This window comes from Elaeis guineensis, chromosome 6 (assembly GCF_000442705.2).
Source record: "Elaeis guineensis isolate ETL-2024a chromosome 6, EG11, whole genome shotgun sequence".
In the NCBI taxonomy this organism is placed as follows: domain Eukaryota; kingdom Viridiplantae; phylum Streptophyta; class Magnoliopsida; order Arecales; family Arecaceae; genus Elaeis; species Elaeis guineensis.
This window is the reverse complement of record NC_025998.2, coordinates 112,910,712-113,054,890: the sequence shown is the minus strand read 5'-3', so window position 1 is coordinate 113,054,890 and position 144,179 is coordinate 112,910,712. Positions and strand designations below refer to the sequence as shown.

The 144,179-nt window shown below is 39.8% G+C and overlaps 1 protein-coding gene and 2 pseudogenes across 8 annotated transcripts; 2 read left to right on the top strand and 1 right to left on the bottom strand.

Annotated features, from left to right (window-relative positions):
* The first annotated feature begins 66,641 nt into the window (after positions 1–66,641).
* On the top strand, positions 66,642–68,811 carry LOC105046797 (peroxisomal membrane protein 13-like; annotated as a pseudogene).
* A 568-nt stretch (positions 68,812–69,379) lies between these two features.
* On the bottom strand, positions 69,380–108,781 carry LOC105046776 (ubiquitin carboxyl-terminal hydrolase 25). 8 transcript variants are annotated; one of them, XM_073259619.1, is made up of 13 exons: positions 108,226–108,780; positions 107,642–108,137; positions 107,479–107,554; positions 107,277–107,369; positions 100,374–100,460; positions 99,428–100,263; positions 98,963–99,091; positions 87,536–87,669; positions 87,304–87,383; positions 87,073–87,187; positions 74,871–74,924; positions 74,655–74,700; positions 69,731–74,548 (listed from the first exon to the last, which is right to left on the bottom strand). In XM_073259619.1, exons 1-8 carry the CDS (start codon positions 108,395–108,397, stop codon positions 87,549–87,551), a joined length of 2,010 nt encoding a protein of 669 aa, XP_073115720.1. In that variant the 5' UTR covers positions 108,398–108,780; the 3' UTR covers positions 69,731–74,548; positions 74,655–74,700; positions 74,871–74,924; positions 87,073–87,187; positions 87,304–87,383; positions 87,536–87,548. The 8 variants fall into 8 exon arrangements, with proteins under 8 accessions (XP_010923793.1, XP_010923792.1, XP_073115721.1 ...); XM_010925491.4 differs by lacking the exons at positions 69,731–74,548; positions 74,655–74,700 and adding an exon at positions 69,380–69,698; XM_010925490.4 differs by lacking the exons at positions 69,731–74,548; positions 74,655–74,700 and adding an exon at positions 69,380–69,656.
* A 15,361-nt stretch (positions 108,782–124,142) lies between these two features.
* Positions 124,143–124,240, top strand: LOC140859007 (small nucleolar RNA R71; annotated as a pseudogene).
* The last annotated feature ends 19,939 nt before the right edge of the window (positions 124,241–144,179 follow it).

Sequence of the window (144,179 nt, the reverse complement as noted above, 5' to 3'; positions counted from 1 at the left end):
AATCCAAGAGAGTGAATCAACTCTAGAGGCAAAAAGTGGAATGGTTTTATGCATTACAGATGGTAGACTTATGAAAAGTCAGCCTGCCCCGACTCAATTTGTGACAAGCTCGAGTTGAGTTTTCGGCCCAACAGGCCAGGTCGGGCCACTTGTGTTTTTTTTTGAATTTTTTAGAGCCAGATTAAAATCAGGCCAGGCTCAAGTTTATTTTTCAGTCCAACTTAGTCCAACACTATTCTTAAAACATATAGATCTAATATATAATATAAGATAATGTTTATATATTAAAAAATAAAAAAGGGAGGAAGAGGGATGGGAGAGATCTAACTCTCACGGTTTCTCCTGCTCTCTCTCTATGGTGTCGAGAGCGGATCCCCTGCAATGCAAACATTCCAATTTCTCTCACTTTATGTTGGCCATGTTTTAGATGGATTCATTAGTTTTTTAAGCACAGCAAGTATTTATGGAAATGCCTAAGAGAGAGTTTATATATATATACATATATATGGAAGATGTTAATAAGAATATAAAATAACTGAGAAATATGGATCTAGCAATTTGGCTTGATTATGGAACATATGATAAGTAACCAAGAAGTATGAATGTTCATACTATGGTGCATTATATTGTGAGGCCTTGCTGTTGTAAAGGATGATGATATTGTTGCCACACACATATTATCTGACTGTTATTTAGAGTGCTCTCTAGCTGATAGATTGTTGATAGGAACAGTTTTAAGTCTTTAAGGTTTATTTGTTTTCTTCAGTACTAAGGTTTTGGGCATATCCTATGCTTAACTTTGGGAGTTTGCTATAGGCTGATCTATTTTGACTTAAAAATGGTTCTTGTAAGACCAGGGAAGATGAGATATTTCTGGTTCAATGTTCAGTACCTTTTATATTTTTTTCTTTGTTTTTGCCTTTCCAAACTCTAGGCTGTATGAGGTGCATGACTTCTTTAGTACCGCCATTATGATGAGAACAATCATGCATCTTCCTATGTATAAAGGCATCTGGGATGTTGTTGCAAGTACAGTGACGAGTGATTCCAGGACATGTTCTTTATCTTAGCACAAGTTCTCCTCTATCTTGGAACAACACTATAAGCACTATGATTGAAATATGAAGGATATTTTGTAGTGTTTAGTAGCTCTGGACTTTCTATCCCTTCTCACTCTTGAATTGATCCAACATTTATGTTGGTTTTTCGCTACCAATTTATGCACCTCCCCTCCCATTTTTTTAAAAAACTGTGCTTATGGGGAACAATGGAATCCCTCCACTTAAAATAAAATCATATTAAATCCTTTAATGAAATCAGGAAGGCCTCTATTCATGTTCATGCCGGCACCGTATCTTTGCGTCAAAATAATTTTTATTTCTTTGCCACTGCAATTAAGAAAGTAAGAGCTAGTGTGAAGGAACCAGAGAACCATGGGCATCCTTATATGCCACATAAGTAACTACAAGGCTATAATCCATTTGCAACAAAAGTGCAGCAAAAACTGCTACTAATACAACTTGTTGTACTTTTGGACAATCTATCCTATATATTAAAGTGCGTTCCTGCACTCTCTCTGCATGTCATGTGGCATGTAATATGTCGGAGTTAACTGTACACACATGTGGAAGGGTTACATTTTTTTTTTTTTTCCCCGGTGCACTTTGGACTTCTTGATTTTTTTTTTCATCAAATCATTTTCGAACCCTCTCGAACCTTCTCTATCTCTCCTACAGGTGCTTTCCTTCCCACAGATTTCGATTTTTTTTTTTTTTTTTTGGCCTGAAACCTTTCCAAATCCCTCACCGCGGCCTGCTGCCGGTCTCCGCCATCATCTTCCTCCCCATCGTCATCGGCATTAGCCATCCCTTCCGATCTCTCTTAGGTGGTTTCCTTTCCATATATCTTCGAAAAAAAGAGGCCGACGTCCACTCTGCTCTCCCCATCGGTCCTTGCCGTCGCTCTCCTCCCGATCCTCACCGACGTCGGGCTCCCCCCTCCAATCTCTCGCAAGTGCTCTCCTTCTCACGGATCTCCATTTTTTTTGTTTGGAACCCTTCCAAATTCCTCACAACGAGTGAGGCACGACTGACGGAGATGCGGGGGCGGGGCGCAACAGCTGGCAAAGCCACTGGGGCGGGGGGGGCACGGCCAGTGGAGACCGTGCAGTCCATAAGGAAAAAAAACCCACCCCCTCCCCCCTGCAACTTTCCCCGCCCGCCACCTCCCCCCCTCCCCATCTACTTTACCGGTCACCGCCCCCACCCCTGTGGCATCGCTGGCCATGCCTCCCCCCCGCCCCCCCGGGCTCTGTCGGCCGCCACGCCCCGCCCCTGCAGCGGCCACACCTCATCTGTTGCGAAGCGCAGGTAACATCTTAGTTTGCATTATGAGCCTGCTTTAATAGAGTGTAGGGACTGGACCTATTTTATAGATACCGTTATTTACAGCAAAATTGTTAATTTTATGATGAAAAGATTGATTTACAAGAAGGGCCCAATTGACAAGGCGACACTAGGATCAGCAAAATATGACTCGACCCACCAATCCGATCCGTGTTTGATCCGTTATAAACAAGTTTGGATTTAGGTAAAATAGATTTGGATCATAAACAGGTCAATCCGTTTAACCCGTTTAATATTTGGGTCATATTTAGATTTTAGATATCTGACCCATTTAACTCGTTTAATATTCAGATCGGATTAAGTCAGATAACCCATTTAATTTGTTTAATCTATTTAAAATCTATTTATCCTGTTTTTGACCCATTTAATCCGGCTTGTTTAATCAATTTAAAATATGTTTAACCTGCTTAAAATCTATTTAACCTGTTTCCGACCCATTTAATCGGACCTGTTTAACCTATTTAATCCGTTTAACCCATTTAATCCGTTTAACCTAATTTGATATATTTAATAAATGAGTTAAATGGATCAGGTTGGGTTACCTATTTAATAAATAAGATGGATTTAGATTTAAATTTTTGATCCGTTTAATAATCAGATTAGATTTGGATTGAAGATTTTCTGACCTAACGTGTATTGACCCAATTCGATCTAATTGCCACCTCTAGCGACACCAACCATTCAAAATATAGCTTTCTTACAAGATTTGATCTACAAATAGATCAGTGATCATTTCACCAAGAAAGCCAAAAGATCTAAAACCATAAAAATTTTATAAATATAACATAAGACATGTTGTATCAACTTGAACTTGCGATGAAGAAATAACCGGTCTTTTAGCGCATATCTAAAAAATCTTTTAAATTGTTATCCTTCTCAGCACAAGTATTTGAACTCGTTGGCGGTTGCTCGTTTTCAATACTCCTTACCTAACATGAAAAAAGTTAGAAAGACAACATTATTTATACATAAAATCTAAAAGAAATATTAAACTATTATAATATATTGATTATACCGAGCTCCACTTAGCACTATTCGATGCTTGCGAACTTTGTGGCGATGGATTTAGCGTCGAATGCTATGAAGAACAGAAGTAATGCAAACCTTTCAGATGCTTCCGTAAATATGAGTAACTTCATAGATAGTACTATAATCTCGATTCTCAAAATAATTTACCCACTAATGAATTGATCTTATTGATATGTCCAAGGCAGTGGCGTGGATATAGTAATACCCTACAATGTGTGCATGGCTAGATTAGTAAATCATAACTATAAGAATAAGTAATTAGTACTTGATTGAGATATAATAAATAAAGTAACAAGCTAGCATGTTTGATATGGAATGAAAGGAATGTGAGAACTTGCTGACACTGAGTTCGAATCCTGCACCAATCACAGAAGCGGGCAAAAAGGAGATCAATCTTATACTCATATATTACGCCCAATAAAAGAAATTGCTAGATGATCATAAGCAATATTACCATAGAAAAATTATAAACCAATAACATGGGTGGTGGTGTTTCAACATTTGGAAAATTGGATTTTATGGGCTTCCCTCTATTCTTTTGCAAGCCCTTCTCTATGGCACTTTTAAGTTGAGTCCTTTCTTTATGATCCTCTTTCTTTTTAAGTCCTTTTGGAATTGTGATATTGGTATTCTCTATTTCTTTGTTTGCCTCAAATTTATAATCTGTATTAGATAAAGTCACTCAATCAGGAGCTTTTCTATAATCGCTTGGTCAACATTAGTTTGCCTTTGAATAAGTTCTTCCACCTTCTTGCTTAACTCAATTTAATGATTATATAAGAGCTGGTATGCTTCCTCACAATCTGATGCCCTAGCAATAATTTTGACCTTTTTTGAGCACAAAAATTTGTAGTGACTTGAAACCTGGAACTCTATATGATCTTCAAATTTTCTTCCATGAAGGTTATAAACACAACCATTTCTTGCCATTTTGGTCCATCTTTTCAAAATATATTTATCTTGTATAACTTGGATATCTACCATATCAAGAACTTTAGTTGCATGGCTACACAAAATCCATTTGTCTCGAACTTTCTACATATACAAGAAATAGTCAAATCCAAAGGGTTAGCAAATACCTCATATTGTTTTTCTTTTCCATCTACTGCAACTGTATATTCATGAGTTAGCATACTATCGTCTCAATGCATGATGTAAGCTAATATGAGCTCTGCATATTCTTCTTGAAAATTTTTAAACATTGCACTTGTGTAAATCTCGGTGGTTTGTAATAACAAAGGGGCTTCAATTTAAGGTTTGGCAACTCTTGTCTGAAGTTGTACTGAGTTTCTAAATTTTTGTATTTTTTATCTTCAACTATCCCCTCAAAATAGTCTATATCCGACTTTAAATAGTTTCTTAAGATGGAATTAAAGCTTTTACTTAGCTGTGTACTTTTCATACCGGCTGAAAAACTCCACTCAACATATGCTCTGGCCCATTTCTCTTTCAATTCAAATATTTCTTAAATCAGTTGTTCTCATAAATATCATATTTCTCAAGCATAGCCTCCCACAAATTCAGAAATTTCTCTACCTCCCCACATTCATACATGTTCTTCTTGAATTCTTTTTTAAAATCACTATTATCCCACATAAATGATTCAAGTGCTGGAGGGTATTTTGTTTTATATGTCATGTACATAATCAGTGGTATACTTCTGGCAATACTAGTACAATTGCCTTCACTATGGCAGCATCTTAATTTATGAAAATAGTTTTTGGCTTCTTTTTGGATATTGTCTTGAGAAAAGTCTCAAATAGCCATTAAAATAACATGATAATTTCATCATATAAAAGAGCTCCTTCAAAAATGACCATCTCCTCGTGATGATTAAAACCAATTAAGGATGCAAAAAGCCGAAATTCTTTGTTAGCTCTAAATATTATATCAAATGATATCACATCACCAAAATAATCATAATATATATATATACAATAGTTATTGGAAGCTTTTCATGACCACCACAACTCCACCGACAGCATCGGTCTTGGCTTTAAGCTTGCTGAAGAGGATTTGGACCCAACAATGGATTGGAGCAAAGAGCTTGAGGTGGGAGGGGTGGATGGTCTCGACGTTGAAGTTACGGCAGAGGAGGTGCCAAAGGAGCCCGTATGAGGCAAAGCTAATGTTGTGGTAGTTTCTAAAGAGGATACAGCTGGACTCAATGGTCGGGGGGCGATCGATGAAGGCGACGTCGGCCTTGATAAGGACTTGGTGAGAGAGGTGCTATCTGTGATGAAGATGGTCGTGGTGGAGGTGATGCGAAGGGTGAAAATAAGATTGTACTTAGTACAGAGAAGTAAATATTCATATAAATTTGACGTGGTATCACCATTGCAATGAATATTAAATATTTATTGTAATGGTGATACCACGTCACCGTTGTAACAAATCAATAAAAAGTTGAGAATCGATGAAATACAAGATATAGTATGGGGTATTATTTATGGAAATCGATGAAATATATGACAATCAATGAAACACGAGATTTTATTGGTTTGTTATAAATTTGATAAGGTATCGTCGTTGCAATGAATATTAACTCAGTGCGGAGGGATCTGAGGATGGGCTTGAGGTCAAAAAGGGTACTTGGTGCTTTATCCAAAAAAAAAAAATGGTATTTGGTGCGATGGTCTATGAAAAGTGAATGTACCATCAACTACTGTCACAATTATTTATGGCTGGCTGATATCCCATCCTCATCATGATGTTTGCTCCCATCCTTATTTTGTTGCCTTATTGTTACTATTGCTCAAATGAGAATCAACTATTTTATACCCAAGAAAAAAATAACTCAACTCCATCTATTGGGCCATATTTTGTCGGCCCGATGATGTAGCACCACGACCTAGCCACTTAGATCATACAGCCCGTGTAGCGACACAAGGCTCCTTCGATAGCACCATAGGTTTCAGTCCCAATCTGATCACCTAAGCGCGATCGGCAGCTCGATAACATCCACCTCGTCGGGCGGCCACCAACTTTATCCGACCTCTGTCCCTATCCTCAATGAGTTCCATCGAAGCTCCGAAGGGTTTCTGGTGTGCGGAACATCCCGATTTGACGAACGACAGCGTTGGTAGTCTTTTCTCACTTACGGATGGCTAATCTTGTCAGGATCGGCTGACACCCACTACTTTGACCTTTTGACGGCCACTTCTTCGACGAGCGATGACCTAACACCCGACAAGCCTCCCCTCATAAAAGAGAGGCCTGAATCAACACACAGGTAGTTCCTCTCTCTCTCACACCCAAACTCTTGGTGCCAACCTTCCACTGTTCTTCCTCTTCGACTTCAATACTCACTTGACCATCGGAGGATCCTCCGTTGGCGAACCCCCCACCGGTTCCTCTGGCATGCAAACTATCCCTTGCAGGCATTCGGAGACCCGATCCGATGCCCCCCACTCCAACCTGGCAGCCACCTCATCGCGGTGCCCTCACCACATCGCCCGCCATCAGTTAAAAAGGAGTAGCAACACCATCTTAGTTGCATATATATATGTATGTATATGTAGGTGTGTGTGTGCGTGTGTGTATGTATATATGTGGTTTGCTGTATCACTCTATACTACCCGATACGAGATGTATCATATCATATTGGTATGCCATACCACTCCATATCAATATTACCATACCGTAGTGAACCGTTTATTAACACTATAATAGGAATTTACCGGTATGGGGTCTGGTACTAAAACGACGAACCTTGTATGTATAGGCTTCTGCACCTTGAGTAACATGGTGAATAAAATAATAGTTTAGTTAGATTTTATTGTATTTTCTCAACTTTTGTTTAGTCATGAAAAAAGTTATAAAAGGGCTGTATAGTTGCCCACTAAGGATAGGTTTGGTTGCAAGGAAATTTGTTTGAACGATCCATATCTTTTAGAACATCTGTTTTTCTTTTTCTTTTTTCTTTTTTTTTTTTTTGTTACATTAAAAATTCAGTGAATTATTGAGGGCCTAAAGAGAATTGCACTTTCCAAATAATTGTTCCTGCTTTAGACTGGGACCCAGTCTCAATCCATACCCAGTCCAGCTTAAAACCAATCTCTACCCAGCCGGTTCTACCTAAACCTTTTGCTACCTGATTCTTGGATGGGTAGGATACGGATTCAGACCAGAGCTAAGCTGATAGCATTCCCAGACTCATGTTATGACTCCTCATATTAGGAAATCAGCAGCAACAAATCCCTAGCGACTGGCTGGCCGCTTAAGTAATCCCCAATTTGAGGTTGATAAGGACTCGGAATCAGGAACTAATATCAGGCCTAATGGGGCCATTCCATAGTGACATGTACGGGCATCCTTTAGTTCCCATCTTTTAACTAACTTAAAAGACAAAAGCCCTTACAATTGGGTACCATTGACCCCATTAGATACTCCTACAATCTGATCAAAAAAAAAAAGGAAAGAAAAACAAACTAACTAGAGGGGCTGGTATTTGGATTTCTAAAGCCAGGACGAAAGGCCAATTAATCCCTTGTGGCTGCACCAGTGTTCGTTACATCAATCTTCTTTCCAAGTGTTTGAGTATTTACGTCCAGAGTGAAAGAATGCATTTAAACATGTTCCATGTTAACTGATGCTAGATCATGTTATGTGGCTTGGGAGATTTAGATGCTTTGAATCACTTGATAGAGAATTTATTATGTAAATGAAACTATAAGTACTTGAATCAAAGATTTTGTTATTGCATTACTCAAGCAGTTGATGACCTCACTGGTTATCAATATTTTTTCTTTGATCTATTTTTATTATATATAATCATATATATTTATAATATTATGTATATTGTGTATATTATTATATTATTATATACATATATATTTACATGTATATAAGTACATTTATGACCATCAGATTATAATTCAAAATGTATGAATGGGTACAAAATTATTGGTTTTTTAGGCAACTTTAGCCTAGATTCTTGGCCAGCTACCCAGGCATTTCACTTGGGCCTTTAAGGGGGTCGACATGTATGATCACTTATGCACTTTCACAACCTTCATCTTTTTGGAGCCGTTAGGGTAATTCAACCGACTCTCCAATTTCGACTTTCGATCGGTCTGATAAGTATAAACTGCCGACTATCAATTGGTTAGCCGACCAACAATCAACTATCCTCAACCATCCTCAACAAACTCCAGCTACGATGACTCGACTGATTTCAGACCGATGACCATTGACATATCAGAATTACCAACTGATGGTCATTCAGACCTCTACAATTGCCGACATACAGTCGACATCTTCAGACTACCGATATATAGTTGGCAAATCAGAAACTGCCAACGCAGAAAACACATATTGGCTAGAACATGATCAGTGGCGGGTATAACCATCCATCTCACGATCACATAATACCAAAATAAGTGGGATCCATATGTTTAACCGTTATAAATGGTTACCAACTACTCATCTATAAAAGGAGATAAATGAATAGCATTTGGTAAGGACTCTTGAGAGCTGAAATTCTGCTTCTCTAAATATTTATCTGTTGTTCACCACTCTCTACTGACTTAAGCATCGGAGGGTCCCCACCGGATACAATTTCGGTTAGTGTGGACTTTATTTTGCAGGTACTCTTCACCGACGATGGGTGCAATAAGAGATAGGCCGCAACAGATTGATGCACCAGGTAGGAGGATCATACAAGCAATCATGGTGAAAACTAGAGCTCAAAATAATTTTATATGATCCATAAGGCAATCTTTTCATTGGAAAGATCTCCCTCCCCCACCTTCATTGGCAGAATCCAGCTCTTCGCATCCTGTAGTCACTACGGACGCATAAATTGCTGCTCTAATGCAGCAGATGAAGGTGTTGACGAAGGTGATCCACAGCCTCCAATAACAACATACACAGCAACAGTAGCAGTCGGTGGATCATTCCATGCCATCTAGGTACAGCCGCCATCCTCCACGCAGTCACCCTCTTCATCTCCAGAACAACGACCATCTTGATATTCTCATCGAGTTGAGCAATCACTTTCTTGACATTCTCATCATGCCGCTCGTCATCGCGACGATCTCCCTCTCCTTCCCGTGTACCTATCATCAAGAAGGGGAAGAGGCTGTGTGTACCTTCTGCTTTTTCATCCTTGAGTTCTTCAGGAGATTCTACCCTTGGATTTTTTCAGTAACGACGGCTCGATGACTATGAGCGCAAATTCAAAGAGATCGACTGCCAACTTACCTGACTTCAAGTGGAAGGTCGGAAGTCTTCCAATGACCTCGACTTTCATACTGCATAACTTCTCTCTCAGTGTATCTTGGACAAGCCGATCCTGTCTCGATTCAAAATACCGTAGATAGAGCCATATGATGGTTTTATCGATCCAATTGATCATTTAGAGAGTTACAAGGCTCTCATGATGATCCAGGGGATGACTGATGCTCTTCTATGTATTAGTTTTTCGGCAACTATTCAGAAAATTGCTCGAGTCTGATATTCTGAGCTTCAATCAGGGAGTATAAATTTTTTTGAGTAGCTTGAATATTCTTTCATGGCCCATTTTAGTACAAGCCGAAAGATGCCACGGACATCAAATAGTCTCTTTTCCATCAAGCAAGGCGAGACAGAGACATTAAGAGATTTCATGGCTCATTTCAATACGGTCACACTTGAGGTCAGGGACCTCAACGAAGATATAGCCATCTCAATCATGAAGAGAGGTCTGAGGAGATTTAGATTTATCTACTCTCTAGATAAAATTCTTCCTCAGACTTATGCTGAACTCTTAGAGCGTGTATACAAGTATATTCGCGTGAACGAAGGCACTTCTGACCGGTGCCAGATCAAAGGAAATGTCAGAAAAAGAAACAAAAGAAAAATGGAGCTTTGACTGAACCAAGTCAGTTAATAACCAATAAAGGAGCTTTATCCCATCGATGAAGTCCAAGGCCAAACAACTATGGCAACATGTATGACTTCCATACTCCTCTTTTTGCCCCTCGTGTGCAGATCTTAATGGAGATCGAAGGAGAGGAGTATCTTCGACATCCCCATCGATGAAAGTGCCATCGAGGAGTGGCGATAAGAAGAAATATTGTCAGTTTCATTATGACCACGGTCATAATACCGAACAATGTATTCAACTCAAAGATAAAATAGAGGTCCTGATCCGATGTAGCTATCTCAAAAAATTTTGATGAGATCATCCGGCTCAACCTTTCATCAACCAACAGCCTCAACCACAAGCTGAGGAAATGATCAACAATCGATCAATAGTGAGAGTGATCAATATGATCTCTGGGTGATTGAAGGACTAGAGGAAAACTTTCGAAGAAGAGTCGTAAAGAAATGATGACTAGACAATGTAATCTCTTTTTCAGAAGATAATATTTGGAGAATACAAACTCCCCATGATGATGCTGTTGTCGTCTCGACAATAATAGCAAACTATAATGTAAAAAAAAAAATTTAGTCGATAATGAAAGCTCTACTAATGTTCTCTTTTACTCGATTTTCTTCCGAATGTGACCACCGACTGACCGACTCAAAGGAGTCTCAACGCCATTAGTTGGTTTTACCGGAGATGTGATTATCGTGAAAGAAAAAATTACTCTCTCACTAACCGCAGGAACAGATCCACAATAAAGTACCATTCTTCTGATATTCACGATCGTTTGAGTTTCTTCAGCTTACAATGCCATACTTGGACAATCAGGACTCAATGCTTTAAGAGCGGTAGTATGATGATATTGATCCGATTTTCAATAAAAAATAAAGTCAAAAAAATACGTAGAGATCAACAACTTGCTCGACGATGCTTCATGGTCTTTATAAAGAATAATCAATCTGAAGACTTTTTGTTTGTCGATAAATTAGACCAAAGAGAAAATGAAGAAATGGATGAACCAGTCGAGCAACTGATTTCTATCTCATTAAGAGAGGATAATCCTGAAAAGACATCCAAATTAGATCGCAATTATCTGATCCGAAGTGACAACAACTGATGAATCTACTAAGAGCAAATACTGATATTTTTGCTTGATCGATAACTGATATATCAAAAATTCTTTCAAAAGTAATAACTCACCAACAGAATATTGATCCTAAAGTTAGGCTGGTGAGACTGAAGAAAAGATCTTTTACTCCTGAAAGACAGAAGGCCATCGACGAAGAAGTCGACAAGCTCCTTACGGCTGGCTTCATCAGAGAAGCTAATTATCTCGATTGACTCGTCAATGTAGTTATGGTGAGAAAAGCTAATGAAAAATAAAGAATCTGTATCGACTATACAAATTTAAATGAAGCTTGTCCGAAGGACAGTTTTTTCTTACCAAAGATTGACCAACTAGTTGATGCAACTTTGGGACATCAACTTTTGAGCTTTATGGATGCCTTCGCGAGCTACAATCAGATTTGGATGGCACCCGAAGATAAAGAACACACTATCTTCATAACCGATAAAGGCATCTACTATTACAAAGTAATGTCATTCAGTTTAAAGAATGTTAGAGCTACTTACCAACGGTTGGTCAACAAACTGTTCAAGGCACAAATTAGACATAACATGAAAGTCTATGTGATGATATGCTGGTGAAAAACTTTTAAATTTTTGATCATGTTCAGGACTTGGAAGAAACTTTTGACATACTTCGATGATATTAGATGAAATTGAATCTGACTAAGTGTGCATTCGAGGTAACTTTCAAAAAAATTTTTGAATTTCTCATATCGCAATGAGGAATTGAAGCTAATCCTGAGAAAATAAAAGATATCATCAATATGAAGCATCTAAGCTCTAAGAAAGAGATATAATAACTCAATAGAAAGATCGCCACATTCAGTCGATTCATTTCAAGGTCAGCAGAAAGATGTCGATCCTTCTTCAAGATCTTACGATAAGCAAAAGACTTTTCATGGTCAAATGAGTACTGACAATCTTTCGAGGATCTAAAAAGATATTTGACATCTCCATCATTACTTACAAAATCGAAGGTGGGAGAAACTTTATATTTTTATATGATGACTTTGATAGAGGTAATTAGTTTGGTACTCATCCAGGAGGATAAAAATCAAATTCAACGATCGATTTATTATACTAGCAAAGTACTTCATAATGCTGAAATAAGATATTCAAGAGCGAAAAAGATGATCTACACCTTGATCATATTATCACAATAACTTCATCCATACTTTCAGGCACATCCAATAGTTATCTTAATAGATCAACCATTGAAGGCAATATTGTACCTACCTGATACTTCAGATTGAATCACAAAATAGATGATAAAACTCAATGAGTTTGACATTTAATATCATCCACAACCGTCGATGAAGGCATAAGTTTTGGCCGACTTTATCGTCAAGTGCACCGTATCCGATGATAATTCTAAGGATGAACTCGATGATAAAGCAAAGTAAATCAAAACTCCTGAGGCCGACTTAGCATCAACATAGGTGCTATATATTGATGGAGCATCCAACGCATAAGACGGTAGAGCCGGTCTCATCCTCACCAACTCCGAAGGAATCATAACCAAATATGCCCTTCGATTTAATTTTAGAGCCTCAAATAATTAAGTCGACTATGAAGCTCTTTTAGTCAGCTTGAAGATTGCCAAAGAATATAACAATAACAACTTGAAGATTTTCACCGACTCATAATTGATTACCGGACAAGTTAAGGATGAGTTTGATGCCCAAGATCCCGTTATGATGAAGTACCTTTAGAAAGTGAAAGATCTTGCATCAACTTTGAAATATTTTAAGATCTCTCACATTTCCACAGCAGAGAATGCTCGAACTGATGTACTTTTTTGAATCGCAACCACTTCATTCAACTCATTTGGTTGGATGTTCATCGAATGTCTTGAATAATTGAGTATTGACAAAGTCGAAGAAGTGTTACAAATCAATGACAAGCCGAGCTGATGGATCCGATCATTCAGTATTTGACTGACAGAACTCTATCTGCAATTTCTTTAGAAGCTAAGTGACTAAGTTAGATGGCCTCACAATATATTTTAATGAATGGATAACTCTATAAAAGGACATTCTTTCTTCCCTTACTGAAGTGCTTAAGACCAACGGATGCCGACTATGCACTCTGAGAAGTTTATGAAGGGATTTGTAAAAATCACTTAGAGGTAAATCATTGGCTTATAAAGTCTTGCGATAAGGATATTATTAACCCACCATGAAGAAAGATACAGTCGAACTTGTTAAAAAATATAAACCATGTCAGAAATATGCTAACATACAATATCAACCAGCCAGCCAGCTGATATCAATCATTGCACCATGGCCCTTTGCACAATAGAGAATCGACATATTTGATCCTTTCTCTCTAACATCTAGTCAGAGAAAATTTATAGTGATTGCTATTGATTACTTCACCAAATGGGTAGAAGCTGAACCCTTGACACAAATCACTGAAAGTAAGATGGAAGACTTTATTCAGAAATCAATCATATACAGATTCGATCTACCACACACCATCATCATCAATAATGATAGATAATTCGATTATCAGAATTTCAAAGAGTTTTGTGTGAAATTTCATATTACACACAAGCTCATATCAATCGGCCATCCACAATCCAATGATGAAGTAGAGGTAACAAACTGAATAATTCTATATGGTCCCAAGACTAAACTAAACGAAGCTAAAGGCCTTTGGATGAAAGAATTATATCTGATCTTATGGGTATATCGGACAACTCCTCATATACCGACAGGAGAATTACCATTCAACCTAGCCTATGAAACGAAGGTGATGATTCCACTTGAGATCGGATTGCCATCAGTAAGAATTGAACAATATAATGAGCTGAGTAATTTTGAATATCAGAGAGTCGATCTAGACTTACTCTAAAAAATCCGACAGCAAGCTCAAGTTCGAATGGCAGCATATCGATAGAGAGTAGCCCGGCATTACAATGCAAAAGTCAAGCCGAAAGTCTTTCATCCAGGAGATCTGCTCCTAAAAAAAATAAAAGTTTCAAAGCCTCCAAACCAAAAAAAATTATCTTCAAACTGAGAAGGACCTTATAAGATAATCGAGGCACTTCATCCAAGTGTATATCGGCTAGAAACTCTTGATAGAACGACTATTTCTCAGACTTGGAATATCGATAATTTAAAAATATACTATCAATAAAATTATTCACATGTATGATATATTTGAAATAAAATATTAAAATTCAAAATCTTAAAATCTTCAGTCATCTATAAGTTATCTACAAAATGACATCAAACTGATAAATAATATGTCAATTTGTACCGATTGTATTTCGACTTTTCATTATAAAAATTGACTTAAGTCGAACGACGATATCAAATCGATAAATAATTGATCAGTTTGTATCGATTATATCTCGATTTTTTATTATAAAAATCGACTTAAGTCGAATAACTACTCATGCCGACTTAACTTTAGCTAAGCGAAATATTATGCCGACTCAACTCCGATCGACTAGAAAATATATCGACTTGATTACGATCAGTCAAAAGATATTCGACTTATCACCATCTATCAAATATCTAAAAAGTATATAAGCTAAGTCAGCTGACATCCAACTAGCAAACAAACTTTATTATGATTATTGATTGACATTCAATTCACCGATCGATGATCAATAGTCCGACTGTTATTCAATGACATTGACAGTACAAGTTTAAAAAGGGATTTCATACTTAGAATTTTTTTTCTGTTCATTGAAGAAGAGATTACAAAATTGGACCCAAGATCCGATTACAAAATTAGACTATTGTTCGATTACAAAAAAAAATAAGAGAGGAAGATATTACATCAGTCACCAGTCAGCTTCTTCTTCACCTTGCTCCAATACAACTTTGGTGATTAGAGTAGGTTCTGGTGCAGTCGGTGCATCGCCTTCGTTCGGTGCGGTGGTCTCCTCAGCAGCCTCTTATCCCGAACTAGGGAGGATGATGCTGCTCAAATTCAAGTCTGGATATAATTTTTCAACTGCATCTCTGCTGTCCTCATATCCGACATAGTAGGAGATGAATCTGCCTCAAAAATTTTATCTTTATATTCCTGTGATTCTTTGAAATTCTCGATGGCCAAATTCAAAGCACCTTTCACTGATTCAGGTTCTTCTTTGGCGGAGGCCGACTCTGCATCGGCCAATGCCAACCTCTTCTTGGTGGCTCGATGCCTTCTGTGCTCCATCTCGAGTTCTTCTATGCATCTGTCCCTTTCTCTCTGGAGCCGATTGATTGAATGCTTCTTGCTTTTGATCTGAGACTCTAGGATTGCGATGCTCTGTTGAGCCGACCCTAATTTGGCTTTGGTGGACTGCAGCTCGACTGTCACGTGGGAGATCTCTTCCTAGAGCTTCTTCTCTCATTCAGTTGTCGCTTGAAGCTGTTCCATGACAGCAGCTTTATCGGCATTGGCGACAGTGACCTTGTCCATCCACATCTGACAAAGCTCGATAAAATTTTGATACCCGCACTCCATAGTGTTCATATGGTGCGCCAACTGAAAAGAAAGAACAAGCCAGATAAAAAAAAGAAAAACATACTTACCCCAAAGATCGTCAGGTAGAAAGAGAAAAATATCTCGGACACAGTCCAATCTTTCCTGTTCTCCCTATCAGTCGGGAGAAGAGCAACCTCGATGAGTCATTTGGCCAGTGATGAATTGGTCAAAGCTGACTCATCGATCGAAATTTGGATGTCAAAGAGGGTGGGGAGACCCATCGATGATCCATTGTCGGCAGAAGTGGTCGATGCCTTTCTCTGCTCTCCAGTCGGCGGTCGTTCGCTTGAAACCACCGTAAAGTCGATGCTCGACTACACCCAAGGCCATGCCACTTGAGAAATGGTTTGTGCAGCAGCAGATAGTTTTGGTTCAGCCACGAATACAGATTCGGTCTGAACCTACACTGATGGAGCCGTTGATGGTTCTGGTGCGGCATCTTCATCTCTCGCCCTCTTAACTCTGATCGATGGTACTTCGATAGAAGGAAGCATTGTCTGAGCTGACAATGCTATAACTGACTCAATGCTGGGAGCCATCACTGATGGAATGTCGGACTTCCTCGTCGGTTCTGACTCCGGATCAACCCGACTCTTCTTCATCATTCCAGATGATCCGACGTCGGTCGCTGTTCTCTTCTTAGCAGCATGAAGATGAATGTCAGCAGCTAAAACTCATGCTGTTGACCGCATAGCTACAATCAAAAGATAGAAGTTCAGTACAAAACTCAAAAGCAAATAAAAAATAAAGCGATCGATTATGCTATACCTAAAGATGTTACCGAACTAAGTCTGGCATCATAAAGAGCCTACTCTATCATCAGCTCTCGCTGTACAGGGACTTTCATATCTTTAAGTTAGAGAAAATCCTTTCGATCAATGATGTCGACCTGACTATGTTCATTGGGGCTGGTTCTCGAATCATCCCAAGATGAAGGAAAGCCCCAAGAAGATGAAGAAGAAACAAAGAAAAATTGATTCTTCCATCCATGAATGGACGATAGAAGATTGAAAATAAAAGATAGACCCTTTCTTAGATTGAAAAATCACCAATCTTTGACTTTGGGGTGAGGATGAAGGATGAAGAAGGCTTGAAAAAGAGAAGGACCAAGGTTGGTCGAAATAAGACGACACAATAGAGCAAAGCTGATAATTAGCCGAATAGAGTTCGAAGCTAATTGAGCAGAACAAAGACGGTAATAATCAAGAAGATTCTGGATGAACTCTGGAATCGAAAATCGAAGATCGGTTCGAAGGTCCTTTATGTAAAATGCAACCTGATCTAGGGGATGAGAGTTCACCCGAACATCCAGACCATGAGCAAAGAGCTAAAATTACTCTGAGATATGATACTGTTTCCAGAGTCGATCGATATTGGATCCGAACAAGGAAGAAACCTCCATCTCTAGATCCGAAGGAGAATCGTTAGTCAGATTCTCCAACCGACTATCTTGAGAAGATGAAGCCTTTACTTTCTTACCCCTGCTTGCCATTGAAAATGAAAGAACCTAGAAGAAAAAAAGAAAAAAAAATCTAGGAGGAAGAAATGAGAACTTAACCTAGAACTAGAAAATGACGTGAACGGAGAAAGCTCTCAACACCTGGGATAGAACCTTCTGTTGCAGAAGAAAATGACGAATGTAAAATCAGAAAGTCCAAATGAAAGTGATATTATATATATAGGACCCTTCAACGATCTGGATGAGGTTATTCAAATTAGGGCTTCTCCAGATTTCAACATGTGGCTATCTCAAAACTGATCATTGATCAGATGATTCGACACACCTATCCTCAGATCATGCTGCCTCACCATTATCCGTGTGAACGACATAGTGTAAGAAATATAGGTAGTGCTATGCATGCAATTTCAAAATTTTTATGCAGCGGAAGAGTAAAATTAAACTATTTAATCTAAATCACATACATAAGATCTAATTTAGACTACCATGCCATGACAAAAATATGAACTAAGATGTACTTTAGATCTGAACATAAAAACTTACATCGATCTAATTGATGCTGCCATGAAGATCTAACTATTAGATCTAACATACATCATCAAAAAAAAAATTTAAAAACCATTACCAAACTAAAGTCTCTTGATCTCTTTTGGTCCAACGCTTAGAGAGGCTCTCCTACAGGTTGCTCGCAGTCACACGAAGTCATCTGTGAAGGAACCAGATCTAGGGTTTCAGGGTTAGATCTTGAAAAAGAGGGTTAGATCTTGAAACTTTTTCAAGATCATACAGCGGAAGACTAAAATAAATCAAAATTTATTTTTTAAGATCAGAAAATTCTTAGATCTAAGATCCTATTACATAATTATTATATGGCATTAAATTAAAAATTAAAATATATAAATATAGCATGAACTACATGTTGATCATATCAACATGTTTCTATACTACATCTAATGTATGTATTAAACAATAGATCAGATCTATTACCTTGCAAGTTAGACGTTCTAACCTTGCTGATCTGGGCTTGAGGATGATGTTGCAAGCCGCACACGCGTCCGGCCTCTAGGAGTCATCCACACGAGCCCACGAATCTCGATCAGAAGTCCTGCTTCAGGAAATCAGCACAGTATGCTAGTACTGCGCTGATCCTTCTTTGATGGTTGATCAGGTGCCTCCTTCTTCTTGATTTAGACTCTTCCAAAGATGAAAAGTAGAAGGAGGAGTTTCAGATCTGAGACACTCTCAGAAAACTCAAGATGGAGGGAGGAAAGATATGAAAACAAAAACCCAAGAAGAAGACCCTCTTCTTCTTCACGTTTTTCTCTCTAGACATCCAAACTTGCATCTTTTATATCTCCACGACCCAAAGGTATTTCTCTCTGATTTTTGGATGGCACAAATATCTCACAAATCTCTAATTTTTTTTAAAATTTTACAAAGAAATTCATCTTATATAGAGAGATATGATAGAGTCCTTGTCTAGGTCAAACACCTAGTCAAGGCTTATCCAAACATGGCAAGTTAATGGATGCCCAACTCTTGAGCACCTCCTTCATATTTTTGTGTATAGATTAATAAAAAAGGGTGCACAATGTATACCCTAAAAGCCATGAAAATTCCAAAAAAAATTTGGATAAATTCGGTGCAAAATTGAAAGAGTTTTGGATTTCTAAAACTCTATCTCATAGAATTCGAAATTCAAACTTATTCCTTTTAGATTTGATCCAAACCACCTTCCATGTAAGAAAGAAGAGAGGAGACCTTTTGTGAACGTGGGAGAGATCTGAGAGAGGGCTTTTGTCACACAAAATAAGTGGAGATTGGCGTTGAATAAGAGAGAGGGCGTGGAGAAGGCTTATGTGGCGCAAGGTGGAATCCTAGTCTTACTAGGATTCTGTCTTATGACTTGTTTTAATTTGGTTTTCCAAACCAAATCAAATCAAAATTAGATCAACCCAATTAAAATAGGTCTTAACCTAATTAAGAACCTAATTTAATCAGATTAAATTAGATTTAAATCTGATTTAATTTTTTAATCAAATTAGTTTAATCAGATTAAATTAGATTTAAATCTGATTTAATTTTTTAATCAAATTAGAAATTAGATTGACCCAAGTCCTAGTTGAACTAGGACTAGTTTTTCCTTGCACTTGGCTTATCCAATAAACCAATTGGACTTGATCCAATCAAGTCCAAAATAAATCTAATTAAATTATATTTAATTAAACTTAATCTCAGCCCATTGGCTTAATCAAATTAAGCCAATTAGCAATCGAATTGCTAATCGATCCTCCTGCAACACTTGCACAGGGTTAAATGTCAATCGTATTGATCATTTAACCCTAGAATGATTCTTAATCGTTGATCAACCATCTGATCGGATCATGAACTCTAATGTGTGTGACCTCATAGGTCCGAACCTAAGCCGGTAGCATAGGAATAAATTCTTATACCAATCGAAGTGACCATCTAGCAATGGTACCCGACGACCGGATAGGTCAAATGTGTAGAACAACATCTTTAGAACCCATGCGGATATAGTTTTCATATAATTCATCCCCTTGACCAAAATGATCATAGGACACCCCAGAGTTTAACTGTCAACTCTGATCAGGTTGTCCACATTGTATTTCAAAATATCAAATCCATCTGATGGATTACTCTGGCCAAGATTTTGCTAAATTGAAATACAGCGACTCATTCTTCTCCAACTCTTGGAGTGGTCAATCCCATCTCGATCACACTCTGACTTCGCAAGTACTTGACTGTGCCCAGAAGCCTTCCATCTCTGAATTAGAAATTCAGTTAGTCCAGTACCAAAGCACAGTGAGTTGCTTGCAAGTCACTGAGGCGATCTCAGGTCTAAGGGACACTTATACCTATATCCCATCAGAGATATTCTCGACAGTAGAATACTCTGAAGTTGGTCACGTTCAATGATGATGTACCCTTACATCTCACCTGTATGCCATACCAGTGTCTCCACACTCCTTGGTTAAGAGGACAACCAACCCATATGGCCTACAGCGACCTATGCTCGATAGAAGCTGTCGTCCTTATTAACAGCCTATCATTTGGTCATGAACAGTTTTAAGGACTAATCGATAAATCCTCTCTTTATCGAACCTAAATAGTCCTAAGGACTTCATCATAACAACGGAGTTCATTAGAAGATGAAAGCTTATGATGAAGATGCCAAATATATTTTATTTATTAACAAATCAATTACAATACTTGGTTGCTCAACCGTCAACAGCTTGACGATTGACTTTTTGGGATACATTTTCCAACAACTCCCACTTGTCCTAAAGCCACTCGGCACAGTATCTAATACCCATCTTCAACTTGTGGTTGTCGAACTCCTTTATTGCCAGGGCTTTAGTGAAGGGGTCGGCTAGGTTCTCCTTTCCGTCGATCTTCTGAAGGTCGACGTCACCTCGATCCACGATCTCTCGGATCAGGTGGAAGCGGTGCAAGATGTGCTTCGTCCGCTAATGTGCTTTGGGTTCCTTCACCTGAGCTATGGCACCAGTGCTATCGCAGTAGAGCAGGACTGGACCATCGAGGGAGGGTGCTACTCCGAGCTCGTTGATGAATTTTCTCAGCCACACAGCTTCCTTCACGGCATCTGATGCTGCGATATACTCCGCTTCACAAACAGAGTCTGCCACAGTATGCTGCTTGGAACTCTTCTAGCAGATGGCTCCACCATTCAAAGTAAAGATATAATCCGACACGCTCCTGCTGCCATCATGGTCAGATTGGAAGCTGGAGTCTGTGAACCTCACAAGTTTTAGATCTGACTAGCCATAAACCAACCATTGGTCCTTAGTATTTCTCAAATACTTAAGGATGGCTTTAACCACTTTCCAGTGATTTTCTCCAGGATCAGATTGGTATCTACTCACTACTCCTAGTGAGTATGCCACATCTGGTCTTGTACATGTCATGGCGTACATGATAGATCCCACGGCTGAAGGATATGGGACTCTACTCATACGCTCTCTCTCTTCAGGAGTTGTCAGACAATCCTTCTTAGAGAGAGAAATTCTATGGTATATTGGTAGATAGTCCTTCTTGGAATTTTTCATGCTGAACCTCTTCAGCACAGTATCTATGTACATGGACTGGGATAACCCAAGCATCCTTTTAGATCTATCCCTATAGATCTTCATCCCTAGGATGTAGGATGCTTCACCCAAGTCCTTCATGGAGAACTGTGATGACAACCAAACTTTTATTCCCTGTAGTGCGGGGATGTCATTCCCGATTAAGAGAATGTCATCCACGTACAAGACAAGGAATACCACAACTGGACCATTTGCCCATTTATAGATGCAGGGCTCTTCTCCATTCTTAATGAAGCCATACGTTTTGATCACCTTATCAAAATGCATGTTCCAACTCTGAGAAGCTTGCTTCAGTCCATAAATGGATCTCTGAAGCTTGCACACCTTGGACTCATCTGTGGATGTAAACCCTTCAGGTTGTATCATATACACCTTTTCAGTCAGCTCTCCATTCAGGAAAGCTGTCTTTACATCCATCTGCCAGATCTCATAATCCAGATGGGCAGCTATTGCAAGCATTATCCGAATAGATTTGAGCATTGCCACAGGGGAAAACATCTCGTCATAGTCAATACCATAACGTTGACGATACCCCTTGGCAACCAGACGGGCTTTATAGGTCTCCACCTTTCCGTCTGCGCCCCTCTTCCTTTTGAAGATCCATTTACACCCAATGGGTTTAACCCCTTCAGGTGGGTCAACCAATGTCCATACATCGTTGACCTTCATGGACTCCATTTCGGATTTCATGGCTTCAAGCCATTTCTCGGAATCAGGTCTCTGCATAGCATCCATATAGGTGATCGGATCCTCATTATTCTCATCAAGTTCGATGGGATCACCGTCCCGGACCAAGAAATCGTAGTATCTGTCCGGCTGATGCGGTACTCTACCGGATCGCCTTAATGGTGCAGGTATATTGGGCTCCGGATGTGATCTAATCATATCCGACTCAGGTTCAGCTATTGGTGTCGGTCCTTCTACCTGTTGAACTTCATCAAGTTCAACCTTAGAGGCAACGATTCCTTCACCAAGGAACTCCTTTACTAAAAAGATTGCCTTAAGGCTGACGAACACCTTTTGTTCATTAGCATGGTAGAAAAAATATCCTTTTGTCTCTTTGGGGTACCCTATGAATGAGCATTTGTCAGACCTAGGTCCAAGTTTGTCTGTGACTAATCATTTGACATAAGTCGGGCACCCCCAGACCCTAAGGTGTGAAAGTACTGGCTTACGCCCTGTCCATATCTCATATGGAGTCTTAATTACAGACTTACTTGGAATCCTATTTAACAGATAACAGACCGATTCGAGTGCATATCCCCAGAAGGATATCAGCAAGCTAGCAAAAACCTATCATGGATCGGACCATGTCTAACAAAGTCCGATTCCTCCTTTCAAACACACCATTATGCTGTGGTGTTCCTGGAGGAGTCCATTGGGAGAGAATCCCATTCTCTCCTAGATATGTGAGAAACTCACTAGAAAGGTATTCTCCTCCTCGATCAGATCGAAGAGTTCTAATACTCTTCCCAGTTTATTTTTCTACTTCACTTCAGAATCGTTTGAACATTTCAAATGAATCCGACTTATGTTTCATCAGATAGACATATCCATATCGGGATAGGTCATCCGTGAAAGTTATGAAGTAGAAATATCCACCTCTAGCACTGTGCTCATGGGCCCACATACATCAGTATGTACTAGGTGAGAGAGCTCAAGAGCTCAGTAGCTCTCTCACCTTTTTCAGTAAAAGGTGACTTGGTCATTTTACCAAGAAGACAGGACTCATAGGTTGGAAGTGATTCACAATCACTAACTTCGAGGATTCCCTCTAGAGTCAACCTGTTTATTCTGTTCTTGTTTATATGACCTAGCCTACAGTGCCATAAGTAGATATCTGACACACTATCTAATTTAGGGTGCTTGCCAGTAGAATAAACTCTTATCAGGCTTGACCTTTTTGGTCTGGCTCTGCACTGATGTCCTAGCCTGAACTTGCACCTTCTTTACTTTCTTCTTCTTGTTCTTCTTCCCTTTCTCAAAATGTCGAGAACCAGAAGACGAACCTCCCACTAAATTCACCGACTCCTTGTGAAGTTGGTGATCCTTCTCAAAATTCTGAAGCAACCCCAGTAACCCGTGGTAGTTCTCTTCAGGCTTTGTCATTCTATAATGAGTGAGGAATGGGAGATAAGACTTGGGCAGCGAGTTCAGTATTGCATCTTTCCCAAGCTGCTCATGCAAGAAAAAGTCGAGCTTGCTCAATCATTCCATCAGCTCGATCATGTACAATACATGATCAGTGACAGAGGCACCATCCCGCATTTTGGCGTTGAAGATGGCACAACTAGTCTTGTGCCTCTCCACGTCATCGGGTGTGCCAAAGGCATCCTCCAACACTTGAAGCTTGTCCTTTGGCTGAGCCGTCTCGAATCTGCGACTAAACTCGTCGCTCATGATGGCCAGCATGATACAGCGCACCGTGGTCCGATCACTAAGCCACTTCTGGTAAGTGCCTCTGATTATTCCACGTGCATTGACAGCTGGCTCCTCAGGTGCAGGATCTATTATCACATATAGGATCCGTTCATGCTCCAGGATTATCTTCAACTTTCGGTACCAGCTACCGAAGTTGGGTCCCACCAACTTATCATTGTCCAACAATGATCGGAGCGATAGGGAAGTGGCCATATTTGCACAAAGGAGAACCATAACCTAATTAGTAATTGATTCATTAAACCTAAAGATTTGGACTTTAATCAAAAAGTTTCTCTCATTATTTTATTCGAATTGGTAGCCTCTACCTCCAACTCGAGGAATTACCCTGATTCCTTAGCGGGTACTAGAATCCACTTAGACTGCACACAAGCCCAGCTTTGGTTGGTCAACCCATGTACATCTAAGGGTAGGTTCATAACCAATTGTTTCTCTAAATAATTTCTAGTAATTTTAATTTTACCCCAGAAACCTAATCAGTAGGCTTTGGCCTCCATTGTAAGGATCCGGTTAGGTCCAACCATTAACATGATCATACTTGGTGTATCTAACCAACGAATGATTAAGCCCAACTTTGGTTGGCTCACCTAACCACCATTAGAGAGACACTTCCAAGTCATCATATGATGAGTGATAATTCCATTAGTCAACAAGCACCAGGCCTTTGGGTCTGCAATGATTATTGAGTTAATGGACTCATTATCAAACACCTTAATGGGAGGCTATGACTCAGTTATCTCCATAACTTTGTCATTTTAAGGACCTAATAATTTTAGAGGATTTAAATAATTTAGAGGATGAGGTCAGATGAACCAGCTTATCATGATCCTCCCACTGGCTTCACCAAGTCAGCTTAAGGGAGACCAGGGCTGGTCTAGGAGCACCTAAATCAGTCACACTGATTTACCTAGCTGACATGGGTCAGCTCGAATAGTCAAGTGATCTGATCAAAACATAATTTCACCAAGAGGCCAGGTAAGTTCGATCAGTGGAAGGGTCTGCCAAAGCTTGCCTTAGACACCATCAGAAATGGCCAGGTAAGCGGGCTCCCAATTAAAAACCACCGGTCTGGTTTACCTTAGACACCAACTGGTTTAATTAGTTTCGATTAGATCAACCTAACAGTTCGTGCTAGATCGCTTAGCCAAGAATCAAGTCCATTTGGTTCTCGTTAAAGACATGGACTTGACCAACTACAACTATTGTAATTGATCTAGAGAATCCTTGACCTAATCTAAGACAACAATTGATTAGATTTAGTCAATTCTCTAATTAAGTCCATCTTTAATCTAACCATAGGTCTAACCCAATTAATGGACCTAATTCCCACTAACCCATTAACCCAATGTGTTATGATTTGTGTCTTAGGTTCTTCAATTCACAATCCTAGAACCTAATCAAATAACTTCTTAATTCTTAATTAAGTTTTGGGCTGAGGGTTGGGTTTGGCTTTTCAAAAAATAATTGTCATATTTGTAAAATAATTTTATAATATGATTCTACCAACCATATTGCATGTTTGATTCATAATCAAGATACAAGTGAAATAAACATGAAACTACTTTAGATCTAATCTAAACAGGTTCATGTAATTGAAACAATTTCAACTTTAAACAATTTCTTTGCACAAAAATTATTAACAAAGAGATTTTATTTCAAATTTAAATATCTTTTAAATCTAATAAATCATAAATTTAATTTAGATCATATCTAATAAATTTATGATTAAAGATAGATCTACACAAACTAGGACAATCTTTGCACTGTAAGGGGTAAACCTTACAGCAGGACAACCTTGCAGTTTGTGATTGATCTAAAATTTTAATTTCAGATTTAATAATCACATTATAAATTAGATCTAATCTAAAAAATAATCTAAGTATGTATAAAGAATCATGTAATAAAGAACCTAGGCTCTGATACCAATTGAAGGAACCAGATCTAGGGTTTCAGGGTTAGATCTTGAAAAAGAGGGTTAGATCTTGAAACTTTTTCAAGATCATACAGCGGAAGACTAAAATAAATCAAAATTTATTTTTTAAGATCAGAAAATCCCTAGATCTAAGATCCTATTACATGATTATTACATGGCATTAAATCAGAAATTAAAATATATAAATATAGCATGAACTACATGTTGATCATATCAACATGTTTCTATACTACATCTAATGTATGTATTAAACAATAGATCAGATCTATTACCTTGCAAGTTAGACGTTCTAACCTTGCTGATCTAGGCTTGAGGATGATGTTGCAAGCCGCACACGCGTCCGGCCTCTAGGAGTCGTCCACACGAGCCTACGAATCTCGATCAGAAGTCTTGCTTCAGGAAATCAGCACAGTATGCTAGTACTGCGCTGATCCTTCTTTGATGGTTGATCAGGTACCTCCTTCTTCTTGATTTGAACTCTTTCAAAGATGGAAAGTAGAAGGAGGAGTTTCAGATCTAAGACACTCTCAGGAAACTCAAGATGGAGGGAGGAAAGATATGAAAACAAAAACCCAAGAAGAAGACCCTCTTCTTCTTCACATTTTTCTCTCTAGACACCCAAACTTGCATCTTTTATATCTCCACGACCCAAAGGTATTTCTATCTAATTTTTGGATGGCACAAAGATCTCTCAAATCTCTAATTTTTCTTAAAATTTTACTAAGAAACTCATCTTATATAGAGAGATATGATAGAGTCCTTGTCTAGGTCAAACACCTAGTCAAGGCTTATCCAAACATGGCAAGTTAAGGGACGCCCAACTCTTGAGCACCTCCTTCATATTTTTGTATATGAATCAACAGAAAAGGATGCACAATGTATACCCTAAAAGCCATAAAAATTCCAAAAAAAATTTGAATAAATTCGGTGCAAAATTGAAAGAGTTTTGGATTTCTAAAACTCTATCTCATAGAATTCGAAATCCAAACTTATTCCTTTTAGATTTGATCCAAACCACCTTCCATGTAAGAAAGAAGAGAGGAGACCTTTTGTGAATGTGGGAGAGATCTGAGAGAGGGCTTTTGTCGCACAAAATAAGTGGAGATTGGCGTTGAATAAGAGAGAGGGCGTGGAGAAGGCTTATGTGGCGCAAGGTGGAATCCTAGTCTTACTAGGATTCTGTCTTATGACTTGTTTTAATTTGGTTTCCCAAACCAAATCAAATCAAAATTAGATCAACCTAATTAAAATAGGTCTTAACCCAATTAAGAACCTAATTTAATCAGATTAAATTAGATTTAAATCTGATTTAATTTTCTAATCAAATTAAAAATTATATTGACCCAAGTCCTAGTTGAACTAGGACTAGTTTTTCCTTGCACTTGGCTTATCCAATAAACCAATTGGACTTGATCCAATCAAGTCCAAAATAAATCTAATTAAATTATATTTAATTAGACTTAATCTCAGCCCATTGGCTTAATCAAATTAAGCCAATTAGCAATCGAATTGCTAATCGATCCTCCTGCAACACTTGCACTGGGTTAAATGTCAATCGTATTGATCATTTACCCTAGAATGATTCTTAATCGTTGATCAACCATCTGATCGGATCATGAACTCTAATGTGTGTGACCTCATAGGTCCGAACCTAAATCGGTAGCATAGGAATAAATTTCTATACCAATCGAAGTGACCATCTAGCAATGGTACCCGACGATCGGATAGGTCGAATGTGTAGAACAACATCCTTAGAACCCATGCGGATATAGTTTTCATATAATTCATCCCCTTGACCAAAATGATCATAGGACACCCCAGAGTTTAACTGTCAACTCTGATCAGGTTGTCCACATTGTATTTCAAAATATCAAATCCATCTGATGGATTACCCTGGCCAAGGTTTTGCTAAATTGAAATACAGCGACTCATTCTTCTCCAACTCTTGGAGTGGTCAATCCCATCTCGATCACACTCTGACTTCGCAAGTACTTGACTGTGCCCAGAAGCCTTCCGTCCCTGAATTAGAAATTCAGTTAGTCCAGTATCAAAGCACAGTGAGTTGCTTGCAAGTCACTGAGGCGATCTCAGGTCTAAGGGACACTTATACCTATATCCCATCAGAGATATTCTCGACAGTAGAATACTCTGGAGTTGGTCACGTTCAATGATGATGTACCCTTACATCTCTCCTGTATGCCATACCAGTGTCTCCACACTCCTTGGTTAAGAGGACAACCAACCCATATGACCTACAGTGACCTATGCTCGATAGAAGCTGTCATCCTTATTAATAGCCTATCATTTGATCGTGAACAGTTTTAAGGACTAATCGATAAATCCTCTCTTTATCGAACCTAAATAGTCCTAAGGACTTCATCATAACAACGGAGTTCATTAGAAGATGAAAGCTTATGATGAAGATGCCAAATATATTTTATTTATTAACAAATCAATTACAATACTTGGTTGCTCAACCGTCAACAGCTTGATGATTGGCTTTTTGGGACATATTTCCCAACAATCTGGCCTCTACAGAAAGTCCACACGAAGACCGACGCAGATCAGGATCCTTGGAAGTGCTAGCTTGTAAGGAAACTTGAAGGCTAATTTCTTTCTTCTTCTTCAAACACCTTGGATGCTCCAAAGGATGAAAAGATCTAAAGGAGGAAGAGAGGAAGAGGAGGAGAAGCTCTGAAAAAATAAAAACCAGCAAGAAAACTTGAGATGTGACACCAAAGAGAGGAGCCACCCTTTTATAGACTAGGGTTAGGGTTTTTATCTAAGGGGAGGAGGCATCATAGAGTCCACGCCCAACCCAATTTTGGGCATCTCAAAATTTTTAGAAAGATCTCTTTGGTGTGAGGAGGAGATCTAGTATCTCACACACCTAAAAACTCTTCAAAAAAATTAAGAAAAAATTTAATTAGGCATCAACAATTTTTCTTGTTTGAAAAATCTTTTTTCTTATTTTCACCTTATCTATAATTCAGATCACATTCAAATTAGGCAGGAGACAAGATTATGACTCACCATTCTTTGCTGCCCACCCTTATTGGGTCTGTTCTTATAACGCCAAAAGGGTCAAGCCAAATCCAATTTGGCATTGAGATATGGGCATGGGTTCAGGTGTGGCGTAAGAGATAAGGATAGAGTCCCTGCCAACTGAGACTCTTCATTTCTAATTTAATTCTAAACTAAATCAAATTTAGTTTGAATCCAATGATAGAAATAAATTTAATTCAATTAGAAACCTAATTATCTCAATAAATTTTTAACCCAATTAGGAATTAGCTGAGTCTAAATCATGATCGAATCATGATCAAATTTTTTTTATAATTAGACTTGATCATATCAAACTCAATCTAAGTCGAACTGAATCTAATTCAATTAGAGTTGATCCAAAGCTCTTCATTTAATCAAATTGAGTCAATTAGTAACTTAATCACTAATTAATTTTTTATTAATAGTAGGGTCCTAGTCTAGTAAGACTCTCCTTCAGAGTTCTAGTCCTAGTGGGACTCCTCATCAAAGTTACAATCTAATTGGACTCTTCAGCTATCAGATCTGACTGAATCTTCAATGCGTGTAACCCCATAGGTTCGAATTTAAGCCGATAGCATAGAAATAATTTTTTATACCAATCAATGTAACCATCTAGCAATAATGATCCGACGTTCGGATAGGTCAAAGTATTGCAAAGCAACATTCTAGAACCTACTAGCACATGGTTACCATATAATTCATCCCTTTGACCCTAATGCTCAAGGTGACCTAGGGTTTGATTGTCAACTCTAATTTAATCGATCATATTGTATTTTAATCTTTCAAATCTATCATATAGATTATCCTGACTAAGATTTTACTAAATTGAAATACACTAATGCATCTCTCCTACTAATTTAAAGGGGTCAATTCCTTCTTGACTCACACACCAACTTGTTAAGTACTTGACTGCATCCAGTATCCTTCCGTCACTGAGTTAGAAACTCAAATGATCTGATACTAAAGTATAATGAGTTGCTTACAAGTCACTATGGTGGTCTCAAATCTGAAGGACACTATTATATCCATATATTTCACGAGCTACTCTTGACAGCAGAGTGCTCGACAAATGGTCACGTTCGATACAAATGTACTCCTTCATTCCATCTGCATGCCATAACAATATCTTCACACTCCTTGATTAAGAGGACAACCAACTTATATAGCACACAATGATTTATACTCGATATTACTATCGTCCTATTAACAGCATATCATTTTGGTCGCGAATATTTTTAAGAACTAAACGATAAATCCTTCTTTGTCGATTAATTATAGTCCTAAGAACTTCATTACAACATAGGAGTTCAAAGATAGATAATTTATAATAAAAAAATTAAATAACTTTTATTAATAAAAATTTATATATATTTATAAGTATGAGTACAATCGTCAACAGACTGACCATTGGCTTTAAGATACATTTTTCAACAACTTCCACTTGGACTAAAGTCAATCGATACAATATCATATATCCATCTTCGACATGTGATCATTGAACTTCTTGATTTTGAGAGCTTTAGTAAATGGGTCGGTCAATTTTTTTTTTCCATTGATCTTCTAAAGATCGACGTCACCTCGATCCACAATCTTCTGGATAAGGTGACAGCAGTGCAGAATATGCTTAGTGCGCTGATGGGACCTCGGCTCCTTGGCTTGAGCAATGGCTCCAGTATTGTCACAGTATAATAAGACAGGGCCATCAACGGAAGGTGCCACTCTGAGCTCATCGATAAACTTTCGCAACCATACAGCTTCCTTCACAGCATCGGATGCTGCGATATACTCCGCTTCACAAGCAGAGTCAGCCACAGTGTGCTGCTTAAAATTTTTTTAACAGATCACTCCATCATTTAGGTTAAAAATATAACCCAATATATTCTTGCTATCGTCATAATCTAACTGAAAGCTGAAGTCGATAAACCCTCCTAGTTTCAAGTCAATTTTACCATACACAAGCCACTGATCCTTAGTATTTCTTAAATACTTAAGAATGGTCTTTACAACCTTCCAATGGTTCTCTCCTAGATCAAACTGGTATCTACTCACTATCTCTAGTGAGTATGCTATGTTTTATCTTGTACATGTCATGGCTTATATTATAGAACCTACTGTCGAAGCATATGAAATTCTACTCATACACTTTCTCTCTTGAAGGATTGTCGAACAATCCTTCTTCGAGAAAGAAATTCTATGGTCTATCAGAAGATAGTCTTTCTTGAAATTCTTCATGCTGAATCATTTCAGCATGATATCTATGTACGTAGATTGAGAGAGCCTGAGTAGTCTCTTAGATATATCCCTATAGATTTTCATCCCTAGGATATAGGCTGCTTCTCCCAGATCCTTCATGAAGAATTGTGATGACAGTCACACTTTTATTCTCTATAATGTAGGGATATCATTCTCCATTAAGAGAATGTCATCTACATACAAAATAAGAAATATAATTATTGAATTATTAGCCCACTTATATGTGCAGGGTTCCTCTTCGTTCCTAATGAAACCATACATTCTGATTATCTTATCAAAATATATGTTCCAACTCTAAGATGCTTGCTTCAATCTATAAATGAATCTCTGAAGTTTGCACATATTGGACTCATCTGTGGATGTGAACTATTTAGATTGTACCATATACTCCTCTTCGTTCAGCTCTCCATTTAGGAAAGCTGTCTTTACATCCATTTGCCAGACTTCATAGTGCAGATATGCTGCTATCACAAACATGATCCGAATAGATTTGAGTATTACCACAGGAGAAAATATCTTATCATAGTCAATACCATAATACTGACGATAATCTTTGGCAACTAAATAGGCTTTATAGATCTCCACCTTTTCATCTACGCCCTCTTCCTTTTGAAGATCCACTTACACGCTATGGGTTTAACCTCTTCAGGTGGGTCAACTAATGTCCATACATCGTTGATCTTCATGGACTCCATTTCAAATTTTATAGTTTTAAGCCATTTATCAGAGCCAGACCTATGCATTGCATCCATATAGATGATCGGATCCTCATTGTTCTCATCGAGTTCAACAGGATCTCCATCCCGGACCAAGAAACCTAAGTATCTATCCAGTTGATGCGGTACTCTATCGGATCACATTAAGGATGATTGTATATTAGGCTTCGAGTTTGATCTTATCAAATTCGATTCAAATTCAATCATTGGTGTCGGTTCTTCTATCTGTCGAACTTCATCAAGCTCGATTTTAAAGGTACTTATTCCTTCACTTAGGAACTCTTTTATCAAAAAGTATGTCTTATTGCTGACAAATACCTTTTGTTCAGTAGGCAAGTATAAGTAAATTTTTCTCATTTTCTTGGGGTATCTTATGAAATTACACTTATCAGACCTAGGTCCGAGCTTATTGGTTTGTAATCATTTAAGCCGGACACCCTCAGACCTTAAAGTAAGAGATATTTGGTCTATGTCCTGACCATATCTCATATGATATTTTACAAACTAACTTGCTCAAGATATTATCATGCATAAGACAGGTTGTCTCTAGTGCATGTCCCCAAAATTAGATCGACAGAGTTGCAAACTCCATCATAGACTGAACCATATCCAACAAGGTTTGATTTCTCCTTTCTAAGATGCTATTATGCTGTGGTGTCCCTGAAGGAAACTATTATGAGATAATCTCATTCTCTCCTAGACAGATCAAAAATTTACTGAAAAGATATTCACCCCCTCGGTCAGACTGAAGAGTTTTAATACTTTTTTCAGTTTGTTTCTTTACTTCATTACGAAACTGTTTGAACATTTCAAACGATTCGGACTTATACTTTATCAAGTAGATGTACTCATACCTAAATAGATCATTTGTGAACGTAATGAAATAACTATACCCTCCACTGGCACATGTGCTCATGGGTCCATATACATTAGTATGTACCTAACCTAGCACATCACTGGCTCATTCATCTTTTTCAGTAAAAGATGATTTGATCATTTTTTGATGTAGGTAGGACTCACAGTTAGGTAACGATTTATAATCATTTTTATCAAGAATCTCTTCTTGAGCTAACCTGTTCATCCTGTTCTTATTGATATGACCTAGCCTACATTTCAAAGGTAGGCATCCATGACATCATTTATTCTAGGGTATTTATTTTAGAAATATACATTACATTAAGTCTAGATACAATATAGATACCATTGTTTAACCGTCCACGTATTATTATAACACCATTCAAAATAATATCATAAAAAAAATTTTATTGATATTTCATAATTTGACTTGGCCAAAAGGTCTACAGAAATAACGTTCAAAAGAAAACTAGGATAGTAATGACATTCATTTAAAATAATGTAATGAGACTCGAATACAAGCTTGATAATTCTTAAAGCTAGAACTGGAATTGATCTTCTATCTCCAACATTCAAAAATCTCTCACCATCACCAAATCTCCTACTGATCTGAAGGCCCTGCAATGAATTACAAATATTAATAGGACTTTCGATATCCAATACCCAAGTCATTGTATCAAAAAGAGAGAAGTAACAAGGTGTTATCACATAAGTATCTTGTCCAGCAACCGATTGCTTTTTCTTCTTTGACTTGTTCGGATCAAGAGAGGCTATATACTGAGGATAGTTTCTCTTCTAATGATCCTGCTTCTTGCAAAAGAAGCACTCTATCTGACTTTGATCAGTCTTAAATTTGAATTTCTGGATCTGACTCCCAGCACCTTGCATCTTTTTATTTTTTTATTTTTTTTCTTTCTTAAAAGAACGATGACTATCCGAAGAAGATCTTCCCACTATATTCATTGTCTCCTTGTAGAGATGGTGATCCTTCTCAAAAGTCTATAATAATCCCAACAGACCGTGATAGTTGACTATAGGCTTCATCATTTTAAAATGATTGAGAAACGGTAGGTAGAACTTGGGTAGGGAGTTCAGGATCACATCCTTCCCCAGTTGTTCGTGCAAGAGAAAGCTGAGCTTGCTCAGTTTGTCGATCTGTTTGATCATGTATAATAAATGATCGACAACAGATGCTCCCTCTCTCATCTGAGTATTGAAAATGATGCAACTAGTCTTATGCCGCTCAACATCGTCGGGAGTACCAAAAGAATCTCTCAACACTTGAAATATTTTCTTTGGCTGAGCCTCTTCAAATTTTTGGTTGAACTCGTCATTCATGGAGGCCCATATTATACAACGAATCATGGTGCGGTCGTTGAGCCACTTCAAGTAAGTGTCTCTAACCATACCACGAGCATTAGGAGCGGGCTCCTCAAGTGCTGGATCTATAATCACATATAGGATCCGCTCATGCTCAGGATGATCTTGAGTTTTCAATACTAGTTATCAAAATTTTATCCAATTAACATCTCACTGTCTAACAGTGTATTAAAAAATATGTCTCAAAAGTCAATCGTCAAGCTGTTGACAGTTAAGCAATCAAATATTGTAATTAATTTGTTAATAAATAAAATATATTTATGATATTTTCATCATAAGTTTTCATCTTCTAACGAACTCTATTGTTATGATGAAGCCCTTAGGACTATTTAAGTTCAATAAAGAGAAAATTTATCGATTAGTCCTTAAAATTATTCATGACCAAATGATAGGCTGTTAATAAGGATGACAGCTTCTATCGAGCATAGGTCGCTGTAAGCCATATGGGTTGGTTGTCCTCTTAACCAAGGAGTGTGGAGACACTGGTATGGTATACAGGTGAGATATAAGGGTACATTATCATGGAACGCGACCAACTCCAGAGCATTCTGCTGTCGAAAATGTCTCTGATGGGATATAGGTATAAGTGTCCCTTAGACCTGAGATCGCCTCAGTGACTTGCAAGCAACTCACTGTGCTTTGGTACTGGACTAATTGAATTTTTAATTCAGTGACGGAAGGCTTCTGGGCACAGTCAAGTTCTTATAAAATTAGAGTGTGATCGAGATAAGATTGACCACTCCAAGAGTTGGAGAAGAATGAGTCGCTATATTTCAATTTAGTAAAATCTTAGCCAGGGTAATCCATCAGATGGATTTGATATTTTGAAATACAATGTGGACAACCTGATCAAAGTTGACAGTTGAATTCTAAGGTGTCCTATGATCATTTTGGTCAAGGAGATGAATTATATGGAAACTATATCCGCATGGGTTCTAAGGATGTTGTTCTACATATTCGACCTATCTGGTCATTGGGTACCATTGCTAGATGGTCACTTCGATTGGTACAAAAATTTATTTCTATACTACCGACTTAGGTTTGGATCTATAAGATCACATACATTAGAGTTCACGATCCCATAGGATGGTTGATCAATGATTAAGAATCGTTCTAGGATTAAACAATCAATACGATTGATATTTAACCTAGTGCAAGTATTGCAGGAGGATCGATTAGCAGTTTGATTGCTAATTGATTTAAATTGATTAAGTCAATGGGCTGAGATTAAGTCTAATTAAATATAATTTAATTAGATTTAGTTTGAGCTTGATTGGATCAAGTCCAATTGGTTTATTGGATAAGCAAAGTGCAAAAAAAAACTAATCCTAGTTCAATTAGGACTTGGGTCAACCTAATTTCTAATTTGATTAGAAAATTAAAATAGATTTAAATCTAATTTAATCTGATTAAATTAGATTTCTAATTAGGTTAAGACCTATTTTAATTAGATTGATCTAATTTTGGTTTGATTTGATTTGAGAAACCAAATTAAAAACAAATCATAAGATAGAATCCTAGTAAGACTAGGATTGTACCTTGTGCCACATAAGCCCCCCACGCCCTCTCTCTTATTCCACACCAATTCCCTCTTATTTTGTGTGACAAAAATTCTCTCCTAGGTCTTCACCATGCCCAAAAGGTTTCCTCTCTTCTTTCTTACATGGAAGATGGTTGTGGATCAAATCAAAGTAAGAATAAGTTTGGATTTCAAATTCTATGAGATAGAGTTTTAGAAATCCAAAACTCTTTCCTTTTTGCATCGATTTTATCCAGATTTTCCTTGCAATTTTCATGGCTTTTATGGCACTTGATAGGCACCTTTTGCTGTTGGTCCATGTACAAAAAGAAGGAGGGGGCATCCAAGAGTGGGGCGCCCCTTATCTTGCCATGTTTGGATAAACCTTGACTAGGTATTTAACCTAGACAAGGACTCTATCATATCCCTCTATATAAAATAATTTTTTTTATAAAATTTTTGTAGAAAATAGATCAAAGAGAGACCTTTGAGGCAGATAAAAATCAAAGAGAAAGAAGGTTGGGGCGTGGAGATATAATAGACACAAGTTAGGGTGTCTAGGGAGAGCAAAGAGAAGAAGAAGAGGGTCTTCTTCTAGGGTTGTTGTGTTCATCTCTTCTCTTCCTCCATCTTGAGTTTTCTGAGAGCGTCTCAGATCTAAAACTCCTCATCCTACTCCTCATCTTTGGAAGAGTCCAAATCAAGAAGAAGGAGGTACCTGATCAACCATCGAAGAAGGATCAGTGCAGTACTAGCATACTGTGCTGATTTTCTGGAGCAGGACTTCTGATCCAGATTCGTGGGCTCGTGTGGATGACTCCTAGAGGCCGGACATGTATGCTGCTTGCAATATCATCCTCAAGTCTGGATCAGCAAGGTTAGAATGTCTAACTTGCAAGGTAATAGATCTGATCTATTGTTTATTACATACATTAGATGTAGCATAGAAACATGTTGATATGATCAACATGTAGTTCATTCTCTATATGTTTTAATTTTTGATTTAATATCATGTAATAATTATATAATAGGATCTTAGATCTAGAGATTCTCTAATTTTATAAAATAAAATTTAATTTATTTTAGTCTTTCACTGTATGATCTTGAAAAAGTTTTCAGATCTAACCCTGAAATCCTAGATCTGATTCCTTCAATTGGTATCAGAGCCAAGTTATTTATTACATGATTATTTATACATATTTAGATTATTTTTTAGATTAGATCTAATTTATAATCTAATTATTAAATTTAAAATTAAAATTTTTAGATCAATCATGAACTGCAAGGTTGTCCTGCTGTAAGGTTTACCCTTACAGTGCAAAGATTGTCCTAGTTCGTGTAGATCTATCTTTAATCATAAATTTGTTAGATATGATCTAGATTAAATTTATAATTTATTAGATTTAAAAGATATTCAAATCTAAAATAAAATCTCTTTGTTAATATAACCTGCGTAAAGAACCATCATATTTTTGTCTGAAAAATTTGCACAGTTTAAAGTTGAAATTATTTCAATTACATGAACTTGTTTAGATTAGATCTAAAGTAGTTTCATGTTTATTTCATTTGTATCTTAATTATGAATCAAATATGCAACTTGGTTGGTGGAACCATGTTGTAAAATTATTTTATAAATATGAAAATTATTTTCAAAAAGTCGAACCCCAACCCTCAGCCCAAAACTTAATTGAGAATTAAGAAGTTGTTTTGATTAGGTTATAGGATTATGAATTGAAGAACCTAAGACACAAACCATAACACATTGGGTTAATGAGTTAGTGGAAATTAGGTCCATTAATTGGGTTAAATCTAAGGTTAGATTAAAGATGGATTTAATTAGAGAATTGACTAAATCTAATCAATTGTTGTCTTAGATTAGGTTAAAGATTCTTTAGATCAATTACAATAGTTGTAGTTGGTCAAGTCCATATCTTTAACGAGAACCAAATGGACTTGATTCTTGGCTAAGTGGTCTAGCACGAACTGTTAGGTTGATCCAATAGAAACTAACTAAACCAGTTGGTGTCTAAGGTAAACCAGACCGATGGTTTTTAATTGGGAGCCCGCTTACTTGACCATTTCTGATGGTGTCTAAGGCAAGCTTTGGCAGACCCTCCCACCGATCGAACTTACCTGGCCTCTTGGTGAAATTATATTTTGATTGGATCACTTGACTATTCGAGCTGACCCATGTCAGCTAGGTAAATCAGTGTGACTGATTTAGGTGCTCCTAGACCAGCCCTTTTAATGATTTTCCTTAAGCTGACTTGGTAAAGCCAGTGGAAGGATTATGATAAGCTGGTTCATCTGACCTCATCCTCTAAATCAATTAAATCTTCTAAAATTATTAGGTCCTTAAAATAAAATAGTTATGGTAATAACTAGATCATAGTCTCCCATTAAGTGGATGATAATGGATCCATCAGTTGGATAATCATTGGAGGCCCAAAGGCCTGGTGCTTATCGGCTGATGAAATTATCATTCATAATATGATTTTTTGACTGCATCTTTCTAAATGATGGTTATGTTAGTCAACCAAAGTTGGGCCTAATTATTCATTGGCTAGATGGGCCAAGTATGGTCATGTTAATGGTTGGACCTAACTAGACCTTTTCAGTGGAGGCCAAAGCCTACTGATTAGGAATTGGGGCAAAATTAAAATTACTAAAAATTATTTAGAGAAATAATTGGTTATGAACCTACCCTTAGATGTACATGGGTTAGCCAACCAAAGTTGGGCTTGTGTGCAGTCTAAGTGGATTCTAGTACCCACTAAAGAATTAAGGTAATTTCTCGAATTGGAGGTAGAGGCTACCAATTTGAATAAAATAGTGAGAGAAATCTTTTGATTAAAGTTCAAATCTTTAGGTTTAATGAATCAATTACTAATTAGGTTATAATTTTTTTTGTGCAGATATGGCCACTTTTCTATCACTCCGATCATTGTTGGACAATGATAAGTTGCTGGGATCTAACTTCAGTAGCTGGTACTGAAAGTTGAAGATAGTTCTGGGGCATGAACAGATCCTATATGTGATAACGGATCCTGCACCTGAGGAGTCAGCTGCCAATGCATGTAGAACAGTCAGAGATACTTACCAGAAGTGGCTCAGTGACCGGACCACGGTGCGCTGCATTAAGCTGGCTGCCATGAGCAACGAGTTTCGTGGCAAATTTGAGATGATTCAGCCAAAGGACATACTTCAAGTGTTGGAGGATGCTTTTGGCACACCCGATAACGTGAAGAGGCACAAGATTAGTTGTGCTATCTTCAACGTCAAAATACGGGATGGTGCCTCTGTCATTGATCATGTATTGTACATGATCGAGCTGATGGAGCATTTGAGCAAACTCGACTTTTCCTTACATGAGCAGCTTGAGAAAGATGCAATACTGAACTCACTGTCCAAGTCTTATCTTCTATTTCTCACTCATTATAGAATGACAAAGTCTGAAATAAACTACCACGGGTTACTGGGATTGCTTCAGAACTTTGAGAAGGATCACCAACTCCACAAGGAGTCAGTGAACTTAATGGGAGGTTCATCTTCTGGTTCTCGATCCTTTAAGAAATGGAAGAAGAACAAGAAGAAGAAAGTGAAGAAGGTGCAAGTTCAGAGCCAAACCAAAAAGATCAAACCTGATAAGAGCAAGCTGAATGCTTCTTTTGCAAGAAGTGGAGGCACTGGAAGAGGAACTGTCCTCAGTACATTGCCTCCCTAGACCTGAACAGGCAAAGAAAGCAGTAAGCTGTTGTTGGACAAGATATTTATATGATAACTCTTTGCAATTTCTCTATTTTTGATATAACTGACGGATATTGGATACCGATAGCCCTTACCATATTTACAATTCGTTGCGGGGGTTGCAGGTCAGTAAGAGATTTAAGCAAGGCGAGAGGTTCCTGAACATTGAAGATGAAAGATCAGTTCCAGTTCTGGCATTAGAAATCTTGAAACTTGTATTTGAGTCGCATACCGTTGTTCTTAATGATTGTCATTTCTGTCTCAGTTTCTTTTTAAACGTTATTTCTGTAGGCCTTCTGGTCAAAAATGATTATAAAATTTCAATAAAGAAATAAGTTTATAATATCATTATGAATGATGTTACTATTTTTTATGGATATTTGAATAATAGTGTGTATATGTTATCACAGTCTGTTAACGTAATCTGTTCTACTGGCAAGCACCCTAGATTAGATAGTGTGTCAGATATCTACTTATGGCACTGTAAGCTAGGTTATATAAAGAAGAACAGAATAAATAGGTTGACTCAAGAAAGAATCTTCGAAGTCAGTGATTGTGAATCACTTCTAACCTGTGAGTCCTGTCTTCTTAGTAAAATGATCAAGTCATCTTTTACTGAAAAAGGTGAGAGAGCTACTGAGCTCTTGGGCCTAGAATATACTGATGTATGCGGGCCCATGAGCACAAGTGCTAGAGGTAGATATTTCTACTTCATCACTTTCACGGATGATCTATCCAGATATGGATATGTCTATATGATGAAATATAAGTCGGATTCATTTGAAATGTTCAAACGATTCCGAAGTGAAGTAGAAAAATAAATTGAGAAGAGTATTAAAACTCTTCGGTCTGACCGAAGAGGCGAATACCTTTCTGGTGAGTTTCTCACATACCTAGGAGAGAATGGAATTCTCTCCCAATGGACTCCTCCAGGAACACCACAGCATAATGGTGCGTCTGAAAGAAGAAATCAAACTCTATTAGATATAGTCCGATCCATGATGGATTTTGCCAGCTTGCCGATATCCTTCTGGAGATATGCACTCGAATCGGTCTATTATCTATTAAATAGGGTTCCAAGTAAATCTGTAATTAAGACTCCATATGAGATATGGACAGGGCGTAAGCCAGCACTTTCACACCTTAGGATCTGGAGGTGCCTGGCCTATGTCAAACGGTTAGTTACAGATAAACTCGGACCTAGGTCTGACAAATGCACATTCATAGGGTCCCCAAAGAGATCAAAGGATATTTTTTCTACCATGCTGATGAACAAAAGGTGTTCGTCAACCTTAAGGCAACCTTTTTAAAAAAGGAGTTCCTTGGTGAAGGAACCGTTGCCTCTAAGATTGAACTTGATGAAGTTCAACAGGTAGAAGGACCACACCAACAACTGAACCTGAGTCGGATTTGATTAGATCTGATATGGAGCCTAATGTACCTGCACCATTAAGACGATCTGATAGAGTACCGCATCAGCCGGACAGATACTACAGTTTTTTGGTCTGGGACGGTGATCCCATCTAACTCGATGAGAACGATGAGGGTCCGATCACCTATATGGATGCAATGCAGAGATCTAATTCTGAAAAATGGCTTGAAGTCATGAAATTCAAAATGGAGTCCATGAAGATCAATGATGTATGGACATTGGTTGACCCACCTGAAGGGGTTAAACCCATTGGATGTAAATGGGTCTTCAAAAGGAAGAGGATCGCAGACGAAAAGGTGGAGACCTATAAAGTTTGTCTGGTTGTCAAAAGGTATCGTCAACGTTATGGTATTAACTATGACGAGATATTTTTCCTGTGACAATGCTCAAATCTATTCGGATAATGCTTACAATAGCTGCCCATCTGGATTATGAGATCTGACAGATGGATGTAAAGACAGCTTTTCTGAATAGAGAGCTGACTGAAGAGGTGTATATGATACAACCTGAGAGGTTTACATCCACAGATGAGTCCAAGGTGTGCAAGCTTCAGAGATCCATTTATGGATTGAAGCAAGCTTCTCGGAGTTGGAACATACATTTTGATAAGGTGATCAAAACGTATAGCTTCGTTAAGAACGGAAAAAAGCCCTGCATCTATAAATGAGCAAATGGTCTAGTTGTGGTATTCCTTGTCTTGTACGTAGATGACATTCTCTTAATCAGGAATGACATCCCCGCACTACAGGAAATAAAAGTTTGGCTGTCATCGCAGTTCTCCATGAAGGACTTGGGTGAAGCATCCTACATCCTAGGGATGAAGATTTATAGGGATAAATCTAAAAAGATACTTGGGTTATCCCAATCCACGTACATAGACACTGTGCTGAAGAGGTTCTGTATAGAGAATTTCAAGAAGGGCTATCTATCGATAGGTCATAAAATTTTTCTCTCTAAGAAGGATTGTCTGACAACTCCTGAAGAGAGAGAGCGTATGAGTAGAGTCTTATATGCTTCGACCATGGGATCTATTATGTACGTCATGACATGTACAAGACCAGATGTAGTATACTCACTAGAAGAAGTAAGTAGATACCAATCTGATCTTGGAGAAAATCACTGAAAAGTGGTTAAAGCCATGCTTATGTATTTGAGAAATACTAAGGACCAATGGTTGGTTTATGGTGAGTCAGATCTAAAACTTGTGGGGTTTACAGACTCCAGCTTTCAATCTGACCATAATAACAGCAGAAGCGTGTCGGGTTATATTTTTACTCTGAATAGTGGAGCCATCTGTTGGAAGAGTTTCAAGTAGCATATTGTGGCAGACTCTGTTTGCGAGGTAGAGTACATCGCAGCATCGGATGTCGCGAAGGAAGCTGTGTGGCTGAAGAAAATCATCATCGAGCTCAGAGTAGCATCCTCCCTCGATGGTCCGGTCCTGCTCTACTGCGACAGCACTGGTGCCATAGCTCAGGCGAAGGAACCCAAAGCACACCAGCGGACGAAGCACATTTTGTGTCGCTTCCACCTGATCTGGAAGATCGTGGATTGAGGTGACATCAACATTCAGAAGATCGACGAAAAGAAGAATCTGGCCAACCCCTTCACTAAAGCCCTGGCGATAAAAGAGTTCGACAATCACAAGTCGAAGATGGGTATTAGATACTGTGCCAAGTGGCTTTAGGATAAGTAGGAGTTGTTGGAAAATATGTTCCAAAAGCCAATCGTCAAGCTATTGATGGTTGAGCAACCAAGTATTGTAATTGATTTGTTAATAAATAAAATATATTTTTGATATTTTCATCATAAATTTTCATCTTCTAATGAACTCCGTTATTATGATGAAGTCTTTAGGACTATTTAAGTTCGATAAAGAAAAGATTTATCGATTAGTCTTTAAAATTGCTCACGACCAAATGATCGGCCGTTAATAAAGACGACAGCTTCTATCGAGCATAAGTCGCTGTAGGCGATATGGGTTGGTTGTCCTCTTAACCAAAGAGTGTGGAGATACTGGTATGGCATACAGGTGAAATGTAAAGGTATATCATCATTGAACGTGACCAACTCCAGAGCATTCTACTGTCGAGTGTCTCTGATGGGATATAGGTATAAGTGTCCCTTAGACCTGAGATCGTCTCCGTGACTTGCAAGCAACTCACTGTGCTTTAGACTGAACTAACTGAATTTCTAATTCAGTGACGGAAGGCTTCTGGGCACAGTCAAGTACTTGCAAAGTCAGAGTGTGATCGAGATGGGATTGATCACTCCAAGAGTTGGAGAAGAATGAGTCGCTGTATTTCAATTTAGCAAAATCTTGGCCAGGATAATCCATTAGATGGATTTGATATTTTGAAATATAATGTGGACAACCTGATCAAAGTTGACAGTGGAACTTTGAGGTGTCCTATGATCATTTTGGTTAAGAGGATGAATTATATGAAAACTATATCCGCATAGGTTCTAAGGATGTTGTTCTAGACATTCAACCTATCTGACCATCGGGTACCATTATTAGATGGTCATTTCGATTGGTACAGAAATTTATTTCTGTGCTATCGACTTAGGTTCAGACCTATGAGGTCACACATATTAGAGTTTAAGATCCGATCAGATGGTTGATCAACGATTAAGAATCGTTCTAGGATTAAATGATCAATACGATTGACATTTAATCTAGTGCAAGTGTTGCAGGAGGATCGATTGACAATTCGATTGCTAATTGACTTAATTTGATTAAATCAATGGGTTGAAATTAAGTCTAATTAAATATAATTTAATTAAATTTAGTTTGAGCTTGATTGGATCAAGTCCAATTGGTTTATTGGATAAGCCAAGTGCAAAAAAAAACTAGTCCTAATTCAATTAAGACTTGGATCAACCTAATTTTTAATTTGATTAAAAAAATAAAATAAATTTAAATTTAATTTAATCTAATTAAATTAAGTTCTTAATTGGGTTAAGATCTATTTTAATTCGATTGATTTAATTTTGGTTTGATTTGATTTGAGAAACCAAATTAAAACAAGTCATAAGATAGAATCTTAGTAAGACTAGGATTCTACCTTGCACCACATAAGCCCCCCACATCCTCTCTCTTATTCCATGCCAATTCCCTCTTATTTTGTATGACAAAAATCCTCTCCTAGGTCTTCACCACGTTCAAAAGGTTTCCTCTCTTCTTTCTTACATGGAAGATGGTTGTGGATCAAATCAAAGTAGGAATAAGTTTGGATTTCAAATTCTATGAGATAGAGTTTTAGAAATCCAAAACTCTTTCCTTTTTATATCAATTTTATCCAAATTTTTTCTAAAATTTTTGTGATTTTTATGGCACTTGATAGGCACCCTTTGCTATTGGTCCATGCACAAAAAGGAGGGGGCGTCCAAGAGTTGGGCACCCCTTATCTTGCCATGTTTGGATAAACCTTGACTAGGTATTTGACCTAGACAAGGGCTCTATCATATCTCTCTATACAAAATAAATTTCTTTATAAAATTTTTGTAAAAAATAGATCAAAGAGAAACCTTTGAGGCACCCAAAAATCAAAGAGAAAGAAGGTTAGGGCATGGAGATATAATAGATACAAGATAGGATGTCTAGAGAGAGCAAAGAGAAGAAGAAGAGGGTCTTCTTCTAGGGTTGTTGTGTTCATCTCTTCCCTTCCTCCATCTTGAGTTTTCTGAGAGCATCTTAGATCTGAAACTCCTCCTCCTACTTTTCATCTTTAGAAGAGTCCACCAAGAAGAAAAAGGCACCTGATCAACCATTGAAGAAGGATCAGCACAGTACTAGCATACTGTGCTGATTTTCTGGAGCAGGACTTCTGATCGAAATTTATGGGCTCATGTGGATGACTCCTAGAGGCCGAATGTATGTGCAGCTCATAACATCATCCTCAATCCCGGATCAGCAAGGTTAGAACGTCTAACTTGCAAGGTAATAGATCTGATCTATTATTTATTACATACATTAGATGTAGCATAGAAATATGATGATATGATCAACATGCAGTTCATTCTCTATATGTTTTAATTTCTAATTTAATGCCATGTAATAATCATATAATAGGATTTTAAATCTAGAGATTTTTTAATTTTATAAAATAAATTTTGATTTATTTTAGTCTTCCGCTGCATGATCTTGAAAAAGTTTCAAGATCTAACCCTGAAACTCTAGATCTGGTTCCTTCACAGTGATTGGAGTAACAAGTTTGAGGCCATATCTACACACACAAGAAAAATCTAAAATCTAATCAGTATATAAATTTATTAATCCTAAAGATATGGACTTTAGCCTAAAAATCCTCTCACTATTTTATACGAATTGATAGCCTCTACCTCCAATTCGAGAAATTACTTTAATTTCTTAGTGGGTACTATAATCCATATAGACTGCATACAAGCTCGAGAATGGCTCGATCAACCCATATGCACCTATGGGTTGGTTCTCAACCAATTATTTCTTCAAATAATTTTTAGCAGTTAATTTAGCTCCAGATTTAATTTCAGTAGGTGATGTGTCTCCACTGAAAGTTTCGATTAGGTCAAACTATTAATATGAATCTACTCAACGATTCTAGCCAAAAAATGATCAGATCCGATGATAGTTTGGTCAACCCAACCATTCATCAGATAGTACAACAGAGTCATTTTATGATGAATGATAATTCCATCATTCAAAGAGAACACCAAATGGATGGTGCCTAAAATATCAATCAGAAATAATGGATCCATTACCATTCACCTTAATCGGAGGCTATGATCTAGTTATCACCATAACCAGCTCATTTTAGGGACCTAATAATTTAAAAAATTTAATCAATTTAGAGAAAAAAAAAGAAGAGATCAATTAGTAGACCATAATCCTCTCACTAACTTCGTCAAGTCACTGAATCAGATTAGGGTCATGCTGATCGAACTGGCATCTAAATCAGTCATACTGATTAATCTTAATGGCATGGGCTAACTCAAATCACTTAGCGATCTAATCAAAATATAATTCATCAAATTGATCAGGTAAGTAAGATCGATGGAAGGGTCTTCCAAGCTTGCCTTAGACACTATCGAAATGGCTAAGTAAGCTGCTCCCAATTAAAAACCACCGGTCGAAATGCCAAACTGATCTTAGACATCAATTGATTAATTAGTTTCGATTTTGACCAATCTAATAATTTGGGTTCAACCACTGAGCCACAATCATGATCCATTTGGTCTAATCAAAGACATGGACTTGACCATCTACAACTATTATATTAAAAAAATCCTGATTAATCTAATTCAACATTTGGTTAAACTTAATTAATTTTTCTACATGATCAATTAATTCTTTGATTCTAACCTTAGGTCTAACCCAATTAAAAGATCTGATTTGAGCTAACCCATGCCCCATATTTTATGTAATGTGATTAGATCTCAATTTACAATTCTAGATCCAATCAATCCAACACTTAATTCTTAATTAAGTTTTTGCATTAACATGGTTTAGGTTTTGAAATATTTTCTCATATAAATTTTTACATTAAATCATAAAATCTGTTTAGATCAAATCTAAATTTTTATGATTTTAAATTAAAATAATTTTAATTAATCAAGATTAGATGTAACTAATTTTTTTGCAACTTGCATCACATACAACAACTCCTAAAATTTCAAGATCTAGGATTTTGCAAGTAAGTTTTTTTTTTCGCTTTTTTCTTCATGGGACCTCATAGTGGCACCTCTATACGTCATAAAAGCACCCTATTGAATGGAAGGAGATGATCATAAAATCCTACTTGCTCCTATGATTAGACTGCCTAGTGATTATCCAATCCGAGTACTTTGCTACTCAAAATATCTAATCTAACAAGATAAAAATCAGATCTAAAAATAAATATATTTAAATCTAATCTAAATCATAAATAATCAGATCTAACATCATAAAATCAGATCTAAAGGCATAATAAATCATATCATAATAACCATGGCTCTTATACCAATTGTAGAAAACGTGCGGTAGTGCTATGCATGTAATTTTAAAATTTTTATATCGTAAAAAAATAAAATTAAACTATTTAATCTAAATTATATGTATAAAATCTAATCTAGACTACCATGCTATAATAAAAATATAAACTAAGATGCACTTTAGATCCGAACATAAAAACTTGCATCGATCTAATCGATGCTGCCATGAAGATCTAACTATTAGATCTAACATACAAGATCAAGAAAAGTTTAGAAACCATTACCAAACTGAAGTCTCTTGATCTCTTCTAGTCCAACACTTGGAGAGGCTCTCCTTCAGATGGCTCACAGCCACACGAAATTGTCTGGCCTCTACAAAAAGTCCACACGAAGATCGATGCAGATCAGGATCCTTGGAAGTGCTAGCTTGCAAGAAAACTTGGAGGCTAATTTCTTCCTTCTTCTTCAAACACCTTGGATGCTCTAAAGAATAAAGAGATCTAGAGGAGGAAGAGAGAAAGAGGAGGAAAAGCTCTAGAAAAATAAAAACAAGCAGGAAAACTTGAGATGTGATGGCAAAGAGAGGAGCCACCCTTTTATAGACTAGGTTTAGGGTTTTCATCCAAGGGGAGGAAGCACCATAGAGTCCACGCCCAACCCAATTTTGGACATCCCAAAATTTTTAGAAAGAGCTCTTTGGTGTGAGGAGGAGATCTGGTATCTCACATACTCAAAAACTCTCCAAAAAAATTAAGAAAAAATTCAATTAGGTGCCAACAACTTTCCTTGTTTGAAATATCCTTTTCTTTATTTTTACCTTCTCTCTAATTCGGATCGCATTCGAATTAGGCAGGAGATAAGATTATGACTCACCATCTTTTGCCGTCCACCCTTACTGGGTCCACTCTTATGATGCTAAAAGGGTCAAGCCAAATTCAATTTGGTGTTGAGATATGGGCATGGATTCAGGTGTGGCGCAAGAGATAAGGATAGAGTCCCTGTCGATTGGGACTCTTCATTTTTAATTCAATTTTAAACCAAATCAAATTTGATTTGAACCCAATGATAGAAATGAATCTAATCTAATTAGAAACTTAATTATCTCAATAAATTCTTAACCCAATTAGAAATTAGCTTAGTCCAAATCTTGATCGAATCAGAATCAAATTTTTCTTGTAATCAGATTTGATCATATCAAATCCAATTTAAGTCGAACTAAATCTAATTCAATTAGACTTGATCCAAAGCTCTTCACTCAATGAAATTGAGTCAATTAGTAATCTAATTACTAATTAATTCTTCATTAATAGTAGAGTTTCAGTCCAGTGAAACTCTCCTCCAGAGTCTCAGTCCCAGTCGGACTCCTCACCAGAGTCACAATCCAATTGGACTCTTCAGCCATCAGATTTGATCGAATCTTCTAATGCGTGTAACCCCATAGATTCGAACTTAAGCCGGTAGTATAGGAATAACTTTCTACACCAATCGATATAATCATCTAGCAATGGTGACCTGACGTCTGGATAGGTCGAAGTATTGCAAAGCAACATTCTAGAACCTACTGGCGTATGGTTATCGTATAATTTATCCCTTTGATCCTAATACTCAAGATGACCTAAGATTTGACTGTCAATCCTAATTTAATCAACCACATTATATTTCAACCTTTTAAATCCATCACATAGATTATCCTGACCAAGATTTTACTAAATTGAAATACACTGATGCATATCTCCTACTAATTCAGAGAAATCAATTCCTTCTTGACTCACACACCGACTTGTTAGTACTTGACTACACCCAGCATCCTTCTATCACTGAGTTAGAAACTCAAATAGTCTAATACTAAAATATAGTGAGTTGCTTATAAGTCACCGTAGTGGTCTCAGATCTGAAGGACACTTATATCCATACTCTTCATGAGCTACTTTTGACAGCAGAGTGCTCGACAAATGATCACGTTCGATGTGAATGTACTCCTTCATTCCATGTGCATGTCATAACAGTGTCTCCACACTCTTTGGTTAAGAGGATAACTAACTCATATGGCATACAACGACCTATACTCGATATTGCTATCGTCCTATTACCAGCATACGTTTGGTCGCAAATATTTTTCAGGACTAAATGACAAATTCTCTTTTACCGATTAATTTTAGTCCTAAGGACTTCATTACAACACAAGAGTTCTAAGATAGACAATTTGTAATGAAAAAGTCAAATAATTTTTATTAATAAAAATTTATATACATTTACAAATATGAACACAATCATCAACAGACTGACAATTGGCTTTAGGACATATTTTCCAACACATAGAGCCAATGACATCTGGATACGTGGCCAAAATTGACTAATCAAAATCGAATCGTCTGGATTCGCCGGATGTCGGACTATCTTCTCAAAGCGACACTTTAATGATGATCTCACAGTTATCAAAATGATAAAATGACTAGAGATCCTTCATTTTTCAAAAAAATCATTAATGTTTGCAGTCGAATCGGAGCTCGAAACAACATGTGGCAACTTCCTTCATCCAACGTATCAGACCACGTGACAATCCACATGTCAAACTATTTTGGACTTGAGAGTGGAGGGCAACTATTAGGGTAATTCAGCCGACTTTCCGATTCCAACTTTTGATCGGCCTGATAAGCACGAACTGCCGACTATCAATCGATTAATCGATCAACAATCGACTATCCTCAACCATTCTCAACAAACTCCAGCTATGATGACTCGACTGATTTCAGATCGATGACCATCGACATATCAGAGTTGCCGACCGATGGTCATTCGGACCTTCATAATTATTGATATACAGTCGACATCTTCAGACTACCGATATATAGTCGGCAAACTAGAAACCACTAACGCAGAAAGCGCATAATAGACAGAACATGATCAGTGGCAGATATAACCATCCATCCCACGATCACATAATATCAAGATAAGTGGGATCCACGTGTCTAACCATTACAAACGGTTACCAACTACTCATCTATAAAAGAAGATAAATGAACAGTATTTGGTAAGGACTCTTGAGAGCTGAAACTCTGCTTCTCTAAATACTTATCTGCTGTTCATCACTCTCCACTGATTTAAACATCGAAGGGTACCTGTCGGATATAATTTCGATCAGTGTGGACTTCATTTTACAGATGCTCTTCATCGATGACGGGCACAACAAGGTCTTGGCTGCAACAGAAGCCTCTCTTGCTCCAACCATTTCTACTCTCTCTTAATGAAAGGGAAAAATTCTAGAGGGACTGATGGCATCCAGCGTCTCCCAAGCGAGCCCTTTAGGAGGGCTAACAATATTTAGGGGACCATGAGATGACGCAGAGTACCTGGGCACCTAGGGCTACTCTCTCCCGTAAAAAGGTCCTTTGCTCCTCGTTGAAGCCGATTGAGAGGCCCTTGTGCACATAAGACTGTTACTGCCTAAGTCCCTCCATTCCTTCACGAACGCATATAATTTTAGGAAGTTTGTAAACTTAAACCATCAAAACCTTAGGCATATGAATTTGCACAGTGAGGAATTGAGATTTCTTCTTCTCTCTCTTTTTCTTTTTCCTTTTTCTTGGGATGCAGGAACTAGGCGGGGAGGCGTGAAGCACCTAAGGGTTCAATCCTTATATCACCCATGCAGAGATTGTTATTTTTATATATTTTTTTTTAAGACCATCAATGAAAGCACTCCAAGCTAACTTAAACTGAAGTAAGACACAACCAACAAGTCAGTTTAATTTTTTATAATCACGTAAGCAACAATCTATCAATGTCGCATAATTAAAACTGAACAGGACTATCAGCAGATGTAATAATTTGAAAACCATGCACAAGGAAGTTTGAAAATATCTAAATGGTAGCGCCAATATCCAGGAGAAAGTTAGCTAAATCCAAGAGATTTGTGTTCTGGGACTATTCAAGAGGCATAATTGATTAAAAATCTGACCACAAATCATCCAAGAGAATTAGAACATTTGACTTGAAACAATAGATAGAAAGTAAAAGCTGTAAGGGAGGAAGGAAAAGAAGGTGGCGAAGGGTTGAATCCACCGTTTAGGAGGTTGCTTTTGTAGACTTTCCGCCCGAAAGGGTCAGACAACAAATCTTCATTTTTTTATTCACTGGGGGTGCAAAAGAACTGAGTAGCGCGTGAGCTCGACTCGGATCCAAACTTAAGTATATATATTTTTAATAATATATTTTTAACTGTTATATGTCTTAACTGTTATATGACTTGAGTAGCGAAATACTCAACTCCGAGACTCACAAATTTAGTTGAATATATATATTTTTAATAATATTTTATTTTATTGATAATATATATTGTTAAATTAATTTTTTAACATATATTATTATGTTATATTTTATTTTAATCATATTCTTTCAATTATGATCGGGGTTCGAATTCAAGCTCAAACTCAAACTCGAGTATGGTTCAATTGATATTCGAGTTGAGTTGAATCAATCTCGAATATTACTTTTTCTATTGATTAAGTCAAGCTTTGAGTTTGGATATTAAGATTTGATTGATCTCAAATCGAGTTTCAAACTCCTATATTTTGAATCGAGTCGAGTTTGAGTCTTTAGCTACTTGACTCGACTCAGCTTAGCTTTATTGCACCCTTGGTATCTACCTCATCACGGTGCATGATAGCTCGTTGGAGAGGAGCTCAAAGGTTAGCAGCTGCCACATATAAACAAACCTTGATCAAACTCTGCTTTATTTTGCCCATACTCATAAATAGCCTTTTATGGTTCCTAGATACATTAGGATATCCTAATATGGAAAGAAAAATGATATGTGGTGTACAAATCAATAAAATAAAGAGGATTGTTGGCTGAGAGTAAAGAGGAAAGGGTAGTCACGTTCATACGGATGAAAGAGAGGTGGCGGTGGGCTGTCCATGGGTCAATAGGAAGAGAGACTGGATAGAGAAGGGGCCAGCCAGTTTGAGAGGATTTAGGAATAGGGCCTGCCAATCAATTTTTAAGCGGATGTTAGTGCTATCTTTCTATATTATAAAATAAACCAACCTAGTCCTATATCTGGTGCACTCTTTGTCCCCGGATGTTATAAAGCTGCATCATCAAGTCATGCAAGCTGTCACGTGACATTCTGACTCGCATGTGATGATTTAAACGGTCACGTTGGACACCTCAAGATAAAACAAAGCAAAACAAATCCGGAACTTTTTTGGTTGATGCACTAAAAGTTGCATTTGAGAGGCTCGAGTAACTTGGAATCTAAATAAATAACTAATAACCACCTAAAACATGTTTGGTTGATGCACTAAAAGTTGCAATAGAGAGGCTAAAATAAGTTGGAATCTAAATAACTAACAACTGCCTAAAACTACAAGTGGGCTTACTAAATAAACATAAAAGAAAATAACTAGCACTTACTAAGCTTTATCAAGAGGGATGTCTGACATTCAGGTTTACAACATGGGGTGGTCATGCTCTGCTGAAGTTTCCTGAACCTAGCCAAATCTGCATCTATCTGCATCAGACCACCCTCACCGATTAGGACCATGACATGATCAAACACATGGATGCAAAAATAATTCTACAAGCTATTAATATTGGTAATATTGTTTCTGAATGATCAATAAGAAATCAATAAGACACTTAGGCTTGGGGCTTTTCATAAATTGTTGGTTTCCTTGTTTGTTTAACAGTTCCCATGTTTGATTTCATCACTTGATAAGTTCCACATTGCATTCCAGTTTGGCTAGAAATGCCCTCGGGAATAAGGACAGATGTAATCTAATATGTTAGAGTGAGCTAAATGCTTCCAAACACATCAATATGTTTTTTCTGGTACAACATCAATATGTTTTCTGAAAGCAGAATCACAAATGCTGACCCTTGTAGTGACATTATACATCTATGTGTGAGTGTGAACTGCTACCGCTCAACAGCCATAGGAATGGCCACTTGACTTGGACTCGACATTCGGCTATATCTATGGCAGCTAGTAAAGGTGCACTTGTTCAACTCTTTCAGCTATGAATAAAATAACTCAAATCCTCCTGCCCATTAATGTCTTTTAATTACTTGGCCTTTTGAAGTCATGCAACCTTTGGTCATTCTTAATTGCCATTTTTTATTATTCTTTTACTCCTCTTGTATTTTCTGCCCTTATGTAACCATGTTTTTTTTCTTATTCAAAGTGGAGCTAACTTTATCCCTAATATTCTTCTGCCTTTTTTTTTTTTTTTTTCCTTTTCCTGTTTGAAGTTGGTGGTCTTTGTTTTTTTTCTTTTTCTTTTTGTGTGTGTTTTTGTTTTGGAGGGGGGGGGGGGGGGGGGGGGGGGGAAGGGGGGTTGGCATTTGCCCTAATATTCTTCTGCTTTTTTTTTTTTTTTCCTTTTCCTGTTTGAAGTTGGTGGTGGTGGTTTTTTCTTTTCTTTTTTCTTTGTGTGTGTGTGTGTGTGTGTGTGTGTGTGTGTTGGGGGGGAGGAGTGGGGGTGGGGAAGGGAGGTTGACATTTGCTTCCTCATCAATTGCCCTAGTTTGTATTTTACTGCTTGACAAAATAAATCCTTCAATGATTCATAATGTTAACAACAAACCAGTATCCAACTAGGTTATACTTATGAATCCTATTTCACTACTTATTCCTATTGGATCCACATTTTGAGTCAAGGCAACTGTTTTCGAATTCTTTCTAATGTCCATCCGTGTCACCCTATGTTGGGCACTTATTTTATCTGCCTGTGACCCAAATCAAACAACTCTGCTGACCTAGCCTTGGATATTTGTCGCATTTTCACATACCATATCTTTCAGTTCTTTAACCCTTTTCCCTTACTTGGTGCAACCTTTTATGCCTCTTATTAAGTACCTCTTTCTTATGCACTTTCAATCTTTCCCACATTCATCTTGTTTCCTCTCATTGCTCAGCATTTTACGGCAGCCCGTATTGTGGGCTTTATTCGTATTTGATAAAATTTATCCTCAGTCATAAAGGCATGCATAAATTCCTCAACATCCCCTAAGCATCTTTCAACTTCATCCGTATAGCTCTTATTCTATTTGGTACAAATTTTAACCAACCCTTGATTCTTAGGTAAAGTACACACAAGATAATATTGTGGTATCTCTTGGCTACGATTGTGCAAAAATCTGCTTGCACCGGAGAAGCTGGAGTCGAGGGAGTCGCGGTCGTCGCCGGGACCTGCAAAAGAAGTCTAAACCGGAGGTGGGATTGCTCCGGCAAGACCCTCCGACGCTCAAGTCAGTTCTCTGTCTCAACAAGAATGAAGTGCTCGAATGAAAATTTTAGCAGAGTTTCTAGGTAAAACGAGAGCTTATGGAATAACGTATCTGGAGTTCCCCCTTTTATAGACGGAGGGGACAACAAACTGATGGTGACGCCTGTAACCGTCTGATAGTGGGCCGCCCATGGTCAGGAAAAGTTTGTTGCGGCTAGTAGTGGGGTGGACCCGTGGCTATTACCGGGGCATGCCACGTGGAATCAGTTACGGAGAATGGAGCGGCGTCCGCTGTCGTGACTCGTCGGGGAGTAGTGGAATCGCACAGAATCCGTCGCAGGGAGTGGAGCAGAGTCGTGGCCGTTAATACGGCCTGTCAGGGAGTAATGGGGCTACGCAGGGTCTGCCGCAGGGGGTGGAGCAGAGTCGTGGAGTGATGGAGCCGCGTGGAATCTGCCGTAGGGAATGGAGCAGAATCGCGGCCGTTACTACAGCGCGCCAGGGGGCGAAGGTCTACCGGCTGAAGTCCGACGGGAGTGTCTGGCGGAGAGAGGTAGTTAGCCATCTGTCCAAGAGGAGCTTGGAATCCAGCTTTCACAGGAGTTCGGATGGAGTCTCCTTTAAGTCACATCAGAGGGCGGAGCCCGGCTCCCGTAGGAGTCCGGACGGAGTCTTCCTTGCGGTCGGAGTCGTGGACGGAGCCCGGCTCCCATAGGAGTTCGGGCGGAGTCTTCCTGCAATTAAAGTTAGGTGCAAAGTCCGGCTCCCGTAGGAGTCCGGACGGAGCTTATCAGTAGTTGAAGTTGGTGACGGAGCCCGGCTCCCGTAGGAGTCCGGGCGGAGCTTACCAACGGTTGAAGTTGGTGACGGAGCCCGGCTCCCGTAGGAGTCCGGGCGGAGCTTACCAGCGGTTGAAGTTGGTGACGGAGCCTGGCTCCCATAGGAGTCCGGGAAGAGTTTACCAGCGGTTGAAGTCATGGGCGGAGCCCAGACTCCTACGGCTCCCGTAGGAGTCCGGGCGGTGGAATCCTCCTGCAATTAAAGTCAGATGCGAAGTCCGGCTCCCGTAGGAGTCCGGACAGAGTTTATTAGCAGTTGAAGTTGGTGACGGAGCCCGGCTCCCGTAGGAGTACGGGCGGAGTCTTCCTTGCGGTCGGAGTCATGGACGGAGTCCGGCTCCCGTAGGAGTCCGGTCGGAGTCGTGGACGGAGCCCGGCTCCCGTAGGAGTCCGGGCGGAGTCTTCCTGCAATTAAAGTCAGGTGCGAAGTCCAGCTCCCGTAGGAATCCGGATGAAGCTTACCAGCAGTTGAAGTTGGAGACGGAGCCCGGCTCCCGTAGGAGTCCGGGCGGAGCTTACCAGCAGTTGAAGTTGGTGACGGAGACTGCAAGGATCAATCCCGCTGAGAACTTCGGCCATGGGTGCTTTATACCCAACACCAGTCCCCCTACTTTCGAGTTCGAATTTCGAATGAAAGAAGTACAGAGAGATTGGCATGGCCGAAGTTGTCCCCTCGAATCCTGCGCACGACTGCCCCCAGATATCTTGGCATTAAACATGCGCGTGCCGGAGCCCTTTTTTCGATCAGGACGACCCGAAGGGTCTTTTCGGAACCCCCACCGAGACGTGATCCCAAGCGTCGTGCCATGAAAGTTTGCAAACAGTCAATCCTCGGTAGCGGCGAGCGGGACACGTGGTGAGCACCGGTTGGTCTAGGGACACCCGCCACCATAACTGCGCTAAGATCCGCTGCCTATTTAAACCCCCCACCCTTCCTTCGAGGCTTTACTCCACCTAAAGGACGGCACCTTTCTTTCGTTTGAGAGCTTAGCTACTCAGCCACTCCCTTAGTGCCCCTATCAAATCTGAGCATCCTCCGTGCCGGTCTTTGCCGTCTCTCTGCCATCTCCAGCCCCCCGATTCCTCTCTAAGGGGTTCCCCCGCCAGGGCCTCCACCCCGGAGGCCATCCTCAAGAGGATGCCACGGGCTTGGAGGAGGGCAAGGAGGAGAACAGTGGTCTGTGAGTTCTCCGATCATCGAGCGGCCGCTAAAGGTCCCCGTCGCTTCAAAGGGGGCTCGAGGAGGAATTCCTTCAACAACGGGGGTTTAATAATGGGGACCGTCGGTAAAGGCATTCTGCCTGAGAATTTCAGAGTAGCGAGACGGGGTGACACCGGTCAAGAGGGCAGAGCTGTCGTCACAAGCTGTGGCGGGACCCTTGATGTCGTCGGGGTCGAGGGACCAAAAGCGGTCGGCGCCGACGGTGGGGCAGTGAAATTTGTTGCGGGGACGGTGGAAGTAGCGCATGCCGACCTTGCCGGAACACTTTGGACGGTGGTTGTCACAGAGCATTCGGTGATGGCGCATATCTCTGGCGTCACCGCTGCCTCCGGGGTAACTCCGGTTCTTCTTGAAACAGGTCTTCGTCGTCACTGCCGTTGCCCTTACTGCCCCCTGGAATCTATCCCATCCTTTTCCCCCTAGGGTTGGGATTTCGGAGGTGGAGCGAAACAAGGCGGGGGCGAGAGCCGATAGGCCTGCCACAAGCACTGAAAAATGCGGCTGGGAAGGACAGAAACGGGAAGAGAAGTTCGTAGCTTGAAGCGGCCTCCGGTGTATCCTTTCCAAGCCGCGTTCTCGAGCCTTGCAATAATGTATTCTTTTCTGGCCCTCCGGGTCTTGTAACATACATCTTGTTAATTGAAAAATGAGAAGGAGATTTTGTTACCCCGTTCGCACTTTGCATTGAATTATTGTCTGCCGAACTTCCTTCCTTTTCTCTTATTTTTCTCTTTCTTCTCTCTTTTTTTTTTTTTTTGACGTCGTCCTTAGGTCACCGGTGGCTCTTTTATTCATGTTGAATTGTCGTTTGTCGAGCTCCTTTTCGATTTTTGTGTCATTCGAAGATACCCGATTGCCATCGTATCGATCCATCTTTTCCGTCAGTGGCCGCAGACTCGTCTGGGGCTACTCAGGTTTGGTGCCCCCCTCAGGGCTCGAGCTCGGAGGTCTGAGCTTCTGTCACCCTGAGGAAGTTGTTTTGCCTTGGATTTGCGTCGAAAGCTTCCTCGAAAGCTGGGGTTCTTGATGAGAGCCCCAATCCTTGCTGAGACAGGGTTCCCTGCACCTTGGACGCTGTTTGTTTTTCAATCGTCGCTGATGTGGTCCATCGCCTTCCTTTTTCTTTTTCGCTTGGAATTTTTCCTCCGCTCTCAGTGAGGCCACGGGAGTTCGGTTCCCGTAGGCGAAGTCGGGGCGAAGTTCGGCTCCCATGGGAGTCCGGATGAAGTTTACCAGCAGTTGAAGTTGGTGACGAAGCCCGACTCCCGTAGGAGTCCGGACGGAGTCCTCCTTGCGGTTGGAGTTGCGGACGGAGCCCGGCTCCCGTAGGAGTTCGGACGAAGCTTTCCTGCAATTAAAGTCAGGTGCGAAGTCTGACTCCCATAGGAGCCCGGATGGAGCTTACCAGTAGTTGAAGTTGGTGATGAAGCCCGGCTCCCGTAGGAGTCCAGACGAAGTCCTCTTTGTGGTTGGGGTTGCGGACGGAGTCCGGCTCCCGTAGGAGTCCGGGCCTTTGACTTTGCTCAAGTTAGGGTGAGGTTCTCCTCCTGTCCTTAGCAGGGCTGTGGGGGGGCGCATGTGGGCGTTGCAGGGCCTCTCCCCCCATCCGGTCTAAATGAAACCGGGCCTTCGACTTTGCTCAAGTTAGGGCGAGGTTCTCCTCCTGTCCCTAACAGGACTGTGGGGGTGCATGTGGGCGTTGCAGGGCCTCTCCCTCCATCCGGTCTAAATGGAACCGGGCCTTCGACTTTGCTCAAGTTAGGGCGAGGTTCTCCTCCTGTCCCTAACAGGGCTGTGGGGGTGCATGTGGGCGTTGCAGGGCCTCTCCCCCCATCCGGTCTAAATGGAACCGGGCCTTCGACTTTGCTCAAGTTAGGGCGAGGTTCTCCTCCTGTCCCTAATAGGGCTGTGGGGGCGCATGTGGGTGTTGCAGGGCCTCTCCCCCCATCCGGTCTAAATGGAATCGGGCCTTCGACTTTGCTCAAGTTAGGACGAGGTTCTCCTCCTGTCCCTAACAGGGCTGTGGGGGCGCATGTGGGCGTTGCAGGGCCTCTCCCCCTATCCGGTCTAAATGGAACCGGGCCTTTGACTTTGCTCAAGTTAGGGTGAGGTTCTCCTCCTGTCCCTAACAGGGCTGTGGGGGCGCATGTGGGCGTTGCAGGGCCTCTCCCCCCATCCGGTCTAAATGGAACCGGGCCTTCGACTTTGCTCAAGTTAGGGCGAGGTTCTCCTCCTGTTCCTAACAGGGCTGTGGGGGCACATGTGGGCGTTGCAGGTCCTCTCCCCCCATCCGATCTAAATGGAACCGGGCCTTCGACTTTGCTCAAGTTAGGACGAGGTTCTCCTCCTGTCCCTAACAGGGCTGTGGGGGCGCATGTGGGCGTTGCAGGGCCTCTCCCCCCATCCGGTCTAAATGGAACCGGGCCTTCAACTTTGTCAGGACGAGGTTTCCCTTTCGTTCCTGATACAGTTCGTTTGAATTGTCCTGTAGATGTAGGACAGTGCCAAAGACGTGCAGGTATACAACTTTCAATTAAAATGAAGTTATTGGTAGTACATCCGTAAGTTTTTCGAGCTCCATGGTCGCGGGAGGTCGGCTCCTCCGAGCTCCTTGAGATAATAAGTTCCGAACCGAACTACTTCTTTGACCTCATATGGGCCTTCCCAGTTAGGGACGAGCTTCCCTCGATCCTGAGGCTGTGAGACAGCGGCTCGTCGAAGCACTAGGTCTCCTGCTCTGAAGACTTTGTTCTTGACCCGGGCGTTGTAGTATCGAGCGACTTTCTGTCTGTAGGCTGCCATTCGAACCTGAGCTATCTCTCGTCTTTCTTCCAGCAGGTCGAGGTTGGCTCTAAGACTTTGCAAATTTTGATGTCCGTCGAATGCTACGACTCGCGCCGACGGGAGTTTAAGCTCAATTGGGATGACGGCCTTCGTACCGAAGGCCAAAGCAAAGGGGGTTTCCCCTGTGGGCAGCCTTTGAGTAGTTCGATACGCCCACAGCACATGATAAAGTTCGTCCGCCTAGGTTCCCTTCGTCTTTTCGAGCCTTGTCTTAATCCCCTGCAAAAGGATTCTGTTAGTTACCTCAACTTCGCCGTTCGCCTGAGGATGGGCTACCGATGTGAAGTTGTGGGAGATGTTTAGATCTTCGCAAAATTCGGCAAATTTTGCTCCCACGAATTGCCGCCCATTATCAGTGATTAGGGTTCTGGGTAGACCGAACCTACATACAATCGACTTCCAGATGAAATCTTGCACTTTTGCTTCTGTGATTTTCGCCAGTGGTTCGGCTTCAACCCACTTGGTAAAGTAGTCGATCGCTACAAGGAGGAACTTCCTCTATCCAGACGCCATAGGAAAGGGGCCAAGGATGTCCATCCCCCATTGTGCAAAAGGCCATGGGGCACTCAAGGGCGTGAGCTCAGTGGCGGGCTGTCTCTGGACGTTAGCATATCTCTGGCATCGATTGCATTTTCTGACATATTCGATTGAATCATGATGCATCGTCGGCCAGTAGTACCCTTGGCGTAGCAACTTGTGGGATAAGGATCTAGCCCCCAAATGGTTTCCGCAGATTCCTTCATGTACTTCCCACAGGGCGTAGTCAGCTTCCGAAGGCCGGAGGCATCTTAAGAGGGGCAAGGAGTATGATCTCTTGTACAATTTGCCCTCATAAAGGATGTACCGGGAGGCTTGATTTCGGAGCTTCCGAGCTTCTTTCGCATCATGGGGGAGAACTCCATCTCTGAGATAGATTACCAGGGGGTTGACCCAGCTGGGCTCGTGGTCAATTTCCATCACGGGCCGTGACTCTTCTGTACTCGGGCGCCTTAGAACTTCAAAGAGAACGCCCTTGGGCAGTTCGGCCGGAGCTAGCGTCGCCAGCTTAGAGAGAAGGTCAGCCCTGGTATTTTTCGACCTTGGGATCTGTTTGATGTTGAAGCTGCTAAAGGCAGAGACGAGTTCCTTTACCCTTTCAAGGTATTTGGCCATACTGTCCTCCCGTGCTTCGTAACTTCCGCTGACTTGTCCCACCACTAGTTGAGAGTCGCTGTGGGCCCGGAGCTGGTCTATTTCCAGCTCTTTGGAGACCTTTAGCCCCGCAATTAGAGCTTCATATTCCGCCCCATTGTTTGTTGCGGGGAACTCAAAACGCAGAGCGTACTCTGCGACGATTCCCTCCGGACTGACCAAGATTAGGCCTGCACCCGCGCCTGACATGTTGGATGACCCGTCCACATGGAGGGCCCAAAAGCGATCAGGGGGATCCGCTTCTTCTGTGGGAGAGTCCGGTCGGAACTTCAGGTCGTCGATTTCGCTTTGTTCAGATTCAGCCTCCCCTGGGATAGTACATTCCACTATGAAATCCACCAGCACTTGGGCCTTTACTGCTGGCCTGGGTCGATAGTTGATGTCGAATTCTGTGAGCTCGATCACCCACTTTGCCATCCTCCCAGAGGCGTCCGCCCGGTGCAAAATTGCTTTGATCGGTTGGTCAGTGAGCAACGTCACAATGTGCCCTTGAAAGTAGGGCCGGAGCCTCCGGACTGCAATCAACAAGGCATAAGTCAGTTTTTCTAATTTGGTGTACCTGGTCTCAGCGTCCCTCAAAGCGTGGCTGACATAGTAGATTGGCCATTGGACTTTCGCTTCTTCTTTGACAAGAATGGCCGCAAGGGCCATGGGAGAGACCGCCAGGTATAAAAATGCTCCTCCCCAGGCTCCGGCTTTGCCAACAGCGGGGGTGAGCCAAGGTAGCTCCTCAATTCTTCGAACGCCTGTTGGCACTCAGAGGTCCAACAGAAGTTCTTCGGCTGCTTGAGGGTTTGAAAGAAGGGCAAGCACCGTTCGGCCGACCTCGCGACGAAGCGATTAAGGGCCGCTATCCTCTCCGTGAGGCGCTGAACCTCTTTTACCGACTTTGAGGCGGCCATCTCCTGGATGGCGTGAATTTTCTCTGGATTGGCCTCGATCCCGCGCCCTGATACCATGAAGCCCAGGAACTTTCCTGAGGTTACTCCGAAAGCGCATTTAGTTGGGTTCAGCTTCATTCTATATTTTCGGAGAGCATCGAAGGTCTCCTCGAGGTCGGCGACGTGATCTCTGGAAGATTTGCTCTTTACGAGCATATCGTCCACGTAGACTTTCATGTTACGATCAATCTGCTCCTTGAAGATTTTGTTCACCAGCCGCTGGTAGGTTGCGCCCGCATTTTTGAGGCCAAAAGGCATGATCCTGTAACAATAAAGGCCACGATTAGTGATGAAAGCTATCTTTTCTTCGTCTTCCGGCGCCATTCTAATTTGATTATAGTCGGAGAACGCGTCCATGAAGGTGAGGAGCTCATAGCCCGAGGTCGCGTCCACCAGTTGATCGATTCTGGGAAGGGGGGTAGCTGTCCTTCGGGCAGGCCTTATTCAGCTTTTTGAAGTCTATGCACATCCTCCACTTGCCGTTTGCTTTTTTGACTAGGACAACGTTGGAAATCCAATCAGGATAATTGACTTCCTTAATGAATCCGGCTTTAAGAAGCTTGTCCACTTCCTCGGCTATCACCTTCTGCCTCTCCGGTGCATGACCTCAGATCTTTTCTTTCGTTGGTCGATGTCTTGGATCGACGGTCAAGCGGTGCTCCATGACCTCCGTGTCAATCCCTGGCATGTCTGCTGGGACCCAAGCAAAAACGTCCGCATTCCTTCGTAGAAAATCAACGAGCCGCATTCGCACCTCCTCCTCCAGGTTGGAGCCGATCATCACTACATGCTCCGCGTTCCCGTCATCCAAAGAGATTGGTACCAGATCTTCAATTGGGGTGCCCCTCTCTTCGGTGAGGTCATCGCGAGCATCCAATCCATCGACGGGACAGGGGTCAGATTGATCGCTTCTTTGCAAGGCTATATTGTAGCAGTGTCTGGCCAGGGCTTGATCTCCCCGGACCTCTCCGATCCCCTGGTTGGTGGGGAACTTCAACTTCAAATGGTAAGTCGATACGATGGCTCGGAGAGCATTGAGGCCAGGTCGGCCGAGGATTGCATTGTAGGCTGACGGCGCCTTCACCACCAAGAAATTCACCAGAGCCCTAGATTGTCTTGGATATTGACCTGCGGCCATAGTCAAAGTTATTATTCCTTCCGTCAGAACGGCGTCGCCGGTAAACCCTACCAAGGGGGAGCTAATCGATCTTAAATGGCTGTCAAGGATGGACATTCTTGAAAAGGCATCGTAGAACAAGATATCGGTTGAACTTCCGTTGTCGACAAGAATGTGACGGACGTCGTAATTTGCTATATTCAAGAAAACTACGACCGCGTCGTCATGAGGGAATTGGACTCCCTGGGCATCCTCATCAGTGAAGGTTACGGGCTCTTCAATCTTTTGCCGCTTGGGGGGTACAGCCGGTATGTTGATTGCTTCATGCCGGGATCCCCTCGAGATGGTGTTGGCGAAATCCGTCGGAGGCCGGTTGTCCGGCCACTCCATGTCGGCGATCATCGCCGGAGGATGCGGGGCCCGGGAAACCAGAAGCGGGATCGGGGCCCAAGATATGGCTGCGGAGACCGTGGATAGCTGTGTAGATGCTTCGCGAGTAGACATCGGGCGAGGACCCAGTGGGGGAAATGAGGAGCGGATGTCGGAGAAGATGATCAGAGGTGGCCCCGTTGAGCGCTCCTTTAAGAACAAGGATACCGAGAAGACACAGCGGCACCCCTTCCTCTAGCGCCAATCCTGTTGGTGCAAAAATCTGGTTGCGCCGGAGAAGCTGGAGTCGAGGGAGTCGCGATCGCCGTCGGGACCTGTAAAAGAAGTCTAAATCGGAGGTGGGGTTGCTCCGGCAAGATCCTCCGACGCTCAAGTCAGTTCTCTGCCTCAACAAGAATGGAGTGCTCGAACGAAAATTTTAGCAGAGTTTCTAGGTAAAACAAGAGCTTATGGAATAACGTATCTGGGGTTCCTCCTTTTATAGACGGAGGGGACAACAAACTGATGGTGACACCTATAACCGTCTGATAGTGGGCCGCCCATGGTCAGAAAAAGTTTGTTGCGACTAGTAGTGGGGTGGACCCGTGGCTATTGCCGGGGCATGCCACGTGGAATCAGTTACGGGGAATGGAGCGGCGTCCGTTGTCGTGACTCATTGGGGAGTGGTGGAATCGCACAGAATCCGCCGCAGGGAGTGGAGCAGAGTCGTGGCCGTTAATACGGCCTGTCAGGGAGTAATGGGGCTACGCAGGGTCCGCCGCAGGGGGTGGAGCAGAGTCGTGGAGTGATGGAGCCGCGTGGAATCTGCCGCAGGGAATGGAGCAGAATCGCGGCCGTTACTGCAGCGCACTAGGGGGCGAAGGTCTACCGGCTGAAGTCCGACGGGAGTGTCTGGCGGAGAGAGGTAGTTAGCCATCTGTCCAAGAGGAGCTTGGAATCCAGCTTTCACAGGAGTTCGGATGGAGTCTCCCTTAAGTCACATCAGAGGGCGGAGCCGGGCTCCCGTAGGAGTCCAGGCGGAGTCTTCCTTGCGGTCGGAGTCGTGGACGGAGTCCGGCTCCCGTAGGAGTCCGGACAGAGTCTTCCTGCAATTAAAGTCAGGTGCGAAGTCCGGCTCCTGTAGGAGTCCGGACGGAGCTTATCAGCAGTTGAAGTTGGTGACGGAACCCGGCTCCCGTAGGAGTCTGGGCGGAGCTTACCAGCGGTTGAAGTTGGTGACGGAGCCCGGACTCCTACGGAGCCCGGCTCCCGTAGGAGTCCGGGCGGAGTTTACCAGCGGTTGAAGTCGTGGGCGGAGCCTGGCTCCCGTAGGAGTCCGGGCGGAGTCCTCCTGCAATTAAAGTCAGGTGCGAAGTCCAGCTCCCGTAGGAGTCCGGACGGAGTTTATTAGCAGTTGAAGTTGGTGACGGAGCCCGGCTCCCGTAGGAGTCCGGGCGGAGTCCTCCTTGCGGTTGGAGTCGTGGACGGAGCCCGGCTCCCGTAGGAGTCCGGACGAAGTCTTCCTTGCGGTCGGAGTCGTGGACGGAGCCCGGCTCCCGTAGGAGTCCGGGCGGAGTCTTCCTGCAATTAAAGTCAGGTGCGAAGTCCGGCTCCCGTAGGAGTCCGGACGGAGCTTACCAGCAGTTGAAGTTGGCGACGGAGCCCGGCTCCCGTAGGAGTCCGGGCGGAGCTTACCAGCGGTTGAAGTTGGTGACGGAGCCCGGCTCCCGTAGGAATCCGGACGGAGTCCTCCTTGTGGTTGAAGTTGGTGACGAAGACTGCAAGGATCAATCCCGCTGAGAACTTCGGCCGTGGGTGCTTTATACCCAACAGCTACCAATTTTGACTCTGACTAATGCTGCAGCCTAAGAATTAATCTTATTTTAAAAGCCATTCAGTACTATACACATTCCTATTTGCTTAATTGTCTGTATTTCTATTGGAGTAATAAGTGAGTACAGCTTGTTTGATCATCTGATCTTGTCCTGCTGCTTTGGTCATTTTTCTGGTTAGAAAATTTAGATCTCTGTGGACCATGGTACATCAGAACCACTTAAACACGTTCCAAAACACACAGCAATAATATCTACTGGACTGTATCAAACCTCATTATGGTCAAGATAGGTGTTTCTAACATTTAGCCTTTTTAAATTGGACCAAAATCCATTAGCCAAAATTAAACCCATAGGAACCTGCTGTTATCTAGCCTGATAATTAGAGAAAAAAGCAGTAGAAAGAATAATAAACCCCTGAAGCTCCTGATTTGACTAACACACTTTATCAAAAGTAAAAAATACAAAGCAAAAGATAATATAGCCATATAGTTGTGTTTTAATGATAATATGATCATACTTCTGAATCATTGATGGACTGCACAAAAATCTCATTTTCCTAGTAGCTACTCATTTCCCTTGGTACTCAGGCATTACCTTATTCAAAAAATTTAGATACGCTCGGCCCAATTATGATCCATGGTTAGTCATGCAACTCTGTATCTCCCCTCCTTTATTTGTATCTCTATTTTATATCTGATTTTCCTATCCTTCACACTGGTACAGTAGTTAGTTAACCCAACCAATATAGATTTTCCTGTTACCTTCCATGCATGCAGCCCTAATTGATCGTAGATTCTTATCTTTTCAAATCTTTGTAGAACACCAATACATACGGGAAATCCTGTCCTAATTCAAATCCCACAATTGTGCCCTTCCAACATCATATGAAAGTATCATCTCCATCTTTCTGTTATCTCACCCTTCAGGAGTGCAGTACCATTTTCCATTTTTTTATGCATTTAACCCTGTCCATATCTCTACTCTTCTCCATTGTTTTTCCTTATTCCATAGTTATTGTTCTTGTATTCTTCTAAGCTTGTTTGAAAATTGATCGAATTCAAATCCCATACAATTTGCCTTACTAGATTCTTATTCTCACTTATTGTAAATGTTTCAAGGTCCTTCAAAGTTATTTTGTTCTGGTTGACTGCCTTTTGGATCTGTGCATTCCCCATCCAAGTTTCTTTTGCCATTCCTTTTAGAAGGACCTCTCTATATGCATCCAGCCATCTGGTCTCTGATTATATATGGGGATGCTTTTAGGTTTGACTTGATCTCCTTAAGAGTATTACGCCATTCTATGTGTTTAGATGTTCTTTTAGGTTCCATAATGTCATGCTTGGTTTTCTTTCATCTCCATCACTTTCATTCTGCTCTGTCATCTGTACACAGTTATGACTCTGTCCTTGTAGGTTGGTCAAGCTGATTTTATGATAAAATATGCTATTCAACATGAAATGAAAAACTAATAATGAATGTGGTTTTCATGGTGTTAAGATGTGTACACCTTTTTTGTGACAAGATGGGCAGAGCTAAGGTTTTAAAACTTGGTTGATATTGAGCTTATGGAGTCACATTTTCATCTGTTTTGCTCTGAATTTTGGACTTGTAATCAAAATAATTAGTGAAAAATTCAAAATGGGGGTAAAGTTAAAAGAAGCCAACTAAGTAATTATGCACAATTTTTAGAGTATTTTCAGTTACATAGAATTTCCATTACTAAAGTTTCAGTGGCTTTAGCTGAAATTACTATTGTTTGTTAATTTTCGACTTGGCTATACTAGGCAGTTGTTGAGCTTTTACTGCATAATTATAAACCATAACCATCCAGGCTTGTCCCAACTATAGCTTTATGGACACTGATCAGAAGCTTTCACTGCATTGCATTTTGAAATCTTTTTCTTTGTAATTTTGAGTAGAACTTGAAAACATCTTTTAAGTATGTGGTCACTAACTAAATGCATAAAGATATAGAAAACCAATAATGATCACTGAATTCTGAATAAAGCAATAACAAGCACGTTTTTCATGTCTCTGGGGAGACTGAGGCCAGAACAGAGGCTCGGACAAGCTAACTCTAAAAAGGGCCATTTTGGAGTCCTGGGGCCCCCACTGGTTGTTGGAAGATTTGTGTTGTTTTAATTAGCAAAACCAAACTTTTCTCTATATCATGCGGATGACCCTCCACGTCTATCCCTTGGGTTGCAAATCCTCGCCCTGCAATAACTGTGACTCTGCTGCTTGCCCCTCATTTTTTTTCCAGTCAGTGGGATTTCTGATCAAATATCGATTCTATGCATAGTGATTACTCGGATAGAAGCCTAACTTTGAAATTTGTGACTCTGCCACCGAAACCCTGGGATAGAGCTGGGACTTCGCCTTTCAAGCCCAAATCTTCTGGTAGCACAAGTGATGTTGTTGAATCCTCTGGAACTGCAAAACCTGGGGAGATTGTTCCCAATACTGAGAGGAATGTGTTGAACTGAAACATTGGTGGGAGACCTCTGCTTCCATGACCTTGGCAGCAGAACCATGGAACCAGTTATGGAGGTAATTGTTAATTTGGATGTGCTCAACCTGATTATTCTTTTTATGCAGGTGGTTGTGAACTTCCATTTTGATTATAGGATATGGCTCAAATGCAAACTATAATTCGGGCTATGGCTGTGGCATGTACAGCTTCTATGGGGGACTTGGTGGGTCCGGCGGGCTTTGCAGTAATAATATGCACTCGGGGTATGGAGGGTTATATGGAAATTGCACAATGTATCCAGCAAGCATGTATAACTGTGGGTTTGGGGTCCATTTGCAGTTAGAGAAATTCTTTGTGCGCCGCATACGGTATAGAAAATCCGATGTACAACACACCATATTATTCGATTGATCCATATAGTCATCACTTTCCAACGTGCATTTAATATCTGTAGATCATTTTTTTGTTTAAAAATTTTGTATGACGAAAATATCTCTATCCTTTCGTTATGATATTCTTTCGTAAAAATTATGACATTTTTTCGAAAAAATTATGATACCCCTATCCTTTGGAAAAGATTATAACATTTATTAAAAATCATGATATCCCTTACACCTGTCTTCGAAAGGGAAGAGGTGTCATAATTTTTGTGAAGGAATGTCATAATTTTTATAAAGAAAAGATATCATAATTTTTATAAAGGGATGGAGGAAGTGTCATAATTTTTTCAAAAAGAAAAAGGTGTCATAATTTTTGTGAAGAGGTGTCATAAATTTTAAAAATGAGTGTCATAATTTTTAAGAATGACATCTTCGTCGTTCAAAATTTCAAACGAAAAAAAAAAATAGGAACATTAAATATACATTAAAAAGTAATGACTACGTAGTTCAATAAGATAAAGTGGTATGCTCCACGTCAAATTTTCTACACCATGGGTGGTGCACAGAATTTTCATTGGCGGTCATGGGATGGGCGTGGCCAGTCTTTATGTACTCCTGGCACAAATAATCCACATGGCCCTCCATCGCCGTCAGGCTTTTCGACATCCTTCATTCGAGTGGTAAGATGTTTCTACCCGTAGCAGGCATGGTAACTTGGAAATCCATGTTTACAAAAGTTGCACTGTTTTTGTTTTCCAACTTCCATGCATATTCTTTACCAGTCAATCAAATTCTCTTTGATTGCTGAGGCACATTAACAGGTCAATCATATTAACGGAGCTTCAGCATTGCCTCACCCTTATTGGGCTGGGCGCTTGTGGGGAATGCCCAGTACAGTTATATGCCGTCCTAAATCCCAAATATGTGGAACATTGCTTGGTATTTCTGTCTTGCTGCTTGTTATCGTTCACTTAATTATGCTGTTGCAGTCATATTATACCAAATAAGCATTTGTGGCCGGCCTTTCCTAGCATTGCATTATTCTGCCAATGCAGTAATTTTACTTGATATGATATGATTTATGTTGTACTCTGTACCCACAGACTTAAGTTGGCATCTAGAGCATGATTGAAAAGTTTCTTTTCTTATCTTGTTCCATGTACCCAAACATTGACCTATATCTTGTCACTGATAGCAGATGCAAGGTGTAATCAATTTCTTTGGCCGAATCTCAGTCCTTATTGTTCAAAACACACAGGCCCTTCACATTTTCACGTCAGCCCTCCTACAGGTACTCTTTGATTCCTCTATCCTGCTTTCTTGTCTCATCCGTTGTTTATATATATATATATATATATTGAAGTATTTCATTCACTGTAAATGTAATCTTTTCTTGTAGCTCTTTGATCGTTCTGGTTTATTATATGGTCAACTTACAAGGTTTGTTCTAAGGTTACTAGGGATCAAAACAAGGCCTGGGAGACACCCCGACTGGGACCTGGTGCATTTCCCGGCCCTGATGGGAGTGGGCAGCAGAACATTGAGGACCCAAAAGCTTCTACCGGGCCTTACGACAATGTTTGGTGAGGTGATGTTAAGAAAGTCAGTTGAGATGCAGAAAGCTAATGGCTTTGCAAAGTTGAGCGCTATGTAGGGAAAAATGATCAAAAAGAAAAATTAGTGATGTCACTTTCCAAGAAATGGTCTACCGGGAGCAGTTCAGGACGTCTATTGCATATTGTGTAATCTCAACCATTTTGCAGTTTGTTAGCTCACGACTAAATATGTTATTTGTACTAAAACGTATTTTAAGTAATGTTTTGCGTAAGCAGTGGGTTAAATTTTTTGATTTGCCAATTTGCAGTCCGTATCTTTTCAGCTGCCAGTATGCGCAGGCGTTACGGTCAGGCAGCAAGGTGAATAAGCACATAAGATTACCGAGTAATTTCGTATTCTGCATGTTATTAAATGAAACCGAACCGCGCCCCGCGTAGAGTACGAGTTGGCAGCAGCCATTTGGGCACTTTTTTTAGGGAATGCCAACTGGATTTTGTGCAATAAAATAAAATTGGCACCATGCCCGGTCTGAGCCAGTTTTTGACTCGCATAAAATCTTTATCAAATTGCCAAAACAGATTCTGCATTTCCTGAACGTGTTAATTTGGAGCAAATGCTAAAATTTGTTTAAAATCTGCCCGATAAAACACTTCCATTAAGATTTTAGGTGACAACCTGGATGAGTAGCATCATCGTCTTTCACATACTTCCCCTGTTGTCACGCTTAATTCGTCAACAGCAAAGTCTCATCACAACTCCTAGACAGTCTGGTGTACTGCTGCTGCTGCTGCTGCATGGAATGCATGCACGCATGATCATAGTTTGTGTGCATTTCTGAAATACCACGCAAGCTTTGAAAGAATAAACTGTCCAAAAAGTAAACCAAGAATGCTTTGATCCTGCTCAAACCGATGTAATAGGTTACTTTCTTCAGAACAAACCTAAGCCAAAACTCAGTTTAACATAATTATCCTGATCATCAAGGTAAACCCATAAATAAAAGCACTAATTACAAGTCATTCCAACTCCCGTTTTTGTCCACCTTACAAGCCAATTTTTCTTGCAGATAACAAGATTTGCATGTGGAAAAGAAACCCAAAACATGGAAGTAGCCACATAAGTCTTATAACCCTCAATACCATTACAACCATTTCTCAGATAGCAACAACAATAATTAATAGAAACTATTTAGCAATGATAAACTTTCAATAATGATATTGCGATCAAATCCTGTGCAATGGGTGAGGAAGAGATAATCACCTTCTCAAAACATTAACTGGATACAAAATGTTTCACCTAAACTTATCTGCTGGCACTCTCTAGGACAGAACATGATGATTTGAAGAGACTGGTACAGACAAATTAGAATTTTAATGGCCCAAGTAGCAGAACTTTTCAAGCTAAACCTACCCAAGATAAGTGAAAATTTTCTCAAAGATCTTCAAATATCAGTCCTGCTTTTGAAGTGCTGATGAGTGAAAAAAAAATCTAATTTCTTCCTCATCAGAGTCCATTACCTAGGCTGACTATTGATTTCCGGTGCAAGTTATAATTATATATTTTTTTCTACAATATTCTCAATTATATTTTGAAAGCCAAGATATAATATGATTGGAATGGACCTTTTGTCAGCACAGAATCTAGCCACAACTTTGCTAAATGTTTAAAAACTGATATCAATTTCACCACAGAATCTAGTCAAAAGCAGGATTTACAATCACAATTCATGAAACAGTTGAGCATCACACTCGCACAGCCACTTTCAGTGTCATCCAAACATATGAACAAAAAGTAGCATACACTGTCAAAAGGAGATTTCTAGATTTTAGTCAAACAAAACACACTCCTCGTATTGAAGATCTCCAAACACAGCCTTAACTTCTTAAAAAAATGCAATTAATCTTCCCAAATTGTCATGTATCAAATAAGATGCAAATATTTGATCTCTGCAACACACACCTACTTGACTTCCCTTAAGAATATTTTTGAAAAATATGAAGGAAATCTCCCAAAACCAAATCCTCTAAGCATTACTTGTTAAGAGTTATGGACCTTTATATATCCGTGTGGAGATATACTCAGGTCAGTCTCCTTATGTGTTGTTCACTATTGATGTCTGTGCTTTTCCTGGAATGCACACGAAAGGCAAGGCCCCACAAACATCGCATGCTAGCCATATGCTCTACTACATCCATGTCAAAATAAATAAAGCAGCACCAGACCCTCTAGATCTTTTAAAAGTCACCAACCTTAGTAAAGTATTTGCTGAACTCCCTAATGCAGTCGATAAAAATAGGACCACCATAAGCATCCAGCATATGAATATAAAGAGTGTACATGCACACAATCAAGTCCTCTAAATCTTGAATATTATGCTCTATTCTGGGTATGTTATATATGCTATAGGCTCTATTTTTCATGATGAAGCCTGCTAGAAGAAATAAAAAAAGCGAGTCATCTGCATGAGAAAGCCCCTTGCTTGGAAAATCCTTGCTCCAAATATAAATTATTACATCAACCATGACTCTACAAAAGCAAACTTGTTGGTAAGCCTCCCGATGAATATGGCAGGTCATCAACACAAGCATATGCCTTTCGACATTCAATATCCTCAAATGGAATGCAAGGTGGGGGCGGTCATGCAATGTCATTTTGCATTTATTGTGATCCTGACTGCTAAATCAGCTTCAGCCTAAATTCTTGAAGCTCAAATACAGAGATGAACACACTGATATGATTCTGTCCCAACACCACAACCCCCTCCATGCACATGGAGGAATGATTGAAAGAAACAAAACCAGCAAATAGAATCCAGACCAAAGGAAAATAAAAAACAGATTCCCACTCCACCAGGAAGAACTCCATTAAAGTTCATTTGATGATGACCAGATGCAAAAAATGGGAAAATCCCTTGATTTAACAAAGCACCCCAGATAAAATCATGCACTGACAGATTTTCAGCACAAACAAAGACTGCTATTCTCTGAAACTAAAGCCAACTAGGGCTGCGAATGGCTCAGGTCAAAATGGGGCATGCTTGACCCCGCCTGACCCCATTACATTTTTGGGGCTTGATTTTGGACCAGAACTCCAAACATTGGTTGATTGGATCAAATCAGGTCAGGCCTATGAAAAAGATTTTAGACCAGTGGGTCATTTGGTTGCATCAGGGGTCAAGCATGGCTCAAAGTCAACACAATGTTTGGGTTTTGACTGGGATTGGGTTAGGTTTGCTCTACATTGGAATTAAGCTTTAGCTATTCTTTTAGAGCTATAAATTATAAAATTACTAAAAAAGTAAAATAAAACTAAAGGAATGTCAACTTAAACATAAATTTTCATTCAACAAACTTTTCTTTCTATACGATCCAAGAAAACAATCACTATGAAGATGAAAGTCTACGAATAACAATTTAAGAATAAATAATTAATATAATTGATAGCATTGTAAACAAGAATTCACTATATAAGAGATAGGGTTGCTGGGATGAACAGAGAAGGATTAGTTTACAATGAACTGGAAAAGACAGTTAGGGAAAGGGATTTTTATATGATTCTGGTTTTCTAGTTAGGTCATATCGAGTCTAGGTTGGGTTGGCCTTACTTTTTCTTGACCCAGATGACATGCAGACCGGCCCAAGTTGGGTCGGAAATTACAAAAAATAGATGCAGATGGGTTTTCAAATAAGATCCAATTTTTTGACCCCAACTCAGGGGTCTCCAATAATGGATCAGATCGGCCTACTTATGCGGACAAGCAAGGTCACCGGTCAACCCAACCTATTTTCAGCCCAACTGTTAATAATCTTCCAATTATAAACCTCAAAGCTCCAAGAAAGAAGCTCCGAACATGCATTCCACATTTCCACTAAGCATTGTGGCACTACATTTGAGTTTTTGACTCTGCCAAAGCCCATCCTTCCTCAAATATAAACCAAACCAACCCAAGAAACAAATTTAGGTCTTGGCCAAATCAAAATAGCATTCACCAGGTCCCAACCTCTGCTAAGAGTAGGCACTCCGTGAAGCCATGATGGTGATTTTCAACCGAAGATCTACCAATCCATAGCAACAACAAATTTGAGACACTAAATCCATTCCCCTTTTTGATAAAAGGGAAAAATAAAGGGCAATATGGAGACATTCCATGCTAGTTTCGAAGGATGATACTCCAGTACAATGTTGGCCTTCTGAAGCCCAATAAAACACGAGCTTGAGAAGAATGGATAATGTGAGATGGATCAAACTATTTCATCAAATTTATCCTCTTGCTAGCCCCATAGCCAAAGAAATAGGGGGAAAAAGGAAAAATATAGTATTGTGAAACTTTGGCATATCCCTAGCCAAAGATTCAATAAGCTCAGTGTTCGAACACTACATTGGCCCGCTAAAATTGTGACACCTCAACTCGATGTCAACTTACGGAGTGGGCGCATGATAGTGCTGTACGCTCACAAGGCATGCAAGGCTCAACTTATTAATCATTCATCAACAACCACCAACAAGATAAGAGATGAAATCTCTAAATACATAGAATAAAAACTAAAGTTCATAATAACATAATAGCATTAGAATGCAACCTAAAAGCAAAACAAAAAATTCTAACTCATAATTATCAACTAGGCATATATAACCCAAGGATCTAAACTAACAAGATCTCAAATCATAAACGAAATCCATAAAAAACATCAAGTATGCCTCCAATAACCCTTGCCATGGTTCGACACCCACTAGGTTTTTAATCGTCCACCTCATTTATGGCTGAACCACCTAGTTTAGGACATATCTAACCGAACCAATGGGGAACTAGGAAGACTCGCCCTATCGGCTTAGTAAATAGGCCCAACTAGCTCTAACCCCTTATGTAAAAAGCCCCCCTAACCTCCCTTCGGCTCGTGATCTTTCGAGAACCACACCCCCCCTGTCCGGGGAGGTGTCCCTTAGTGCCCACGACCGCGTAACACATGCCCCCGCTCGATGCTCACCCTCCCCGCTCCCCCTTCTCTCTCTTTATCTCAGAAGGAGCTTCGTTGCTCTCCGGCTCAACTCAATAGCCTAACCAAGAACATAGGAAGGCCCGAATCTAGTAGCCATGCTCATTTCAATAGCCTGATCACCATGCAAGAAGCCTTAATGGTGTGACCCCCCTCGCTCTCCCTCCCTCTCCTTCCTCTCTCCCTTCTACCTCTTCCTCCCTCTTTTTTTCCTCTCTTTTCTCCCATTCCCGCTCTTTCCGACACTCCTTGTGTTGATACACTCCAATAACAACATGATACAAACCCATACCATGCCAAATTGGTCACCAACTAGTATGCCCTCCAATATTAATATGGCAAACATTGGTCTACCTCATCCAAAAAAAAAAGAGAAGTGATGGCATGAGCTCCTCAACCCACCATATTTGCAACCACAAACATATTTTGAGAAGGGTTATGATCGAGAATTTGATATAAAAGATATAAGATTGAACATGTTTCAAACTATCAAAATCAAGAGATAAATAAACTTCAAATATACAGGAAAAAGTATAATATTTAAACTGCTACTGCTCGATAACTTGAAGAATTCATCATCTTTCAAGTTTTGGGAACAAACAAATCGGTAGGTTCTTAATAAACAAACCAACTAACCATCAATTAGATGACATTATTTGCCCCATAATAAGTTTGATAAGAAGTGCCATGTGGTACCATTATAGGCATCAGTTAATGTCTTGATTTGCTTATGATAGGCATTGACCAACATTATGATTTGCCCCATGATTGGCATCAATCAATTGTCATGATTTACCCTATGATCAGCATCAATGCATAGTATAAATGGCTAACCGAACCCATGATTATGGTATTAATAAATAAAAGTCTTCAAAGGTTATAACTTAAAAATTCTTTTTATACCTAACAAGTTCCATGCTAGATGAAATATATTTGCAAACATGCTTACCTACAACATGAAAAATAGAAAAAATGAATAATTAAGTTAATGCTAAATTAAATTTCTAAAGCAATAAGCCAATTCGTTAGAACAAATTACATGGCATTTACAAGAGAGTAGTTTTATAAGAAAATCCAATTTCAAAATTTTTAACAAAAGTGTATGAGGAGAGAATGTACCTCACATATGTTAGCACACCCATACTCAAGATATTCGAACACATCAAAACTCACCTGAGCAAGATCATTCAATTCAATAGCAATCAATCCAATATCAATCTTTTATTAAGTATTTCAAGAAAGTACTAATCCAGAACCCAATTTTGACCCCCCAGTAATGACTAAACTAGTAAAAACACTAATACAAAACTTGTAGACCTAGATCAAATATGAACCAAGTATTTACACATCCAAAATGAAAATTTATATCTCGAGTTATACCCCTCGAAACGCAGCTGACTAAAAATATCAGAAAATAGACAATTCCCATTACCCTTTTTCCATCAAAAGTACTCCTACATAAATTTGGAGACAAAAAGATTCTTCATAATAATAAAAACAATGATTTTCAACACTAGCATCCTCAGCATTTCTTAACTATCTAACAATATTCAAACAAAAAAAAAAAGAGGGATCTCAAACCCAAAAATGTCTTATAACAAAAAGTTGGAGAGAACATACCTCAAAAGGCTGTATGTCCAATTACTAGGATCCACTATCACCAAAGCGCAGCTTCTCTCCTTAATGCCAAAAGTATGAATCCTTAATTCCCTGCTCTAGTGAGAGCAGAGAACACGAGAGAAAAGTGAGGGGAAAGAGGTTGAACACCCAGGAGAAAGAGAGATGAATGGGAAACAGGCATAGAAGGGAGGCTTTGGGAGAAAGATAGAGAGAGAGAACTCAGTCAAGAGAATATGTGAAAGAGAAAATGAGAAAGAGCATAGGGCGGATGTGCAAACAACAAAATACGCAAGTGGGTTTGAGACAAGTTTAGGGCTTAATTTATCCAATTTGAGTCTTGTTGGATTTGGGCGAGCAAGTAATGGGTCTGGGCAAGGGTATTACATCCTCCTATTTTAAAAGTTGTCCTTTAAACTTTACATACCTGATTCACCAAAAAGGTAAAGACACTTCTCTCTTGTCTTGTTCTCTAGCTCCTAAGTAACATCTCTCTATATGGTTACTTCATTGGACCTTGACATAGAGAATGGTGCAAAGTCTCAAACCTACTCCTTGTTACAATCCTAACTTGAAGATAGATCTTAGAAGAGGCTCACAACATGGGTAAGATGATGCATCCTAGAGATCCCAAAATGTATAGAAACCCAAGGAAGATTTTCTAGCGGATTGACATAAAGAGGGAGATTGCTCAATTTGTTGATTAATGTCTTGTATGCCAACAAGTGAGGGTAAAGATCAAAGGCTAGTAAAAAAATTGCATCCCCTTCCTATTCCTGAGAGGAAGTGAGAGTGGAAATTATGGATTTTGTGTTGGGTTTTCCTAGAACCCACATTAGTCATGATGCAATATGAGTGATAGCTGAATGTCTAACAAAATCTGCCCCTTTTTGGCCATTAGGGTCAATTTTTCACTTGGGAGACTAATGAAAGTATACATCCGGAGCTTGTGAGATTGCATAGGGCTCTGGTTTTCATTATATGTAATAGGAATTCAAGATTTGTGGCATAGTTTTGGAAGAGCTTGTATCCATTGTTAGGTGCCATCTTGAGATTCAGCATTCAGAACAACTTTTTACCCTCTAATGCATGAATGGTTAGAAGGACCATACATATCTTGGAAGATATGTTGAGTGCTTGTGTCATAGAACTTAAAGGGTGCATTGGAAAATCACTTGTCATCGGTAGAGTTCGCCTATAGAAACAGTTATCAAGCAAGCATTGAGATGATGCCGTATGAGGCACTCTACAAGAGATAGTGTGGATCTCCAATATGTTGGGACTTGGGAGGATGATGGTGAAAGGAAGCTATCGAGATTGGATTTGGTTCAAAGTACTTGCTGACAATTCGATCAATCAAAAAGAGGTTACAGATTTCAGGATAGATATCATATGTTCCTACGGTGTCACCCACCAAGAGGGCATGAGGTTTGCGAAATTGGACAAGTTGAGTCCAACACATATCGGGCCATTCAAGATTATTAGTTAGTGAGGTAACTTAAAGATTGGCTTTGATATCAACTTTAGCGAGAGTACATAATGTGTTCTATGTATTCATGCCGAGAAAATACATACTAGATGGGCCACACGGCCCACACCAGATCAGTGAAGACCTAACTTATGAAGAGCACAAAGTACAAATAGTGGATAGGAGCAAGTCTTAAGGGATTGCCTCATTCTTTGCCCAAAGTCCAATGGAGTAACCATAATAGATGCTACTCTGAAGCTAAAGGATGAGGTAGAAGTATCCTTATTTTTCCAATATACCAAATATGTCAAGTTTAGAGGACTAAATTTCCTTTAAAAGAGAAGAATGTAATACCCTTGCTTACCCACTCACTCAAATCTAAAATACCCTTTTGCTCGCCCACTCATCCAAACTTAATAAAACCTAAATCAGGTTAACCTTATACCCGCTCTCATATCTCTCACTTTTTTTTTTGTTCACACGTGCACCTTATCCCCCTTTCTTATGCACTCCCTCTAACGCCCTCTATTCTCACCAAAGTGGGAATTAGAAACAATATATTGGGGGAAGAGAATAGAAGCTGCTATTGGGAGATAGTATATCCTAATAATGAAAGATATAACTATTTGAGGTAGGTTCTCTTCAAGTTGTATTATGGGGCACTCAAGGGTTTAAGATCTCCCATTCTTTTGCTTCTAAATGTCATTAGATATCTAACGTAAGGATACGAATACTAAGATTTTCATTGTTAAGATTCTTTACATACCCTAATTTATTTAGTAGCGATTTTGATGAAAACAAGGAGTAATTAGGGGCTTGGTTGACTTCATTTTTGTTTTTATGCCTGTTTCTCTAAAAATTAGTGAAATACCACATGAAAATTCATGTTGAAGATAGCATTTGCATGACATTTCTACAATTCTTTGCTACTATTTTTATTCTTTTTTGAAAGCAATAAATCTTTGCTACTAGATGTTTAAAGATTTTACAAACAATTTAGAAAAACAAAAGGATTTCCTAATACATGCTAATCAGTCTAGTCCAAGATCCGTGGAGCCGATATCGGGATCCATACTGGCCGGCCAGTGGTACGAGTTGGCATAGGTCCGTCTCGAACCAAACCGATGCGAACCGACACAAGCGAAGAAAGGAATCGAAGAGGAAAAGAGAGACAGGAAGGAGGGGGAGATGCCAGTGGTGGCCACAGGCGGGCCACGGGAGAGCTCAAAGGGCTGTCAAGACCTCCACTTCCTCTGCCAAATTACGACCAACAGAGAGAGAGATAGAAAGGAGGAGAGAAAGAAAAAGAGAGAAAAAGCTGACGGAAAGGCCGCTAGAGGACCTTCAGCTAGCCGTCGTGGCCGCCAGATGGCGGAATCATGGCCCGTGGCTCCACAAACATGAAATTGGAGCGATTGCCCTTATTTCAGAGTTTTTTTAAAAAAATTCCTACCATAGTGAAGTCAGCAATGGATTTTCCAACTTCACTGATCACCATCGTTTTTAGAAAAATACGATGAACAAGGACGATCATCCCTATTATGCAGCCACGTCTCTGCCTGCACCTTTTCCATCGCTCGATGGCCACAGCGGCCACCCGACACCCTTCAACGGCCTCTCCGCTGGTTTCACCTCCCTCCAGTACCTTCACTCCCCCTCTCTCTCAATTAAATGCCCTATCAGGTGACATGGAGCCGTGGAGGCCTTCGTGGCCCTTCGGCAGCCTCGATGGGCCACCGTCGGCCCTATGGCAGGGTCATCCCCTTTCTCCCTCCCCTCCTCTCTCTCTCTTCCTCTTTTTTCCACTCCCTCATCTCGTGTTTCGATTTGGAAGGCCGAACCATCCTGGTTTGTAGCCGATACGGCTCAAAATACCTTAAACAGCTTGGTTCAGGAGGATTTGGCAAACGCTGATCTAGTCCATTTCTTTTTAGGTTTTTGGAAACAAAAATCATAAAACAAAAGCAATGCCAAACAGGCCCTAAGATTTTGTCTACTTTTGGATCTTTTGAGTCAGCTGCCCTTCTAAGGCATATTACACACACACACACATATATATGTATGTATGTGTATATGTATGTGTATGTATATGTATATATATATATGTGTGTGTATGTATATGTGTGTGTGTGTGTTTTGAATGTGCTAGTACTAGTTTCGAAGCAAACTTCAAGATTACTCAGTTTTTATTAGTTTGGTCATTATTAAGTTCTAAGTGGACTGAAAATTTTGGTCCGAGTATAAGAAGTTTTATAATACTTGATAGAAGATTGATATTGGATTAGTTTCTCTTGCTTAGGTGAGTTTTAGGGTATTGGAATAATTTATGTGTGCACTAGCATTTCTGAGGTAAGCTCTCACCTCATCAATCTCTACTTTTGTTAAAAAATTGAAATTGAGTTTTCATAGAAACTACTCTTTCATAAATGTTGTGCAATATGTTCTAGTGATTTTGACCATTGCTTTAAAAATTAAATATTCTGTTATCTCAATGTTATTCTATTTAGCTTAAACTTAATCTTCATCTCTGTTGCATTCATATAATGAGTAAACCATGTTCATAAATGTGTTTCATCTAGCATATGATGTTTTAAGCATAAAAATAACTTTTGAAATGAAAACCCGAGTGAGCTTTTCATAAAGAGAATTCTTTTTGATAGTTCTCAGTTAGGTTATTGTCATTAATATCGTAGTTATTGGTCTAGAAGCCATTCTACTATGGACCAATGGCAGTCATAGGGCAAATCATGAAAATTGACCGGTGCCTATCATGGGGCAAATTATGAGATTGATCAATGCCCTTCATATTACAAATCATGACATTGACCATTGCCTACCATGGAGCAAATCATGACATTGATTGATGCCTATCATGAAATCATGGAACTTGTTATTGGCATCTGTCACAGGGCAAATTGTGGCATCTAACTAATGGTTAACTGGTTTGTTTGACATGAACCTGTCATTTTGGTTATCGAAACAGTGGTAATGTACATAATATGTTTATGTTCTTTCTTATATATTGAACTATTTTTCTTCCTCTTGATTTCAAAAAGTATGAAACATGTTCAAGCCTATATTTTTACATTAAATGCACGATCATAACCTTCTTAAAATGTGCACTTTAGAATTTACCAGTCTATTGAGCTTGTGCCTTTTTCTCTATTTTTCAGATAAGGGGGACTAGTAGAATCTAATGGGTGCTCGGTCACTCTGAGTGCGGTTGAAGGCCTAGTTAAAGATGGTTGTTGATTTTATTTCTCATTGAAAAATTTGTTAGTTTAGATGCTTATTTGCATAGTTGATAATGGGGGTTAGATTGTAATATTATTATGTTGTGATGGACTTTAGTTTTCATTCTATTGTATTGAGGAATTAGATGCTCTGATGAACCTCAACCTGAGATGTGCATATGGAGATAATTGTTCTTTCTGGCTTTTGTGAGTAGATGACTGATAGCATGCATTATAGGGTTGAGACTTGTGGGATGTGCAGTGCTATCAAATGCCAATCTCATGAGATGAGATTCAATTGGTGCATGAATAATTTTAATAATTAGGATTAAGAGAATTAGCAAAAGATACAACTTAATCCCCAAAAACTAAGGATCTCTAGAAGCCTAATAAGGATCTCTAGAAGCCCAATAAAAATCTCTAGAGTAAATCTGCCATTGAAGGTAATCATTAGAGGTCTTGAACTATAAAAAACCATTCACTCTAAAAGGTGTCAAGTGGTCAAACAATGAACCAGTTTAGAGATATTTTACTGCAGCTAGAAAAACCAAGAGGTTATCTTTATAAAACAGTAACTCATGGGTCTACCTCAAACTTCCTCATAAAAGAGACAGCAAGGCTGCATTGAGCTTCAAACTAGCATGATTATCCTAACATTTATCATGGATTCCTTTATAATTATCCTAATGATTATTGTGGATTCCTTCTGTTTCATGATTGTCATTGGCCAAATAAAAGGCCACACTTTCTCTTCAAGGAAAGAAAAGATTGAATTTTCCATTCAAGGCAATATAGGAGATTAAAGGGCACCCAAAATTGACAATGGTATCTACATCCATAAAGAGAGGAGAGAGAGGGACATGCTACAATAAAATTGATTAAATTTATGGAGAAATCTAATAAGATTAAATTTTAAGATGGGGGTTCCAAAATGAAGGCCCAAATTGTTGAATATGGTATACTACCTCTAGACTATGCACAAACAATATTTATTTATTTTGTATACCTATTGCCTATGACCATCCCAAAAACAGATGGAAACAAATGTAGTATTCTAAACAAATGGTACGCCATATAAATAGAGAGCAGGTTCCTTTTGCCTATAGAATTACCCATAACATGTGTCCTTGTCTTTTTTTACCCGACATGGATGCACAAGGTGAATATAAATCTACATGCCAATAATTTATCTGTGGTTGCTAAGTTACATCAACGAAATATTTTATCTATAAAATAGGCTTTAGTTGGATGGCTATCTTGAATAAAATAGAGCATCTCAAAACCACCTTAATAGTTAGAATCAATTAACTGGATAATTGCTTCTTTGTCTCTGGGTTTTTGCAGTACACGTAAGGGGACATCAACATTATCCATCCAAATTAAGAAAAAATCCATTTTACAAGTGATCATTGAGACTGCAACGTCAAGTAATCCTCAAAAGGAAAAATATAAGTTAAGCCCAAGTGCAATAGAATAAAAACTATAAACTTGCTCATCTCTTTTTGCTCCATTTTCAATATTTCTTTACTATTAAATCAGAACTTGAATGCCACGATCAATCCCCCCACACAAAGTTTTGAAAGTTGATAGTAGTTCATGGCATTTTTTTCACCCATCATCCTCTTAACACATATTAAATACTTCATATTGATAAAGTCCTTGCATTAAGAAAATAGCTCTTCTTAGATTATGCATGAAATCTATCTTCCAATAATTACTCTTGGAATAACATTAAAATCTAAATTTAGGACTAACAAATTATATGGCAAGTTTACATCTTACACCATGATAAGGCAATCAAGGAGTTAAGATTTACTTAGTACGGCTTTTATGCTCCTTATTATGCATGAAGTAAAATTGGCTTTCAGGTCTTGCAGTTGGAAGCTATGACTGCTGATTTCAAAGAATAATGATGTTCCCTAGTCTAGCACTGCAAAGACTCGGAAATGGTTTACTTTGGAGATAAAGAGTTGTATTCTATCAGAGCTGCTGATGTTGTGTGTCACTGCAATTTATCATCTTTGAAGTCCTTGAAATGAGTTAATTAAATGAAAAAGAAGAGTGACAAGGGAAGTTGGTTAAATAAAAACAATAAGGAAGAGGAATGAAATGACAGCATAACCATGAAGGAAAAGGAGGGAATGGGAATACTGTCAGCACTAAGAAGAGAGAGGAACGAAAAAAACCTACATGATATCAACAAAGTAATACAGAATATAAGTGTGTGTGTGTGCGCACGTGTGTCAACACACACGTATGCACACATAAAATTATACATGTTTAGATAGATAGATTAGATAGAGAGACAGATACAGAGAGAGAGAGAGAGAGAGAAGCACTGAAGAAGGAAAAAGAACAGAAAAATAAGTAATTGCATAAAGTTAGAGGGTGAGTAGTTTCCAGATTCGTTTGTGCATGCTGGGCATGGAAGTTGAGGGGTTAGTATATGCATGTCTGCATGAGTTTCATAAAAGATTAATCTCCTAGATTTCCCAAAGGAATCATTATCTAATCCTTAAGGCAACTCTAAAAGCAAAAAGGGAGACAACAATAGAAAAAAAAAATGCTAAGGATATAATGTGTAGTAATGGTCTCCACAAAGTCTAAGTTACTCTCACCTCTACTGAATACATGATAAGAATAATGGAGAAAACACACATGTATTACCATCCACATCATGCTGCTTCAACCTAAACTTAAGGTACCTATTAACAATCTCCATTAAAAGCAACATTTTCTAATTTTCTTTAGGTTTCTGCACTTTATTTTGCCACAATACTCTCTCTCTCTCTCTCTCTCTCTCTCTCTATATATATATATATATATATATATATATATATATATATAAACAAGGATTGCTTTTATATATTAACTTAAAGTTCATTATGCTCTCCTAATAAGAAATTCTAGAAGCATGCATATATTGGAATTATCTTGTAACTGATATTGTAAACAATACATCTTCATGTAACAGAGATTGCAGAATACATGGAGTTGCTTTACCCCTTTACACATATTTACCTGTGTAACCATTGTGATTAATCTCAAACATTGTATAATAATTGCCTGTCTGCACCTTGTGAACCCCCTAGTTTTGTAGTACCATAGCTCCTCTTTGAACCCAATTCATTACACCCGAGATCCAATGTCTTAATCACAAAACTAATTTCTTTAGTCTTAACACAAGTTAGATTGTGTATTAATCACACAAGTGCATGACCATACCATCACTCCCTGTTGTACTTGAGCATAGAATGGATAAATATCCTCCACAATGAAGACCTCAAATCATGGCCCATAGTTGAAATTTCACACTGGTATCAAGATCTTCTAATGCTGATTCCTCTATCACCATCCAAAAGTTGAGAATGTTAAGACCAAAAAACAGCTGTTCTTCAAGTTTGAAACATTCAATTATACAAAAACTTACTCTACTACCTTGGCCAGCCTTGACCTCATCTTAATTTGTGCAGAAAACTCTCAGTTTCTGAGGTTTCTTCTGATGTGATTCCATTTCACGTGCTGCTCTCTTCTATGGTGCCACTGCCTATAGTATTGCACCTTGACTTAACAATTAAACGTTGCTCTTTGATGTGAAGATCAAGTATATACTTGGACCAACTCTATTAAGATTTTTCCATCCACAGCCAGTAATTTTTTCCACCCTCTCTACATTGTCACCTTCTACATACGCTAAGAATCATTCTTGGGATTTGTCATTTATCCAAAAAATTATATACTATTTATAGCAATTATTTTTCTCCATAGCTTTTCATTTCTATTATGGAGCTGCCCGAGTCTCAATCTGTTGTGAATATATAAAAAAACAAATATGGTAAGAAGACCTTCCAAATAAAAGTAATTACTCTACTTTTTGACCTATTATGAAATAAAAAACTCTCAATCTGTTGTATCTGGATGAAGCCCCACTATTTAGAATTTGAGTAACTGATTTTTGCTTCCAAATAGTCCCTCCTACTTTAGTCCCAACCAAAGTGCAAGCACTAAAAAAAAGAAAAAAGAAAAAAAATATTCCAGACGTGCTACTTGAAACTATAATTTTGTTTTTATTAGTAATCACTGATGTATCTGCTGAACTGCAGATCATTAAAAACCCTTCCTGATAAGAATCTTGAGAAAAAGTTTTGCATATGCAAACATATTAGATGTATGCATGTACATATGTACATAAGCAATAGACTGATCTAGCAGATTGATCTAGCAAAGAGCATGATATTTGGCAGTTGATGAAGCAGATAGGGATAATGTGCATGACCTATTTTTGTTTAGAAAAGAGCCTTGAGTATTACATCTTGCTTGTCCATGTTGGAAGTGATAGTTCCATGCAAGGTCCACAAAATTGGTACGGAGAACCATATCGCTGCATTACTAGTTTGGTATGGTATGGTTAGTAAAATATGGTGCATAACTCATACCAGGACAAGCTTCTAATACTTTTTCTCACTCCCAGCCATGGTATGGCCCAAAATAGCATGGTACGAGTCAATATCGGGCATACAGTATGGATTGGTTTTGCTCATATACCAACTGAATCTCAATACCATATCGGTACTTCATTGGTATGGTACAACACAATCAATACTGGTTCTAGGATATTAGATGATCCATGATTCGCCAAACCATCTCGAACTGGACAGTTCTGGATGTGCCAAACTGTACCAGCAGCTAACCGATACAGTTCCGATGTTTGATTCAAAACGCCCGCAAAAATGGAGCGAGAGAGAAAAAAGAGAGAAAGAGAGAGAGAGAGAGAGAGAGAGAGAGGATAGAAGGAAAGGAAAAGACCAACGATGGCCCGTCGAGGCCACTAAAGGGCCGTCGAGGCCTTCGGAGCTCCCAATCCTCCACGAGATGCAAGAAAAGAAAGAGATAGAGAGAGAGCAGAGAAGGGAAAGGAGAGGAGAGGAGGGAGCGGAAGGCGGCGGGGAGGCTGCCGTGGCCGTCGAACGGCCCAAAATAGCCCCACGACCGCCATGGATTCAAAGCAAGGGTTCGCTCCTATTTCATCTTATTTTTTAAAAAAATACAATACACAATGAAGCCGACAATGGACCTTGGTTCGAACCCCCAGCGGCCGCAGGGCTGTTTTAGGTCGTCCGATAGCCATGGCGACTATCTGGCAGCCTCCCCATCGCCTTCCACTCCCTCCTCTCCTCTCCTCTCCTCGCCCTTCCCCTATTTCTCTCTCTCTCTCTTCTCTCATTTTCTCTCATGGAGGACCATAGAGCCCAAGAGGCCTCAGCAACACTCCGATGGCCTTCGTGGCCCTCCGATGGCCACTACTGGCCTCTCTCTCCCTCCCTCCTTCCTCTCTCTTTCTCTCTCTTTTCTTCCCCAATTCATCCCTCATTTTCATGTCCATTTATGCCCGATATGGTACGCCCCTTCGTGCCGTTGGCTGGCCAGCACGGGGTCTAGTTCTAAGTCGACAATCCTTGAGATGATCCATCCAAAGAAAATAGCTACCAACTTATTTACTAAATTTAGAATATTGGAACCTAAATCCATGAATAATTCACTAATAATTCACTAAATCTAACGTGAAACACTAAAAATGCTATTTAAGAAAGATGAGCTATTTGAGGATCTAAGAGAGAAGACTTGCCAGAAAGCTCACTTGTCTAACAATCACTTGGTCCATCATACCTTTGCAGTGAGTGTTGTACGTCAGTTTATGCATGCCTCTAGAAAATATCATTAGGGGTTACTTGGTAAAATTTTTTTAGATGACATAAAAGTTATTAGCCAGTACAATCACTCTTTTAAAAATCAACTGCTACAGCCACTATCATGGTTTCAGCCTAAAACCTCTACACCAATTATCATAGTAGCATTATACAGTGCTTGGGTATGAAGCGCTCGATATACCAGGTGAAACCCATTACAGCAGCCGCTATGCTATGGGTTCAAAGAGGGTGATTTATTTGACAGCGAAATGGACTGGTTTGCAATATTATGATTTAAATATCTCATGTTTAAGGAGCAGATCTCCTACAGGTAGCAGATGATGATCGATCATTAAGATAGTCAATCATCAATTTGTCATTCCACTTTTTTGTCTACACACTAATGGAGTCTATAAACTATTGATGATAATGTTTTGTTTGTGTTATATGACTGTATACATCTATCTATAGTTAATGTTATGTGATTGTGGACATTTTCATCTTATGAATGATGTTATTACATTTGGTGGAAGAAAATATTTGTCATTAAATTATGAACCTTTGTATTATGATGTTGACATGATATCATGATGTTGGGTAGATGATGTTTTATAGCTTGACCCTTGATTTTGTTTTTTTTAATATCTTTTGCATGAAGTTGACGTAAAATATTAACTTTTGATACTTAGTAAAAAAAATATTGACATGTTTACATTGCGTGTGCTATAGCTTCATCCACCATCTGCCATGCAAACTTCCAGCTGCTACATGTTCACAATCTGCTTTTTAATAGATTAAGCATGATATCATTCTAATGTTGATTTCTCCATTAATGTTGCCTGGGCAAGATCTCCATGAAATTGAAGGCCTGCTATTGGCTATTGCACTTTGTAGATCAAAATCTTGTAATAGAGAGTTACAAAGACAAAACACTGAGGCAAAATTAAGTGCATAGGCTAAATGCAACAATTGATACACAAAGATTTAGAAGTATATGAATTCGACTAGATGCATGGACAAAATCTGCAATATGCATTCCAATTGTCATAACAAAATGAAATGCCTGGAAGAAGATATCACTTGCTTTAAATATATCTCATTCCCTGCTGCTGAAATTAATAAGAGTAGCCAAGTGGAAAAACAAGAGACAGGCATAAGAATTTCAAGGCACAGAAAAGCCAAAACTTGCATAATTCATGTAATTCAATGACTGTGACCATCTTTAAGATACTGTGTTCCATCATCTTTGGAATCAAAGAGGGAGCAAAATGAGAGAGACTGCCTCTATGAATCAAGCACCGGCAAGGGTATCTTACATATAACTGTAACTCTGCACTAAAGTCTCTGCTAGCAAAGAAAAGTATCAGCCTCAAAAATGTACATAGCACTGGAAGAGGTGGTGATGAAGTCAACAACAATTCTCACATGTTCCTAAAAAAAATATAGTTAAAGTATTAAAAAGCTATAATAATGGTGAAATCATGGTATTAAAATTTGCTATTTCTGGAATTTGAAATAAAGGACAATATTGAAGATTCAACACGTACCAGCAGCTTCCAAATTCGAAAAGAAAATTAGGCCATTGAATTTAATACAGACTTTACAGCCAGTCCAGCAGCATCCAAGACTGCAAAATTAATACCTAGGTGAGGACTTCTCTTCAACTGATATTAGTCTTTTGAATAACCAATCAGACAAGAAGAACAATGGAGGAAACAAGATATTGTTTCAAAATATAGATTTACAGCTTGGTAGTTTGTTCCAATATTTGCAGCGTACCATCAATGGAAGTTTAAGCATCCGATAACAATTTCCCCTTGCCAAATGATCTCAGACGGTTAATGAAGTGCTCTTTTACTGGTTCTGGAATTTGCGAGGTAAAGTTCTTCTTAGCATCAATTATCAACTGGTTCCTGAATTACAATAAATAGCAATGTAAACACAAATAATTTTAAATTGAGAGCCACATTGCACCATTATACTTCCTAAAAACAACAAAATTATCTACATTATGTGCTAAAAGACTTATATAAAATGTACTAATTTAAAGCTTTGATACACTTTAGTAATGCTCAATTAGAAATTGACAATATATGATTAATCAGGAAGTCAATAGCATTGAGATCTGGCTGGCAACAAACTTCTACTCCAAAGTTATACAAGCTGTTGGGTATAAAATACCCACAGCCGAAACCCTCAACGGAATCGGCAGCAACGCAGCTCCGCCCGGACTCCTACGGGAACCGAGCTCCACCGCCGACAGCAGCGCAGCTCCGCCCGGACTCCTACGGGAGCCGGGCTCCACCGCCGACAGCAACGCAGCTCCGCCCGGACTCCTACGGGAGCCGGGCTCCGCTCTCAGTATCAACTGCTGGTAAGCTCCATCCGGACTCCTGCGAGAGCCGGACTTCACCCTTAACGTTGATTGCAGCGCAGCTCCGCCCGGACTCTTACGGGAACCAGGCTCCACCGCCGACAGCAACGCAGCTCCGCCCGGACTCCTGCGGGAGCCGGGCTCCGCTCTCAGTATCAACTGCTGGTAAGCTCCATCCGGACTCCTACGAGAGCCGGACTTCGCCTTTAATTTTAAATTGCAGGAGGACTTTGCCCGTGCTCTTAAGGGAGCCGAGCTTCATCTTCGACGCCAACGACTACAGCCGCAAGCAGACTCCGCCCGGACTCCTACGAGAGCCGGGTTCCGCCCGCAACTTCGGCTCCGAGAGGGTTCCGCCCGGACTCCCCCGGAAGTCGGACTCCACCCACGACCCCAACCGCCAGGAGGACCTCTCCCGGACCTCTACAGAAACCGGGCTCCGGCCGCTGCCGAGCTTCAATCGACAGATCTGCGCCCCCTGACAGGCCATCAAAACGGCCACGACCCTGCTTCCTGTGGCGGACTCCGCGCAGTTCCATCATTCCCTGACAAGCCGCAGTAACCATCGCCACCCTGCTCCACTTTCTGTGGCAGATTCCGCACAGCTCCACTATCCCCTGGCAGGCCACAATAACGGCCACGAACCTGCTCCACCTCCTGCGACGGATACCATGCGATTCTCCTATCCGCTGGCAAGTCACGACAACGGACGCTGCTCCACCCCTCATAACAGATTCCGCGTGGCGAGCCGCGGTGATGGCCACGTGTCTGCTCCACTATCTTTCGCAATCAATTCTCCTGACCATGGGCGGCCCACTACCAGGCGGTTACAAACGTCGCCATCAATCCGTTGCCTCCTCCGCCTATAAAAGGGGGACCCAGATACGTTATTCTTTAAGCTCATTTCCTTATCTCAAAACTCTGCTAAATTCTCCGTTCGAGCACTCCATTCTCGTTGAGGCAGAGAACTGACTTGAGCGTCGGAGGGTCTTGCCGGAGCAACCCCACCTCCGGTTTAGACTTCCCTTGCAGGTCCCGGCGGCGACCGCGGCTTCCCCGACTCCAGCTTATCCGGCGCAAGCAGATTTTTGCACCAACAGGATTGGCGCTAGAGGAAGGGTGCTGTGTCTTCGCAGCACCCTTGTTCTTAAAGGAGTGTTCAACGGAGCTGCCTCCGACCGTTTCTCCGTCATCCACTCCTAATCCTCCCCCGCGAGATCGACACCCGATGCCTCCGCGCAAGGCGTCCACCCGGCGGTCCACGGCCTCCGCGGCCAGATCTCAGGCTCCGGCCTCCCCTCCCGTTTCTCAGCCTCCTCCTCCTCCCCCTCCGGCGGCGGCGGTCGGCGCGGAGCAGTTTGACTTGCTGGCGCAGCAGGTCAAAGGTCTCGTCGAAGCCGTACAAGCAATGCAGCAGCAGCAACCACAGGCGTCGGCGCATCCGGAGGGGGCATCTCCGGAATGCCAGAACCCGGCGGTGGGGCGGGCCACCTGAGCCAGCCGCCCCGTCCTTCCTGGGAAGGCAAATCCGAGGGTAGAGAGCCCTCAATCGGACCACGACTCCACCCCTGGAAGATCCCTGCCCCCGTTCTGCCAAAGGACCCTCGAGACTCGAAGTCGAGAGGACTTCCTGGACCGGAGGCTCCAGGAGATGAACCGGCGGATCGAAGAACTCCGCCACGCGCCTCCCGCTTATGGTGAGGATATTTGCACTGACCCTCCCTTCTCCCAAATGATTATGCAGGAACCGATCCCGCCGAATTTCAAGCTTCCCCAGTTCGAAAGCTACGACGGGACGTCGGACCCGGTTGATCATCTGGAGGCCTTCCGAACGATGATGCTGCTTCACGGTGCTCCCGACGCCATCTTGTGCCGGGCTTTTCCGTCTACTTTGAAGGGAGCAGCAAGGAACTGGTACTCGGCTCTGAAGCCGGGTACCATATTCTCCTTCGATCAAATGAGCCACCAATTCGTGGCCCATTTTGTCAGCAGCCGACGTCCCCGGAAAGGTTCGGAGTCCCTCATCAACATCAAGCAGAGGGAAGGGGAGTCCATACGGGCCTACGTCAACCGCTTCAACATCGCGGCGTTGGAGGTCCGGAACTTGGACCAGTCAGTCGCCATGGCCGCCCTGAAAGGTGGCCTTCAGAAGAATGATCTCTTGTACTCCCTGGAGAAGAAGTACCCCAAGGATTTTGCTGATCTACTGGCTCGGACTGAAGGGTACGCCCGAGCGGAAGAGGCCTTCAAAATGAAGGACGAAGAGGCTGCGAGGGAGCGTCAGGCGGGAGATTCTAGTAAGTCCGCAGTTGAGAAGAGGCCAAAGGAAGCCCGGCCTCGCTCCCGATCCCCTCCTGGACATAAACGCGCCCATACTCCCCCCGGGCACGCAGGTAGAGAAGCCCGGACAACAGGTTTCGGCGGGGTTCCCCGCCAGGGAAATTCCGCAACTACGCCCCCCTCAACGCCTCGAAGGCCCAGGTGCTGATGGAGGTCAGGGAGCAGCTCCCTAGGCCGGAGAGGATGCGCACGCACCCCGGGAAGCGCAACCCCAACAAGTTCTGCCTCTACCACCGCGACCACGGCCACGACACCGAAGAATGCATCCAGCTCCAGGACGAGATCGAGGAGCTCATCCGACGAGGTCGACTCGACAAATTCATCCGCCGCAGGCCTGAGGGTAGAGGAGACCGGCCAAGAGCCCTCCCACCGCCCGAACTGCAGAAAAGGGAGGGGCAGCTCGGGGACCGGCCTCCTATCGGGACCATCGACTCCATCGCCGGAGGGCCTCAAGGAGGAGCGGGAGAACTGAACAGGAGGAGAACCTCGTCCTGACATGAGCAAAGTTAAAGGCCCGGTTCTTTTAGACCGGATGGGGGGAGAGGCCTTACAACGCCCTAATGTGCCCCCACAGCCCTGTTAGGGACAGGAGGAAAACCTCGCCCTAACTTGAGCAAAGTCAAAGGCCCGGTTCTTTTAGACCGGATGGGGGGAGAGGCCTTACAACGCCCTAATGTGCCCCCACAGCCCTGTTAGGGACAGGAGGAAAACCTCGCCCTAACTTGAGCAAAGTCAAAGGCCCGGTTCTTTTAGACCGGAAGGGGGGAGAGGCCTTACAACGCCCTAATGTGCCCCCATAGCCCTGTTAGGGACAGGAGGAGAACCTCGCCCTAACTTGAGCAAAGTCAAAGGCCCGGTTCTTTTAGACCGGATGGGGGGAGAGGCCTTGCAACGCCCTAATGTGCCCCCACAGCCCTGTCAGGAACAGGAGGAGAACCTCGTCCTGACATGAGCAAAGTTGAAGGCCCGGTTCTTTTAGACCGGAGGGGGGAGAGGCCTTACAGCGCCCTAACGCGCCCCCACAAGCCAGGCTGGTAACGAGAAGAGAACCTCGCGCCGGCTCAAGCAAAGTGGAAGGTCCGGACTCCTACGGGAGCCGGGTTCCGCCGCCAAGAAGACTTCACCCGGACTCCTACGGGAGCCGGGTCCCGCCGCCAAGAAGACTTCACCCGGACTCCTACGGGAGTCGGGCTCCTACGCCAAGGAAGACTTCACCCGGACTCCTACGGGAGCCGGGTTCCGCCGCTAAAGAAGACTTCACCCGGACTCCTACGGGAGCCGGGTTCCGCCGCTAAAGAAGACTTCACCCGGACTCCTACGGGAGCCGGGTTCTGCCGCCAAGGAAGACTTCACCCGGACTCCTACGGGAGCCGGGTTCCGCCGCTAAAGAAGACTTCACCCGGACTCCTACGGGAGCCGGGCTCCTACGCCAAGGAAGACTTCACCCGGACTCCTACGGGAGCCGGGTTCTGCCGCTAAAGAAGACTTCACCCGGACTCCTACGGGAGCCGGGTTCCGCCGCTAAAGAAGACTTCACCCGGACTCCTACGGGAGCCGGGTTCTGCCGCCAAGGAAGACTTCGCCCGGACTCCTACAGAAGCCGAGCTCCATTTGCCACTTCTGCAGCAAGGGTTAATAATGGTGGCGAAACTCGGCCACATAACAAGGACGGATGAAAGGGAAGAGCCCCCCCCACGACGACATCTACGTCGAACAAGCCAAACGACAAGAAAGGGTCAACAGACGACAATATCGTGTTATGCGTGGACAAGGTAATACAAAGCGCTCTTTTTTTCATTTCCAATATGCGTACTACAGGGCCAGGACGGCCAGGGAAAGAAGGACAAAACGACAAGAAAAAAAAAAAAGTAATTACATGAAGACAAAGGAGCTCTAAGGAGGTCCTGCTCCCTCCGACCTAGGGTTATCACCTCCATCCCTCAACCAGGACCGCCTCAGGTTCTCCACTGCTTCTTCTAGTTCTTCCTTCTTCCGCAGCGTATCCTGGAGCGCCTGACGAAGTTGTCGGCTCTCTGCCTCCGCTTCTCGACGCCGCTTCCGCAGAACTTCGGACTCTGCCTCTGCATCCGCGACGGCCTTCCGCTCGAGCGCCAGTTGGATTTTCACTTGTTGAAGTTCGGCTGTCTTCTCCCCAAGGGAGACGGAAATCCCTTCGACAGTGCCTCTCAGGGCTAGGAGCTCTTCGGTATCTTGGGCGTTAGTAAGCTGCGCCCTAGTAACCAACTGCCTCTGGAGACGAACAACCTCGTCCGCCGTCTGACGGAATCTCCCTTTGTACTCTTCCACTTGCCGGCACCAGCTGGCCCGCTGCACATCGTGGCTCATCTCAGCATCTTGAAGCTGCTTCTGGAGGTCGGAGACCTTCTGCGACCATTTCTGCTCATCATCAACCCGCGCTGGGAGCCGAGATGAGTTCCCTTCCAGCTGGCTGATCCTCCTCTTCGCAGCTGACAGCTCCACCTTAAGGGCACTGATCCTGGCTTCTTGAGCCCAAGTTCGGTCGCTGGCGCTCTTCTTACATTCCTCGAGCTCCTTTGTGAAGTTCGCCTTCCTCCGGCTGTAATCCATGATTGCCTTCACTTGGAGACTCCTAAAGTGGGCGGCCTCAGCGGCGGCCTCGGAATAGCATTTTCTCGACTTGCGGAGCTCGCCCTCCGACTTCTTCAACTTCTTCGTCAGGTGGAGGACCTCCTTTTTCAGCCGTTGGATAGTTGACTTTAGCGAGACCCCCAGGGGCAAGGGGAGTGCTTCAGCAGGGCACTGCCATCGGAAGGTGCAAACGTCAAAGACCGACTCATTACAAGAAGAAAGGCAGAAAAGGAGGGGGAAGGAGAGGCCATCCACAACAAGAAATTCGACTTTATTGATTAATTTTGAAGACAAACAGAAAGAAAATATGACGACAAAATAAAGACACAAGATCGGAGGTCTCAGACCTCAGGGGCAGGAGGTGGAGAGCTCGGCGCGGGGGGTGCGACTGCGGTAGCGGCGGACGAAGGACCGGCCTCGTCTTCAGACTCCTCCAGAAAGCCGAGATCGAGGTCGGGGTATCTGCTGGCCACCTTCTCTCGGCAGAGCTCGAACCCCTTTGTGAACGCCTCTAGGCCGAACTGGACGTTCAGTTTCCTCATCTCCGCGGAGGCCTTGAACTCCTCCACCGCAAGGGCCCTGGCCTCTGAGACCAGAACCGGAGTTTGCTCGGCCAAATGGGCGACATCGGCCTCCGCCTTCCTCACCGACTCCTCCAAGCTTCGTCTCTCCTCCTCCCGGGCTTGTCTCTCCTCTTCCCGGGCTTGCCTCTCCCTCTCCAGGGCCTCCTGGAGGGCGGCTACTTCGGCCATCTTCGCTTGAAGGCGAGCAACCTCGGCCTGGCAGCGCTCCTCCGCTTGAAGGAGGTCCCTTCTCATGCGGCTCGACGCCTCGACATAGGCAAAGAGCTGGTGCCCAATCTGCAAGGACGGATAGAGAATTACAACAAAGGCCGAGTGACCATGCAAATAAACATCCGCTTACCTCAAGGAAGGACCCCAAAGAATCCCAAGCCCGCTGCTCGGGATCGGCGCGGTCGATCCTCTCCACGACGTCTGACAGAATGCAGCCATCAAGCAGCCGCCTGATCAGGTCCTTGTCGTTGAAGGGGTTCTCTGATCCCCCCTCGGAGCAGACGGACTCGTCTGCAGCAGCTCGGTGGCTGCTCGCCCTGCGAGCCACCGATTTTCTCCTCCCCGCGGCGGGCGCCTCTGTGGGGCGAGCCCCCGGAACGGGGGGCCCAGTCGGCGGGCTCCTTGAGGAAGCCCGGGGGGCCGCTGGCTCGGCATACGAAGGAATGTCGATGGCCGGGGTCGCCTGGACGGGCGCAGCCAAGCTCGTCTCCTCCACCCTGGTCCTCTTCGCCGATCCGGAGGCCGTCGCGCCCTTCCTCTTCTGAGCTCTCATGGCCTTGGCGAGCATCCGCGTGGCTTCGGCGTCCATTGCTAAAAAAAAAAAAAAAAACAACAGGAAAAGAAAAGAAGAAAGAAGAAGCGACACCGATCAGTCCAGAGTCAAAAAAAAAAAAAAAAGAAGAGAGAAGAGAAAAGAAGAGAGAAAGAAAGAGGAAGAAAAGAGTGGGAAGGAAAAAAATAAAGAGAAGAAGAAGGCAAGAAAAGGAAAGATAAATACTTGCTGGATCCTGAGGGCTCAAGCCGATGTTGAAAAGAAGCTGCTCCCTCAGAAGATTAGGAAGGGAAGGAGCGGGATAACTTAGAAGCTTCTGGGCGGCCTGGAGGTCGTCCTCTCCCAGGCTGGGAGCCCGGCGGACGGAATCCCTCAGAGACCCCCAAGGGGGCAGGCCCAGTTCCAGGGTCGGGCAGTAGACGAAGAGAAATTTCCCCTTCCAATTGTGAATCGAAGGAGCGCCCTTCAGCAACCCCTTCTTACCAAACTGGGGGAAGAAGTACCACCAGTCCTTCGCTGAAGGATGGCGTTTGAAGATGTAAAAATGCCTGAACAAGGAGAGGGATGGCTGGACCTCGGCTATGTGGCAGAGAGAGAGAAACCCTATCAAAAACCTAAAGGAATTCGGGGCCACGGAAACGAGAGAAATGTCTAAGCGAAAGAAGGCGGCAACGAAGACAGGAAGCGGAAGCCGGAGTCCGACACGAAATGCCTCATGATACAAACAAAAGCGACCAGGAGGAGGAGCGCTGGCCCGGCCAGAGGGGCCAGGTAGCTCCAGGTCGTACTCCGGAGGAACCCCGTACCGAGCCCTTATCAGAAGGAGTTCATCCGGAGTCGACGAACATGGAATGGCGCCCGGAGCAAAAATCGGGCGAGGCCCTGCCCCGGATGCGGGTTCGTCCGCAGAGACAGGGACCTGGGGGTTCGAAGCAGAAGAACTCTCAGAACTGACGGGAGCAGAAGAGTCGGAAGACATTTTGAGCAGTTTCGGAGGGAGAACCTAAAGGATCCTAAAAAGGCAGACCGAAAGGGGAACGAGACGCCGAAGGCCAACTCGGAAGAAGACACAAAAGTAATGAAGAGAGGAGAAGCCCCTAGGCGGTGAGAAGAAGGTTGGCACTAACCTATATTGCTCTGGGGACCTGAGGAGCGAGAAACGGGAGGCGCCTACGGCTCGAGAAGACGTTTACTAGAGCAGGCTCTCGAAGAGAAGACAGACGCCTGCAAAAAATCAGAAATGGAGTAGGACGCCTGAAGGGGGGAGGACGGGTTTAAATAGACCCTGGGATCCGGCGCCATAATGATCGCGAAGCCCCCCAGGCCAGTCCGCATCCGACGCGTGTCCCACTCCCCGTGGCAGACGGCTAAAGGCGGCTGACGGTTGGCAGGATCATAATTGCGCCGTACCTAGGCCAGTGTACCTGCGGGATTTTCGAAGCGTCCCCTCGTACCGCTCTAATTCGAAAAGACTCCGGCACGCGCTCATTTAATGCCAAAATATCTGGGGGCGGCAGTGCGCAGGATTCGAAGGGACGGTTCCGGCTGTACCCATCTCTCTCTCTCTCTCTGTGTACTTCCTTCATTTGAAATTCAAACTCGGATGTAGGGGGACTGGTGTTGGGTATAAAATACCCACAGCCGAAACCCTCAACGGAATTGGCAGCAGCGCAGCTCCGCCCGGACTCCTACGGGAACCGGGCTCCACCGCCGACAGCAACGCAGCTCCACCCGGACTCCTACGGGAGCCGGGCTCCACCGCCGACAGCAGCGCAGCTTCGCCCGGACTCCTACAGGAGCCGGGCTCCACCGCCGACAGCAACGCAGCTCCGCCCGGACTCCTACGGGAGCCGGGCTCCGCTCTCTGTATCAACTGCTGGTAAGCTCCATCCGGACTCCTGCGAGAGCCGGACTTCACCCTTAACGTTGATTGCAGCGCAGCTCCGTCCGGACTCCTACGGGAACCAGGCTCCACCGCCGACAGCAACGCAGCTCCGCCCGGACTCCTGCGGGAGCCGGGCTCCACCGCCGACAGCAGTGCAGCTCCGTCCGGACTCCTGCGGGAGCCGGGCTCCACCGCCGACAGCAGCGCAGCTCCGCCCGGACTCCTACGGGAACCGGGCTCCACCGCCGACAGCAGCGCAGCTCCACCCGGACTCCTACGGGAGCCGGGCTCCACCGCCGACAGCAGCGCAGCTCCGCCCGGACTCCTACAGGAGCCGGGCTCCACCGCCGACAGCAGCACAGCTCCGCCCGGACTCCTACGGGAGCCGGGCTCCGCTCTCAGTATCAACTGCTGGTAAGCTCCATCCGGACTCCTACGAGAGCCGGACTTCGCCTTTAATTTTAAATTGCAGGAGGACTTCGCCCGTGCTCTTAAGGGAGCCGAGCTTCATCTTCGACGCCAACGACTACAGCCGCAAGCAGACTCCGCCCGGACTCCTACGAGAGCCGGGTTCCGCCCGCAACTTCGGCTCCGAGAGGGTTCCGCCCGGACTCCCCCGGAAGTCGGGCTCCACCCACGACCCCAACCGCCAGGAGGACCTCTCCCGGACCTCTACAGAAACCGGGCTCCGGCCGCTGCCGAGCTTCAATCGACAGATCCGCGCCCCCTGACAGGCCATCAAAACGGCCACGACCCTGCTCCACTTCCTGTGGCGGACTCCGCGCAGTTCCATCATTCCCTGACAAGCCGCAGTAACCATCGCCACCCTGCTCCACTTCTTGTGGCGGATTCCGCACAGCTCCACTATCCCCTGGCAGGCCACAATAACGGCCACGAACCTGCTCCACCTCCTGCGACGGATACCATGCGATTCTCCTATCCGCTGGCAAGTCACGACAACGGACGCTGCTCCACCCCTCATAACAGATTCCGCGTGGCGAGCCGCGGTGATGGCCACGTGTCTGCTCCACTATCTTTCGCAATCAATTCCCCTGACCATGGGCGGCCCACTACCAGGCGGTTACAAACTTCGCCATCAATCCGTTGCCTCCTCCGCCTATAAAAGGGGGACCCAGATACGTTATTCTTTAAGCTCATTTCCTTATCTCAAAACTCTGCTAAATTCTCCGTTCGAGCACTCCATTCTCGTTGAGGCAGAGAACTGACTTGAGCGTCGGAGGGTCTTGCCGGAGCAACCCCACCTCCGGTTTAGACTTCCCTTGCAGGTCCCGGCGGCGACCGCGGCTTTCCCGACTCCAGCTTATCCGGCGCAAGCAGATTTTTGCACCAACACAAGCTATCAAACATGAAAACAGGCCAGTGGCTTGACAGATTAAAGTAAGCAGTTGACCAGTTCCCCCCTGTTCTGCAACTATGGCTGAGCCTGAGGATGTGTACTAAGTGTTGCGACCTTCATAAATGTGCAGTGCTGCTCACAATGAGGCCCCTGCAGTTGAAAAGCATAACAAGCCACATGTCTGCAAGCGCAGGCCAAGGTAACCAAGTTTCTTGGCAGCTTTCATTAGACCAGTGGTCATCTTAGCAGCTGTCTATAATGCTACATTATGCAGAGGCAACTTCTGCAGGTCTCGTTAATTCTCTTCCATGTTCCACCTTGTACACTTGGATCCATTATTTCAATCACTAAGAGCTTTTAGTATCTATTGCTTTCATCTTCATGTATTTGCGAAGGGAGCAGTTGGTATGTAAAAAAAAAAAAAAGGTCCTTTTGTAACTTTAAAAGTGAAGAAAAAAAAAAAAGCACTTGCTTGAAAAATTCTTTGATAACATTTTTCTGAGACAAGAAGTCAGAAAAGCACTTTCAAAGAGGCTACAAATCTAGCTTCTAGCTTCTTCTTCCATGAGAAGCTCCTTCACTTTTGAACATGGTAAGCTCATCCATTGAAAGTATTTTTACAAATAACAACAAATATATCAAAAAGTACTTTTTATTTAATATCTTAACAAATGTGTTTGTGTGAGAATGACCTTTAAAAGGCAGAAGCAACACCAAACACAGCCCAAGTATATTGCAAACATGATGAATCCAACTCATGAGGCATAAATTGCAGCCAACGTTGATTATCAACAGATGTCTAATGCTTTTAAAAATAAATGCCAAATCTAGTAACAAGTTGGAAACCTAAAGAATTTGGTTTGGTTTAATCACTAATTGACAGAAATATAATATGGTATTCCTCAAAAGGAAAATGTAACATGAGGAGGGTTATCCTACAAGATCCATAGAAGAGAACATCAAACGAATCACAAGATTTTTTGTTGGCAAAAGGATATTATACTCAATGGTAACCTAAATTAAAATGGATTTGTTGATTCCATGTCATTTAGCATTAGCAAGAGCAAAAATATTGCGAGCAATTACATCCACATGTGCATAATTGCTCATACCATAAAACAGTTCACACTTTAGTATTTGCTAAGAGTTACTTTACCCAAAGCAGCACTGAAATTAGTTACCCTCTTCAAATATTAAAATAAAGGTGCAGAAAAGATCTGTAGATGCAACCTTATAAAATGACATAAGAACATAAAATTTCGTGTTTACTGCAAATGAAAGCACAACTCTTACTTTATAAAACTATTATCATGACAACTGGCTGCTGCAGGGAAACATGATCGCTTTCTGGTGCGCATGAAATTATCCACTTCATCAACCCAACCACATGACTGTAGCTCTGAACGGACTTCCGGAGCAAGCCTGAAGAGGCCACCAATATCATATCAGAAAAAATTGGAGAAAACATGTTGCAAGTGCTAACTCTGATCAAACTTGGAGACACTTCCCTTGCAATATGTAACCAATATATAAAAAAGGAGACAAAATATCCTAAAAAATACTAAAAGAACCAATATATAATTCCATATGTTCCGCATGCTATTTGGAGAAAAAAATATTTTCCCTTAGAAAAAGGAGAATAATGGGTAAATTGCCAGTGCAAAAGTGGCAAGTTCTCCCCCTACAACAAATATCCTCAGAAGCAAACAAATGTTATATTTAGGTCAGAAACTGAAATGGTGGGAAGAAGAGACTTACACTTCTTTAAACTTTTCAAGTTCCTGTTTAAAATGCTCTCCATAACATCTGCTCTGAGTCTTGAATGAGACATCTCCCGTGAACAAATCGCTAGACTGTTTAGTACATAATATTGAATTTTCAGCTCTGTCACTGCCACATGATTTTCTCTTAAATGATGAGACATCAGAGTGCCATTTGGTAATCAAGCAGTTGCATGAACCATTACAATCCCTTTTCACAGCTTCCACACTTTGAGTACCATTGTTCTTATGCACTTCTACCTCAGAAAGACTAACACATCCATTTCCATTTGGCACTGACAATGTATGTGTGCTACTATATTCCACCAAATTAGAAGTGTTCTGAACAGCAGCATTGTCATTAGGTACTGATGACCCCTCAACCACATCTTTAGTTTCATTGGAAAAGTTACATTCAGGTGATGCAGAATCCCTTCGAGCAGACACATTATTACAAGTTTCAATGCTGCCACTACCATTTGATATAGCTCTTTTTATTTCGAGGTTCTTCAAGTTAATACTCTTGATTTGTGGACTTTGAGATATCTTACCATTCTTCAACATAATTGCACTGTTACTTTTAAAAGATGAAACCCCATTTGGCTTTGTGACTGGAGGTTTCAAAACGTCAGCAGACTTAATGCTTGGTAACACATCACCTCCTTTGGAATCTGAAGACTTCACAACATTGCAGGGTGAACCAGTTTTGCTAGATCTTGGGATCTGGTTACTGCGTATATAGAACAAGATATAGACTTTCTCAGATAAAACCTCCCGTGTGCTTGAAAGCGAAACATGAGCATCATTACAGCAATACCAGCGACCAAAAGCATCCTGTAGAAGATGATATGAAAATTATCTGTGAGGCAGATGCATCAATAGGAAAGGAGAACAAGCTCGAGCACTTGAAGTATAGAAAGATGAAAAATGACAAAAGATGAGACCTTGATGTATGCATAATAGTGTCCAGACTCAGGTGAGAAGCCTGAATGCACAATGCTGCCAAAAAGGTTATACTCAGGCTGTGAGTCCTGCATCACCATGGCACCGATGAAATGAATTAGAAAATTTTTCCAAAGAAAAAATAATTAAATGACAGTTGCTTGTTGCCAAAGTAACAAAAGACTATGGCACCTCAATTCAGTTGAAACCAGAAAGTTTTAAAGGTTGTAGATACTGCCCCCCTCCCCTTTTTATTTAAAAAGTCTTACAAAGCAAACTGCGTGAAGTCTCAACTCCCAATGTGGAGAAGTGGTTGCCAAGCTGGCTCTAAACAAAGAAACTCCTCATAACGAGCTCATAACAACAAAATGAAATACAGAGGAGGAGGGAAGGAAAAGAAAAGAAAATGAACAAACAAAAGGAGGAATCCAGAAAAAGGAAAAAAGCAAACTTCCACAGAGCAGCCAAATGCCAAGCAGGTACTGATAAGCTAAACTTTTGCAGACTGGTACACATCTTCCACAAGTTTATTTCACCCTCCACACAAATATCCCACTGACTGACCCTGTCAACTGGGTTCCTTTTCTTTTTGTATAAAAAATACTTTCATGTTAGACTTTCAAGGAAATGTGATTATCAGAAGCCCTGCAGCTTTAGTAGAACCATCAGTCTCTCAGGTATTGTGCCAATTTGAAAAATTCTTGTGCGCTGGGCATTTGGCCCCTACATCAAAAATGAAAATAAGGAAAGGTTCTATATCCATCCCTAGCCACTGCATTTCCAGAACATACCATCATTCCAATGTTCGCAGACTCGATACCAAAATCCGTGCCGATTGCCGGTCGATACGGTACCGTACCATATCATATAAGACCGACAATAAAAAATTCAAAAAAAATCCTACCCAACAGCCAAAAAAAAAAAGGAAAGAAAACCAAGCTGAACCGGACTAAACCAATACCATACTGAACTATAATATATCAAACTACCCGGTATCGGGTGGTTCGGGCCGATACCATACCAAACCCACCGGTTCAGGCTATTTTCCAAAAAACCGGCCTAAACCAAACCTATTTCCCGCCAGTACGGTATGGTACAAGGTGTAATGACCGATTCGGACCGGTACGGAACACCATGTATCATTCCTTTGCTATGAACCTCTCTCCTTCCATAATATCCAACAATTCCAATCCACCTAAAAATCTTCTCCCTTCAGATTTCTCCAAAGCAAATAACATTACTGAGTTGCTTTCATCAAGCCAAAACTCCATTCAACATTCAACAGACCAAAGAACTGAGATATATGCAATTACACCACTTCTTTTGCCACCTCTCCCCACATTGAACTTAACTGCCACACAAAAACATTTCCCATCTTTAATGTTCAGTTGAACAGGAACACAGTAACAAAAGGTTGTACCTGCTCAGAGCCTAGTACAGTTTTCCAAAGAACCTAATTCCACTTTGTTGGATCCCTGCCTATTACCACAATTGTCCAACATAGCAGTATTCACGTATCTTACAGTTTTTATTCCCAAGACATCCACCAGCATAACTACATAATTAAAACACAATAAATTAGATGTCTGCCCACCAATCCAACCTGTACTGCCACAATACCCTCAATGGATAACTTAGTTGAGTCAGCCACTTCTGAAGGCAGAATGGCATAAAAGCAAGAAGCAATAGAAACTACAATTGAAGGTTTATTCTTCTGTTCACATCTCAAATATTATATCTTCCATTAACAGAGTTCAAATGTTGCATTATAGGTTTCAAAGACATGAGAAGCTAGAGATAAGCAAAGGTAAGCTTATCCACTCTGCACCACAGCCAAGTGATTGTGCCCTCTCATTTGCCTCATCATCCTGAAGATCCATACTCACCAAGAATGTCAAGAGGATATTGTTAATGCTCAAAATATCCGATGAAAAGCATAAGATCATCTTGACATTTAAAATATGATCAAATAAATTATCACAAAGGACCAATAGTGTCATCAGCAAATGTAGCCATAGATTTTTCAACTACAGTGGGTTTGACAATTCAAGATTAGCAATAGAAACTCTATTAAAAATTTTTCATTCAAGACTCCCTTATCCAAGAAGTAGGAAAGAGATAATGTCACCAGGGCACAATCTGCTCAGTCCCAAAAAACCCAAAACTGCACAGGACTCACAACATTATCATATACAATATAACAATAAGTTCTCTCAAAATCAAACTTAAAAAATTAACACGGCTTCTTCTCCAATTACTACTTTGAGTGATACAAGAATGTGGCCCACAATTAACTACTTTCAGAAAGAGATCATGCCATCCATGCACAACCTTCTATTTCTGAAAACCAAAACAGAATCAAGCTTCCAAATTAACATGGCCCCTTCTTCAATCACAACTTTCAGCAATATTAAAATGTTACTTAAAGTTGAATGAAGAAAGGACACAATTAACTACTTCAGGTAAATACCAAACCACCAGTAGATGACAGCAAAATTCTATACAATCTTAACATCATAAGTCTATTTTGGCCATTACTAGAAGGGGCTGTTTGGTTGCTCATACTTATGAATTTGGTGGCCACAAAACCTAAAATTCTAATGAATTTTAGGAAATTGGAGACTTTATTGAAATGTTGATTCGATTCCAATCTCATGCAACATGTTCTAAAGCAAGGTTTTAAATCCCGTGGGATGGGGGCATCCTGGTTTTCTCCCGAAACGGGAAGCCCCGCATCCCACCCCATCCCGGTAGCCGTCCCGATCAGGCGTCTCGGTATGCACTTGGGACACCCTTTTATATATATAGATAGTATTTTTTTTTTATTTATCTTGAAGTTTTACCAGTCTATTTATTGTTTAAATGTATTTAAACTTTAAAAGTGATATATTTATAATAGATCGGTTCTATCTAATACTAACGCTCTGATGCATTATGATCTTCTAGGTTATTGAAGATTGTTTGTTGATTACGAAGTGAAGATTTCTCATACTTGATGCATCCACGAGTATTTGATAAAGTAAAAATATCACAGTTTGATGAAAAAGCTGTAATCCATACAATTTGAGCTTAGTCATTTGTTGCTTCAATCGGATGACTCCACCTCCTCTATTTTCTAATCCATAATAATTACATTTTCATTGATGCTGATCCTTCTCCATTTTTCCAAAATGCCACCTAATATCCGGATCCTTCTGTTGCTTGCTTTCGGAATCCATCTAGTTAAAAAAAATAATTAATAATTATTTATTGTATTCAATTACCTATCCATCTCTATGCTTAGGATTTTTATAATGTTGTTGACATATTTTTATAATTTCTAAATATTTTATAATTAATATTTTTTTTTAATTATTTAATATATTTATTACATTCACTATGTACCCTTTTCTAGGTTTGAAATATATTTTTATAATTTCTATAAATTTTTATAATTACTAAAATTTATCTTAATTATTTATTATATTTATTTTTTCCAGTTCTCTATCCATTTCTATGTTTAGAATTTTTTGTAATCTTTAAAATATATTTTTATTATTTATAAATATTTTATAATATTTAGCGCCAATATCTCGAAAAGTTTTGTTGATTATATGGATCAAGGGTATGGTTCACGGTGGCAGGGCAGTGTTGTAAAACTATTGGGCACACTTTTATATCAAATTATCAGCTTATTTACTAAAAATTAGAAAAAATTTGTTTGATCATAAGCATGAAATATAAAAATAATGGATGAGAGTAGAAATACCACCGGCGAGTCCTTTCACGTCCACTGTATGAATTGCAAAATCTCCCTTCCTCTCCTTTCTCAAATACGGTTCCGAAATGCTCAAAAAATATACATTCGTTCGTAAGAATTCACTGAATGTTGTGGATATGAAAACTGAGAGCTCAATGTAAGAATTTATAGAAATTAAATTGTACCGTTTTGAAGACCGTTAGATGCTGTGAAGATCGTTGGATGTTGTAAAGACCGTTGGATGTATATAATCAAAAAGCCATGCATGAAGGACAGATAAATATTCCATCGAGTGTTTTGGGAGTCATATGGGCGGGGGCAGAACTGGTCACGCACAAGCGCTGGTCGAATCATGCACAAGCATGCACGGAGAGCGATCGTGCGCTCACGGATTCACGGGTGCATACTCGAATCACGTGCTCGCAAAGCCAATACACACATATGCGCAAAGGAAAGCACAGGCCGTTCGATGCTTTGAGATTCAAGTGGGCCTTATAATTGGCATCAGGCTGAAAGAGGCGAAAATGGCAAGAGGGTTTCGACAGATCAGCCATTCCTCCCCTCCACTCCTCCCTCCTCCCTTCTCCCTTGTTTCCTCATCGGAGATCCGAACGCCTCCTTCCTCGTCCCTTCTCCTCTCTCTCTTCTCTTCTTCCCCCCGAGAGGCTATTCCCTCCCATCCGTGCTTCTCCCGACTCCTCCCTCCCGACTGTGCTCCTCCCTTCCAGTGACGATGACGATGGCAACAGACGAAAAGGGTCAGTACCACTCCCTCCCTCCCATTCTCCTCCTGTCCTCCCTCCCGATTCGTCAATCGAAATAGGAAAACAATGTTCGTCTCGATCGAGACGGCTGTACCGGTGCATGATCCGGCCGAGAACAAAGCGGGACGATCGGGACAGAGTTCGGATGCTCGTTTCGGAGTCCCGCATCCATCCCAGGTGCCGGAATTGCAAAGGAACGAGACAGGACGGCCCCCATCCCGACGGGACTTAAATCCTTGTTCTAAAGGATTAAAACTAATGCTTCATTTGGTTCACATAATAAGAGCTGCAATGGAAAGGAAATTTCATATTTGAAATCATTCAATGTTAGGTTTGCCAGCAAGTAATAGAATCACATTACCTTTTGGATCAACATTCCCTCAAAACAGAAGCACCATAAACTCACTCTTACATGGGAGAAAACGGTCATTCCTGTTACTGTGAAAAATGAATGATATTTTTTGGTGCTCAGCATTTATGGAATAAAGCAGGCATGAGTGGCATCTTTGGTATCAATTAGTTAGTGGCAGTTATGGCATAAAGTGGGAACAAATAACTTGATTAAGTTTTGAATTTTAACAAATATCACTAAAATTTGCATTTGTTTTTTAGTCAAAGATATATTCAAAAAGCTAACATACAATTTCTTTCTTTCTAGGATATAACTAGCTAAATTAAAGATTAGAAAGGAATTGCTGTTCCTTTCTCATGCCCATGGGTTGCCTAGGTCTCCAATACCACCACTTCTTAAACTGAAAGTCAAGCCAACAATTATATCTTGTCACTTGAGTAATGTCTTCAACATCCAAACAATCCCATAAAGATCTAGACATATCATAGGTTTCTTTCTTTTTGACTATTCAGGCCATAAAAACTTCAGCGTCAATATTATTGAACAAAGCGATTTGGGTTCTCAAGTTTGTCAACATTTCTTCCAGCTTTACCGATTTCTTAGACCAAATCTTGTCAAAAAGAATTTATTATAGTGGTAAACAGTAGTAACCATCTGGAACAAGCTGCTCGTTTATCCAACAGCAATATCTTTTTCACCCATTACTTTTACTCAACATGTAAATATTATTCTCAGAGATCTAGAAAGAAAAGCAAATAGTGACTTCTCGCACCCGTGCTTCTGTCTCTACCAGGGTTTTGAAAACCATGTATCTCCCTATACTGATCACAGGTAGGTACCATATGTATTACAACATGAGACCCATATCCATTCACAGTTTACCCAACACAACTAGTAACCTTGTATTGATATGAGCTAGTATCAATCAGTAGAATTGTACATGCTGACTAATATAAGCTGCACATGGTCGATCCGGAATCCTTGATGCTAATTGCTTCAGAGATTTTTAAAGATTTGCCACTTAACCACAGACTATAAGCACATGAACCCTTGCCACATCATGCCTAAGTTACCTAACTCTCTTGAATGACCTATAAATTACACTCTCATTGACCCCCTCCCATAACCCACTCTCCCAATGTCTCCTCCCTACCTATACTCCGCATTCTACCACCCATAATAGCAACGTCCCATTTATTTGGCTTCTCTCCCCTCCTAATCCTCACCATATAAAGCCCAACTCTAGTGGATGCTTAGCTTAGTTCTGTTCTTCTAGTAAACTCAATAAAATAAGACACCACCAAGACATTATTGCTCCTTTCAATTAATATGAATTTCTTCTCTGTCTATAATGATTTTTGCTGTATGCTTTGATATTATTTTGTCTTCTTTTATAGGCTTAATATGCAGAGCAACTTAATTTACTTGAATCCTTAATCCAAACTATCTTATGTCCCACTTTCTACCACCCATAATAGCAACCTACCATTTATTTGGTTTCTCTCTCCTCCCTCCTGATCTTCACCATACAAAGCTTGCTTCCACTAGATGCTTAGCTTATCTCCATTCTTCCAGTGAACACAATTAAATATAACACCAGTAAGATATTGTTGTCTCTTTTAGCTAATACAATTTCTTCATTTCTAAAATAATTCTTCTTATACAGTTTTATATTATTTTTTCTTCTTTGATAGGCTTCACATGCATACCAAGTGCATGCATGGATGTAAACTTTGAGCTGCATATGCTAGTGATTTCCCGAATGACCCTATTTCTCTATTTGATACAAGTTGAACAGTTCACAATTGAAAATGCTCAATTATGATACAACTATGTAGTTAATATTACATATGAACAAGATGCCTAAGCCGCATACATCATGTAGAATGGAGTATCGAAGCATCAACATTCTACCATTCCACAATTCATAGTCTTTCACCAGCAGTCCATTACTCATTCGTCATGACCATATCCATTTTTCCGTTAAAAGAGACTGCAGCAACTTTTAAAGAAAAAAGGAAAAAAAGCTACCGAATGGGGTATGACAAACCTGAGTTGCATAATACATAAACTTTGAAAGCCCTAGAACCTCCTCGAATTCAATAATCCGGTTGATCTTTCCACCATGTATGCCCTCAAATCTCTATAGAAACAATACAGTTGCAAAATCCAGTAACTATACAAAGCAAAAAAAAAAAAAGGCAACAACAACAACAAATCAAAGACAATAGAGCCAGAGAAATAATGACCACCTTGAGGTGGATGATAAGCACATTAGGTGCTGTAAGAATGAACATCTGCTTTCTGGCCACAGATAGCTTCTTACATCTGAAACACAACAAGGGATTCCAATTACATGTATAACTCCAACAATAAAAGAAGAAACGCATATCGGCAGGAACACAGGTTGCTTACTTGCCGCAGCTGTACTTGTTGTTGCCATCGAGGACCTCAGGCTGAAAGAATCGGCCAAGAGCATCCTTCAAAGAGTTGCTCTGGAAGAGATCGAGGCTGATATCCATGATCTCGTCGGTCTTGTTGGACTCCCCCTTGCAGGCGAGGCACTTCACCTGGCTGAGCAGCGCTCCACCGAAGATATCCTTCATCACCGTGCTGGGCCCCGCCGCAGTCTCCCCCGACCCCTCCACGGCCGCCGAGGCATTGCCAGCAGTGGCGGTGAGGCGCTTGAGGAGCTTGAGGCAGGTATTGTGGCAGGCATCGATGACATAGCGGAGGAACTCGTGGGCGTCCTCCTGGCGGCCCCAGCGGAAGTGATCGGCGAAGAGGGTGAGGCACTTCTGGATCTTGGAGGGCGCGTCGAGGGGCCCCTCCAGACTGAGGCATCGGGTGATCTGCCGCTCCAGGATACAGAAGGGGCAGTCCTTGTCCCGGTTCGCGAACACCAACTTGCCTGCCAATAAATTTTCCCCCCCAAATCAACCAAAAATTCCTCTTTAAAACGAAAGCAGAGTGCAAGAATGGAAGAAGGGCTCACTCACAGAGGGAGGAGTGTTGGGAGGCGAGGCAGAATTGGGCGAGGGGAGGGGTGTAGGTGAGGCACTGGAGGACGCTGTTGAGGTAGCAGGTGTTGCCGAGGTTCTTGAGGCCGAGAGGGTACCCGGCCTTGCGGCGCTGCAGGCTCCGCTGCTGCCAGGTCATCTGCAACGCCATCACCGACGCCGGCAGTCGACAGAGCCGCCGCCGGCACCGCCGCCGGCACCGCCGCCGCTGGTGGTGGTGGTTGGCCTTCTCGCTCTTGCTCCAATCCCGGCGCCGGATTCCTCCTCCTCCTCCTCATCCGATCGCATAGCCTCCTCGGGCAGGCTCGTCCTCCCCGCCTCGCTGCTGCTGCCGCCGCCGCGTCTTCTCCTTTGTTCGCTTCTTCGGTTGCTGCCGCTAGACGAAAGAGGACGGTCGGGACGAGAGAGAGAGAGAGAGCGAGACGTCTGAGGGCGGAGTCGTAATAACAAGGGTCCACGCGAAGAAGAAAGCAGAGGTAAGGAAGCGACCACGGCCAGGGAAGGCAGCGAATCCAAGCACGAGCTTTCTGGGCCCTCTAGGACCAACTACCCTCAGCCTCCTAATTTTTTTTATGAGAAATTCTTTCTGCATCGCGCACGGACTCGGAGAATAAAAAAAAAAAATTTTCTCGCGATCGACACTCGGCCCCCATGCCGACCAATCATCGTGGGCGATATGCGCCGAACTGCACCATCCGTGATGCAGAGATAATTTCTCTTTTTTTATTCCTATTCAATTTATTTTTAATTAAAATAATTTTTATCTGACCATTATTTCATAATTTATCATATATTTAATAACATATTTAATATTTATAATTTTATTTTTTTATTTAAAATTTTAAATAATAAAAATATTTTTTTATTATAAAAAAATTATAATATTCTGTGGTTATATTATGACATTTTACGATCAAATTATGACTTTCAATACACAGGAAGTTATATTTTTTTCAGAAGTCATAAAAGAAGAAGGATATTTTCGTCATTAAAAATTTATAAAATTTTTAAATGATGAAAATATCCTTTTTTCTTATAACATCCTATAGTCAAATTATGAACAGAAAGTCATAATTTGACAGAATGATGTCATCATATGATCATAGGATGTCATAATTTTTTTTAGAAGAGGAGAAGTATTTTCTTCATTCAAAATTTTAAATGAAAAAGCAAAATTACAGGCATTTAATACGTGTTGAAAAATGGAGACTACATGGCTCAATCGGATAGAATGGTGCATCTTTTTTACACCACATAAGGTGTACAAAGAATTATTCTTCTATAAGTCAAGAAATATCTTTACCGTCAAATCCATGGATTCATCTGATGGCCCAATAGAAGTGGCCTCGTTCTGGTAGAGATTAGAAGATTCTAGAGGCCATCCCTGACTGGATTTTGAAAGATACAATTCGGTTTGCCTTTCTCTCAGCTTACCCTTTTAGGCAAGACTCTCCGACTTGTTTTATTAGTTACATCTCTATAAATAGCATGGCAAGCAATAAATACAAATAGAAAACTAATGTTATATAGGCTAAGAAGCTAAGAGTCGAAGATGGAGAAAGCTAGCTAACTAGAACTGCCATCGAAGGCCTATCGAAAAAGGACGGAAGGGAGAAAAGACAATGGTGGGAGGAGAGGGGCATGGAGGAATGATGGGTGGGGCAGCCGACCTAGCCGGTCTACACTTATGCTTTGTTTGGATTGAAGGATTCAGAAGGAAAGAAAAGAGAGGGATTCCCTTTTCCTTGTATGGATATTAATTTTTGAAGAATGAGAAGGAAAAAAGAGGGGTACCCCTCTCTCTTTCTTTCCCTCCATTAAACTAGTTTTATAATTCTCCTAATTTAGAAGAATTGGGAGAGAAAGGGATATGAGATAGATAAAGGACAAAAATGTCCATAGGTCTTCAAATAAAGCTAGGGTTTATTTTATTATTTTTTTTCATTGTTTCCTACCAAACTTCTTTCTTCCTCTCTTTTGTGCGAACCAGAGATGACGTCCATCACTCATCTCTTTATCTATCATCGACGAGATCGTGTAGAAGGTTAGTAACTTGATTTTTTGTTTTCTTTTTCTATTGATCTTATCATTTTTTTGCCTACAGAGATGGATTCTTATTGTTGTCTATTATTTGTTGTCCTATAATTGTTGTGTCAACAATATTAACTATGCGTAATCATAAAGAACTATATGGCCATTCATGATTTCATGATTTTCCATCAGATTGCAACTTACAACAATTTATTTCACTTACATTTTTTATTATTTTGTTCTATTCTTTATATTTTCCTTAATTGTTCTATGTATATTGTTTTATACTTTATCCTTTTTATTTTGTAACGTGTAATAGTTTTGATGGTAGATGGGTTCTTGAAAATTTCAAATGGCTATTGTCAAATTTAAATGGAGAGAAATTAGATGGAGAGAAACTTGTAGAAGGGCAGTTGCTCAACTAATATACTTGGTTGCTTAATGGTTCATTCTCAAAATATGGTCACGTGACCAGTGAATTAGTAGTGGTTTCAACTCTAATAGGAAAAGTATGCGTGAAAAAATATTGAGTAAGATTATTGGAAGTGATCAAGGGCATTAAATAATGCAAATGAGGTCTAAAGCATTTTTAGAAAGATGGTGGTCTAAAACTAACAAGAAGAGCAACGATAGAAGAGCAAGTTGTGTTAACACTTTATATACTAACATATAATGCTAGAAATCATGAAGTTCAATTTTGGTTTCAAAGATCTAGAGAAACTATAAGTCATCATTTCTATAATGTGTTAAAATCTATAATTGAATTAGAAGAAAAGCTTCTCAAACAACCAGATGGTTCACAAGTTTCGCCAAACATTCTCAACAGCAGTCGGTTCTACCCATATTTTAAGATAAAATCATTATCCTATATTATAAATATCAAATAATTTTATATTAGATTACTATTAACATAAATGTGTAATTTTAGGATTGTGTGGGAGCAATCGATGGAACGCATTTTCATGTAAAAGTGTCTATTGTGGATGCTCCTAAATATCATAGTAGAAAAAATTATCACACCCAGAATGTATTAATTACTAGTGTGTGATTTTGATCTTAGATTTATGTATGTCTTACCGGGTTGGGAAAGAACAGTAGCTGACTCAAGAATCTTAAAAAATGCATTATCAAGAGAAGATAATTTTAAAATTTTTGAAGATAATCAAAATAGTTTCATACATTTTTTTATCTTATGCTCATTAATTAACAACCATATATGATGGTTATAAATTTGAATAGGTAAATTTTATCTTGTTGATGCTGGGTACCAGCTAACAGATCGGCTTATTGCACCTTATAGAGGAGTGTGTTATCACTTAAAAGAATACTTGAAAATTCCATCGCAAATTGCCCTAGAGTTGTTCAATCTTTGCCATTCATCATTGCGTAATGCTATTGAATGAGCATTTGGTGTGTTAAAAAAATGATTTCCTATTATAGCAAATGCAATGAAACCCACATATAGGTTTAAAGCTCAAAAATATATAGTGTTATCTTGTTGTATTTTGTATAATTATCTAATGGGTGTGGACCCAAATGAGGAGCTTATTGCTGAAGTAGATGCTGAATTTGCAAATCAAAATCAAACAGAAAATAAAAGGCATACTCGAGGAAATGATGATGAGGATGCTATTCAAATAGAGATTATAAGAGACCATATAGCTGTAACTACATAGAATGTTTATGTTTTATAACATTATTGGTTTATTATCATATCAAATTGTTTGTGTGTTATGTTTACTTTCTCATATTTATTAGGTAAACCTATTTGATTGTCCGTATTTGTAATATCAATATGAAACTATTTAATCTAGTGTTCTTTTTAATATTTTTGTATATGCTATATATTTATATTATATTATATGTTTCTGTATATTTTCTTTGTAAATGCATGTAAATCAATCATATCAAGAAGGAAAAAGGATATGAATGATTACTCAAAGAAGGAAGAATTTGTATTTTGAAACTCTACTATGGATGATGCACTCATCGAGGCGTTCATGCATAAACATAATATGGGAAATAAAGTGAATGAAACATTCACAACAACAACATATAAAAATATAGTGGCTGAGGTGAATGAAAAATTGAACAAGAATTTGGACAAGGAGAAGATAAAAAATCGTTGGAAGACTCTAAAAGAAAACTTTTCGAAATATTTTGATTCCTTCAAAAAAAATTTAGTGACCGGATTAGCTTGGGATCCAACTACTAAGATGTGGACTACTGAGCCTAAAGTATGGGAGAAGTTAATTGAAATTTATCTAAATCATTTGTCTTTATTTGTTAATATGTCAATATTTAATTTTGATAGCATATTGTTGCCCAGCTATGCAACCCAAGAGGGGAGAGGGTGACTTGGATTTTTAAAATTTTAAAGTTAATTTAGAACCACAAGGATTAAATAATGATAAGTAAGTTATATGTAGTAAGTGATTTAAGCAAGGTGTAGAAGTGAGATGCAAGAATGTAAGAAAATAAAGAAATTTAGAAAGAAAGTAAGTAAGTACACCACAAACAATTAAGGTTTATAGTGGTTCGGTGCCAACCTTGCACCTATATCCACTCCCCAAGTACCTCTTGAAAATTTAAATCCATTAAAACGTATTCAACAAGAATACAACGTCGGTACCTCCAATTCTAGCTATCTCAAATTAGAACACTTATTTTTCGGGTACAAACCAACCCAATATAATTTGATTCAAGATTCGGATCAATCTATCCAAGTTTTGAAACTCTTTCAAAATTAAAGATCAAGACAAAAACAGCGTATAAAAGTTAATCATACAGAAATATAAATTTAGCTCCTTTAATGAGCAAATAAAACTTTAAATATACTTTACACAATAAGAAAGAAGCTTTTTTGATTCTCCTCAAGATTGTTGAAGATTTGAATGAGCTCTTGAGGGGTTGGTGAACTTGACATGAAAGCTTCTTTAACTTGAAAAGGATTTTTTGCTTAGGGCTGAAATGAATGCTTGAATCTGCTTTTTATTTTTCCTCCTTTAAGTGCCTTTATATCTTCAATAGATGGTGAAGAATAATCTAGACAGGATTAGAGCTATTGGCGTGCATTAAATGAATAATAAATGCGACCAAAATAAGCTGAAAAATTAGCTATTATAGAGATTTTTCGTTGCAGGGATCGACTCATAGGGTCGTCCCCTGCACAGGGATCAACCCTATGAGTCGACCTCTGTGACGCAGAACAGAAAGTGACTGTTCTGTATCTTTGACTTGCACGGACAACAGAGGTCGACCTCTAGAGTCATCTCTTTTGGATGTGCCAGCCAAAAATAGCGTATCGTTTAGCCCCTTTTGATAGGAATCGACTCTAGGGGTTGACCTTTTTCTTTAAACTTGATTTTTTTCTCAAAATATACATCCAAAAAATATGAAATTACCTCCAATAGATTATAAATCTTTTGTTCTTTTTCTTGAGGCTTTCGAATCAGAACTTGATAAAATTATGATTTTGCTCCTGAAATACAATAAATTTTTTTCCAAGCTAAAATCATTAGTAACCCCCTCAAGTATTTTGTAATCATCAAAATCAATTCATAAAGCAACAATCTCTCCCTTTTTGATAATGACAAAATACTTGAGCAAAAGTAAAATATAACATATATAAAGCATTGATTAAAAATTTTTAAATTTATGAAGATGCATCACTTAAATATTATAGCCAATTATTTGAATAAAATACATCATAAGTAGTTTGAACATTAGTTTGAAAATTACTTATAAGATTATTTTCTTTGACAATTTTTTTTTCTTTGACAATTTTCTTTGATAATTTTTTTTGATAATTTTCTTTGACAATTTTGCTTTGATAATTTTCTTTGACAATTTTGCTTATTGCTTGATTTTATTTCTCTACTCCTCCTTTTTGACAATATCAATTAAGATCTTAAGGAGTTTTTAAAGAAAAATGAAAAAGACTCCCCCTCACTATAGCAATCATAAAGGATATTTCAATTTGCTCATATTGAAGATATTGCCATATATAATATTTTATAGCACATATATGAGATATTTTTTATATCACAAAATTAAGATATTTCAATTGATGCCATTCATAGAAATTAATCTAAATGACATTCATAGAAGTTAAAAGCATATATATATATATATATATCCAAAATGTAACTGAATACATAAGTGTCACAATACATAAGAGTCAAGTCAAAATATATAGGCCATACAAAAGTCATGGGTAACATAAAAATACAAACTCCATAAGTTAGATCCCAAACATAAAAGACTAACTATGCTAGATCTAATAAATATCATGGCTAAAGGCATCAAAATCAGAAGAGTCAGAGATATGAGGAGGAGATACAGGATCAAAGTCACGGGCACGTCCTCGACCACGTCTGCCTCGGCTACGGGTAGAAGTACCGGCATGAGCAGAAGGGCAAGAAGGCCCCGGAGCCTGAGGAGATATAGACTCTGCTAGGAGAACAAGTCTGATGGTGTCCAATTATTCTAAAGCTCTCGACATGGACTGCATCAAGGTACCAATCTGAGTAGAGACAGCCTCACTGGAGCCCCTGATCTCTCTCCTCAAAAAATCAAAGTCACTCTTCAAAACACCTCAAAGCCTAGCCACCTTTGCAGATAGGTTAGAGACCTCCGTGATGTCCTCTTGCGGCTGGAGATGGGCTAAGGCTAATACCTATCTCTGTAAATCAAAAACTCTATCCGTTAGTCTCAGAATATATCTCTCAAGCTTCTCAATTCGTGCAGACTGAGCTGTAAGCATCTGAAAGACAGTAGAGACATGAGGGATCAAAGTCTGATCTGAAATAGCTTGAGATGTCATCTTCTGAGCAAAATCTGAGGTGGCAAACTGCTGGGATATAATGGAAGCAACACGTAGGGACATTAACTCAATCTGATCATCTACAAGTCTGATCTCTGAAGGATCTACTCTGCTCCCTGACTGTGGTACAGAAGCATCCCTCCTCACTGACTCTGAAGGATCAACCTCATGATCAGACATGAACTAAATATCAGGAGATGCTCTGTGATCATGAAGAGGTGAGGATGGTCCCTCCTCCTTTGCTTTCTCCTCAACACCCTTCGACCAACCGCCATCAGTCTTTAAAAAATCCATACGGTGCAGTGTGTGGCAGTTGATGGTGTCAGAATATGATAATCTGGTGACTGCCTCCCCCTCAAAACAAACTCCGAACCTCCTAAAGACCAAGATAAGTGCCATACCATAAGGTAGATGAGCCTTAGATCTATTTAGGATCTCCCTTATGGCCTCAAATATCAGAGCAGGAAGGTTCAAAGGGGTCTCGATAATCACATGGTACATGATGCATATATCCCTACCAGATAAGAGGTCATGTCTGCTACTCCTAGGGATAAAAAGTTTGGTCACCATGTGATGCAAAAGTCTCATCTCTACTGAAAGTATCCTTGCTTCTAATTTATTTAAATTTTCAGTAAATGCTCTCCCTAAAATAACACTTAGTCCTTCTTCTTTGATTGAGAGCTCCATATGAGTATAACCTTCACAAGGCAAGTGCAAGATTTGTCCCAAATACAATGGATCAAGAACAACGTTAACACCTTTCACTAAAGACTTTACAGTTCCATTGCAGTAACTTAAATTCAAATAAAATTTTCTGACTAAATCAACATAAGTATTTTCCTTCAATAGACAATAAAACTTCCATCCTTGACTTTTAATTTTTGAACCAATTGAGAACCCCTCTTTTTCTAAAAAACTTAAAATCTATGTTCTTCCCAAGTTCTACTTTTCAATTGGAGAGTGGTACCTTGCTTGGACTAAGTGGAGACTATGAAGAAGCTGGAGCAGGACTTGGAACTGGGGTTGGAGCAGGAGAGGGCTCGGCTGCCATTTTTTTTCTGCGCACATCATCTTCTAACCTACGAACAGACTTTCTTCTCTACGATAGCTTCAATTTGAGAGCCATTTCGAACAAGAGAGACTTGCAAACAACTTAGAAGACCTAATGAGAGGTAGAGTGGAAAGGATTTTAATGGAAAAATAAGAATTTTGGGGAGATAGATCGTCGGTTTGGAGACGAGGGTTTGAAGCTAGGGTAAGCTTGATCTGCCCAAATGAGGAAGAAAAGAAAAAGAGATTTAGTTCCTAAAAGGATGATTTGAAGGGAAAAACACGGTGGGAAGAGAGATTTTAAGAAAATTTTTGTGGTTGAGAGAGTGGAGATGGAGGAGATTTTTGTTCGGTGGGATAAGGAAGACGAAAGGCAAAGGGTCGGCTCTTTTACAAATGAAGATTTTCCAATAAAATAGAGCACCCGATGGGTTTTAATAAAAATTACAAGTTTACCCTAGGGTTGATCTTAGGGGTCGACTCATGGCTAGAAAAATTTAAAAAATAATGAAAAAATTTCAAAAAAAAATTAAAACTTAAGAAAAAGGTGTCTATGTAAGAGATTGATCATATGAAGGATAGTTTTAAGCTTTTAAGAAAGGAGAGATAAAAATTGAGCTCAAAATTTGGTTCAATAAATTTTTGACAAAAAAAGCTTGAAATCAGGAGAATACTTAACCTGATGGATCAAGAATTCTTAGTTCTCTCCTAATTTCATAAAATCTATCTTCACTTAAGGTCTTGATAATGATGTCAGCTAATTATTTTTCAGTATAAACATAATCAAGAATTATATTATTATTTTGGACATGTTCTCTTATGAAATGATGTCTAATTTTAATATATTTTGATTTAGAATACTAAATTAGATTTTTAGTTAGATTAATAGCACTATTATTATCACATCTGATGCGTAGTCGTTGATAGCACCAAAAATAACTCTATTCACTATGTAGGTAAGATGAGTCGAGATCGTATCCTCAGGGACCTTGGGCTAAGTTGAGATTGCAAGATAAAAGAAAGAAACGTTGTTTTTGATTTAGAAAATAAATTATCTTAAAATTGAGGTAATTAGAAAATAAAGAGCTCGGGAGTTTTGAATTACTTTACACTAGCAGAGTTATATCTCTTTTTTTTTAATTAAATGGATGCGATTAATCTTAGAAAAAATATCTGCCTTTTCTCGACACGCTCCATACCCGTAGATCACGGTGCAGCTCCGAAAAGTATTAGGTAAATAACTCTTCTTTCCTCGACACACCCCGTATCCGTAGATCACGGCGCGTCTTCGGAAAGTAAAAGTTGTTCCTAATATTAATCTAACAAGAAAGCATAAATAAAAATATATAAAGGAGAGCAAATAAAGAACACATGATAATTTAAATAAAAAACATAATCTTTATTGCATATAAAGAAATACAAGAAAGTTTAGAACAATAAACCATCTCTGTGTCGTTACAAAATTTCTTCTCCACTTCCGAGACTGCTAGCCTAGCTACTTATGAAGTAGTCCCTTTCTATTCCTCTATGCAAGGCTCTAGAAGAATTTTTGGGCTCCCCCTCTAATGGGAGTACAAAAGCCTTTTTATAGGTATCAGGAGGGAGGAGTTTTACATGGTTTTTCGATGTGGGACTAAAGAAAATACTAATGACTAAAGAATGGATGGATGAGATGAAAAGATCACAAACAGATAAAAAAATACAAAATTTTCCACTTGAGGTATTTCCAAATAAAAATTTTTTCCTTTAATTTACTCACCGCTGTGTCTGCGGTGCGCACGCCTGCTTGCGTCCGTCCCGCCCGCGTCCACGCTCACCCGTGCGCCCACGAGCTCACGCCGCATCCATCCCGCGCGCCCAGGAGCTCACGCTGCGTCCATCCCACGCGCCCAGGAGAATTCAACGTGAACCAACTTTTTCATATTCCAAAAAAAAAATTTTGTTTCTTCACAATAACATCTATATCCTTTTGGATTTCTTGCATAGTATCTTCATTTTCTATAATACCATATGCATCCTTCTTTTATTTTAATTTTATTTTAAGTCCAAATTTCTTCAAACTTGAGTCTTTTTGATCTATGAATTGAACTCTTTGTATCGACGATCATCTTTCCTGTAAAACATAAAAAAAATATCAAATTCTTAATAAATAAAATAAATTAAATATAATTTTCTACTTTAAATGACTTAAATTAAGTGTTTATCACACCCTCCAACTTGAATTTTGCTCGTCCTTGAGTAAAATAGATATATCAGCATTGTGTACCGACTCGGTCTTAAATCAAAAGTTAGGTTAGGCATCTCAAAAGGTAGATGATACCTGATCAGACCATTAAAGAGATATTTCATTGGATTATCAATTTGATCCAATTAGTGGCTGAGTATTAACTAAAAAAATTTCAAGAGCTTTTCTTTCACCAACTCCCCACTTTACTCTTTAAATCCTCTAACTTAATGGAAAAGAGGTTTATTATCTTCTTGCAATTTAGTCTCCTTTTTTTTTTTTTTTTAACATTGCCTACCTTTTTACGCGAACCACAACGCTTACTTAGGCGAAAGGGCCCGGTTACTCAGTAGGAAACCAATGTTGTTTTTTTTTTTTTTTTTTTAAAGTAAATTTTAAGAAGAATTTTTGCATACCTCGATCTTTCCACCCAATTTCTCATTAAGTAGATTCTTTATTGAGATCAGTAAGAAGAGGATTGTAGAATCACTCCTAAAATTTGGTCTAGTCTAAACCCTACCATTCATTGGGTTTTCTTAATAATTTATTCCTCAGTATCTCTAAAATTATCTTGACCATTAATCATTCATTGTTTAGGATGCCTAATTGACTCTTAATCAAAATAAAATTTGGACACACAAAACTAATTATTTCTGACCATACTCGATTTGATTAATTTTCTCCCCCTCCAACTTAATCTACATTGTCCTCAATGGAGTAGGAAAGCAAAGAAAATAAAAGGAGAGAGTGCACCTGGGATAATTTTGCTTCGGAAGTTGAAGATAGCTTCATTGATTAATAGGCTCTTGTTCTAAATTTCTGTAGCTGTGAAAAAAAAAAAATAAAATCATTGGGTTGCCTCCCAACAAGCGCTAAGTTTTATGTCTTCAGCCAGACTGAATTGAGTCTTATGGCGGTTTTGGATCCACTAAATTAATAGATTCAATTAATTCTCCATCACTAATTCCATCTATGTAAAGTTTCAATCGCTGATCGTTTACTTTAAAAGTGTTCCCCTGTTTAGGATTTTTGAGTTCTATAGCTCCATGAGGAAATACCTGAGTTACAATGAAAGGTCCGTCCCAACGTGAGCGAAGTTTTTAAGGAAACAGACGCAACCTAGAATTGAAGAGCCAAACTTTTTGATTGGGCTCGAATATTTTTCGTGCAATAAATTTATCATGGTATGCTTTAGTTCGAGCCTTATAAATTTTGACACTCTCATACGCTTCATTGCGTAGCTCTTCAAGTTCATTTAATTGGAGTCTCCTATTGGAACCTGCATTTTTCATATCAAAGTTAAATTGCCTTATGGCCCAAAATACACGATGTTCCAATTCCACCGGCAAATGACAAGCTTTTTCGAATACAAATCGATAGGGAGACATTCCTATGGGTATTTTAAAAGCAGTACGGTAAGCCCATAATGCATCGTCTAAGCGAAGAGATCAATCCTTTCTATCGAGCCTAACCGTCTTTTCTAGGATATGTTTAATCTCCCTATTTGACACCTCTACCTGACCATTAGTTTGGGGGTGATATGGTGTGGCCACTTTGTGTGAAATATTATATTTTTTCATAAGTGCTTCAAAATGTTTATTCATAAAATGAGTCTCCCCATCACTAATGATCACCCTTGGGAAGCCAAATCGACTAATGATGTTTCGTTGGATAAAACTAATTATAATTTTATTATCATTAGTCCATGTAGCTATTGCCTCCACCCATTTTGATACGTAATCAACTGCCACCAGAATATATTCAAATCCAAATGAGGCTGGAAAAGGTCCCATGAAATCAATTTCCCAAACATCGAAGATTTCTACTACTAAAATGGGGGTCAGTGGCATCATATCCTTCTTGGATTAATTTTCTGTTTGCTGACATCGCAGACAACTTCGGCCAAATTCATGTGCATCCTTGAAAAGCGTTGGCCAATAAAACCCACTCTGCAGTACTTTTGCTGCAGTTTTTCTTCCACTAAAATATCCCCCACATGCCGAAGAATGGCAAAAAGTGAGAATGCTTTGGAATTCACTCTCGGAGACACAACGGCGAATAACTTGGTCAGGACAGTATTTGAATAGTTCAGGTTCTTCCCAGAAATAATGTTTAATTTGCGAGAAAAATCGATCCTTTTCTTGTTTTGTCCAGTGAGAAGGTACTTGTCCTGTTGACAAGTAATTGACAATATGGGCAAACCATGGAGGACGGCTAGAGGAGATTGCGAAAAGTTGTTCGTCAGAAAATTTTTCTTTGACCTCATCTATGCCTATCGTGTGTTCAACTAAGATCCTGGAGATGTGATCAGCTACCACATTCTCAGAACCCTTCTTATCTCGGATTTTCAGATCAAATTCTTGTAAAAGAAGGATCCATCTGATCAAACGCGGTTTAGTATCTTTCTTTGAGAGGAGATGTTTCAGAGCCGCATGATCAGAGTAAACTAGAACCTTAGACCCTAACAGATATGAGCAAAATTTTTCAAGAGCGAACACTACTGCTAGTACCTCTTTTTCTGTTGTGGTGTAGTTTAATTGGGTATCGGAAAGAGTCTTGCTAGCATAATAGATCACATGTGGCTCCTTATTGATTTTTTGGCCTAAGACGGAACCTATTGCAAAGTCAGAGGCATCACACATAATCTCAAATGGAATGGACCAGTCAGGGGGTTTTATTATGGGTGCTGTTGTCAGGGCTGTTCGTAATGTGTTGAACGCTTTCAAACAGTCTTCATCAAAGACAAATGGTGTATCCTTGGCCAACAGATTGCACAAGGGTCTTGAAATCTTGCTAAAGTCTTTGATGAAGCGTCTATAAAATCCGGCATGACCTAAGAAAGATCATATTTGTCGGACCGAAGTAGGGGTTGGTAGTTTTGAAATGACCTCAACTTTGGCTTTATCTACCTCGATCCCTTTTTCAAAAATAATATGTCCTAATACAATTCCTTTTCGCACCATGAAATGGCTCTTTTCCCAACTTAGGACAAGATTTGTCTCCATACACCGTTTAAGAACTTTGGAAAGATTATGGAGACAATCCTCAAAGGTGGTTCCAAACACAGAAAAATCATCCATAAAAACTTCAAGATATTTGTCCATCATATCTGAAAAAATGATCAGTATGCACCGTTGAAATATAGCGGGTGCATTGCAAAGCCCGAATGGCATACGTCAAAAAGTGAAGATGCCATAGGGGCAGGTGAAGGTAGTCTTTTCTTGATCATCCAGAAATACAGATACTTGATTGTACCCTGAATAACCATCAAGAAAATAGTAGAAACTTTATCCTGCTAACCGTTCTAGGATTTGGTCGATGAAGGGCAATGAAAAATGATCCTTCCTAGTAACGGCATTCAGTTTTCTATAATCTATGCATACTCGCCATCCAGATGATATGCGAGTTGAAAGTAGTTCACCTTCTTCGTTCTCCACCATAGTAATACCAGATTTCTTAGGTACTACTTTAGTGGGACTGACCCATTTACTATCGGATATGGGGTAGATGATTCCAGCATCTAACCACTTTACCACCTCTTTCTTTACTACTTCATGCATGTTTGGGTTCAATCTCCTCTGCATATCTCGATGGGGTTTGGCATGTTCCTCAAAATGAATATGGTGCATGCAAATGGAGAGGTTAATTCCTTTTAAATCGACAATAGATCAACCGATAGCCTCTTTGTGTTCCTTCAGAATACCAACCAATTGTGCTTCCTGATTAGGGGTCAAGTCTGATGCAATGATTGTCGGGAGGGTGTCATTGAGTCCTAGAAATATATACTTAAGCGTAGCAGGAAGAGGTTTCAATTCTAACGTAGGTGGTGATTCTAAAGATGGGACTATTGGTGTACTGGCTAATGTGGGCAATGGCTCATACTTGATTGTCCATGGAGGAGTGGTTTTATCGTGTGGTGTATCTAATAAGATGTTAACTTCTTTCATATATTTCTCAAAGTCACACACTCCAAAGTGAGCCAAGCAAGTATCTAAGGGGTCTGGTGCTAGAATTATGGGTGTTGCATCTTCTATAATATCTTCTGGTGTATCTACTTCAAAGCAACTATCCATTGATGGTCTTTGGGAAGCACCAAACATATTCAGTCTTAGTTTCTTATTCCCAAACGATACGTCCATGACTCCTGTCCTATAATTAATGCATGCATTTGCCGTAGCTAGGAAGGGTCGTCCTAAGATAATGGGAATTTGTCTGGGGTTGCCACTTAATTCCATATCGAGAACCAGAAAATCAACTGAAAAGTAAAACTCATATACCTTGACCAAGACATCCTCAAGCATTCCATGTGGTTCCTTAATTGATCTGTCGGCTAACTGCAGTGTGACTGATGTGGGTTTCAGTTCTCCAAATCCAAAAAGTTCATACACCAAACTAGGTAAAAGATTCACACTTGCCCCTAAATCCAGAAGAGCTTTTTCAATGTGATAATCTCCTATAACACAGGAAATGATGGGGGCTCCTGGGTCCTTAAGCTTTGGAGGAGTGGCATGCTGGAAGACAGAACTAGCCTGTTCAGTGAGACGTACTTTCTTTGAGATTTGTGATCTAGATTTACATTTTTGGATGCACAAATCCTTCAAAAATTTGGCATAAGCAGGGACCTGTTTGATTGCGTCTAGAAGGAGAAGATTAATTTGGACTTGCTTAAACAATTTCAACATCTCATCAAGTTTTCCTCCCTTCTTATCTGCAGGAATAGGGGCTTTCAGGGCATCCAAAAATGGAGCTTTAGGCAAGTAAGATGATTTCGGTACAGTTGGTTCCTTCTCTATTTTCAGGTCCTCCTTGTTCTTGGGTGATTTGGATTCGGTTAGAGGTTTAGGGTCGGTCTCATTGATTTTACTAGTGTGTTCAATGACCTTCCCACTTCTCAGAGTCATGATTGATTTGGCATGTTCAGAAAAAGCTTCTGGGGTATTAGAACTCTCAATCACAAATTGCCCTCTTGGGTTGCTCTCGGGTTGGCTAGGTAATTTTTCTCCTTCCCTCCTACTGAATGCAGTTGCTAGTTGACCTATTTGGATCTCTAGCTTAGCAATGGATTGTGTGTGGGAGTTAAGGGTCTGAGTGTTGACTTCTAATCGTTCTAGTGCTTTCAGGACTTTTTCCTCAAAAGCTGAGCTGTGACCAGTAGTAGACGGTTGAGGAACATTTTGAAATTGATGGTATGGTCCATGCCTATATGTTGGGTCTTGATATTGAGGTCGAGGTGTGGCAGGACCAACCACTGGTTGTGGTCTCCAGGAAAAATTTGGATGGTTTCTCCAGCCGGGGTTATAAGTGTTTGAATATGGATCATTTCCTGATCTGCGAGCTCGTTGGACTTGAGCTTGCTGAACCTGCTCGTGCACAAACTCAGAAAATTGAGGTGCGGCTGGGTATTCACTAACAAAATGGTTTGGACTTGCACACAATGCACAAACTTTTTGGATTGGGTTAGGTGGAATCGGGGATTGTCCAGTATTTAGAAGACGATCTAATTTTTGGGACAGTTCATCTACCTTTTGATGGATATCTATGGCATTTCCTACTTCATATATTCTACCTCTTTTTGGGTTTAACATGGGTTTATCTCTAATAGAGGCAGACATATGATGTAATGAATTTTTACTTAAAATTTCAAACAGTTGCCATGCCTCATCCTCACTTTTCAGCATGAATGTCCCACCGCATGATGCATCGACCATTTGTCGATGTCTTTCAGAGAGCCCATCATAAAAATATTGGATTAACTGCCACTTGGGTACAGCATGGTGGGGATATTTTCTAATAAGGTCCTTTAATCTCTCCCATGTTTCATGAAACATTTCTCCATCTAATTGGGAAAAACTAGTTATGACTTTCCTTATTTGATTAGTTTTTCCTATGGAAAAATATTTCTTGAGAAACTCTCCTTGCAGCTGGTCCCAGGTTGATATAGTCATGGAATCCAAAGTATGTAGCCAGTATTTGGCTTTGTCCTTAAGTGAAAAAGAGAATAATTTTAACCTAAGAGCATCATCGGAGAAGTTGTGAATTTTGACAGTTGAGCATATCTCAAGAAATTCTTCAAGATGTTTATAAGGGTCCTCATTACTAAGTCCATAAAATGAAGGTAACATTTGGATTATACTGGACTTAATTTCATATTGAGTGGCCTCCACAGGGGGCACTTGAATACAAGGAGAGTAGGTATATGTGGAAGGAGTAAAGTACTCCTTCAATTGCTTGGGTGGATCATTCTCCTGATTTCGGTCCATATTTTTACATCTGTTGGCTCTAAAGGTTCTTTCTATTTCTGGATCAAAAGGTTGGATTTCTGATCGTAACGATCTACGGCCAAGCATACACCTTACAATTATACTGTAGAGCAAACACAGAAAATTTTTCTTTTTATAATATATATTTTTATAATAAAGTGAGAAAAGAATGAAGAAAATATAAAGAGAAGAACCTAAGAATCTTAAATCTATGAAAATGGAGAAATTAGTTAATGTTTAGATGTTAATTGCAATCAACTTAAACAATCATAAACTCTCTATCCTAAGGTTAACTTAGATCTAGACAGCTCCTAACTTTCAAGACCGTCTTTGAGCACTCCAAGCTCAAGACTGACTAACTGACTCAGCCAGGTAAGCGTAAGATGTGGGAGGTTTCCTGCTCGTTGCTTTCCTTAGACACCAACTAAGTTGGCCAGGTCAGTCAACGGAACCAATTGAAAACCACTTTCTTTAACCACTTGCCTTAGACACCGAGCAATTAACCAATCCACACTCAGTTCAACTCTAGAGCTTTCTTATCCTATTGAGCTCGAAATTCCTAGGGCTGACGTCTAGTTGATTTTAGATTAAGGTCTAGGTTATGCAAATGCAAGGGAGTGATTTGTGGGCCAAGGAAGGGTGATCAAATCCCCACTTTATCTGGTTAATGGGTTATTGTCCTTAAGATTAATTATGGAGATGCAATGCAAAGAAACAAGATGTCCAATCAAGTTAGAAATTTTTATATTTGAGGTTACGCTATTTTAGTTAAGTGTTATGAAATGTCAGTGGCTTCTTTTTTTTTCAATTTTTTAATTCAATCGTGCCAAGATCTCCGACAACGGTGCCAAAATTTGATGCGTAGTCGTTGATAGCACCAAAAATAACTCTATTCACTACGTAGGTAGGATGAGTCGAGATCGTATCCTCAGGGACCTTGGGCTAAGTTGAGATTGCAAGATAAAAGAAAGAAACGTTTTTGATTTAGAAAATAAATTATCTTAAAATTGAGGTAATTAGAAAATAAAGAGCTCGGGAGTTTTGAATTACTTTGCACTAGCAGAGTTGTATCTCTTTTTTTTTTAATTAAATGGATGCGATTAATCTTAGAAAAAATATCTGTCTTTCCTCGGCACGTTCCGTACCCGTAAATCACGGTGCATCTCTGGAAAGTATTAGGTAAATAACTCTTCTTTCCTCGGTACGTCCCGTATCCGTAGATCACGATGCGTCTCCGAAAAGTAAAAGTTGTTCCTAATATTAATCTAACAAGAAAGCATAAATAAAAATATATAAAGGAGAGCAAATAAAGAACTCATGACAATTTAAATAAAAAGCATAATCTTTATTGCATATAAAGAAATACAGAAAAGTTTAGAACAATAAACCATCTCTGTGTCGTTACAAAATTTCTTCTCCACTCCCGAGACTGCTAGCCTAGCTGCTCATGAAGTAGTCCGTTTCTATTTCTCTATGCAAGGCTCTAGAAGAATTTCTGAGCTCCCCCTCTAATGGGAGTACAAAAACCTTTTTATAGGTATCAGAGGGAGAAGTTTTATATGGTTTTCCAATGTGGGACTAAAGAAAATACTAATGACTAAAGAATGGATGGATGAGATGAAAAGATCACAAACAGATAAAAAAATACAAAATTTTCCACTTGAGGTATTTCCAAATAAAAATTTTTTCCTTTAATTTGCTCGCCGCTGTGTCTGCGGTGCGCACGCCTGCTTGCGTCCGTCCGCCCACGTCCACGCTCACCCGTGCGCCCACGAGCTCACACCGCGTCCATCCCGTGCGCCTAGGAGCTCACGCTGCGTCCATCCCGCGCGCCCAGAAGAATTCAACGTGAACCAACTTTTTCATATTCCAAAAAAAAACTTTTATTTCTTCACAATAACATCTATATTCTTTTGGATTCCTTGCATAGTATCTTCATTTTCTATAATACCATATGCATCCTTCTTTTATTTTAATTTTATTTTAAGTCCAAATTTCTTCAAGCTTGAGTCTTTTTGATCTATGAATTGAACTCTTTGTATCGACGATCATCTTTCCTGTAAAACATAAAAAAAAATATCAAATTCTTAATAAATAAAATAAATTAAATATAATTTTTTACTTTAAATGACTTAAATTAAGTGTTTATCAACATCTTATGAGAGTTTCATTGAGTTTGATGCCAAAGTCTTCAAGTTATTGCTTAATCCATAAGATTTGAGTACAGCAACTTCTGACTGCAATATATTCGACCTCGACCATAGACAGTGCCACCGAATTTTACTTCTTGCTAAACTAAGAGATTAAGTTAACTCCTAAAAATTGACAAGTTTCACTAGTACTTTTTCTATCTAATCTATATCCAGTAAAATCGGCATCTGAATATCCTATTAAGTCAATTGATGAATCCTTAGAATACCATAATCCTAGAGTTTGTGTACCTTTTAAATATTTAAAAAAAAATTTAACTGTATTTAAATGTGATTTTTTTGGATTTGATTGAAAGTGAGCACGTAGACAAACATTAAACATAATATCTGGTCTACTAGCAGTTAAATACAATAAGGAATCAATCATGCGTCTATAAAATTTTGAGTTTATATTTTTACCTCCTTCATCCTTATCAAGCTTACATGATGGGCTTATGGGGGTACCAATTGCTTTGGAGCCCTTCATTCTAAATCTTTTGAGTAGTTCTCTTATGTACTTGCTTTGGGTGATGGAGATCTCTTCCTTTGTTTGTTTGATTTGGAGTCCGAGGAAGAATATAAGTTCTCCCATCATGCTCATTTCGAACTGTCCCTGCATGAGCTTAGCAAAATTTTGATAAAGAATTTTATTAGTAGACCCAAATATAATGTCATCAACGTATATTTGTATAACTAAGATATCATCACGATTTTTTTTAATGAAAAGGGTTGTATCTACATTTTCTTTTGAAAAATTATTATTAAGTAAGAATTTACTTAACCTTTCATATCAAACCCTAGGTGCTTATTTTAAACCATATAATAAATTATTTAATTTAAAAATATAATTAAAAAAAGCATGATTTTCAAAATCAGAGAGTTATTTTACATATACTTCTTCAGTAATATAACTATTTAGAAAAGCACTTTTGACATCCATTTGGAATAACTTAAAATTCATAAAGCATGCATATGCAAGTAAAAATCTAATTGCTTTTAATCTAGCAACAGGTGCAAAGGTCTCATCAAAATCAATTTCCTCTTCTTGATTATAATCCTTTGCAATCAATCTTGCTTTATTCCTAATTACATTTTTATGTTCATCTAATTTATTCCTATATACCTATTTTGTACCAATTATTGGATAATTTTTAGGTCTTGATACTAAAGTCCATACATTATTTTTTTTGAATTGATTAAGTTCCTTTTGCATTGTATTTATCTAATTATAATCTTTTTCAACTTCATCTATGGTTTTGGATTCAAAATGAGAAATAAATGCAAAATAATTGTATGCATCTCTAAGTGAAGAATAAATTCTTACTCCATGTGTAGGATCATCAATGATTAGTTCTTTGGGGTGATTGTGATCATACCTCTATTCTTTGGGTAGATCATTTGCACCTTGAGGTTGTTTTTGTTGTTCTTCACCTTCATCCTCTTGTTTGTTCTCATGTTCTTCTTCATTTTGGATTGTTGAGTCTTTTAGAGTGAGCTCCTTCATCCCTTCTATAAGAAGATCTGCATCATCAATATCTTCACTCTTCCTTGAAGGAAGATCATTAGTCTCATAAAAAACAACATGTATTGACTCCTCTACTACTAAAGTTCTTTTATTAAAAATTTTAAAAGCTTTGCTAGAAGAGGAGTAGCCAAGAAAAATGACTTCATCAGATTTTGCATCAAATTTTTTTAATCTCTCTTTACCATTGTTCAAAACAAAACATCGGCAATCAAAAATATGAAAAAAATACAATATTTGATTTTCTTCCTTTCCAAAGCTCACAGGGTATTTTCTTTAGAATTGGTCTAATTATAGTATGGTTTAAAATGTAACATGCCGTGTTAATTGCTTCCACCCAAAAGTATCTTGGAAGGTTGCTTTTACATAGCATAGTACAGGCCATTTCTTCAAGGGTTCTATTTTTCTTTTTTACTACCTCATTTTGTTGGAGTGTCCTAGGTGCTGAAAAGTTGTGGTCAATGCCTTTTCATCATAAAACTTTTCACAATCTTGATTTTCAAATTCGGTTCCATGATCACTTCGAATATTTTGAATTAAAAAATCTTTTTCATTAGTAACTCTTCGATAAAATTTTGAGAATACATGAAAAGTTTCATCCTTATGTGCCAAAAAAAAATTCATGTATAACGAGAGAAATCATCAATAATTACAAAGTCATATCATTTTTTTACCTAAACTAATAGTTCTAGTGGGTCCAAATAAATTCATGTGCAATAATTTTAATGGTCTAGAAGTTGAAACAATATTTTTAGATTTGAATGAGATTTTTATTTGTTTATCTAATTATCATGCATCACAAATTCTATCATTTCTAAAATTCAATTTAGGTAAACTGGTAGCCAATTCTTTTTTAATAAGTTTTGAAAGTGAATGCATGCTAATATGTGCAAGCCTACAGTGCCAAAACCAACTAGTCTCATTAATTTTGGTATTCAAAGCTACTAGGCATTGCATGTTTGTCTTAGAAAGATCATTCAAATCTATCATATAAATATTACCATGTCTATGCCCAACAAATTTAATGCCTACATCATTGTGACTAGTTACTATACATAATGAAGATTCAAAAATAACTTTGTACCCCTTATCATAGAATTGACTAATACTTAATAGATTATGTTTCAAACCATCTATTAATAAAATATTTTCAATATATTTGGAGGGAATGATACCAATGTTACCTATACCGATGATCTTTCCTTTGCTATTATCTCCAAAGGTGACCATCCCTCCATCTTTTGCATCAAATATGATGAATTGGGATTCATCACCGGTCATGTATCTTGAGCACCCACTATTAAGATACTATTTTCGATTTTTTCCTTGGGATGCAAGACACACTTACATACAAAAATCAAATTTTGACTTTAGGTACCTAAGTTTTCTTGAATCCTTTTTGGTTAGTCACAATGGTTCCTTTTGGAATCCATATTTTCTTCACATTAGAATTTTTAGATTTGCTAGATAAATATGTATAGGATTTGTATCCTACTTTATCAAATTTAAAGTAAGTAATATTTAAAAATTTATTGCTTGATGAGTCCACATAAATGTGTTTCAGAAATTTTTATTTCTTTAAAGGGTTGTAGCCAAGACCGGCTTTATCATAAATGGTCTTTTGATTATCAAGTATCATTTAAAGTTTAGTTAAACTAAGAGTGAACTTTTCTACCATAGATTTTAACTTAGCAATTTTATTTTTTAAGTTTAGATTTTCTTATGTTAAGACCAATTTTTTATTTGAAATAATCTCATTTTCTTTTAGTAAAGATTGATATTTTAATTTTAATTCTTTATTCTTTATCCCTAACTTCTTTAGATCATCAACTAGATCATAAAATACTTCTTGAAATTTTTTAAAAGTAAAGTCATTAGGAGTTTCAGCGTTTACATCATTTTCATGTGTCATAAGGTACAAGTTGGCTTGTTCATGTGAATCTTCTTCTTCGGAGCTTGACTCATCACTATCACTCCATGTAGCTACCATAGTCTTTTTCTTGTACTTCTTGAGATCCTTCTTAAGTTGTGGACATTCGGACCTAAAGTATCCTGACTTCTTACATTCATAACAAATAAGGGGCTGCTTCTTATCATTCTCCTTGCTATGCTTCCCTTTTGTAGGTGGCCTCTTCCTCATTTCTTATTTTTTTTTTTCAAAAATCTTTTAAACTTTCTAGTGATGAGGGCTATTTCTTTATTTTGCTCTTCATTTTCTATTTCATCGGATTTCTCATCGAGTTGAGCAGTGGATTTAAGGATGATTGTCCTCTTCTTCTTGACATCTTCTTCTTGATATTGTTTCATGCTTAACTCATATGTCATTAGCGATCTTAGAAGCTCCTCCAAGGATAAAAGATTCAAATCTTTGGCTTCTTGGATTGCGGTCACTTTGGCCTTCCAAGTCTTTGGTAAAGACTTAAGAATCTTTCTCATAAGATCACTGTTAGAATAAAACTTACTAAGATATTTTAGACTATTAATAATATCTGTAAAATAAGTAAATATTTTAGTTATTGATTTATCATGCTCTATTTTAAAGAGTTCATATTTGTGCACAAGCATGTTAATTTTTGATCCCTTAACTTGATTAGTGCCTTCATGTGTTACTTCTAATCTATCCCATATTTTCTTAGCCAACATGCATGTTGAAATACGATTAAATTCATTAGCATCTAAAGTATAATATAAAATATTCATGACTTTAGCATTGACTTGAGCCATTTTTTTGTCAATCTCATCCCATTCTCTTTCGGATTTGATTGATTCTACACCATCAATTATCTTAATGGGTATGTGTGGTCCATTAACTATGATACTCCACATATCATAGTCAAGTATTTGAATAAAAATTTTCATCCGAGCTTTTCAATAGGTGTAGTTTGACCCATTGAAAAATAAAGATTGGTTTGTGGACTGCCCCTCGACAAGTGAAGCACCAACTTGAGTTACCATAGATCTTTAGCTCTTTGATGGTTAAATCAAAGTAGGGCTAGAGCATCGAGCTCTGATACCACTTATTACCCAGCTATGCAACTCAAGAGGGGAGGTGAATTAGATTTTTAAAATTTTAAAGCTAATTTAGAACCACAAGGATTAAATAATGATAAGCAAGCTATATGTAGTAAGTGATTTAAGCAAGGTGTAGAAGTGAGATGCAAGAATACAAGAAAATAAAAAAATTTAGAAAGAGAGCAAGTAAGCACACTACAAACAATCAAGGTTTATTGTGATTCGGTACCAACCTTGCACCTACATCCACTCTTCAAGCATCTCTTGAGAATTTAAATCCACTAAAATATATTCAACAAGAATACAACGTCGGTACCTCTAACTCTAGCTATCCCAAATTAGAACACTTATTTTTCAGGTACAAGCTAATCCAATACAATCCGATTCAAGGTTCAGATCAATCTATCTAAGTTTTGAAATTCTTCCAAAACTAAAGATCAAGACAAAAATAGAGTATAAAAGTTAATCACACGAAAATATAAGTTTAGTTCTTTTAATGAGCAAATAAAATTTTAAATACACTTTACACAACAAGAAAGAAGCTTTTCTGATTTTCCTTAAGGTTGTTGAAGACTTGAATGAGCTCTTGAGGGGTTGGTGAACTTGAAATGAAAGCTTCTTTAACTTGAAGAGGACTTTTTGCTTAGGACTGAAATGAATGCTTGAATCTTCTTTTTATTTTTCCTCCTTTAAGTGTCTTTATATCTTCAATAGATAGTGGAGAGTAATCTGGGTAGGATTAGAGTCGTTGGAGTGCATTAAATGAACAATAAATATGATCAAAACGAGCTGAAAAATTAACCATTACGGAGATTTTTCATCGCAGGGGTCGACTCATAGGGTCATCCCCTGCACAGAGGTCGACCCTATGAGTCAACCTCTATGGCGTAGAACAGAAAGTGACTGTTCTATATTTTTGACTTGTACGGACAACAGAGGTCGATCCCTAGGATCGTCTCCTTTGAGTGTGCCAGCCAAAAATAGCTTGCCGTTCAGTCCCTTTTGACAGGAAGATCCTAGGGATCGATCTTTTTCTTTAAACTTGATTTTCTCTCAAAATATATATCCAAAAAATATGAAATTATCTTCAATAGATTACAAATCTTTCATTCTTGCTCTTGAGACTTTCTAATCAGAACTTGATAAAATTATGATTTTATCTCTGAAATACAATAAATCTTTTTTCAAGCCAAAATCATTAGTAATCCCCTCAAATATTTTGTAATCTTCAAAATCAATTCATGGAGCAACACATATATTTATTTGTCTTTTGATTGGCTCATCTTGAAGCTGAAGTGAAGGAACAAACCCATTTTACATTACAACAAGATGGTGATTCTTTATGAAAATGATAGGGCAATGGGAGATAATGCTGAGATTGTAAAAGAGCTAAAACATCGATAATTCTCAATGATAGAGGATGATTTCATCAATACCATTGATGGTGTTGATCATTTGATTTCTCAGAATGAGATGATCATTAAGAATATAGGTGATAACATGGAATTTGATGAGCAATAAGAAGTGCATTCTCATACTCCACAAGGTGCAACAACTTCAAAAATAAAAAAAAAGTAAAGTGTCGAAGGAAGAGAAGGAGCTTGGAGGTATCAGAGAGATAATTGATATTGTGGCTAAGGCAATCAAACAGGGAAATGAGGTAATTCGTGAAGAAAATCAAATTTTTAAGAATGTCTTTCAACAACTTCCAATTCAAAAGGATGAAACTTATAAACTTCTTGTCGACTTGACCATTGCATCTGAACATCTGACAGATGTTTATTTTTTCTTTATTGAGCATCCAATAAGTTGAGAGGAATATTGGGTTTTCCAATAAAAAAGAAGAAAGATGTGTTGATGTGAATGATTTTTGGTTGATGCATTGAAGCAAATGATTTTTGATTGATGGAAAAAGAAGTGTTGATGCAAAGTGTTGATGTTTTTCTTTTTGTTGGTTATTTATGATACTAATTTAGTATTTTGAAACCTATATTGTTAAATATTTTTTCATGAATTGGTTAAATTATGTGTAGATTGGTTTTGACTTCACAACTTCGTTTTATTATAGCACTAGCATTCTGTTAATAATTTTTTATTTTATCATAAATTATGCATTAATTTTGGGTAATCATTGTCTATGATCTTGAAATACATAAAAAGGATATAATGATCTTTTTGATTTAAAATACCTATCCTCTTTCTCCTTTCCTTTTCCTTACGAGGGCTATCCAAACGAAGGTGATGTTTCTCCTCTTTTTCCCTCTCCTTCTCTTCATTTCCTTTCCTTGCCTTTTCTTTCCCTTACGAGGGCTATCCAAACAAAGCATTAGCGCACATATGGTTAACCCAAGCTTGGACTGAGACCCAGGTCCATATCTGATTAAGGTTTTAGAAAATGGCTAGCACTCCAAGAGCGAAAATATATAGTTACCATAGGAAAGTGGAAAGTTTCAAAATAGAAAATAAAGAAAGGTTGAAGACCATTTTCTGGCCAATTATTCCTTCTGGAGATTCCCAAAATTCAAAACTAATTGTAAAGGCTGTTTTGGGGATCAAAACGGCCATGAAAGTTTAGTTGCAATTAATATAAACATTGTTGAAGTTGCAAAGCAAATGTTATAATCCAAAGGACTTCTATGTGATAGGCACTTCAATTGATGGTTGCTTGAATTTTATCGATAATTTCTCATGTGAACTTCCAAGGTGTTAAAGTAGTGTGGGACCCATGCTACATGACGGGACTGCTTAAAATATGAAGAAAAAATAAATATTATGATTTTTTATTAATTAATATAGATATTATATACAATTTTGTTCTAGAAATTTATCTGAACTTTAAATGTTGTTGAAAGTAGTTTTTTTCACTAATGCAAAAAAATGAAAAGCAAGTATTGAATAAGTATGTTATAAATCTTTGTGTATGTCACAATGATTTTAGTCAATTCTAAATTACCTGATGCAAAAATTTTCACTACCTAGATTTATACTTGTTCTTTGAAAAGAAAATATTAAATTAATATTTTAAAAAATAATAAATAGATAATGAGATATCCATAAACAAAAGTTTGGTACCGAATTATGCTGCACATTGTCTTAGCTTGAGTAGATTCATGAAAAAGTTCAAAATAAATTTATTTTTTAGAAGTTGCAATTGATCTTTTCTTTAGAACTTATGACAAAAAAGATTTCTAATTAATTTATAAATATCAATAAAAATTTATACATGTATGCAAACACACATACATGCATGAATCATAATTTTAATTAACATATTTTTTCTTGGAAAGAAGAAAAATATCAAAATACATGTAAAAATTTTTTGTACATAAAGTGTAAAATAATTTTTTAAAAGAAAAAAAAATATTTTTTAGATAAGTCATACATAAAAGAAATTATGCGAATGCTCATATAGAAACTTTAACTTTACTTATATAAAGATAACCCTATAAAAACATATGAGGACATCCACATGAAAAGCAATACTTTTCCTTCCATGCAGTTGTCCCCATATTTTCTTTATGCGGCTCACCCTCTTTTAAAATTCCTAACCATTTATTCTCTCATCCACCCTCACCTATCTAGTGTGCACCTCTTTTTTTCCCGAAATACTTCTCCTTTTTCCCCTTTCTTTCCCCCATCCCATGCTGATCTATCAACTCTTCCATCATCCTCTTTCACTCCCTCTTTTCCTCTTCTAACCCCCCTCCATCTCTTCTTTCCTGACCCTTTCCCTCATCTCCCGCTGCTCCATTCTTTCTTCTTCCAATATCCCATTCCCTTTTCCCCCAACTGATCACTCATTAATCTATACTTCATGGAATCATTTCCTTCACCTGGCAACGTATTGCATCACGCTAGTCTGCCGCCGCTCTCCAATCACCTTCATCATCAATGTCCTGTATCAGACTGATGTCCAATCTCCTTCCATATAAGTTTTCTAACTTCGATTTTTTTGGCTTTCCTAATTCTATTTCTCAACTCCTTTGTGATCTATTCCTCTCTATTTTTCCTTTTCTTTTTTTTTCTCCTTTTGATCATCTTTTCCACCCCTCTGCAATTCTAACCCTAACCCTAGTCCAACTTAAATCCTATTCCTAACCTTAATCCAAACCCTAATTCTAACTCAAATTCTAACTCTAATAACCCTAACTCTAACCCAAATCCCAATCCTAATCCAACCATAACCCTAATCCTACCCTGAGCCATAACCCAAACTCTAACCCTAAACTTAACCCCAAACCTAAAACCCAAGTTGAAACCCTAATCCATAATCCACTAGTGCACTCCATTAGCTCAAAACTCAAAACCAATAACCCAAACCTGGCAACCAAATAATCCAAACCCAATAACCAAAAGCCATTAAGCTGTTAACCCATCAACTCAAAATCCAATAATGTGAGCCTATTAACCACTAATTCAAAATCGTTATTTCAAACCCATTAGCCCAATCAATAACCTAAACCCATTACCCTAATCCATGATCATCTTTTTCCTCTCTATCGAATCATCACTCGATCTCCTAGCTTTTTTTTCCCTCCTCTCGATTGCTCACCCAATTCCTTAACTATACTCACCCTCTTCTATTCAGAGATTTGAATTGGGAAATTGTTGCATCTACAGTAGTAGCCATTCCAAATCCTTTCCTCCAAATGATATTTTTTTTAGCCTTCCTATGGAAGGCTACCCAAATCATGGTAGCAACCTTTCAGGCACTATTTAACTAAGAGTGGAAGGCATCCACAGCCATCTCAAGTGTCTCCCTCAAGTGATGTTTTAATCAGGATTTGGAAGATCACCCAAACTAAGGCAGCATTTCCTTATACCTTCTCACGTGATGTTCATCTGAAATTGGAAAGTTGCCAAATTGAAACAAGCAACTTCCCAACAGACTAATGCGAAAATTCAGAAATTAACAAAAAAGGATTTGAACTTACCTCTACTCCTTAAGCTCTTCCAATGCCACTGTCTCTTCCATCTATGATACTACTTCTTTCGTGCTATGGCTTCACATATCCATAGATAAAATGGCCGAGGGATGAGGATGAAATGATCTAGATTTGACCATCTATTTGTTCAATCTCTTTTTTTTTTCCTAAGATCAAAAGTTCCATTCCGCCATTTAAATCAAATTAAGTGGACCATCCTATTAAGCATCAAAATTCTTTTCTCCCTTTAAATGCACTCTCTCTCTCTCCTAATAATAAGGTAAGAGCCATCTTTGCCCCATCCTGTCAATGAAGTCTTTTTTTCCTAACCTATGTCTATCCTATTAAGGAAAGTCATTTTTTTTTCTTTCCTCATTTCCTTCCATAGATGGAAACATGAACAGACCATGTGGGATGCTGATGTGGTTCAAAAAGGTTGTCATTAACTGGTGATGGGATGGGCTGATGGTGTGGGTGTTGCAGCTGAGGAAAGAGACTATAGTTTGGATGCCTCGATTAAATACACTGACAGTTATTTTCTCTATACCCACTATAGCAACATATTATTTATTCTCTAAGAGAGAAGAAGACAATTATCTTTTATACAACTATAGCTAATTATTTTTTTTGAGCATGTGGCGGTTCTTTTATACAAATATGGCTAATTTGTTTTCCTAAGAACTACAACTACGAAATGAGACTTTAGAGCTCCTAAAGTGGTGACATGAGTCATGAAAAGAGAGCTCTGAACTCCCCTTTTATGTATAGAAAGATTAACAATTTCATATGCAATGTATGAAAGAGCTATCTTTTAATGAAAGCCTTTTAAAAAATTGCATGTGGTGATGTGTAGAATTTATAGAATTTGAACTCTTTTATACATAAATCATCTACGGACTCATTGATGCCATGGTCCTTTCACACCTGAGACACAATATCCTTAGTTTCTTGGTTCTAATCAAGTTGCTTGATATTCTGGCAAAATATTCAACAATATGCTAAGAGTGACACTCAAAGTAGCTTCGAATGCAATGTTTATTAAGCAGGTACCAATGAAGGAGGTCGAGGAACCCTTTTGATCCATTGTAAAGGATGATGCCCCCAGACTAGAATTGGGCTCAGGCTAGCTCGACTTCAAATTGGAATACGGACTGGCCCAAAAAAGTTCAGACTAAATTTAGACCTAATCATAGGGTCCATTTGTCTTTCAGATTGGGCTCAGATATACCTTTGGCCAGACTCAAGCCCAAATCTGAATTCAGGCTGGTTCAACATCTGAAATATCGATCCGAGTCCAATCCCTAGCCATTAGCCATAGGCCCATAAGTATAAGGCCTGATTACAATCATGGCTTATCCAGTTAAGGACTTAGGTTAGAGGTTAATTGATTTTAGTCTTCAGATAGACTTAAGAGTTAACAATGACTCCGATAGAATCATAGAATCCCCAATTCCCAATTTGGCTTTTGCTAATCATTCTCTCTAGGGTTCTGAAGTTCTCTCCAACTCGAGTGCTGGTTGACCACTCCAAGGTTCGATCCGGCAATCCCTCATCCCCATTTGCAGGTTGGCACTCCAAGATCTTCATCCATCAAACCTCTGTTCATAGTTCTGTGAAGATACCATGATTTCTTTAGTTCACAGTTTAGCCTATGATCCAATGCCATTTTTTGATTATGATGTTATCATGTTTCTAAGTTCTAACTTGATATTTTTGGTTAAGTGAAAGACTAACATATATCGTCCATTCGCTCATACAAGATTAATCTATAATAATAGCAATTTATAACAGTTTTTCACTTGCATGGTGCTTATTTTGTTTCATTTTTTAGTGCTTCATAAGGCATCTTCTTTTTGGCTATCTTTTCTCTTGCTTCTCTGAAACTTACCAAACTTAAATTATGAAATGCCAGCAAAAATTTTAATGAGGTTTTCGACTTACTTATTTGCCTCACTTTCAAACATTTTTCTATCATTTTTTTCAAAGTTAAAAGTGCCAACAATATATGTGCGAGAGCCTAGGCTTCCAAAATGACCAAGTTAAAGATGACAGAATTAGGATTATATTAATTTTAAGGCCAATATGAGAGTTGACTTCTCTCAAATTTAGATCCCTTATCTTCTTGTCTAAGGTTATACCATCCCATGAATAGCTTGGGTGGTGGAATTATTCATTCATCACATGGTTGATAGCTAGGACCATGTCTGAGGATCAAAAAAAAAAAAGTTTGCAAAAGGTCTAAATAACTTGTTCTTAAATATGTTATTTTCTAATTTCAATAATTTAGTCCATGCAATTTACCAAAAAATGAAAAATCCTAAACATCTTTCTCGATACTGGGTCCCATACGTTGCATGAACAGCCAATACTCTAACTGGCCCCTATAATTTATGGGTAAAATAATATTTGTAAGGATTTATATCAACTTGAATGCTTGATATCTTCAAATATAATCTTCCTTCCTGAAGGTTCCCTTGAGAGACCTCTCCTATTTGTACAGCCCGACACCTTCTAGACAGATTGAGGCCGTCTGGATTTCAAGAGTTGCTACTCATCCTAAGATGTGAACCTTTCTTTGAAAGCTTGTCTGGGATCAGCTTCCTACTCAAATTTTACTCAGGGAGAGAAGCATGGAGGTTCCAACCTTGCATCCAGTTTACAGGGTGAAGGATGAGTCAGTGGAGCATACTATCCTACACTGCCCTAGGGCAAGGGTGATCTGGAGACAGGTGGGTGATTATCCTTGGGAGTTGAGTACTGATCCTTGATTGGCATCCTTCCTAGGCTTGATCCATTAGATTATCGCTAACAGGATGTCTATTATTGGTGGACGGATGGCTTATATTACTTACCAGATCTGGCTGTCCAGCAACAACCTTGTCTTTGATGGTGAGATGATTTCTGCTCATCGGGTGCTGGAGAAAGCTGTTTGTTAAGCTCAGGAGTACTATCAGTTTGATACTGCTGCTTCATCCCTTGACATTCTCGATCTCTAGAGCTCTCTAGCTATTCTGACGGTGACCCATAGGGTTCTTAATTTTTATTTCCTGGGAGCCCCCAACCCTAGGGTTTGTTAAAGTGAACTTCAATCTTAGTGTCAGAGATGGCCGGGATGGAGTTGGCTTTGTCATCCATGACCCAGATGGGAGACTTTTGGTGGCTGGTGGTTCTCACCTCTTTGAGCTTTTGGTCTCGACTGTGGAGCTTCATGCTGCTTGGGCTGGTGTCACCTTTATTAGACAGTAGCTTCAGATAGAGAAGATTTTTCTGGAGGATGACTCTGCTACTGTCATTTTGTGGATCTAAGGGAAGGCTCGGTAGCTTGATGGTCATCCACTTATCCGAGATATTAGGGCCTTCCTTCGCGAGCTGCTGCAGTGAGAGTCCGACATGTCTATAGAGAGGCGAACACTGTAGCAAATTAGATGGTGACTTTTATTATTGAGCACTCCGACAATTGACTGTGGAGACAGGACAAGGTCTGCCCACAGGTTCTACGAAATTTTATGTATCTTGATCTATTAGGCTGCTTTCACACTAGATTAGTGTGACTACCCATTTGTACCAAAAAAAAAAGTTGGCAAGGTGGGATGGGTCATGAGCTTGTGGTAATTATTTATGGCCTACGGTTACTGAACTGGGCTAGAATGAGGAGCTTTCATCTTCCTTTATTGACTGATTGTTTGATGCATGGGCTAGCCCAATCAGGCTTGGGCTCAGGTTGGGCTGAATGGCTATCCTCCACTTTTGTTTAGAAGATATTGGGCTATTGTCTACCATGAGCGTGTGGTGGTTGTCCAGTAGTTCTTTAGCAATGTGTTGATGCTGGAAACTTGAAAGCAGACCTACATCACATTGATTTTGAAGAGATATAATGCCTTTGAGCCCAACCACTATCGACTGATCGACCTCTACAACATGCTATATAAGTGTTGCTCCTAGATTGATTTTGATGATTACAAAGCAGATTGAAGGGATACAAATAATTTTAAAATGAAAAAGTCCTTATGCTCTTCAAGGGCAAAATCATAATTTTACTAAAATCCTGATTTGATAGTACCATTTGGTAGAACAAATGATTTGAAATCTATTGGTGAAAATTTCATTGTGTTTGGACTTATATTTTTGAAGTTATGAAGGTTTGAAGTGCATGAGTCGACTCATGAGTCAACTTATGGCACTGTGAGCTGATTGGCACGCAAAAATTCTCCTTGGCATGCTAGTTTTCTAGCTTGGCACGACCTGTGAGTCGACTCATGAGTCGACCCACAAGGCATGAGTCGACTCATGAGTCGACCCCTGCTAATTTGAGCCAAGAATTTCCAGAAACGCATTCTCTGATTTTTGCAACAGAGGTCGACTCATGAGTCGACCCCTGAAGCATGAGTCGACTCATGAGTCGACCCCTGCGACGGGAAATGTCAGCAACGGCTATTTTTTTGCCCGTTTTAATTGCCATTTATGCTTCCTAAAAATCCTCTAACGGCTCTTTATCTACCTAAATTATTTTCTCTTGCTTCTAATGCTACAAAATGCTTTAAATGGTGAAAGAAATTACAGATTAAATAGCGGATCAAATGTGAAATCAAAAGAAGAGAAGAAGTAGAGAAGAATAGAAGAAAGGATCCGAAATTTGCAAGAAAAAGCCTGAGATCAACGAAAAATCCAAAAAGAAAAAGAGAGAGGATCCACAATATACCAGAGAGATTGTGAAAGAGAAAAGCAAGATCTTTCAAGGAGAGAATTCTTCACGCCTATTGTTTCAACCTTGATCTAGAGATCGTTCAAAGCTTTCAAGAGATCTTCAATCAACAATCAACCTCTTCTCAAGCATTCAAGCGTTCATCCACTTTGAGAAAATCCGAAAAAGGGGTTCTTCATTTGAGTAAAGCTTTTATTGTTATATTCGCTCATTTAAGGAGCTGTTATTGTATTAATCTGTGCTCAAAATTTTCTTACTCTTTGTGAGTTTTTGTTCTTATTTTTGGAGGATTTCCAAAACAAGGAAAGGTTGATCCGAACCTGAAATCGGAGTATTTTGGGTTTACTTGTACCTGGAAAACAAGTGATCTAGCTTGGGATAGCTGGTGTCGGAGTTTCCGACGTTTTGTATTCGGGTTGAATACAAAGGATAGTGGATTGAAATTCCCAAGTAGGATCTTGGGGAGTGGATGTAGGTGCAAGGTTAGCACCGAACCACTATAAATCCTTGTGTTTGTGGTGTGCTTTATCGCTTCACTTTATTTCTTTATTATATTCTTGCATTCCTGCTTTAGGTAATTAATATTGAATTAAAGTCTTTGTTTTGATCTTCATAAGTAATCTGTTGGGCTTAAAATTTTTAGAAACCCAATTCACCCCCCCTCTTGGGTTGCATAGCTGGGCAACAAGTGGTATCAGAGCCGGTGCTCTAGCCCTTCTTTGATCTAACAATCAAAGAGCCAAAGATCTATGGCAACCCATGCTGGTACTTCTCTAGCCGAGGGGCAATCAACAAACCGACCTCCACTTTTCAATGGGTCTAATTACACCTATTGGAAAGCTCGGATGAAGATTTTCATACAAGCACTCGACTATGATATGTGGAGTATCATAGTGAATGGTCCTCACACACCCACCAAGATTATAGATGGTGAGGAGTCAACCAAACCCGAGAAAGAATGGGATGAGGTTGACAAGAAATTGGCACAATTAAATGCCAAAGCCATGAATGTTCTTTATTGTGCACTAGATGCAAGTGAATTTAATCGCATTTCTACTTGTGCATCTGCTAAAGAAATATGGAATAGGTTAGAAGTAACCCATGAGGGAACAAATCAAGTAAAAGAGTCTAAAATAAACATGCTTGTACATAAATATGAATTGTTCAAAATAGAGCATGATGAGTCCATAACTGCTATGTTTACTCGTTTTACTGATATAATCAATGGTTTAAAGAGTCTTGGCAAATCTTATACTAACAGTGAACTTGTAAGAAAGATTCTCAGGTCACTGCCAAGAACTTGGGAAGCCAAGGTGACTGCCATCCAAGAAGCAAAGGACTTGAACACTCTACCTCTAGAAGAGCTTCTTGGATCCTTGATGACTCATGAACTTAGCATGAAGCAACATCAAGAGGATGAAGTCAAAAAGAAAAGAACCATTGCCCTCAAATCCACAACTTCGCCTGATTATGAAACGGATGACTCTGAAGATGAAGATCAGGATGAAGAGATGGCTCTCATCACCCAGAAATTTAAGAAGTTTCTAAGAAAAAGGAAACAGGAGATGAGAAAGAAATTCACAAAAGGGGATCAAAACAAAGAAAAGGAGAAAGATCAACCCCCTATATGCTACGAGTGCAAGAAGCCAGGACATTTCAGATCTGAATGTCCACAATTGAAGAAAGGTCTAAAGAAGTTCAAAAAGAAGGCAATGATGGCGACCTGGAGTGCGAGTGATGACTCAAGCTCCGACGAGGAAACCTCAACAGAACAAGCCAACCTGTGCCTGATGGCACATGAAAATGAGGTAACTTCTGAATCCACTAGTGAATTTACTTTTGAAGAATTGCATGAAGCATTCTATGATTCAATTGATGAATTAAAGAAACTAGGGAAGAAAAATAAAGAGCTGAAATTGGAAAATCAGTCCTTAGTGAAACAAGCTAAAAATCTTTCAATTGAAAAATTCACCTTGATTCAAGAAAATCAAAACTTAAAGGATGAAATGAACAAGCTGAAATCTATAGTAGATATGTTCACCTTAAGTTCAAACAAACTAAATATGATCCTTGAAAATAAGAAAGCTATATATGATAAGGCTGGACTTGGTTATAAACCCCTGAAGAAACAAAAATTTCTGAAGGATATTTATTATTCAAGTAACAAGTCTACAAATATTACTTGTTTTAAATGTGGAAGAATAGGACATAAATCATACACATGTCTTATTAACAAATATGCAAACACAAAGAAAATATGGGTTCCAAAAGGAACCATTCTGACTAACCTGAAAGGACCCAAGAAAGCTTGGGTACCTAAGACAGAAACGTGACCTTTGCTTGCAGGTGTGTCTAGCATCCCAAGAAGAAAACAGGAAATGGTATCTTGACAGCGGATGCTCGAGACACATGACTGGTGATGAATCACAATTCATCACGCTTGATGCTAAGGATGGAGGGATGGTCACCTTTGGAGATAATGGCAAAGGAAAGATCATCGGGATAGGTAACATTGGTATCACTCCCTCCAAATACATTGAGAATGTTTTATTAGTTAAAGGTTTAAAGCATAACTTACTTAGCATTAGTCAATTCTGTGATAAAGGATATAAAGTAAGTTTTGAATCATCTGTTTGCATTGTGACAAGTCCTATTAACGATGGTATTAAATTTATAGGACATAGGCATGGCAATGTTTATATGGTAGACTTGAATGATTTAACTAAATTAGACATGCAATGCCTAGTTTCCTTAAGTGCTAAAATAAATGAGACTAGTTGGCTGTGGCATCGTAGACTTGCACACATTAGCATGCATTCTCTCTCAAAATTAATTAAAAAGGATTTAGTTCTCGGTTTGCCAAAACTGAATTTTGAAAAGGATAAAATTTGTGATGCATGCCAATTAGGTAAACAAACTAGAGTATCATTTAAATCCAAAAATACTGTTTCAACTTCTAGACCTTTAGAGCTCTTACATATGGATTTATTTGGACCAACTAGAACCACTAGTCTAGGAAGAAAACGATATGGATTTGTAATAATTGATGATTACTCTCGTTTTACTTGGGTTTTCTTTTTAGCTCACAAAAATGAAACTTTTCAAATTTTCACTAAATTTCATCGAAAAGTCACTAATGAAAAAGGGTTTTCAATTCAAAATATTAGAAGTGATCATGGAACAGAATTTGAAA

What these genes read in the sequence shown, in the direction of transcription:
- LOC105046776 (XM_073259622.1), bottom strand. Translation starts at nt 108,397, where the DNA reads ATGGCGTTGCAGATGACCTGGCAGCAGCGGAGCCTGCAGCGCCGCAAG. An exon ending in AACAAGTACAGCTGCGGCAA is followed by an intron (nt 107,555 to 107,641) that starts GTAAGCAACCTG and finishes GTTGTGTTTCAG; the next exon opens with ATGTAAGAAGCTATCTGTGG. An exon ending in TTATGTATTATGCAACTCAG is followed by an intron (nt 100,461 to 107,276) that starts GTTTGTCATACC and finishes ATGGTGATGCAG; the next exon opens with GACTCACAGCCTGAGTATAA.